Raw genomic sequence first — 144,179 nt, forward strand, 5'->3', positions numbered from 1 at the left:
GAGGGGCTATTAACAATGAACCGTGACACCCGGTTGTAGCGAGTTTCCTGAACGTGTGCAAAAACTGGCGATTTTGTGTGTGCGTCTACCAAACGTTCGGGCGCGATCGGAGAGAAATCCACGCACAGCGCCCCGGTGGGGGCTCCTCAATCCCTCCAACCATGAAAGTCGCATATCGATAACGCAGCCGGCGCGATCTTTCCTTGGAGAAAACAGATGCTCGCTAAGGCCCCTTTCACACTCGTACGACTTGAAAGTCGTGCCTCTTTGATGCGACTTTGCGCCGCCACTTTGACGCAAATTGAAGCAACGCCTGTGGAATCTTCAAGTCTATGGATCTCAAGTCGCATCAAAGAAGTTGCTGCAGCTTGAAGTCACACAGACATGAATGGAACTCATTGGGAATCATAGGGCAACGCAACAACGAGTTGCAGGACTTCACAAGTGTGAAGGGGGCCTAAATAAACGCACGGCCTTCGCGTGTAGTGAACGGGGCCCCCCCTCTTGTCCTTTCTGTGTCATTAGGCGGGTGGGGTGGGGCTTTCTGTGTCAGGCAGGGAAGGGGTTAAAGTCGCACGCTGTACCACCCAAGACTAATTATAATAATGCATTATGTCCGTCCTTTGTCCCACCGATGAATGGCTCCTTTAAGATTTTTGGGGGTCTTTTGTTTACGCTTTTTGTTGTGCGTTGTGTAGCGGGGGATGGGGGGGGCGGGTGGCAGGTGGCCAGTCAGTCGGGGAGGGGGGGGGGGACACAAACTCCTTTATTCCCGCCGGCGGGGGGACGTCGCTCTCACAAAGTTACAAAATAAGCCGGTGCAATGTTTGCTAACAAACCGCCCCCCCCCCCCCGCGCCAATCCGCCGCAGAGTGACGCAGAGGGACCGCGCCTGAAATAAGAACTGTCAGTGCTGCCTAAAAGGATTCCCAGAACAGATACAATGTTACATTTTATTGTCCGGGGGCGTTCCGTCTCACCCTCTGCGCCACAGCGCGTTTATGTAAGTAGACATGCGTCCCGTATCGCATTGCAACGCCCGGGTTCACACCGCATGTGAATCGCACCACATTCCTGTGCACAACAATGCCTGAGCCCAGTTCACACCATAAAAACGCACTCCAGATCCGTTCCGCATGCATTTTTTTTATGCGTTTTTTTTCTTCTTTTTTTCCTGTTTTTTTCTTTTACTGCACTGCGGACCGATGCGTTTTGATGCATTCCAGTGCACTTCAGTGCATTTTTATGTGTTTTGGATGCGTTTCCAGATGCTTTATTTCTTATCTTTTCCTGTTTTGTTTTTTTTGCACTGCACTGGGGACCGGTGCGTTCTGATGCGTTCCAGTGCACTCCGGTGCATTTTTTTGATGCCCCGGTACAGGGAAAGAAAAACAGGGAAAAAAAGAATAAAAGCATCTGGAATGTATCCGGAAACGCATTAAAAATGCACCCGAACGCATACAAAAATGTTTTTTTACTGCACTGGGGACTAGTGCGTTCTGATGCATTCCAGTGCACTCCGGTGCATTTTTTGATGCGTTTTAGGGCCAGTTCACACCACGTGCAGTCCATGCGTTGTTTTTCTGCATCAAGAACGCATGGATAGTAGGTTGTATGGTTTCCAATGGCAGAGTTCCCACCAGTGCTGTCGGTTCCAGAAAAGAAAGTAGAACATGCTGCATTTTTCCTGCACTGGACTGGAACGTTGTAAAATGCATCAAAAGCGCACCGGATTGCACTGGAACGCATCAAAACGCACTGGGCCCCGGTACAGGGAAAGAAAAACAGGAACAAAAAAAAGAATAAAAGCATCTGGAATGTATCCGGAAACGCAAAAAAAAATGCACCCGAACGCATACAAAATTTGTTAAATACGTGGATGCAAAAACGCATTTGGAACGGATCTGGAATGTGTTTCTGCATGCATTTTTTTATGCGTTACAGTGCATTTTTATGCATTTTTGATGCATTTCCAGATGCTTTTTTTCTTCTTTTTTCCTGTTTTTTTTTTTTTTTTTTTACTGCACTGGGTACCGGTGCGTTTTGATGCATTCCAGTGCACTCCGGTGCATTTTTTGATGCATTTTAGGGCCAGTTCACACCACGTGCAGTCCATGCGTTATTTTTCTGCATCAAAAACGCATGGATAGTAGTGGTTCACACCAGTGCGGTCAGTTCCACAAAAAAAAAGTAGAACATGCTGCATTTTTCCCGCACTGTACTGCAACGTGGTAAAACGCATCAAAAAAATGCACCGGATTGCACTGGAACGCATCAAAAACGCACCGGGCCCCAGTGCAGTGAAAGAAAAACAGGGAAAAAAAGAAGAATAAAAGCATCTGGAATGCTTCCGCAAACACACAGAAAATGCACTCGATGCATAAAAAATGAGTTAAGTACGTGCATGCAGAAACGCATCTGGAACAGATCCGGAATGCATTATTGCATGCGTTACAGTGCATTTTTTATGCATTTTTGATGCATTTCCAGATGCTTTTTTTCTTGTTTTTTTTTTTTTTTCACTGCACTGGGGACCGGTGCGTTCTGATGCATTCCAGTGCACTCCGGTGCATTTTTTTATACGTTTTAGGACCAGTTCACACCGCGTGCAGTCCATGCGTTATTTTTCTGCATCAAAAACGCATGGATTGTAGGTTACATGGTTTCCAATGACATAGTTCACACCAGTGCTGTCAGTTCCAGAAAAAAAAGTAGAACATGCCGCATTTTTCCTGCACTGGACTGTACTGGAACGTGGTAAAACGCATCAAAGACGCACCGGATTGCACTGGAACGCATCAAAAACGCACTGGATTGCACTGGAACGCATCAAAAACGCACCGGGTCCCAGTACAGTGAAAGAAAAAGAAGAAAAAATACGAAAAAAAAGCATCTGGATTGCATCCGAAAAAATATAAATTATGCACCCGAACGCGTAAAAAATGCGTGAAATACGCACATGCAGAAATGCATCTGGAACGGATCTGGAGTGCGTTCTTGTGGTGTGAACCGGCCCTCACTGCATTCCAGTGCAGGAAAAATGCAGCAGGTTCTACTTTTCTGGAAGCGGAACGCACCGGTGTGAACTGTGCCATTGGAAACCATATGACCGACTTTCTATGCATTTTCGATGCAGAAAAAAAACCCGCAGTGGACTGCATGTGATGCGAACTGCATACATTTAGTCCTGTGCAGGAAAAACGCAGCATGTTCTACTTTTTTTTTTTCTGGACCGCACCGGTGTGAACTATGCCGTTGGAAACCATGTAACCTGCTTTCCATGCGTTTTTGATACAGAAAAAAAAAAAAAACGCAGTGGACTGCATGTGGTGTGACCTGGACTAGTTCACACCACATGCGTTCAGGTTTTTATTTTTTTACATTCAAAACGCATAGAACGCAGGTTTCCAATGCCATAGATCACACATGCTGCATTTTTCCTGCACAGAAATGTACTGGAATGCAGTAAAATGCATCACAAACGCACCAGGCCACACCTAAGCTCATCAAAAACGCACCGGACCGCAGTACAGTGAAAATAATGAAATAGGAAGAAAAAAAAAAAAGGGGGGGGTGGAAAAAAGCATCTGCAACGCATGGATCAAAAACGCAGCAGAATGCATAGAAAATGCGTCACAAATGCACAGGCAGAAACACGACCGGAATGGATCTGGAGGGGGTTTTTGTGGTGTGAAGCGGCCCCTTAACGTGTTTCTGATGCATTCCGGTGTGTTTTTGTTGCGTTTTTTTTTTTATCAGTTTCTGGATGCATGAACGCAGTCAAGGGCCGCTTCCCACCACAAAAACGCATTCCAGATCTGTCTTGGATGCGTTTCTGCATGCACATACTTAAGGCATGTTCAGGTGCATTCTGTATGCATTTCCAGATGCTTTTCTTCCTGTTATTTTCTGTACTGGGATTTGGTGCGCTTTTGATGCGTTTTTGATGCAATTGATGCGTTCCAGTACAGTCCTATGCAGGAAAAATGCAGCATGTTCTCCTTTTTTTTTTCTTGGACCGCATCGGTGTGAGCTATGCCATTGGAAACCATGTGACCCACTTTCCATGCGTTTTTGATGCAGAAAAAAAATGCACTGGACTGGAGTGTGAACTGGCCTTGAAAAAAAAAAAACCCAGGAAAAAAGAAGAAAAAAGCATTTGGAATGCACCCAGGAAATGCATCAAAAATGCAACAAAAACGCACTGGAACCCAAAAAAAAAAGTTAAACCGCTCATGCAGAAACGCATCCAGAATGGATCTGGATGATGTTTCTGTGGTGTGAACTGGCCCTGTATGGCTCAAATCGCATCACATCCGCACCAAAATGGTGCCGGGCCCCCCTTTTTACTTCTGCACCCGATTCGCACTGCGTTTTGTGATCTGTTTCGGGGGCGTCGTTAATTGATCGCATGGATGCCGTGTGATTGCAATGTGGTGCGAAAAACGCACAGGATTTGCTGCGTTTCCCGCATCGCATCAGTGTTAACCAGGGACGCTTTCACACTGATCCGATTTTCTTATGCTTTGCATTCAAAAACGTGGAAGAAAAACGCATGACCGTGTATTTCTATGCAGCTCTTCACATTGTCGCCTTGCGGGTCGGCTGCGTTTTTTTTAAAATCCAGCTTGCTGCATTTTTGGTGCACGAGATCTAACCCTAACCGTAGGATCTAACCCTAACCCTGGGATCTAACCCTAAGATCTAACCCTAACCCTGGGCTCTAACCCTAACCCTGGGATCTAACCCTAAATCTAGGATCTAACCCTAAGATCTAACCCTAACCCTGGGATTTAACCCTAATCCTAGGATCTAACCCTAACCCTAAGATCTAACCCTAACCCTAGGATCTAACCCTAGGATCTGACCCTAACCATAGAATCTAACCCTAACCCTAAAATCTAACCCTAACCCTAGGATCTAACCCTAACCCTGAGATCTAACCCTAAGATCTAACCCTAGGATATAACCCTAACCCTAAGATCTAACCCTAACCGTAGGATCTAACCCTAACCGTAGGATCTAACCCTAACCGTAGGATCTAACCCTAAATCTAGGATCTAACCCTAACCCTGGGATTTAACCCTAACCCTAGGATCTAACCCTAACCCTAGGATCTAACCCTAACCCTAAGATCTAACCCTAACCGTAGGATCTAACCCTAACCGTAGGATCTAACCCTAAACCTAAGATCTAACCCTAACCCTAGGATCTAACCCTAACCCTAGGATCTAACCCTAACCCTAGGATCTAACCCTAACCCTAGGATCTAATCCTAAATCTAGGAACTAACCCTAACCCTGGGATCTAACCCTAAATCTAGGATCTAACCCTAACCCTGGGATCTAACCCTAAATCTAGGAACTAACCCTAACCCTGGGATCTAACCCTAAATCTAGGATCTAACCCTAACCCTGGGATCTAACCCTAAATCTAGGATCTAACCCTAACCCTGGGATTTAACCCTAATCCTAGGATCTAACCCTTAACCCTAAGATCTAACCCTAACCCTAAGATCTAACCCTAACCCTAGGATCTAACCCTAACCCTAAGATCTAACCCTAAGATCTAACCCTAAGATCTAACCCTAAGATCTAACCCTAACCCTGGGATCTAACCCTAAATCTAGGATCTAACCCTAAGATCTAACCCTAACCCTGGGCTCTAACCCTAACCCTGGGATTTAACCCTAATCCTAGGATCTAACCCTAGGATCTAACCCTAACCCTGGAATCTAACCCTAACCCTAGGATCGAACCCTAGGATCTAACCCTAACCCTGGAATCTAACCCTAACCCTAAGATCTAACCCTAACCCTTAACCCGAAGATCTAACCCTAACCCTAGGATCTAACCCTGGGATCTAACCCTAGGATCTAACCCTAACCCTGGAATCTAACCCTAGGATCTAACGCTAACCCTAGGATCTAACCCTAACCCTAGGATCTAACCCTAACCCTAAGATCTAACCCTAACCCTGGGATCTAACCCTAAATCTAGGATCTAACCCTAACCCTGGGATTTAACCCTAATCCTAGGATCTAACCCTAACCCTAAAATCTAACCCTAGGATCTAACCCTAACCCTAGGATCTAACCCTAACCCTAGGATCTAACCCTAACCCTGGAATCTAACCCTAACCCTAGGATCTAGCCCTAGGATCTAACCCTAACCCTAGAATCTAACCCTAACCCTAGGATCTAACCCTAAGATCTGACCCTAACCCTAGGATCTAACCCTAACCATAGAATCTAACCCTAACCCTAAAATCTAACCCTAACCCTAGGATCTAACCCTAACCCTGAGATCTAACCCTAAGATCTAACCCTAGGATATAACCCTAACCCTAAGATCTAACCCTAACCGTAGGATCTAACCCTAACCGTAGGATCTAACCCTAAATCTAGGATCTAACCCTAACCCTGGGATTTAACCCTAATCCTAGGATCTAACCCTAAACCTAAGATCTAACCCTAACCCTAAGATCTAACCCTAACCCTAGGATCTAACCCTAACCCTAGGATCTAACCCTAACCCTAGGATCTAACCCTAACCCTAGGATCTAATCCTAAATCTAGGAACTAACCCTAACCCTGGGATCTAACCCTAAATCTAGGATCTAACCCTAACCCTGGGATCTAACCCTAAATCTAGGAACTAACCCTAACCCTGGGATCTAACCCTAAATCTAGGATCTAACCCTAACCCTGGGATCTAACCCTAAATCTAGGATCTAACCCTAACCCTGGGATTTAACCCTAATCCTAGGATCTAACCCTTAACCCTAAGATCTAACCCTAACCCTAAGATCTAACCCTAACCCTAGGATCTAACCCTAACCCTAAGATCTAACCCTAAGATCTAACCCTAACCCTAAGATCTAACCCTAACCCTGGGATCTAACCCTAAATCTAGGATCTAACCCTAAGATCTAACCCTAACCCTGGGCTCTAACCCTAACCCTGGGATTTAACCCTAATCCTAGGATCTAACCCTAGGATCTAACCCTAACCCTGGAATCTAACCCTAACCCTAGGATCGAACCCTAGGATCTAACCCTAACCCTGGAATCTAACCCTAACCCTAAGATCTAACCCTAACCCTTAACCCGAAGATCTAACCCTAACCCTAGGATCTAACCCTGGGATCTAACCCTAGGATCTAACCCTAACCCTGGAATCTAACCCTAGGATCTAACGCTAACCCTAGGATCTAACCCTAACCCTAGGATCTAACCCTAACCCTAAGATCTAACCCTAACCCTGGGATCTAACCCTAAATCTAGGATCTAACCCTAACCCCGGGATCTAACCCTAACCCTGGGCTCTAACCCTAACCCTGGGATTTAACCCTAATCCTAGGATCTAACCCTAACCCTAAAATCTAACCCTAGGATCTAACCCTAACCCTAGGATCTAACCCTAACCCTGGAATCTAACCCTAACCCTAGAATCTAACCCTAACCCTAGGATCTAGCCCTAGGATCTAACCCTAACCCTAGAATCTAACCCTAACCCTAGGATCTAACCCTAAGATCTGACCCTAACCCTAGGATCTAACCCTAACCCTAGAATCTAACCCTAACCCTAGGATCTAACCCTAACCCTGGGATCTAACCCTAACCCTAGGATTTAACCCTAACCCTGTAATCGAACCATAACCCTAGGATCTAATCCTAAGATCTGACCCTAACCCTGGGATCTAACTCTAACCCTAAGATCTAACCCTAGGATCTAACCCTAACCCTAAGATCTAACCCTAACCCTAGGATCTAACCCTAACCCTAAGATCTAACCCTAACCCTGGGATCTAACCCTAACCCTGGGATCTAACCCTAACCCTGGGATCTAACCCTGGAATCTAACCTTAACCCTAAGCTCTAACCCTAGGATCTAACCCTAAGATCTAACCCTAGGATCTATCCCTAACCCTGAGATCTAACCCTAGGATCTAACCCTAGGATCTAACCCTTAAATCTAACCCTAACCCTGGGATCTAACCCTAACCATAGGATCTAACACTAACCCTAAGATCTAACCCTAACCCTGGGATCTAACCCTAACTCTAGGATCTAACCCTAACCCTGGGATCTAAACCTAACCCTGGGATCTAACCCCAACTCTAGGATCTAACCCTAAGATCTAACCCTAACCCTGGGATCTAACCCCAACCCTGGGCTCTAACCCTAACCCTAATATCTAACCCTAAGATCTAACCCTAACCCTAGAATCTAACCCTAACCCTAGGATCTAACCCTAGGATCTAACCCTAACCCTAGAATCTAACCCTAGGATCTAACCCTAGCCCTAGGATCTAACCCTAAGATCTAACCCTAACCCTGGAATCTAACCCTAACCCTAGGATCTAACCCTAGCCCTAGGATTTAGTCCTAGGACCTAACCCTAACCCTAGGATCTAACCCTAAGATCTGACCCTAACCCTAGGATCTAACCCTAACCCTGAGATCTAACCCTAATCCTAAGATCTAACCCTAACCCTGAGATCTAACCCTAACCCTAAGATCTAAACCTAAGATCTAACCCTAGGATATAACCCTAACCCTAAGATCTAACCCTAAGATCTAACCCTAAAACTAGGATCTAACCCTAACCCTAGGATCTAACCCTAGGATCTAACCCTAAAACTAGGATCTAACCCTAACCCTAAGATCTATCCCTAAGATCTAACCCTAACCCTAGGATCTAACCCTAAGATCTAACCCTAACCCTAGGATCTAATGATAACCCTGGGATCTAACCCTAACTCTAGGATCTAACCCTAACCCTAAGATCTAACCCTAACCCTAAGATCTAACCCTAGGATCTAACCCTAAGATCTAACCCTAAGATCTAACCCTAACCCTGGGATCTAACCCTAATATCTAACCCTACCCATGGGATCTAACCCTAAGATCTAACCCTAACCCTGGGATCTAACCCTAAGATCTAACTCTGGAATCTAACCTTAACCCTAAGATCTAACCCTAGGATCTAACCCTAGGATCTAACCCTAACCCTAAGATCTAACCCTAGGATCTAACCCTAACCCTGACATCTAACCCTAGGATCTAACCCTTACCCTAAGATCTAACCCTAGGATCTAACCCTAACCCTAAGATCTCACCCTAACATCTAACCCTAGGATCTAACCCTAACCCTAGGATCGAACCCTAAAATCTAACCCTAACCCTGGGATCTAACCCAGACCCTAGGATCTAACTCTAACCCTGGGATCTAACCCTAAGATCTAACCCTAACACTAAGATCTAACCCTATCCCTGAGATCTAACCCTAGGATCTAACCCTAACCCAAAGATCTAACCCTAGGATCTAACCCTAACCCTAGGATCTAACTATAACCCTGGGATCTAACCCTAGGATCTAACCCTAAGATCTAACCCTAACCCTAGGATCTAACCCTAAGATCTAACCCTAGGATCTAACCCTAACCCTAAGATCTAACCCTGACCCTGGGATCTAACCCTAACCCTAAGATCTAACCCTAACCCTGGGATCTAACCCTAAGATCTAACCCAGGAATCTAACCCTAAGATCTAACCCTAGGATCTAATCCTAAGATCTAACCCTAACCCTGAGATCTAACCCTAGGATCTAACCCTAAGATCTAACCCAGGAATCTAACCCTAACCCTAAGATCTCACCCTAACATTTAACCCTAACCCTAAAATCTAACCCTAACCCTGGGCTCTAACCCTAACCCTTAGATCTAACCCTAGGATCTAACCCTAAGATATAACCCTTTCCCTGGGATCTAACCCTAACCCTAGGATCTAACCCTGTGATCTAACCCTAACCCTAAGATCTCACCCAAACATCTAACCCTAGGATCTAACACTAAGATCTAACCCTAACCCTAAAATCTAACCCTAACCCTAGGATCTAACCCTAAGATCTAACCCTGTGATCTAACCCTAACCATAACCCTAGGATCTAACCCTAAGATCTAAACCTAACCGTGGGATCTAACCCTAACTCTAGGATCTAATCCTAACCCTAAGATCTAACCCTAACCCTGGGATCTAAACCTAACCCTGGGATCTAACCCTAAGATCTAACCCTAACCCTAAGATCTAACCTTAGGATCTAACCCTAACCCTAGGATCTAACCCTAACCCTAAGATCTAACCCTAACCCTAAGATCTAACCCTAACCATGGGATCTAAACCTAACCCTGGGATCGAACCCTAACCCTGGGATCTAACCCTAAGATCTAACCCTAGGATCTAACCCTAACCCTAAGATCTAACCCTAGGATATAATTCTATGATCTAACCCTAACTCTAGGATCTAATTTAATAATTTAACCGTAACATTTAACCCTAACTCTAAGATTTAACCCTAACCCTGAACCCCAACATTTAACCCTAGCACTTAACCCTAACTTTTAATCCATGACTAACATTTATTCCTAATCGTTAACCCTAAACTTTAATCCTAACTCTAAGATTTAACCCTAACCCTTAACCCTAACCTTTAATCTTTAACACTAACATGTAACCCTAATTGTTAAACTTAACTCTAAGATTGAACCCTAACCCTAACATTTACCAGCAGCCCTAAACCCCGGCCCTAACATTTAGCCATAACTCTAACATTTACCTCTAGCGCTAACATGCATCTTTGGACACATGAGGTTGCTGCAATACTTTGACTCTACCTGAGTGACAGAGAGTGTAAAGTCGCATCAAAGTTGCAATTCATGAACAGAATTGTCATATTTTCCTGTTAGCCAAAAAAAAAAAAAAAAAAAAAAAATTGACTAAACCCCCAAAAACAGACAAATGTAAAAACGCATCAAAAACACAAAACCCATTTTTTTTTGTGTTGTGGGTCCATTTATGTGTATTACATACAAACCGCAATCTGTTGCAGGGAAGAAAGTCCCCGCCCCCGCACAGATGTGAAGTAGATCAATAGGAAAGCGTGCTCATTGGACTGCAGCGTTTCTGCAAAACGCACCAAAAACCGCACCACTGTGAACCGAACCCAAAACCAAGAGTGTCATCTATTGCAGCTTTCCAATCATTAGATGCGGCGGCTGCATTTGTTTTCTTTTTTTAGACCCCTCCCCCCGGCCAGGTAACACACCTCCTGTATTGCTATGGATGAGGGAGCACAGGGGGCGCAGCAGACAGCAGCATTGTCAGTCTGGGGGGAGGGGAGTGTTAGATGGACTAGCAGATTTAGATACACTAACAAAGCCACACCCAGCTCACACTTTATAATCAGTTGCAGTTTTTGTTCCTTTTGGGATAAAAGGTTTTATATCAGTAAATAAAATCTGACCATTGTAAGCAGCCCTGTCAGTGGGAAATGGTTTATCCCTCTAACTGCTACATCTGTAGGAGAGCTTGTTCTTTTGAAAAACAACAGACTTGCTGGCTGGATCACCAGATGAAAATGGAGGAAAGAAAGCCTAAAAAGGAAAGCGGCCGTCACATCTAAGGATCGGTGAGCGGCAATAATGGAAATCGTTACTTTTGGGTTTATTTACAGATTTAACCACTTGCCGACCGCTCACTTTGACCCTACTGCGGCAAAGTGGATTGTTATCGTCCAGCGACGTAGACCTACGTCGCTGGACTCCTCCCCTTGTGGGTGGCGCGCGCGCGTGCCGCCAGAGGCTCGCTCCCGCTGTTTTCAGTCACAGCGGGAGTCGGGCCAGGGGAGGAAAGGTGGTGATCACCGCTGCTCTTCCCCGATCGTCGGGGATCGAGTGTGGAGATCCGCCCACTTGTGTAAACAAAGTGGGCGGATCTCCTAAGTGACAGGCAGGGTCAGATTGCAGGGTTCAGCATAGCTCAACCTGCGATCTGTCCTTGTGTCACTCAGTCCCCTCCCCCCACACACGTCAGTAATCACCAGGCATACATTAACCCCTTGATCACCAATAAAAGTTAACCCCTTCACTGCCAGTGTCATTTTTACAGTAACAGTGCATATTTATAGCACTGATTACTGTAGTAATGTCACTGGTACCCCCAAAAGTGTCAAAAATGTCAGTCAAGGGTCCGATCTGTCCGCCGCAATGTCGCAGTCCGGCAAAAAAAAAAATCGCAGATCGCCGCCAGATTGCCGCCATTACTAGTTAAAAAAAAATAAAATAAAATAAAAATGACAAAAATTTCCCGTAGTTTGTAGATGCAATAACTTTTGCGCAAACCAATCAAAATACGCTTATTGCGATTTTTTTTTAACAAAAATATGTAGCAGAAAATAAATTGGCTTAAAATGTTAAAACATTTTGATTTTTACATTTTTTTGGGGGAATTTCATATAAAAAAATGTGAAAAATATTGTTATTTTTTCAGAATTGACGCTCTTTTTTTGTTTATAGCACAAAAAGTAAAAATCGCACAGGTGATCAAATACCACCAAAAGAAAGCTCTGTTTGTGGGGAAAAAAAAGGACATCAATTTAATTTGGGTACAGCGTCGCACGACTGCGCAATGGTCCGTTAAAGTAATGCAGTGCCGAATCGGAAAATATAGCCTGGTCAGGAATGGGGTAAAATCTTCCGGTCATAAAGCGGTTAAAAATACGCTCATTGAGAATTTTTTTGTCAAAGACATGTAGCCAAATACATTTTGGCCTAAATATATGACAAAAATTGAATATATTGGATATTTTTTAACTGTCAAAGTAGAAAAATATTGTTATTTTTTCAAAATTGTCACATTTTTTTATTAATATCGCAAAAAATGAAAATCGCACAGGTGATCAAATACCACCAAAAGAAAGCTCTGTTTGTGGGGAAAAAAGGACGTAAATTTCATTTGGGTACGGCGTTGCATGACTGTGCAATTGTCAGTTAAAGTCTCACAGTGCCGAATCGCAAAAAGTGGCCCAGACGTAAAGCAGGAAAATCCTCCGGTGGTAAAGTGGTTAAAGTGGCGCTCGAAGAAAAGATTCATTAAAATGACAGCGCAGTGTCAGGAACAGCCGTCTTCGCCCTGCTTCCTGCTGGAGATTTGGGGGCGGTGCCCGCATGGCGGTGACAAAGAGTGGGCAGGAGGAGGGGCTGCCCTGGACACTGTTATATCATGTGAGGGGAAGGGGGGAACCACAAGGAGATTAGGGGGGGGAAGGGATTTGTGTTGGGGAGGGAAATTTGGGGGGTAGCAGGGGCTATTAATTTTTCTAGGAGTGCAAATTTGGGGAGGGGTGCTAGGAGCGGTGATTAGGTGGGGGGGGGGGATTTGTGCTAGTTGGGATAATTGGGGGATATTTGTGTTAAGGGAAATTTTGGGGGGGGGGGGGAGGGTGTGCTAGACTGGGGGAGGGGAATGTGTGCTGGAAGGGGGGAGGGTAGAGGATTTATGCTGAGAGGGGGTGCTTGTTGGGATAATTAAGGGATATTTGTGTTAGGAGGGGAAATTTATGGGGGGGGGGAGTTGTGCTAGATTGGGGGAGGGGAAGGTGTGCTTGAAGGGGGGATTTGGAGTGGAGGATAGAAGATTTATGCTAGGAGGGGGATTGTTCTTTTTTTTTTTTTTTTTGAGGGAGGGGGGGATTTGTACTAGTTTGGATGTTTGGGGGATATTTGTGTTAGTAGCGGAAATTTGGGGGGGGGGGAGGGGCTGTTATGCTAGATTGGGGGAAGGGAAGTGTGTTCGAAGGGGGGATTTGGAGTGGAGGATAGAAGAATTATGCTAGGAGGGGGGATTTTTTTTTTTTTTTTTGAGGGGGGGGGGGGGATTTGTGCTAGTTGGAATAATTTGGGGATATTTGTGTTAGGGGGGGAAATTTATTTTGTGGGGGGGACATATGGGGAGAGAGAGGATTTGAACCAGAGGGAATTGGTGGGGGGGGGGCAAATATTTGTGCTGGGGGGGTATTTGTACTGGGAAGAGGGGGAATTTATGTTAAGAGGGCGAGCATGCACATTAGTGGGGGGGGGGGGTTTCTGACAAATAATGCTCAGAGATTTGATGACACCATTCTATGTATTTAATGCCGGGGGGGGCGGGGGGCGGGGAGAAAAACACGCCTTTGCAGCAAGGGCGTCGCAGTAATGTCCTGCGCTTTAGTGCATCGCCATTCATTTTGAACACGACGCAGTTCTGATGCGCATGCATGGCAGTGGTGACACACTACCGCGGGTGGCAGAAGTGCTGCATTGGAAAAATACTAAAACAGCCGATTCCTGGGCATTGGAGGTTCAAATCGAATGTGCCGCACATTAACGCATGACGCAACGCACTGGGGAATCCATCTCACACCCTCTATTAAAGGAGAAGATGGTCACCAGAAGCGGTTCCCGTGTCCATGGCGGCGGATGGATCTCGCGGGAAGCATCAATAAGGCATGTAAGGGCTCATTTGCGGTTGGGTGAGGTGGTAAAAACATGCAGTTAAGATGCATTGTAATCCCTTCCATATACCCAGTGTAGTGACCGGCCTCAGGTGATACACAGAGATGAAACAAATCCTCCTACATAAGTTGTACCTGTTTATCTGCCGTATTCTCTTCTCTACACCTGTAGGATGAGCACAGTGGATTCCATCATCCATAAATGGAAGAAGTTTGGAGCCACCAGGACTCTTCCTAGAGCGGGTGGCCCGGGCCAAACTGGAGAAGGGCCTTAGTCAGGGAGGGGACCAAGAACCCGATGGTCACTCTGACAGAGCTCCAGAGTTTCTCTGTGGAGAGAGGAGAACCTTCCAGAAGAACAACCATCTCTGCAGCACTCCACCAATCAGGCCTGTATGGGAGTGGCCAGACGGAAGCCACTCCTCAGTAAAAGTCACATGACAGCCCGCCTGGAGTTTGCCAAAAGTCACCTGAAGGACTCTCAGACCATGAGAAACAAAATTCTCTGCTCTGATGAAACAAAGATTGAACTCTTTGGCCTGAATGGTAAGCGTCATGTCTGGAGGAAACCAGGCACCGCTCATCACCTGGCCAATACCATCCCTACTGTGAAGCATGGTGGTGGCAGCATCATGCTGTGGGGATGTTTTTCAGTGGCAGGAACTGGGAGACTAGTCAGGATGGAGGGAAAGATCAATGCAGCAATGTACAGAGACATCCTTGATGAAAACCTCCTTCAGAGCGCTCTGGACCTCAGACTGGGGTGAAGGTTCATCTTCCAACAGGACAACGACCCTAAGCACACAGCCAAGATAACAAAGGAGTGGCTACGGGACAACTCTGTGAATGTCCTTGAGTAGCCCAGCCAGAGCCCAGACTTGAACCCGATTGGACATCTCTGGAGAGATCTGAAAATGGCTGTGCACCGACCCTCCCCATCCAACCTGATGGAGCTTGAGAGGTCCTGCAAAGAAGAATGGGAGAAACTGCCCAAAAATAGGAGTGCCAAGCTTGTAGCATCATACTCAGAAAGACTGGAGGCTGGAATTGGTGCCAAAGGAGCTTCACCAAAGTATTGAGCAAAGGGTGTGAATACTTATGTACATGGCAAAGGGGGTGAATACTTATGTACATGGGAGTTTTTATTTTTTTTTATTTTTAATAAATTTTCAAAGATTTAAAACAAACTTCTCTCACGTTGTCATTATGGGGGAGGGGTTTGTAGAATTTTGAGGAAAATAATGAATTTTATCCATTTTGGAATAAGGCTGTAACATAACACAATGTGGAGAAAGTGAAGCGCTGTGAATACTTTCCGGATGCGCTGTATTACAGGGCGGATCCCGCGGGATCGAAGTGTCCGCACGCATTTGCCGTCCTCTGGTTGACCTACAAACGGGCCAATAGGAAATCGTCTGATCTCAAGGTATATAAGGGGCGCAGTCTTGGCATATTCGACCCATTTTGGTGACTCCCATAAGGCCAAGCCCTGCCCCCTCTCTATGGGAAATCTCCCACTGGTGACCTATTCGCATTGTAGCTTAGTGTGCACAGGGCTGGGACAAGGGGTGGGCAGGAGGAGCGGCTGCCCTGGGCACTGTGGTATAATGTGAGGTTCAGGGGCACCACAAGGATATTGAGGAGAGGAGATTTGTGTTGGGAGGGGAAATTAGGGGGGGGGGGGGGAGGTAAAAATTGTTCTAGGAGGGGAAATTTCAGGAGGTAGATGGGGGAAGGGGATTTGTGCTAAGGGGTTGATGTGCTAGAAAAGGTAATATGGTGGAGGGGGGATGTGTGCTAGGAGGGGAATTTATTTTTGGGAGGGGGATTTGTGCCAGTAGGGATGATTGGGGGGCATTTGTGCTTGGAGGATATATTTAGAAGGGGGGGGGGTGGGGGAAAGGGAATTTGTGCTGGGAGGGGGGATTTGGAGTAGAGAGGATTTGTGCTTGGAGGGGAATTTATTTTCGGGAAGGGGTTTTGTGCTAGTAGGGATGATTGGGGAACATTTGTGCTAGGAGGATACATTTAGAAGGGGGGGGGGGTAGGGGGAAGGGGAATTTGTGCTAGGAGGATACATTTAGGAGGGGGGGGGTTGTGCTTGGAGTGGAAATTTCTTTTTGGGAGGGGGATTTGTGCTAGTAGGGATGATTGGGGGGCATTTGTGCTGGGAGGATACATTTAGGGGGGGGGGGGGGTTTGGGGTAAGTGGAATTTGTGCTAAGAGGGGAGATTTGGAGTGGAGAGGATTTGTGGTTGGAGGGGAAATTTATTTTTGGGGAGGGGGATTCTTTGTTAGTAGGGATGATTGGGGGGCATTTGTGCTAGGAGGATAAATTTAGAAGGGGGGGGGGTGGTTGGGGTAAGTGGAATTTGTGCAGGTAGGGGGGATTTGGAGTGGAGAGGATTTGTGATTGGGGGGGGGGAAATTTGAGATAGAGAGCATTTGCTCTAGAAAGGGGGAATTTTTTTTTTGTTATACAGTTGTATGGAGAGTCACAAAAAACAACAGGAAAGCTGGGGGGAGGGGAGCAACTTAGGAAAACATTCGCTATGCGAATGTCTCAAGCATTTGGACAGCGGTCATGAATAGCCTCCAAAATGTGTCCACCATGTTTATTTCCTATGACCATCAGCTCCATCTAGTGGTCACTCTTTTCCCGATTGAGGTGTTTCAGTAGAATACTGAATTATGGCCACTAGATGGAGCTGCTGATCAATGGAGGATTATTTGTATCTGCGAATGGTTATTTGTTTTATAAATAGACCCCTTGATGTATCTATAAATACCTTCAAGCCCTTTTGAGTCGTTGTTGAAGTGACAATACCCTGAAGTCATGATAAAGGGGGAGTTTGTGGACCCCTGAAACGCGTTGGCCCCCTTTTACTATGCTGTTATCTGTGAGAAGAATGGACTTTTTGGACTCTCGAGAAACGACGCCTCTGTGTGGCAAGCTGCTTAACTTATTGGTTATAGATCTGAGTACAGCAAACTGCCCCCCCCCCCCCCATTCCAGGGGAGCTTACCATGGCGCTTGTTTTGGCGGCTGATACAGAGAAAAGTCCCAGGTCCACAATTTGGAGCGATTCCCATTATAATTTCCTAAACATGATGGGGACTCTGATTGGAGGTCTGTGTCACCTGGATCCACTGCAGCCCCCTCCCCCACTCCAGACTCTGTGGATCAGGGGCTTAGAATGTACAATGCATACATGTAGAGACAAAGGTCACTCTATGATTTTGTTACTTTGTTTCTTCCCGGAATCTACTGAGGAAGTAGACTGTTGGTCCAAGAAACGCGTAGACTGTTATTTCACCAGATCCTCCTACATGATTGGCTGAATGAATACAGAGAATGTTCTGAGCCTTAAATTTGGTGGCTGCACTGATGGGCACTAATACGCAGCACTGATATGCAGCACTGATAGGTGGCACTGATGGGCACTAATAGGTGGCAATGATGTGCACAGATGGGCGGCACTGATGGGCACTAATAGGCGGCACTGATATGCAGCACTCTGGGCACTGATAGGTGGCAATGATGTGCACAGATGGGCACTAATAGGTGGCACTGATATGTAGCACTGATGGGCACTGATAGGCGGTACTGATAGGTGGCACTGATGGGCAATAATAGGTGGCAATGATGAGCACAGATGGGTGGCACTGATGGGCACTAAAAGGTGGCAATGATGGACACAGATGGGCGGCACTGATACGCAGCACTGGTGGGCACTGATAGGTGGTACTGATAGGTGGCACTGATGGGCACTTATAGATGGCAATGATGAGCACAGATGGATGGCAATGATGGGCACTAATAGGTGGCAATGATGGGTGGCACTGATAGGCAGAAGTGATGAAAAGGCAATGACAGGCATTATTGATAGCCAGTGATTGCCATCCCTAGTGGGCACGGGTTGGCACTTGTGGGCATCCCTGAAGGGCCTGAACTGATAATCGATGCGCTGATTATCAGCACAGGCCCCCCTGTCAGGAGAGCCGCTGATCGGCGCTCCTCTACTCCGGCCTTGTCAGCACAAATAGAGGAAAAGCCGATAAACGGCACTTTCTGGTTACCATGTGATCAGCTGTGTCCAAAGAACCCACGCCATAGGCTCTTTACCAAGATTGGAAAGGAGGTGTGTCACAGCGACACAACGAACTACCGATCGCCACACTGCGCGACCTCGTGGGCGTGCACAAGCGGCTTATCCTGCTGGTTGTCATGACGCAAAGCCAGGATAACTGATCCCCGCTGCAGCCGTCATTTTGCAATATGGCGGGTGGGAAGTGGATAAAAAGCCCTGAACAGAAACGATCGGCTGATCGCTGTGATTGGCTGTCAAGGTGATCACATGATTGGGAACCGGTCCTGCTGGCTCTGGATCAGTAGCGGGGACCGAGAGCGGTCTTCTGCGCTGGGCGTGTCCTCAGCACAGAAACATTGGCAACTCAGCTACACATGGGGGGTGTTAATGCCCATCCTTTTGTCACTATAGCTACACTATGTTACCAAAAGTATTGGGACGCCACCCTTTACACGTACAATGGATGTGTATTGCTACATTGTATATCAACCGCAGACTATAATGTATGGAGTGCGCTGAACCCAACATTGGGGAAAATATACTCCATTATTAGAATGTGCCGTGTCCTATATGGGAGTTTTACCGCCTATAACCGGGATATCCAATATATTACCAAAAGTATTGGGACGCCTGCCTTTACACACACATGAACTTTAATGGCATCCCAGTCTTAGTCCGTAGGGTTCAGTATTGAGTTGGCTCCACCCTTTGCAGCTATAACAGCTTCAACTCTTCTGGGAAGGCCGTCCACAAGGTTTAGGAGTGTCTATGGGAATGTTTCACCATTCTTCCAGAAGCACATTTGTGAGGTCAGGCATTGATGTTGGATGAGAAGGCCTGGCTCGCAGTCTCCGTTCTAATTAATCCCAAAAGGTGTTCTATCAGGTTGAGGTCAGGACTCTGTGCAGGCCAGTCAAGTTCCTCCACCCCAAACTCGCTCATCCAACCTTGCTTTGTGCACTGGTGTGCAGTCATGTTGGAACAGGAGGGGGCCATTTGCGTTGACGCATGGAAAGCGGTGTGAACACTATAGAATAGCATGGAAAGCGTTGACGCACTCCTGGAAACGCGCTCAGGTATGAACACAATAGAATAGCATGGAAAGCAGTGTGTCGCACGTTGACGTGCTCAGGTGTGAACGGGGACCTAATGTTGGTACTAGGGATCGACCGATTATCGGCAAGGCTGATATATCGGGGGCCGATATGCACTTTCCACGATATATCGGTATCGGCCTCAGAACTGGCCGATATTGTTGTGACATCATTCTGCCTTCTTAGGCCGCCTCCCTCACCTTGGACAGCCTCGTCTGGAGTCGGTATTCGTCTCACGGGAGTGTATCACAGCCATACACCCACCCACAGCAGCCCAGTGCCAACCACCCACCCACATCCACAGGCCCTGTACCAGCCAGCCACCCACAGGCCCTGTACCAGCCACCCACCGGCCCTGTACCAGCCACCCACGGGCCCTGTACCAGCCAGCCACCCACCCACAGCCCCTGTGCCAGCCACACACCCACCAAAGGGTGCCAGCCAGCCACCAACCACAGGGTGCCAGACAGCCAGCCACCCACAGACAGGGTGCCAGAAAGCAAGCCACAGACCCTGTGCCAGCCACCCACCTACCACAGGGAGCCAGCCAGCCACCCACCCACCACAGGGTGCCAGCCAGCCACCCACCACAGGGTGCCAGACAGGAAGCCACCCACAGACAGGGTGCCAGAAAGCCAGCTACAGACCCTGTGCCAGCCACCCACCTACCACAGGGAGCCAGCTAGCCACCCACCACAGGGTGCCAGCCAGCCACCCACCACAGGGTGCCAGACAGCCAGCCATCCACCACAGGGTGCCAGCTAGCCACCCACCACAGGGTGCCAGACAGCCAGCCATCCACCACAGGGTGCCAGCCAGCCACCCACCACAGGGTGCCTGACAGCCATCCACCACAGGGTGCCAGCTAGCCACCCACCACAGGGTGCCAGACAGCCAGCCATCCACCACAGGGTGCCAGCTAGCCACCCACCACAGGGTGCCAGACAGCCAGCCATCCACCACAGGGTGCCAGCTAGCCACCCACCACAGGGTGCCAGACAGCCAGCCATCCACCACAGGGTGCCAGCCAGCCACCCACCACAGGGTGCCAGACAGCCAGCCATCCACCACAGGGTGCCAACTAGCCACCCACCACAGGGTGCCAGACAGCCAGCCATCCACCACAGGGTGCCAGCTAGCCACCCACCACAGGGTGCCAGACAGCCAGCCATCCACCACAGGGTGCCAGCAAGCCAGCCATTAAGCTTTAAACAAAAATTAACATATTCAGTACCAGATTTGTGTCAAAAATTGTCTTTATTTTTCAAAACGTTAAATGTACGTTGTCACCAAAATATCGGTATCGGCCCAAAAAAAACTATATTGGTCTATCCCTAGTTGGTACTGAGCTCCATATTCACCATGGAGCTTATATGTTGGGGATCCACCTTGGCTCGCCATATTGGACCGACGTGCTTATCTGTAACTAACCCCAAACGTTTCGCCAAAAAAAAAAAGGTGTTTCGCCAAATGCACCAGTCCGTTCTATAAACAGGGGGGGGGTCCTGCGTTTTGGAGCTGTTGAATTACGGTAGACGCGGTCGCACGGCCTGGAGATTGACAGCGACTGGCACTCCGTGGGGGGATCCAACCCTTAGCTGCCCCCTCCCCGGTGCTGCTTTCTGGTGCCAAAGGCTCTGCCCACACCTCTGCCAGTCCCCGGGTGGGGGGAGGTTTCCTAGTAACTGTCTGGCCACCCACACTGCACCCAGGTAACAAGGATGGAAGCTGCCACAGAGGCTGCAATTACTGTAATGATGGATGCCAAGCGGCAGCCCGGTGTCAGCGGAGGGGACGTATCTATATACAGGATAAAACATGCAGTAAATGAACAATTAGCTGGCCCTCTCCTCCTGTGTTCCCTGCTGCCTCCCAATTTGTAACTCGCTGGGTGGTCTCCCCCCTCCCGCCTCAAACACTGATTACACTGTCAATGGCCGCAGGAAGTGGGGGAGGGTGTGAGAGAGGTGAGTGCGGCCTGTTTAACCGGCTCCTGTTCTGCGATTATTAATATAAGAAATACTTGAAGCATTCATGGGGCCCGGAGACTGGGGGGGGGGGGGGGCAGAGATTCTCCAGTATGGCTTTGCTGGGCTTAACTGGGACTTACTGGAAATAATGCAGAAAGTTGGAAGTTTATTTGTTTCCCTAATACTGCTAACCTGGGGAAAAATGGGGTTGGCGTCCGCTGATGCTGGGGGGATAAGGACCGGTTATATGGGGTCCACGCACACAACGTGCAGAGAATCCGGAAAATGTTCCCGGGACCCGCAACCGCGGCGTACAGCCGACCACGGACAGCGGTTAGGAGATGCGACTGCGGGTGGTTAGGCACTGAGGTTTGCGCAAAAGCACGTGCACAGGCGTGCGCTCCTATCCCAGACCGTCTGCTTAGGGCATACGCCTGTGCGCACACTTTACACAGCTCCCAGTGCATAACAGACGCATCTCCTAATTGCTACCTATGGGGGGCAGTACACAGCAGCCGTGAGTCCCGGGATTTTTTTTTCAGAGGCTCTGGATGCTGTATGACCCCCATATGGGTGCATGAGCCCACACTCCATCCGGGGGTAAAATACCGATGTCAGGGGTTATTACTGCGGCCACTGACACCAATGCTGGGGGTTATTACTGCGGCCACTGACACCAATGTTGGGAGTTATTATTATGGCCACTGACACCAATGTTGGGGGTTATTACTGCGGCCACTGACACCAATGTTGGGGGTTATTACTGCGGCCACTGACACCAATATTGGGAGTTATTATGGCCACTGACACCAATGTTGGGGGTTATTACTGCGGCCACTGACACCAATGTTGGGGGTTATTACTGCGGCCACTGACACCAATGCTGGGGGTTATTACTGCGGCCACTGACACCAATGCTGGGGGCTATTATTTATTTCACTGACACCAATACTGGGGGTTATTGCTGCTTCCACTGACACCAATGCTGGGGGTTATTATTGCATCCACTGACACCAATGCTGGGGGTTATTATTGCATCCACTGACACCAATGCTGGGGGCTATTATTTATTTCACTGACACCAATACTGGGGGTTATTATTGCATCCACTGACACCAATGCTGTGGGTTATTATTGCATCCACTGACACCAATGCTGGGGGTTATTACTGCATCCACTGACACCAATGCTGGGGGTTATTATTGCATCCACTGACACCAATGCTGGGGGTTATTATTGCATCCACTGACACCAATGCTGGGGGTTATTATTGCATCCACTGACACCAATGCTGGGGGTTATTATTGCATCCACTGACACCAATGCTGGGGGTTATTATTGCATCCACTGACACCAATGCTGGGGGTTATTATTGCATCCACTGACACCAATGCTGGGGGTTATTATTGCATCCACTGACACCAATGCTGGGGGTTATTATTGCATCCACTGACACCAATGCTGGGGGTTATTACTGCATCCACTGACACCAATGCTGGGGGTTATTATTGCATCCACTGACACCAATGCTGGGGGTTATTATTTATTCCACTGACACCAATGCTGGGGGTTATTATTGCATCCACTGACACCAATACTGGGGGTCATCACTGCTTCCACTGACACCAATACTGGAGGTTATTAAAGTGGTAGTATCCCGCTTTTTGACACTTTTACCTACAGGTAAGCCTATAATGCGGCCTATAATAAGTCTTACCTGTAGGTACAAATAATATCTCCTAAACTGGAATGGTTTTGGAGATATTTGCAGTGCATGCAGCCGCTCACACGAGCGGCGCATGCGCTCTGAAGGTCTGGGGGGACCTTCAGTTTTCCTTGCCGGGGGCTTGCCGGAAAATCACTCCCGCGCGCATACGTGGGAGTGACGTCATCGCGGCTCCGGCCAATCACAGCGCCGGAGCCGCCGAACCCGGAACAGACGGTGAGGGATCATGGCAGCGCCCGCAGCGATGTCCGGGGGTCGGTGTCGGGGCTTCGTTCTAAGGTAAGTAATACATAATGTGCTAGTATGCGATGCATACTACCTCATTATGCCTTTGTCTTGCAGGTTTTTTTTTTTTTTTTTTTCGGGTTTACAACCGCTTTAATGTATCCACTGACACCAATACTGGGGGTTATTGTTGCTTAGTTACGGCTGGTCTTCACCAGTGACACAGTAGCACACGGCCGCCATCTTGGAAAGAATGGAAGTACCGGATACGGATCTATGCGTAAAGCTGCACTAGGGTAAGGATCTTTATTTCCAGCCATGTGACCTCACAATAAGCGTCCTTCTCCTGGGCGTCGGCTTTGTACACGGAGATTACATCAGCCAATCATACAATCAATGTATCAAAGACAAAGTGACACCACACACATCATAAGATCCAAATCTTTTATTATCATATAAATAAATCGGCTCTGGGGACAGGCGGGGGAGGTGTCGCTGCTTCCGGCTAAATCTCCATTAATTGCTCGTTTCCTACGATGATTTCGTTGACGCGTTTTGCTGCAGAGAAAACAAAGAGCGGGTGAATGCAGCGGATCGCATACACATCGGTGAATCCGGCATTTCAGTGGTGAGTTATGGGAGGAGCACCGAGATCACTAAATTCTGTACCTGTGACACTTATTTCTCTATTCACTGACACTCTGGTAGTCTCGTATTGCAGTAATGTTATATATCATAGAGATAAAATCTTCAACACCCCGCCATCAATGTCCATGGCTTCTACTACTGGGCTGTCTGCATGGAGTTTGTATGTTCTCCCCAAATGATTTTCACCAAACATTCATTTTCTCCCACAGTCCAGAAAAATGCTAAAACTCCGTAATGTCCCCACATCTGTATATCAATAATAGTGTGTGACTGTGGGGGAGGGGACATTAGAGTGTAAGCTCCTCTGGTACAGAGATTGTGGGGGAGGGGACATTAGAGTGTAAGCTCCTCTGGTACAGAGACTGTGGGGGAGGGGACATTAGAGCGTAAGCTCCTCTAGTACAGAGACTGATGTGACTGTGGGGGAGGGGACATTAGAGTGTAAGCTCCTCTGGTACAGAGACTGATGTGACTATGGGGGAGAGGACATTAGAGTGTAAGCTCCTCTGGTACAGAGACTGATGTGACCGTGGGGGGGAGGGGACATTAGAGTGTAAGCTCCTCTGGTACAGAGACTGATGTGACTGTGGGGGGACATTAGAGTGTAAGCTCCTCTGGTACAGAGACTGATGTGACTGTGGGGGAGGGGACATTAGAGTGTAAGCTCCTCTGTTACAGAGACTGATGTGACTGTGGGGGGACATTAGAGTGTAAGCTCCTCTGGTACAGAGACTGATGTGACTGTGGGGGAGGGGACATTAGAGTGTAAGCTCCTCTTGTACAGAGACTGATGTGACTGTGGGGGAGGGGACATTAGAGTGTAAGCTCCTCTGGTACAGAGACTGATGTGACTGTGGGGGAGGGGACATTAGAGTGTAAGCTCCTCTTGTACAGAGACTGATGTGACTGTGGGGGAGGGGACATTAGAGTGTAAGCTCCTCTAGTACAGAGACTGATGTGACTATGGGGGAGAGGACATTAGAGTGTAAGCTCCTCTGTTACAGAGACTGATGTGACTGTGGGGGAGGGGACATTAGAGTGTAAGCTCCTCTGGTACAGAGACTGATGTGACTGTGGGGGAGGGGACATTAGAGTGTAAGCTCCTCTGGTACAGAGACTGATGTGACTGTGGGGGAGAGGACATTAGAGTGTAAGCTCCTCTGGTACAGAGACTGATGTGACTGTGGGGGAGGGGACATTAGAGTGTAAGCTCCTCTGGTACTGAGACTGATGTGACTGTGGGGGAGGAGACAGAGTGTAAGCTCCTCTGGTACAGAGACTGATGTGACTGTGGGGGGACATTAGAGTGTAAGCTCCTCTGGTATAGAGACTGATGTGACTGTGGGGGGACATTAGAGTGTAAGCTCCTCTGGTACAGAGACTGATGTGATTGGCTCAGTGATCTCTGTACAGCGCTGCGGTATATGTCAGAGGTATATAAATGTATAATAATAAATGACAGAATGTGTCAGCGTTCTACAAATGGATAAATCAATCAGTGGGGACACTTTCATACAGGAGGCGGCTGACCTCCAGGCATGTAGAGATGAGGCGCGATGTTTGAACTGTACACGGCGGGTGGTCTCGGGCACGCTGGTGGTTAAATGTCTGTGCAGAATATAAGCAGATGGAATACTGAGTTTCCGATTCCGCCACCCAGAGACTCACATGAATGCCACGCAAATAGCAGCAAGTGCCGTGCCATAGCTGAGCTTCATGTAAATACTTGCTGGGTTATTGTAAGCATCCCAACCATTGTGTCAACACAGCAATCCCTGAGCTGGAGGACCACCTCGGAGGCCAGACTCAACAATCTCTGCGGGGGTCACATCATCTGCTGCTACAGGTGTATGCCGGAGAGCCGGCCAGATCACAGCGCTGTCAACACACCACACCTTCAAGCGCTCTCAGGTTACGGTAACGATCGACGTCATCTTCTGGTGAAATATTCGATTATAAGGCAATGGGGTCGCTCTGCTGCTTGGTGGTGATAGAAATCCTGAGCTCATTCCCACATCACAGGCCGACTGTGCGATCCTCCACATCCCCCCCCTGCTCATAGGAGCTTACATTCTAATACCACCCACAGTCACACACTATTATTATTATACATTTATATATCTCTGACATATACCGCAGTGCTGTACAGAGATCACTGAGCCAGTCACATCAGTCTCTGTACCAGAGGAGCTTACACTCTAATGTCCCCTCCCCCACAGTCACATCAGTCTCTGTACCAGAGGAGCTTACACTCTAATGTCCCCTCCCCCACAGTCACATCAGTCTCTGTACCAGAGGAGCTTACACTCTAATGTCCCCTCCCCCACAGTCACATCAGTCTCTATACCAGAGGAGCTTACACTCTAATGTTCCCTCCCCCACAGTCACATCAGTCTCTGTACCAGAGGAGCTTACACTCTAATGTCCCCTCCCCCACAGTCACATCAGTCTCTGTACCAGAGGAGCTTACACTCTAATGTCCTCTCCCCCCACAGTCACATCAGTTTCTATACCAGAGGAGCTTACACTCTAATGTCCCCTCCCCCACAGTCACATCAGTCTCTATACCAGAGGAGCTTACACTCTAATGTCCCCTCCCCCACAGTCACATCAGTCTCTGTACCAGAGGAGCTTACACTCTAATGTCCCCTCCCCCACAGTCACATCAGTCTCTGTACCAGAGGAGCTTACACTCTAATGTCCCCTCCCCCACAGTCACATCAGTCTCTGTACCAGAGGAGCTTACACTCTAATGTCCCCTCCCACACAGTCACATCAGTCTCTGTACCAGAGGAGCTTACACTCTAATGTCCCCTCCCACACAGTCACATCAGTCTCTGTACCAGAGGAGCTTACACTCTAATGTCCCCTCCCCCACAGTCACATCAGTCTCTGTACCAGAGGAGCTTACACTCTAATGTCTCCTCCCCCACAGTCACATCAGTCTCTGTACCAGAGGAGCTTAAACTCTAATGTCTCCTCCCCCACAGTCACATCAGTCTCTGTACCAGAGGAGCTTACACTCTAATGTCCCCCCACAGTCACATCAGTCTCTGTACCAGAGGAGCTTACACTCTAATGTTATTTGGTAATGGTGAATTGCCCTCTTGGTTCACTTGTTAGGTGAATCTTATTGATAAATGCTTAGAACTGTGAAGAGAGTTAGGATTGGTTCACACTACTGTGATGCGATTTTGATGCGATTTGCAGTGCGATTCTGGAGTACGACTTTTGATTGGATATTGGATGTAGTTTGCATATTCTATGGGGCCAAATCACATTGTAAAAATCGCACCAAAGCAGCACAGGAACCTTTTCCATAATCGCGGCATTGATGTGAACGGGTGCCATTGAACATAATGTGATTTCATGCGATTCTGTGCGACTCACTAGTGTGAACAAGGCCTTAAAGTAGAACTCTAACTCATTATATCCACTACAAGCAGATGCATAATGTCATGTGATAATGGGGCGGCAGAAGCCCCCCTATAGACTCACCTTTGCTGGGAATACGAAGGCCGGACCCCAGTAGGCAGTCCTTGATGTCGGCTCCGCCCTCTATCACGGCGTTGTTGCAGATCACGCTCCCCTGGAGGGTACAGCTGAATAAAAGAATCGGAATTATTCATATTCTGACTTCTCTTTATCTGATAATAAAATGTGATGTAAAGTTTCTCACCATGAACCCCAGGCAGGGCCGGGCTGAGGGGAAGGCAGGAGAGACATCTGCCTTGGGGTGCAAAAAGGGCCGGACTTTCAACCTATGTAGTTTATAGCTAGTGGGGAAGCGGGGGGGGGGGGGGGACTTTTTGTTTTTTTGTGCTGATATCCTTGTCCCAGCACTGGCCCCTGCCATTCATATACGATCATTAGAAAGTATGGACCCTTTATAAGGTGGATGTGTGACAACCAATGGCTGATTGCTGGCCGCCTGTAAGCAACTGAATACTCTCTGGATGAATTTCTCCAGCACAGTGCAGCTCCAGGCAGCCTCCGTAGACCGGAGCTGTACGGATTTCATGCCAAATGGGTCTCCTCACACGTCACTCTCCTCGCCAGCGGTGCGGAGATTGGCAGAATCAGTGCGCGGGTCTGTCTGTTTCCCTCACAGAGGACTCGCTTATCTCAGGCAAAGGGAAGACAAGTCAGTGGCGGGAGAGGATGGCGAACTGCGTGCCACAGTATGCGCCCGATCACCCTCTTCAGTTGGGAGGCCACTCCCACATTTCGCCGCGTTTCTTAGCTCTGCTTTCGCCAATTCCTCTAGACAGGGGTCTCCGGCCCGCGGGCCAATTCATCCCACTAACAGACTATCCGGCCCATCATCAGGGTCAGCAGTGTATTCTCAAAATGGGCCCACTGGACTTCCACCGGTCAGCAGAGATCTGTCCCCCCCCCCCCCAGCAGTCTCCAGCACAGGTTCCCTCTTCTGTCCTGTCATTGGTTGGTAGGACCGCCATTATTCTAGCAGCCAATCATGCACTTGCTCCAGCATTACCAGGGGGTGCTCTGATAGTGACCCTGATGTAAGGGAGGGGGGGCTCTGAAAGTGACCCTGATGTAAGGGGACTCTGCTAGTGACCCAGATGTAAGGGGGGGAGGGGGGCTCTGAAAGTGACCCAGATGTAAGGGGGGCTCTGATGGTGACCCTGATGTAAGGGGAGTGCTCTGATAGTGACCCAGATGTAAGGGGGGCTCTGATGGTGACCCAGATGTAAAGGGGTGCTCTGATAGTGACCCTGATGTAAGGGGAGTGCTCTGATAGTGACCCAGATGTAAGGGGGGCTCCGATAGTGACCCAGATGTAAGGGGGGCTCCGATAGTGGCCCAGATGTAACGGGGGCTCTGATAGTGACCCTGATGTAAGGGGAGTGCTCTGATAGTGACCCAGATGTAAGGGGGGCCCTGATAGTGACCCAGATGTAAGGGGGGCCCTGATAGTGACCCAGATGTAAGGGGGGCTCTGATAGTGGCCCAGATGTAAGGGGGGCTCTGATAGTGACCCTGATGTAAATGGGTGCTCTGATAGTGACCCAGATGTAAGGGGGGCTCTGATAGTGACCCAGATGTAAGGGGGGCTCTGATAGTGACCCAGATGTAAGGGGGGCTCTGATAGTGGCCCAGATGTAAGGGGGGCTCCGATAGTGGCCTAGATGTAAGGGGGGCTCTGATAGTGGCCCAGATGTAAGGGGGGCTCTGATAGTGACCCTGATGTAAATGGGTGCTCTGATAGTGACCCAGATGTAAGGGGGGCTCTGATAGTGACCCAGATGTAAGGGGGGCTCTGATAGTGACCCAGATGTAAGGGGGGCTCTGATAGTGACCCAGATGTAAGGGGGGGCTCTGATAGTGACCCAGATGTAAGGGGGGGGCTCTGATGGTAACCCAGATGTAACGAGGGCTCTGATAGTGACCCAGATGTAAGGGGGGCTCTGATAGTGACCCAGATGTAAGGGAGGCTCTGATAATGACCATGATGTAAGGGGGGCTCTGATAGTGGCCCAGATGTAAGGGAGGCTCTGATAATGACCATGATGTAAGGGGGGCTCTGATAGTGGCCCAGATGTAAGGGGAGTGCTCTGATAGTGACCCAGATATATGGGGGGCTCTGATAGTGACCGTGATGTAAGGGGGGCCCTGATGGGGAACTCTGATGTTACAGGGTACTCTGATGGGGGCTGTGATATAAGGGGGATGCTAATGTAAGGGGGGACTTCCATGAGGACCCTGATGTAAGGGGGATACAAATGTAAGGGGGGACTCAGAGGGGGAACCAAAAGTAAGAAGGGGGGCTCTGATAGGGACACCTGATGAAAGGAGGGTACTCTGATGGGGGCTGTGATGTAAGGGGGACTCTGATGGGGTCCCTGATCTAGGAAGGGGATCCTAATGTAAGGGGGGACTTCAATGAGGACCCTGATGTAAGGGGGATGCTAATGTAAGGTGGGACTCAGAGGGGGGACCTGAAGTAAGGAGTGGGGGGCTCTGATGGGGACACCTGATGTAAGGGGGGGGGGGACTTTGATGAGAAAGGTGCAGAATGAATTTATTTTGGTTTATTTGGATGGGCCCGGTGGTGTATCAGTGTGATGGGCCCGGTGGAATGTCAGTGTGATGGGCCCGGTGGAATGTCAGTGTGATGGGCCCGGTGGTGTGTCAGTGTCATGGGCCCAGTGGTATGTCAGTGTCTGTGTGATAGGCCCATTGGAATGTCAGTGTCATGGGTCCATTGGTGTGTCAGTGTCTGTGTGATGGGCCCAGTGGTGTGTCAGTGTCATGGGCCCAGTGGTATGTCAGTGTCTGTGTGATAGGCCCATTGGTATGTCTGTGTGATGGGCCCGGTGGTATGTCAGTGTCTGTGTGATGGGCCCAGTGGTGTGTCAGTGTCATGGGCCCAGTGGTGTGTCAGTGTCATGGGCCCAGTGGTGTGTCAGTGTCATGGGCCCAGTGGTGTGTCAGTGTCATGGGCCCAGTGGTGTGTCAGTGTCATGGGCCCAGTGGTGTGTCAGTGTCATGGGCCCAGTGGTGTGTCAGTGTCATGGGCCCAGTGGTGTGTCAGTGTCATGGGCCCAGTGGTGTGTCAGTGTGATGGGCCCAGTGGTATGTCAGTGTCATGGGCCCAGTGGTGTGTCAGTGTCATGGGCCCAGTGGTGTGTCAGTGTCATGGGCCCAGTGGTGTGTCAGTGTCATGGGCCCAGTGGTGTGTCAGTGTCATGGGCCCAGTGGTGTGTCAGTGTCATGGGCCCAGTGGTGTGTCAGTGTCATGGGCCCAGTGGTATGTCAGTGTCAGTGTGATGAGCCTGGTGGTGTGTCAGTGTGATGAGCCTGGTGGTGTGTCAGTGTCAGTGTGATGGGCCTGGTGGTACCCCCAGGGGGAGTGTGAATAGAAGACAATGAGGCGGCCAGGGTGGGGGAGGGTGTGACAGGCAGTGATGATTTCATCCACTAAATTATCACTATTTTAGTCAACTAAAATACGACTAAAACTAAACCGAAATTTACTGCCAAAATGAGCTCCGGTGATAGGACGCTGATCTTTTACATAAGCAGGGGGGTCGGGTCCTGTGTGTGTCCTCGCCGGCCAGGGATGGGGGGGAGGGGGGATGGGCTGAATAGAGGAATTATAAGATGCTGGGAGGAGAGGAAAGGGGAAAAAAAAAAAAGATTACACAAATCTGATTGTAAAGACAGCCGGACCACCTAACAAGAAGAGAGCCAAACACCTCGGCTATCAGCACGGGCCCGGCCCCCCCCTGCCCCCGCGCACACACAGGCCTTGTAAACAACGCCGTCCCCTGCAGGCAGCACACAGCGTGCGATCCGAGACACCAGCGGATGAATGCCAATACAAATCTCATCCTCACCTATTCCCAACACGAGTCGCATCACCCGAGATTCCGGAATCTCCAGCACTGCCACCTTCACTGAAAATTCAGCATCTGGGGGGGGGGGGGTGCCACGGCACTGGTCACATGTTCTGCTCCTGAGCCCCCCCAGCAATGTCAGAGAGGTGCCCCGGCATGAGTCACATGACTCCACAGATTTGGGGGGGGGGGTACTGGTCACATGTTCTGCTCCCGAGCTCCCCAGGCAATGTCAGAGAGGTTCCCCGGCATGAGTCACATGACTCAACAGTTGGGGGGGTGCCATGGCACTGGTCACATGTTCTGCTCCTGAGCTCCCCAGGCAATGTCAGAGAGGTGCCCCGGCATGAGTCACATGACTCCACAGTTGGTGGGGTGCCGCAGCACTGGTCACATGTTCTGCTCCGGAGCTCCCCAGGCAATGTCAGAGAGGTGCCCCGGCATGAGTCACATGACTCCACAGATTTGGGGGGGGGGGGTACTGGTCACATGTTCTGCTCCTGAGCCCCCCCCAACAATGTCAGAGAGGTGCCCAGGCATGAGTCACATGACTCCACAGATTGGGGGGGGGGGGGTACTCGTCACATGTTCTGCTCCTGAGCCCCCCCCAGCAATGTCAGAGAGGTGCCCTGGCATGAGTCACATGACTCCACAGATTGGGGGGGTACTGGTCACATGTTCTGCTCCTGAGCTCCCCCGGCAATGTCAGAGAGGTGCCCCGGCAGGAGTCACATGACTCCACAGTTGGTGGGGTGCCGCGGCACTGGTCACATGTTCTGCTCCGGAGCTCCCCAGGCAATGTCAGAGAGGTGCCCCGGCATGAGTCACATGACTCCACAGATTGGGGGGGGGAGGGTACTGGTCACATGTTCTGCTCCTGAGCCCCCCCCAGCAATGTCAGAGAGGTGCCTAGGCATGAGTCACATGACTCCACAGATTGGGGGGGGAGGGTACTGGTCACATGTTCTGCTCCTGAGCCCCCCCCAGCAATGTCAGAGAGGTGCCCAGGCATGAGTCACATGACTCCACAGATTGGGGGGGGGAGGGTACTGGTCACATGTTCTGCTCCTGAGCCCCCCCCCAGCAATGTCAGAGAGGTGCCCAGGCATGAGTCACATGACAGATTGGTAACGCTGGAAGCTGCATGACCTTTAAAGTCCTGCCTCCCATGTGATGCAAACCGCACATATGTGTCCAATTGCGGCAGAGCTTTATATGCTGATAATGCGCTCACTCCGCGCCCCCCCCGGAACAGTAACTGAGCGGCCAAAGACAGATCTCAGCCTCTGCTAATGACTGATCAGCCAATCACAGCACAGATCAAGGAAAACAGCGCCACTCCAAGCCCTGTACAGGTGATCCTCTGATCTCTTTATACGCCACTGGCTGGCCCTGAAAACCGATAATCCTGATCATCCCAACACAGCAAATCCAGAGGACGAGGCGCACACTGATAGCCTCACGCCATGTGGTTTGTTCAAGCTGGCTTCATACGCAGTTCTGACCCGTAGCCCCGCCACTAACGCATTTCACCATGATTGGCCGTAATCATTCAGGACCTCTAGCTGGCTTCATATAGTGCCCATCTATAGCCGCGCCCTACTGCCGCATTTCACCATGATTGGACGTAATCGTACAGGACCTCTAGCTGGCTTCATATAGTGCCCATCTATAGCCGCGCCCCACTGACGCATTTCACTATGATTGGGCTTAATGGTGGGAGGACAATGTAATAGAGCAGCACGAAATGCTAGCAGAATGCTTGGATGTATAGGGAGAGGTATAAGCAGTAGAAAGAGAGAAGTGCTTATGCCGCTGTACAGAACACTGGTGAGACCTCACTTGGAGTATTGTGCGCAGTACTGGAGGCCATATCTCCAGAAGGATATAGATACTCTAGAGAGAGTTCAGAGAAGAGCTACTAAACTAGTACATGGATTGCAGGAAAAAACTTACCAGGAAAGGTTAAAGGACCTTAACATGTATAGCTTGGAAGAAAGAAGAGACAGAGGGGATATGATAGAAACTTTTAAATACATAAAGGGAATCAACTCGGTAAAGGAGGAGAGCATATTTAAAAGAAGAAAAACTACAACAAGAGGACACAGTTTTAAATTAGAGGGGCAAAGGTTTAAAAGTAATATGAGGAAGTATTACTTTACTGAGAGAGTAGTGGATGCATGGAATAACCTTCCTGCAGAAGTGGTAGCTGCAAATACAGTGAAGGAGTTTAAGCATGCATGGGATAGGCATAAGGCTATCCTTCATATAAGATAGGGCCAGGGACTATTCATAGGATTCAGATATATTGGGCAGACTAGATGGGCCAAATGGTTCTTATCTGCCGACACATTCTATAATGGTAGAGGACCTCAAGCTGTTGCCTCATACAGTCCCCACCCATAGCCCCCTCTGACACATTTCACCATGATTGGGCTTCATCGTACAGGGCCTCTTGCTGGCTTCATACAGTCCCCACCCATAGCTCCCAATGACGCATTTCACCATGATTGCACCTAATTGTACAGGGCCTCTAGCTCAGGGCTTGACAAATTTTCCTGAAATCTAGGAGCCAGCTAAAAAAGTTAGGAGCCAGTTTTTTTTTTTTTTTAAACTAACAACCAAGCTTTATTTAATAAAACGGATACTAAATTTACACATAAATACGACTAGAACCCCACTCTCCTCTAGAGCAATTGGATGAAAACAGACTGTCTGTCTCTTTCCATCCGATGCCATCTGATCCGATCCACGGGATGGATAGAAAATAGAACCACCATCCGTCTGCTTTTGGAGGACAGGATCAGATGGCGGCAGATTACTGCTCCATAGAGGAGAATGAAGGGTCCGATCAGGTCTGCCTGAAAAACTGACAGGCGGACCTGATCAGACAGCCCGTGTGAAAGGGGCCTTCGGCTGTGGCATGGCGCTGAGGAAAAAAAAAAAAAGATTATATATATATATATATATTTATATTATTTTTTTTTTAATAATAATAATTGGAAAAAAATATATAAATGGATTTTTGTAAAATCTTACCGTAAAATCCTTTTCTCTTAGCTCATTGACAGACGTAGTCCTCGGTGATACACCACCTTCGGGTTATGTTGCCTCCACAGGAGCAGGACTAGACAGGAAATTAAAAAGCTCTGGCCACACCCTAGGGGCAGTCCCAGAGGGTATATCCTCTCTCTCTCTGCCTCAGCAAATCAGTTATGTGAAAAAGCAGTCTTTAGAGATTTTAACCCAACCCAACTCAAAAAACAGAGGGGCGGGGACTACGTCTGTCAATGAGCTAAGAGAAAAGGATTTTACGGTAAGATTTTACAAAAATCCATTTTTCTCTAGCGCTCATTGACAGACGTAGTCCTCGGTGATACACCACCTTCGGGACGTCCCAGAGCAGTATCACAAATGAGGGGTGGGAAAATGAAATCAAATCCCAATCTAGAAGGCCCAACCGGTGCCAACTAGAAGTTTACAATGCTCATCCTTAATAATGAGACTCAACAAAAAAGAGAAACATTTTTTTTTTTTTTTTTTTTCAAACAGAAAAAAACCCTCGAGGTAGACCACCAGTCTCCTCAAATTGCGGCCTGCAAAACCTTGCGGCCAAATGAGGCATCCGCCGATGCCGTCACATCAATTTTATAGAATTTTGTAAAGGTATGTACCGACGACCAGGTGGCCGCCTTACATACCTGGACCACTGACGCCTGATGGCGAAAGGCCCAGGAAGTACTGAGCGCTCGAGTGGAGTGCGCCCTAACAGGGAACGGAGGACTCTGACCCTTAATAGAATAAGCCTGTACCACCGTCTGTCTAATCCATTTGGCAATGGTCGCGGCAGATGCAGGCAAACCCTTTCTGGGGCCATCCGTGATCACAAAAAGTGAATCCGTCTTACGGAATGATTCCGTAGCTTTCAGGTATACCCTGATTGCCCGAACCACATCTAAGGAATGCAACGCATGTTCCCGATGATGCTTGGGCTGAGGACACAAGGAAGGTAGTACAATATCTTCATTCAGATGAAAATCTGAAACCACCTTGGGAAGAAAAGATGGCTTAGGATGAAGTACTACCTTATCCCTATGAATCACTAGGTATGGGGACTGGCATGATAATGCAGCCAGTTCTGACACCCTGCGAGCAGAAGTAATAGCCACCAAGAAGGCCACCTTCTGGGATAAAGTAAGCAAGGGAATCTCCCTGATGTTTTCAAAGGGAGGTTTCTGTAGAACCGACAAAACCAAATTAAGATCCCAGGGCGGTAACGGCGCGCGGACTGGAGGAGCCAGGTGCCGCACCCCCTGGATGAAATTCCGCACCAAGGACTTGGTAGCTAAAGGTTTCTGAAAGAAGATTGCTAATGCTGAAACTCGACCCTTGATGGTGCTCAAGGCTAGCTTCTGCTCAACCCCTTGTTGCAAAAAGGCCAATATTCGAGTCACCGAATAGGTACGTGGAGGAAATCCTAAAGATTCGCACCACGCAATATAAGTCTTCCATGTGTGATAATAGACTTTGCTGGAAGTCGCTTTCCTTGCTTTAATAAGGGTAGGAATGACTGAAGTAGACAAACCTCTGTCCTTCAGTACTTGGGTCTCAATGGCCAGGCCATTAAAACCAGCGACTGTAAAGCATGATGGTAAATTGGTCCTTGAGACCACAGACACTCCCTGAGACGAAGTTCCCACGGAACGTCTGTGACTAGCATGTCCAAGTCGGCCAGGCCGGCTAGAGGAGGCCAGCCTAGAATTTCTAGGACCACTGGCGCTGATAGAATCTGAACCAGGCGTCCCTAGAGGTATCTGGCCCCGACCATCCGAGAAAGTCTGGTCGTTTTCTGTTCCCACACATTTATCAGATACCTGATTGTTATCAGGAAGGGTGATCTTTTCTGGTTGAACCTCAGGGACCGAAGTCACCCGACTAGAGGCTACTTGGCCTATCTGGTCAACCAGATCCGATTCCTGTGAGGTATAGGGACTAATCTTAGGAAAAGGTAAAGGAAAAGATCTATTCAGGGAACGGTAACTACCGCTTCCTGTAGTACTTAAATGTTGGAAGGGAAGAATCGCACCGGTAGTAGTGGTTGAAGCTCGATCTAATGTCCTGAATACCGGTGAAAACGTCCCCCCACCCTGAAACCGGGTGGGGGCGCACCTTCAGGCTGTGTACTCCTTTGCTTCGGGTTTGGCTGGGTTGGTCCTCTGCTTGTCCGACCAGCCCTTCTTGAACCCTCCTGGAGGAGTCTTGCCTTTCCCGCTAGTACCAGCCGGGCGCCCTTTATGGGCGGTAAAGAAAGGTCCTCGCTTGTTGCGAGGTCCCTTAGCTTTAGCAGCCTGTGGCAAAAAAGTGCTCTTGCCCCCAGTGGCATCCTTAATGATTTCATCTAGGTTGGCCCCAAATAGACGATTCCCCTGAAAAGGGAGATTTGTCAAGGTCTTTTTGGAACCTAGGTCAGCTGACCAGCATTTTAACCACAGCACACGTCTGAGGATGACCGCTGACATAGATGCATGCCCTAATAAGGGAGTTGTGTCCAAGGCTGCGTCACAGATAAACTGTAGCCCTTGTATAATCTGTTCCATCAAATCAGATGTCTCCTGGGGAATATCTTTTCCCCTAAGGTCTTGGCGTACCATTTTCGCCCATTCCGTAAGTGTCTGGGAAACTAGACCAATAACAATTACTGGTCTAAATGCTGACCCTATCAGAGAGAAGATGGTGCGGGACTCTGCTTCCATCTTTCGATCCACCGGATCCTTAAAGGACGAAGTGTCCTCCACTGGGATAACCGTGGCTTTATTCAGCCTGGAAATAGGTGGATCCACCACTGGTGGTACCGTCCATTTCTTAATGATGGATTCCTCAATCGGATAGCGTCTAGCAATACGCTTGGAAATAGTAAAGGTACGTTTAGAATGCTCCCATTCTCCTTTAATCTGATTACCGAAACATTTGGGTACAGGAAAAACCTTCACCGTTTTGATGGGCTTATTAGTACCAAAGGGAATCTCTGTTTCAGTTGCCTCTGCCGGTAAAGCCTCAAGTTTTAAGGTTTCCTGCACTGCCACAACTAGTGCGTCCACCAATGCTTCTTCCTGAATTATAGCAAGAGAAGAAACGTCCTCCTCACTGTCTGAGGGGGCTTTACCTGGGATAACAGCCCTTGCAGAGGAACCTGCAACTGCCGTGACCACCTCTGAATCTGAGTCAGAGGTGTCAGATGGTATAGGGGTAGGCGGGGGTCGCTTCCTTGACCCCCGTCCCTGACAGGCCGCCTCCACCCGAGCCACCATAGACTCCAAAATTGCTGTAAATGACTCTATACTCTGTGCACCGGCGGGTCCCGTGGCCCCCTCGAGGGAAACAGGTGGGGGAATATGTGTGGCAGGGTCCATGATAATTCCAGTCACTTCCTGGATAATATAATTCAAAAATAAAAAACTTTTTTTTTTTTTTTCAGACCCCCAGCGCCACAAAAAGCCCCTTAGTGTTACCTGCTAGGGATCCCTATCGATCGAGAGAGAGATAGACCCCCAGGCTCACCACTTGATGCTCAGAGTTTAACTGCAACAGGTTACAGCGCTGTCTTGACAAACAGGAAGTCTTTTGGCTGGCTGCCCAGGAAGAAAGGAGGCGGCTCCGCCCCTCTGTACGCCTTCCGGCGCCTCCCCTAGCTCCACGAGGTGTTTGGATCACCTCAAACATGGCCGCCCCCATGCTGGAGACACGAGGCTACGCCAAAATGGCGGCTCGTGCGATCCAGCAAAAAAAATGGCGGCGGCCTGTACTGAATAGCGGTGTGCTGCAGGGCACACAACACTCTCTCTGCATGGGGATTTGGCGTGGTTGGCGGTACCGGCCCTGGCGGACCGCATGGCCATTCGGGAGGCCTGCTAATAGCTGGAGATCTGATTAGGAAGGCAGTCTACATGTCCGTGGCTTCTGACTGGTAGGTAGCTTATTCTCATCACCGTAAGATTCCCAGAATGCCACAGATTACAATCTTTTTAACATGTATACAATTAGATTGTTAGCTCCCAAACCAAGCCTCATGGCTTTTTGCACATAAAATCACACTCAAAGTAGGAGGATCTGTGTCATTTATAGGATAGAGAGGGACTCTATCTTACCATACAGAGAGGGGCCCGCGTTCACCACAAGACCCGTCAGGGGAAAAGGGGGAACATACTACTCACCATACCGGAACCAGGCGGGCACCAACTCCTGACAGTACCCCTCTCCACCGGGGCGGGAGGGCTGTCGACCGATACGGACACCGTGACTCATGGTCTTTGGCGTTTCAGCGAGACGTTTAACTCGCGTGGACAGTCCTTTAATGGGACTTTGTCGCGGCCGACCCAGCGCGGAGCTATGGCCTGCACGCGCTCGTAGGCTGAACTGGGGTGACCACCGGATCTCAACATCCAGCCCGTCGCCCAGTTCAGCTTTCTTGCTTGAAGATCTCACAGGAACACTGGAGAAAAAAAGCTGTCTAAAAAATCCTTTAAGAAAAAATTCTTGCCAGGACCTAAGATCCCAGCAAGGTATCTAGGTCCTTACTCCTAACTAGACAGAAAATAACTGATTTGCTGAGGCAGAGAGAGAGAGGATATACCCTCTGGGACTGCCCCTAGGGTGTGGCCAGAGCTTTTTAATTTCCTGTCTAGTCCTGCTCCTGTGGAGGCAACACAACCCGAAGGTGGTGTATCACCGAGGACTACGTCTGTCAATGAGCGCTAGAGAAATATATTTTTTTATTTTTTTTTAATAATTAAAAAAGAAAAAAATATTATTTAGTTTTTACATTTAAAAAATAAATTAAATTATTAATAAATAACCACACTCCCTGTCAAAGGTAACTAACTGGACAGGGAGATGGTAATGCATTGTGAACAAACAGGCAGTGGAAACAGTAATTACAACAGTCATTACTCCCGGCCACCACAAGAGGGCGCCAGTTCCCCATTGGAAGCCTCTCATCTCAAGTAGGCCGAAAAGCCGGGGCCTCAATTTTCCGACGGCCCGGAAGTCCGTGCACTCCGTGCGCGGAAGTCCGTGCAAAAATGACAGGACACCTTCTGCAGGGCACCCCAGGCGCCAGGTCGCTAATTCTAGTCGCAAATGCAACCTGGCGCCCGGGTTTTGTCGAGGCCTGCTCTAGCTGGCTTCATATAGTGCCCATCCAGAGCCTCGCCCCACTGACGCATTTCACCATGATTAGGCTTAATAGTAGAGGACCGCAAGCTGGCTTCATACAGTCCCCACCCATACCCCCCCCCCCGCTACACATTTTACCATGATTGGGCTTAATCAAACCGGACCTCTAACTGGCTTCATATAGTCCCCACCCATAGCCATGCCCCTCTGATGCAATTCACCATGATTGGGCTTAATCAGAGGACCTCAAGCTGGCTTCATATAGTCCCCACCCATAGCCCTGTCTTACGCATTTCACCATGATTGGGCTTAATCAGAGGACCTCAAGCTGGCTTCATATAGACCCTACCCATAACCACACCACTCTGATGCATTTAACCCAGCGGGTCTTTTTTGTAGGGGTTCTCTACGGTTAAGACCAATGGGTGTGAAATGCGTCATCCACGTATGGCTACGAGTGGGGACTATATGAAGCAAGCTTAAAATCCTCTACAATTAAGCTCAATCGGGGTAAAATGCATTAGTGGGGGAGTAGCTATGGGCAGGGACTCTATGACGCTAGCATGAGGTCCTCTACAATTAAGCCCAATGGGGGTGAAAAGCATCACTGAGGCGTGGCTATGAGTGGGGACTACATGAAGCCAGCTCGAAGTCCTCTAAGATTAAGCACAATTGGGGTGAAATGCGTTAGTGGGCGTGGCTATGAGTGGGGACTACATGAAGCAAGCTCGAAGTCCTCTAAGATTAAGCACAATTGGGGTGAAATGCGATAGTGGGCGTGGCTATGAGTGGGGTCTATATGAAGTCAGCTTGAAGTCCTCTAAGATTAAGCACAATTGGGGTGAAATGCGTTAGTGGGTGTGGCTATGAGTGGGGTCTATATGAAGTCAGCTTGAAGTCCTCTAAGATTAAGCACAATTGGGGTGAAATGCGATAGTGGGCGTGGCTATGAGTGGGGTCTATATGAAGCCAGCTTGAAGTCCTCTAAGATTAAGCACAATTGGGGTGAAATGCGATAGTGGGCGTGGCTATGAGTGGGGTCTATATGAAGCCAGCTTGAAGTCCTCTAAGATTAAGCACAATTGGGGTGAAATGCGATAGTGGGCGTGGCTATGAGTGGGGTCTATATGAAGCCAGCTCGAAGTCCTCTAAGATTAAGCACAATTGGGGTGAAATGCGATAGTGGGCGTGGCTATGAGTGGGGTCTATATGAAGCCAGCTTGAAGTCCTCTAAGATTAAGCACAATTGGGGTGAAATGCGATAGTGGGCATGGCTATGAGTGGGGACTACATGGAGCCAGCTCGAAGTCCTCAAAGATTAAGCACAATTGGGGTGAAATGCGATAGTGGGCGTGGCTATGAGTGGGGACTACATGAAGCCAGCTCGAAGTCCTCAAAGATTAAGCACAATTGGGGTGAAATGCGATAGTGGGCGTGGCTATGAGTGGGGTCTATATGAAGCCAGCTTGAAGTCCTCTAAGATTAAGCACAATTGGGGTGAAATGCGATAGTGGGCGTGGCTATGAGTGGGGTCTATATGAAGTCAGCTCGAAGTCCTCAAAGATTAAGCACAATTGGGGTGAAATGCGATAGTGGGCGTGGCTATGAGTGGGGTCTACAAGAAGCCAGCTCGAAGTCCTCAAAGATTAAGCACAATTGGGGTGAAATGCGATAGTGGGCGTGGCTAGGAGTGGGGACTACATGAAGCCAGCTCGAAGTCCTCAAAGATTGAGCACAATTGGGGTGAAATGCGATAGTGGGCGTGGCTATGAGTGGGGTCTATATGAAGTCAGCTTGAAGTCCTCTAAGATTAAGCACAATTGGGGTGAAATGCGATAGTGGGCGTGGCTATGAGTGGGGACTACATGAAGCCAGCTCGAAGTCCTCTAAGATTGAGCACAATTGGGGTGAAATGCGATAGTGGGCGTGGCTATGAGTGGGGACTACATGAAGCCAGCTTGAAGTCCTCTAAGATTGAGCACAATTGGGGTGAAATGCGATAGTGGGCGTGGCTATGAGTGGGGACTACATGAAGCCAGCTTGAAGTCCTCAAAGATTAAGCACAATTGGGGTGAAATGCGATAGTGGGCGTGGCTATGAGTGGGGTCTACAAGAAGCCAGCTTGAAGTCCTCTAAGATTAAGCACAATTGGGGTGAAATGCGATAGTGGGCGTGGCTATGAGTGGGGTCTATATGAAGTCAGCTTGAAGTCCTCTAAGATTAAGCACAATTGGGGTGAAATGCGATAGTGGGCGTGGCTATGAGTGGGGACTACATGAAGCCAGCTCGAAGTCCTCTAAGATTGAGCACAATTGGGGTGAAATGCGATAGTGGGCGTGGCTATGAGTGGGGACTACATGAAGCCAGCTTGAAGTCCTCTAAGATTGAGCACAATTGGGGTGAAATGCGATAGTGGGCGTGGCTATGAGTGGGGTCTATATGAAGCCAGCTTGAAGTCCTCTAAGATTAAGCACAATTGGGGTGAAATGCGATAGTGGGCGTGGCTATGAGTGGGGTCTATATGAAGCCAGCTTGAAGTCCTCTAAGATTAAGCCCAATTGGGGTGAAATGCGTCAATGGGGTGAGGCTATGAGTGGGTGTTTATGAAGCCAGCTTGAGGTCTTCTACAATTAAGCCCAATTGGGGTAAAATGCGTCAGCGATAAGTGCCTTTGGGAAGGGTTTATTTATGCAGCCTCGTTCTCTGTAACAGCCAATCACAGTGGTTACTGATGCGACTTTTGCATGGTATGCACTTTCTCATGGCACAATTAGTGGGGTGTAGGTCCTTGGGCCCGCCCTGAAAGTCTTGGGAGGGGCGGTACATGGTCTGGTCTGATACTCCTCCCTCTCATTTGGGTCTCCCTTTGGGGAGCTCCACCCACCCAGTGAGTACAAGAGAATTGCGCCCCTGGGCATCAGGGCAAGGGTCCTTCCTCTTCAGGGCCATGTGTACACTTTTTTTTTTGCACCAGGTGTTAAGTTTTCAAGTATTTCACAACACCACGGGACTTAAAAAAAAAAAAAAAAAACTAGCTTACCGGCATTTTTGCCCCCTTCCTGCCCAGGCCAATTTTCAGATTTCAGCGCTTTCACACTTTGAATGACGATTGCGCTGTCATGCAGCACTGCACCCAGATGACATTTTATCATACAGATAGAGCTTTCTTTTGGTGGTGTTTAATCACCGCCAGGTTTTTTTTTTTTTGCAAAACAAACAAAAAAAAAGACAAAAACTTTGAAAAGGAAACATTTTTCTTAGTTTCCGTTATAGAATTTTGAAAATAAGTAATTTTTCTTTTTCACTGATGGGCACTGTTGAGGCTGCACTGATGTGCGCTGATGAAGCTGCACTGAAGGGCACTAAAGAAGGGGCACTGATGAGGACTGATAAGGCTGCACTGATGAGGACTGATGAGGCGGCACTGATGGGGACTGATGAGGCGGCACTGATGGGGACTGATGAGGCTGCACTGATGGGCGCTGTTGAGGCTGCACTGATGTGCGCTGATGAAGCTGCACCGAAGGGCACTAAAGAAGGGGCACTGATGAGGACTGATAAGGCTGCACTGATGAGGACTGATGAGGCGGCACTGATGGGGACTGATGAGGTGGCACTGATGGGGACTGATGAGGCTGCACTGATGGGGACTGATGAGGCGGCACTGATGGGGACTGAGGAGGCGGCACTGATGGGGACTGATGAGGCTGCACTGATGGGGACTGAGGAGGCGGCACTGATGGGGACTGAGGAGGCGGCACTGATGGGGACTGAGGAGGCGGCACTGATGGGGACTGAGGAGGCGGCACTGATGGGGACTGATGAAGTGGGATTGATGAGATGGGACTGATGAGGCTGCATTGATGGGGACTGAGGAGGCGGTATGGATGGGCGCTGATGAGGCTGCACTGATGGGGACTGATGAGGTGGTACTATTAGGGACGGATGAGGCTGCACTGATGAGGACTGATGAGGCTGCACTGATGGGGACTGATGAGGCGGCACTGATGGGGACTGATGAGGCTGCACTGATGGGGACTGATGAGGCGGCACTGATGGGAACTGATGAGGATGCACTGATGGGGAATGACGAGGCGGTACAGATAGGCGCTGATGAGGTGATACTAATGGGGACTGATGAGGCAGCACTGATGAGGACTGATGAGGCTGCACTGATGGGGACTGATGAGGCTGCACTGATCAGGACTGATGAGGCTGCACTGATCAGGACTGACGAGGCGGTATGGATGGGCGCTGATGAGGCTGCACTGATGGGGGACTGATGAGGTGGTACTATTAGGGACGGATGAGGCTGCACTGATGAGGACTGATGAGGCTGCACTGATGGGGACTGATGAGGCGGCACTGATGGGGACTGATGAGGATGCACTGATGGGGAATGACGAGGCGGTACAGATAGGCGCTGATGAGGTGATACTAATGGGGACTGATGAGGCAGCACTGATGAGGACTGATGAGCCTGCACTGATGAGGACTGATGAGGCGGTATCGATCGACGCTGATGAGGCTGCACTGATGGGGACTGACGAGGTGGTACTGATCTTTTTGCTACAGAGCGGTCGGCAAGTGGTTAAAAATGTCATTATAATGTTGATGAGGGGGGAGGGGGGGGGGGAACCAGAAAGGATGAGATATAAGCAGAATAAACCAGCCTGACCAAAACAGCGTGTATTTCAGCTGATTTATTGTCCCGGGTTAATATACAATTTGGGGATTTGTGAATACTTTTTAAACTGTTTTGCTTCACTTGATGCCCATAAAAGTGATTTCTGAGCAGATTTTACACCCCGGGTTCCCGCGCCACCTACTGGCAGAAACTGGAACACCGCAATCCCCAGAATCTACAACTGCAGCCCAGCAATGGGTGATGAACGTTCTCTCTGCCCATTGAGGGGCCCCAATCATTCTCATCCACAGCAATTATAGCGGAACCAATCACTTGAATCTCATATGAACTTTAACATACTAATGTCAAAAATAGTTTTCATTCCTTTATTTCTAGCAATCCCTGGTGATCCTGCCATGAGCGTCCTTGTTATAGGGTGACTACGCTCTGTCTCCCACTTTTTCTCCTGTGTTGTTGTCACTCTGTCCAATGCAGTGTGGAAGTCGATGCAGCGGGCAGGTGGCTCTGATTGCCGCCTGACACCCACGATCGCTCCCCGCTGAGAGAAAAGGACAGGCAGATGTTGTAAACACAGCCGACCGTCCTTCTCCCTGGAATGATCACAGAGCGCCTGTGATCCTTCTATATAGGAACCCAGGTATATGCGATCATTTCACAAGCCACGCCCCCCCCACAGTTGGAAACACGCCCCTAGGTACACATTTAACCCCTTGATCACCCACAGTGTTAACCCCTTCCCTGCCAGTGTCATTAGTACAGTGACAGTGCATATTATTTAGCACTGATTACTGTAGTAATGTCACTGGTCCCCCCCAAAAGTGTCAAAAATGTCAGTTAGGGGTTCGATCTGTCCGCCGCAATGTCGCAGTACCGCAATAAAAAAAAATCGCAGATCGCCACCATTACTAGTAAAAAAAAAGAAAAAAATTACAAATTTTTCCCCTAGTTTGTAGATGTGATAACTTTTGTGCAAACCAATCAATATACACTTATTGGGATTTTTTTTACCAAAAATATGTAAAAGAATACAAATTGGCCTAAATTTATGAAAAAATTTCATTTTTAAATTATTTTTTTTATATTGGGAATGTTATATAGCAGAATGTGAAAAATATTGTTTTTTTTTTTCAGAATTTTTTTTTGTTTATAGCGCAAAAAATAGAAATCGCACAGGTGATCAAATACCACCAAAAGAAATCTCTGTTTGTGGGAAAAAAAGGACATCAATTTAATTTGGGTACAGCGTTGCACGACCGTGCAATTGTCCGTTAAAATAATGCAGTGCCGAATCGCAAAGTATGACCTGGTCATTAACCACTTGCCGACCGCCGCACGACTATCTACGTCGGCGGTCAGCCCCTCACAGGCAAACTAACGTAGGGCTACGCTGCTTGCTTGTGAGGGTCTAGGGAGCGAGCGCGCGCCGCCGGAGGCGCGCTCCCGCTCCTGCGTGGTCACGGACCCCCCCGCGCGTGTGACCAGCGGACCCGGTGTCTGCCGGTCACTCGGCGATCGGCGGGAGAGAGGGAGAATGTCAGGCAGCTTGTGTAAACAAGCCACCTGTCATTCTCCTCGCTGTAAAGACACTGATCACATGGATCTACTATGTAGATCCGTTGATCAGTGTCCTTACAGCTCAAGCCCCAGCCAATCACAGTAGAAAGCACGCCCCTAGGGACACACACAGCCCCTCCCTCCCAAATAAAGTTAACCCCTTCACTACCAGTGTATTTTTACAGTAACAGCGCATATATATAGCACTGATTACTGTAGAAATGTCACTGGTACCCCCAAAAGTGTCAAAAATGTCAGTCAAGGGTCCGATCTGTCCGCCCCAATGTCGCAGTACCGCAAAAAAAAAAAAATCGCAGATCGCCGCCATTACGCGTTAAAAAAAAAACAACAAAAATGACAAAAATCTTTCCCTTTGTTAGTAAACGCGATAACTTTTGCGCAAACCAATCAAAATACGCTTTTTGCGATTTTTTTTACCAAACATATGTAGCATAAAACAAATTGGCCGAAAATGTTAAAAAATTTTGATTTTTAAATTTTTTTTGGGGGGAATTTCATATAAAAAAAAGGGAAAAATATTGTTATTTTTGCAAAATTGACGCTCTTTTTTTGTTTATAGCGCGTGATCAAAAAATCGCACAGGTGATCAAATACCACCAAAAGAAAGCTCTGTTTGTGGGAAAAAAAGGACGCCAAATTAGTTTAGGTACAGCGTCGCACGACCGCGCAATTGTCCGTTAAAGTCACGCAGTGCCGAATCGCAAAATACCCCCTGGTCGGAATGGGGGTAAAATCTTCCGGGGCTTAAGTGGTTAAGGGGGCAAATCCTTCCGGTCCAGAAGTGGTTAACATTGGCCTTTTTGGCTAAGATCAAGTGTAGTATCTGTTCTTATCCGTGATCCAGGGGGGCGCTGTGCTGTCTTCTGACCTGGCCAAGGTTGGGTGGCGGCTATGCAAACCTGCTGGAGTGATGGGGACCTGGAAGGTTAGTATCGGCAGGGACTTAAACCGGAGCGCCCATAGGTCATTGGGCCCCAGGAAAGCTGGAAGGGTCCATTACCTCCTGGTTTGAACTTTCTACGTTGTCTGGCCATGGGCTGGGAAGGCAGAGAGTCCGCGGGGTGTCTGTGCCCCCTGGGAGTGGTCGCCCCAGAGGTGCTCTTAGTAACACTTGGGTGTGGGACCCCAATGTGTGATCCGGCACATGGTCACAGCTCCAAACACTTTTTCTGCACTGCACCTTTTAGGGTCCGGGGCAATTTTTGTTCCCAGGCCTCAGGGCCCGGCCAGTGCACCATGCATGGCCACTTATTTATTTTTCTCCCATGTTTGTCACCTTTCACTTATGTGTGTGTTTTTTTCTCACTAGGATGGAGGGTGTGAGTCCTCGGTTTTGCCCTGAAGTCTAGGGGGAGGATGTGTGGCCCTCAGGTTCCTTCCTCCACTGCCTCTGGGGGGAGGTCTCTCTTCAGGAGAGCCCCCCTCGACCTAGCATTCGGTGGTGGCTTTGCGGGGTCTGCCCGGCCATCTGGCTAAGCAGACCATTGGAAACCCTTTGTCCCTGTCAGGAGCCTTGCGCCCCGGGGGGATCAGGGTAGAGGTCCTACCCCTTCGGGGGGGGGGGGCAAAGCACACGCCTAAGTGCAATATTTTGTGTTCACTTAACTGTTTTTTTTTGGTTTCAGGTTTTTGCACCACCGGGGATAAAAAAAAAAAAAAAAATTATAAACAAATTATTCACATTGGTGCAACAAATCTTCTTAATTCATTTAACCACTTCTGGACTGGAAGGATTTCCCCCCTTAATGACCAGGCCATATTTTGTGATTCAGCACTGCGTTACTTTAACCGACAATTGCGCAGGCGTGTGAACCTATACCCAAATAAAATTGATGTCCTTTTTTTTTCCCCACAAACAGAGATTTCTTTTGGTGGTATTTGATCACCTCTGCAATTTTTATTTTTTGCGCTATAAACAAAAAAAGAGCGACAATTCTAAAAAAAAAAAAAACAATATTTTTCACATTCTGCTATATAACATTCCCAAAATAAAAATTTTAAAATCAAAATTTTAGGCCAATTTGTATTCAGCTACATATTTTTGGTAGGGGAGGGAGGGGAGAGAAGGGGAGGGGAAAGGAGGGGAGGGGAAAGGAGGGGAGGGAAGGGAGGGGAGGGAAGGGAGGGGAGGGAAGGGTAAAGGAGGGGAGGGGAAGGGAGGGGAGGGGTGGGGAAGGGAGGGGAGGGGAGGGGAGGGGAAAGGAGGGGAGGGAAGGAAGGAAGGGAGGGAGGGAGGTAGGAAGGAAGGGAGGGAATTGAGGTAAGGGGGGAGGGGAGGGAAAGGAGGTAAGGGGGGAGGGGAGGGAAAGGAGGTAAGGGGGGAGGGGAGGGAGGGGGAAAGAGGAGGGAAGGGAGGGAGAGAGGAGGGAGGGGAGGGAGAGAGGGGGGAGGGGAGAGATGGGAGAGGGGAGGGAGAGATGGGGGAGGGGAGAGATGGGGGAGAGAGTGGGGAGGGGAGGGAGTGGGGAGGGGAGGGAGTGGGGAGGGGAGGGAGTGGGGAGGGAGGGAGGGGAGGGAAGGGAGGGAGGGGAGGAGCCAGTACAACTGTGCAAGACTGAAGGGGGGGCGGAGTAAGGATTAACAATTGGCGCTGTGAGTGGGATGAGGGGAGGAGCCAGTACAACTGTGCAAGACTGAAGGGAGGGGCGGAGTTAGGGTTAACAATTGGCGCTATGAGCGGGATGAGGGGAGGAGCCAGTACAACTGTGCAAGACTGAAGGGGGGGGGGGCGGAGTAAGGATTAACAATTGGCGCTGAGCGACATAAGGGGAGGAGTTAGACTTAAGGATTGGCGCTGTGAGCAGGATGAGGGGAGGGGCCTGTAGAACCGTGCAAGACTGAAGGGAGGGACAGAGTTAGGCTTAACAATTGGTGCTGGGAGCAGGATGAGGGGAGGAGCCAGTACAACTGTGCAAGACTAAAGGGAGGGGCGGAAGGAGGAGTTAGAAGGGATCAGGCACTGGATTTGCACATTGGAGGTTCTTATGCTGCAGGAAAAGGGGGTGACAGCTCCTCTATTCAGAAGATAACTTTTCTGTATTAGAGATACGGGGTGACAGATCGGTGACGGGTATCGGCTGACATACGTACTTGTCGCTCACAGTGACGCCGTTCATGATGATGCAGTTGGCGATCTTCACTCGGTCTCTGACGGTGCAGTTGGACCCTAGAAGGGAATGTTTTATGGAGCTCTTCTCTCCGACCTGCGTCTGAGCCCCGACCATGCTGTCCGATCCCACCTGAGGAGGAAGAGATCCCATTATTACCCATCCCCCACACACAGCAATCAACATATCCCTCATTTTCTGTCCTGGTGACCACACGGGAAGTGAGTAGAAATCTCCAATGGGGACACCACAGAGACCCCTCCTAGCTCCATTCATTCACAATATAAGTGTTTTTATCTATCAGGGATCATTCTTTCCATGTATTTGGAATGGGATGTCGCTGCGTCTCAGTTCATTAACCGCTTGCCGACCAGCCGCTGTAGTTTCACGGCGGCAGATCGGCTTTGTCCCGCGAAACGACGTACCTGTACGTCACTTCATGGGACTGATTGTGGGGGCGCACGCTGATTGGCTACAGGGGTTTAGTTGCACACATTTGCAAATACATGCGTAAGCTGCAGGCTGCGACAAGGCACCCTGATATCTGCAGTCCCTAACTCTACCTTTAAAGAGTCTCCACAATGTTAGCACATGCATTCTGATGAGATAGATTGAGGACAGGTGACTGGAGGGAGCCCACCCCTCCTTAAAGGCGCAGGGTCACACTGAACACCCAGCACATAGCACAATGACAGCAAAGGTGTCAGTGCGTTGCCTGACCAATATAAACGTTATACGATATTGCAAAAAAGTGGTCACCTCCCTCCAGTCACCTGTCCTCCATCTATCTCTTCAGAATGCATGTGCTCCCAGTATATCTGCGGCGGGCGGTCCGTAACTGGTTAAAGTGCATTTTTTCCGCAACGCAAATACAGTGTGACATAAAAAATTGCAGCGATCGCCATTTTGTTCTCTGGGGTCTTTGCTAAAATATATATATATATATATAATGTTTGGGGGTTCTAAGTAATTTTCTAGCAAAAAGTGTCAGATAAGGCCGGGTCTTCAAGTGGTTATTCTGTAGATGAGCCCTGAGACCTGGAGGGGCCAGCTGGATAATAATGTCCATGAGCTGCTTCAGACTTACCATGAGTTTATCTGTGATGGTAGCGGATGGGTGAACGCGTGGATCTTCCCCGCAGAGGCCGCACAGAGGTACCTGCCAAACAGAACAGTGTCGTCAGATGATGAAAGGCTTAAAGCAGAACTGCAGCCCCTCCCCCCATGCATGTTACATAGTTACACAGTTAGTCAGGTTGAAAAAAGACACAAGTCCATCTGGCTCAACCAATAAAAAAAAAAAAAAAACAGTAAAGAAAACCCAACCATACAATCCCATATACACAATCCTATACCCACCCCAACCATACAATCCCATATACACAATCCTATACCCACCCCAACAATACAATCCCATATACACAATCCTATACCCACCCCAACCATACAATCCCATATACACAATCCTATACCCGCCCCAACCATACAATCCCATATACACAATCCTATACCCACCCCAACCATACAATCCCATATACACAATCCTATACCCACCCCAACCATACAATCCCATATACACCATCCTATACCCGCCCCAACCATACAATCCCATATACACAATCCTATACCCGCCCCAACCATACAATCCCATATACACAATCCTATACCCGCCCCAACCATACAATCCCATATACACAATCCTATACCCGCCCCAACCATACAATCCCATATACACAATCCTATACCCACCCCAACCATACATTCCCATATACACAATCCTATACCCACCCCAACCATACAATCCCATATACACCATCCTATACCCGCCCCAACCATACAATCCCATATACACAATCCTATACCCGCCCCAACCATACAATCCCATATACACAATCCTATACCCGCCCCAACCATACAATCCCATATACACAATCCTATACCCGCCCCAACCATACAATCCCATATACACAATCCTATACCCGCCCCAACCATACAATCCCATATACACAATCCTATACCCACCCCAACCATACAATCCCATATACACAATCCTATACCCACCCCAACCATACAATCCCATATACACAATCCTATACCCACCCCAACCATCCAATCCCATATACACAATCCTATACCCGCCCCAACCATACAATCCCATATACACAATCCTATACCCGCCCCAACCATACAATCCCATATACACAATCCTATACCCGCCCCAACCATACAATCCCATATACACAATCCTATACCCACCCCAACCATATACACAATCCTATACCCACCCCAACCATACAATCCCATATACACAATCCTATACCCACCCCAACCATCCAATCCCATATACACAATCCTATACCCACCCCAACCATACAATCCCATACCCGCCCCAACCATACAATCTCATATACACAATCCTATACCCACCCCAACCATACAATCCCATATACACCATCCTATACCCGCCCCAACCATACAATCCCATATACACCATCCTATACCCGCCCCAACCATACAATCCCATATACACAATCCTATACCCGCAGATGATCCAGAGGAAGGCGAAAAACCCCCAGCAAAGCATGATCCAATTTACTACAGCAGGGGAAAAAATTCCTTCCTGATCCCTCGAGATGCAATCTGATATTCCCTGGATCAACTTTACCTATAAATATTAGTAGCCAGTTATATTATGTACACCCAGGAAAGAATCCAGGCCTTTTTTAAAGCAATCTAGTGAGCTGGCCAGAACCACCTCTGGAGGGAGTCTACTCCCCCCGCATGTCCTCAATTCACAGACTCACCTGCCCAGCAGCATTGCCCGGCTGTAATGCTCTGCGGCCAGAGCCCGGCTCCTGCGCCGCCATCTTCAGTCCTGACATCCTCGGGTTCAGACAGCCTAGCCCCCTGATGACATCCCGCCACCGGGTTCGTCCCCCTCCTGCCGTGTGCATTAAACCTGAGGCATCCCGAAATGTGATGTGCAAATTTTAGGAGGCTTTTGGCGTCAGAGAAGATTCCATTCTCACCTAGGCAAGATGGCAGCCGGGGGGTGGGGGTAACTTTATAAAAATAAAAATAAAGGAGGAGTAAAATGATGCCTAGTGCATCGGATAGGTGTAGGTCCACTTCAAAGAGAATTATGGGAATCTACCGATAAGGCTGGAAATGACATAGATATGAATGGTCCATTTAAAGGTCCATTTGGCCGTGGGGAGGAAAAGAAGTCCACTTAACAAGGCTGGCCTTCAAGAGGGGTGGGCGCTGCTTCCCCAAAACATGTAAAGAAAACAAAGAAAGGAGGCGCCTCTGAGTGTAGATTGTGGGCAGAAATTTGTTCCAAAATAAAGCGTAAGCTCACTCTAACCACTTGCCGACCGCCCGCCGCAGTTTTACTGCAGCAGGCTGGCCCGGCTGTGCAAACCGACGTAATATTACGTCGGTTGCCTGCGTGGTGCTAGGGGCCGAGTCGGCGCGTTCCCACCCCCACTAGGCAGCTGATGCACAGGACCGGCAGTCTGCCGGCCACCCGCGATCGTTCCCTGCTCAGAGAGGACGACAGTCGGATGTTGTAAACACAGCTGACCGTTCTCTCTGAAATGATCACAGAGCGCCTTCTATATCGGAACATAGGTCTCTATGATCATTTCAAAAGCCCAACCCCCCCACAGTTAGTAAACACTCCCCTAGGCTCACATTTAACCCCTTGATCACCCCTAGCTTAACCCCTTCCCTGCCAGTGTCATTAGTACGGTAACTGCATATTTTTAGCACTGATTACTGTAGTAATGTCACTGGTCCCCCCAAAAGTGTCAAAAATGTCAGTTAGGTGTCCGATCTGTCCGCCGCAATGTCGCAGTCCCCCAAAAATCACAGATCGCCTCCATGTCTAGTAAAAAAAAAAAAAAGAAACAAATTACAAATTTTTCCCCTAGTTTGTAGAAGCGATAACTTTTGCGCAAACCAATCAAACTATACTTATTGGGATTTTTTTTACAAAAATATGTAAAAGAATACAAATTGGCCTAAAATTATGAAAAAATTTCATTTTTAAATAATTTTTTTATATTGGGAATGTTATATAGCAGAATGTGAAAAATATTGTTTTTTTTTTCAGAATTGTCGCTCTTTTTTTGTTTAAAGCGCAAAAAATAAAAAACGCACGAGTGATCAAATACCACCAAAAGCTCTGTTTGTGGGGAAAAAAAGGACATCAATTTTATTTGGGTACAGCGTCGCACGACCGCGCAATTTTCCGTTAAAATAACAATGCCGAATCGCAAAAAATGGCCTGGTCATTAAGGGGGGGAAATCCTTCAGGTCCAGAACTGGTTAAGGTGCATATAACGAGCATTTCGGTTATTGTTTTACCCAAGGGCCGTCCAGAGGAATGGGGGATGTAATGACCTTGCTGGTGCCGTGTCCCAGCTAGGTCGCACTGGATCCGGCAGGCAATCAGTGTGGAGTGAAGAGCAGCTGAGACAGAGGACTGAAACACACATCAGATCCTCTGACGTCACTAGTCCGCAACGCGTTTTGGAGCATGCGCAGTAGGTGTAGACTAACAATGCGTGCTCCTTTCTCAAGCTCTTTTCTTTGTTGTCTCCACTTTAAAGAGAAACTGTCCCCTCATCCATGCAGGGCAAAGTGACAGAGTCTCTACAAAGAAACCCCCATAAACCCACCCTATCAGTGTACACTTCTTTCTTCACACAGACAAATCGTGGGAGGAGAGGAATGCCGATAACCTTCAAGTCTGTTTACAAGTGATCCGTCGTGATTGGATGCAGCTAATCGCATGGTAAAGGGCCACTGTGATTGGCCCTTTACCGCGATCTGTAATCAGCTGTGTCCAAGGACACAACAGTCACAGAGCACGCCCGATGTGTGCCGCAGGGGGCGGGGTTCTGGGAGGACGTCAGATACAACTGACCCTTTGAGGGCAACCATACTGCTGATGTGGCCCGCGATTAAATTGAATTTGACACCCCTGAAGGACATTAGTGATGGCGGCGAGTGGGCGGGGTCAGTCAAGCCATGCAGGCCCGGATGGGCAGACAGGAAGTGTGATGGGCTGTCAGTCTAAGCGGGTGGGACAGACTGGGAGTCGGACCAGCCCGGGACTGCCCACTGTGGACAGCAAGAATGTAATTACAGAAGCATACTACATAGGGGCAAGTTAGAGGACTGGTGGATCAGCGGCATCCGGTCTTACAAGGATAATAGGGTGGTGAGTCCAGCAATGGGACCCATACAGAAGAATTACTAATGGCTGCTTGTCTACATTAAAAATGCGTTATTTCTGCTTTCAAAGACTCTCCCTCACAGGTATGCGTGATACTACCGCCATTGATGAGAGGGCAACGCCGTACCGGGAACCCACCTGCTTGTTGGCCTCAATGTACATCCCCAGACTGTTCACTCTGCAGCACAGCTCATTCTGCGTCACGTGGACGTAGCAGCGCAGGCGGCTGCCATGGTAAGGTTCCAGCATGTCTCCGCGGTGGTCGTTCCAACTTGATTTACTTAGCGCTGTTTCGAGGAGCTCGTCGTGGGGTATAAAGTTGTGGATGTCTGTCAGGGGGACACAGAGAAAAGAACATAGATATAATGTTTGCAGCAGAACAAATGAGTGGCACCGGTAATCTGTCAGAACATGCGCTTTCCCCTCTACTGTCAATTTTGAATTGCGTGGCCGCCATGTTTGTTCTAGCAAATCCCTGTACTAGGCCCCACCCCCTTCATGCCAGAGGTCCCCCTTTATGTCAGAGGTCCCCCTTCGTGTCAGAGGCCCTCCTTCACATATGAGTTCCCCGTTCATGTCAGAGGTCCTCCTTCACATATGAGGTCCCCCTTCATGTCAGAGGTCCTCCTTCACATATGAGGTCCCCCTTCATGTCAGAGGTCCCCTTCACATATCAGGTCCCCCTTCATGCCAGAGGTTACCCTTCATTACAGAGGTTCCCCTTCATGCCAGAGGTCCCCCTTCGTGTCAGAGGCCCTCCTTCTCATATGAGGTCCCCCTTCATGTCAGATGTCCTCCTTCTCATATGAGGTCCCCCTTTATGTCAGAGACCCTCCTTCACATTTGAGGTCCTCCTTCATGTCAGAGGTCCTCCTAAACATATGAGGTCCCCCTTCGTGTCAGAGGTCCTCCTTCACATATGAGGTCCCCCTTCGTGTCAGAGGTCCTCCTTCACATATGAGGTCCCCCTTCGTGTCAGAGGCGCTCCTTCACATATGAGGTCCCCCTTCCTGTCAGAGGGCCTCCTTAATATATGAGGTCCCCCTTCCTGTCAGAGACCCTCCTTCACATATGAGGTCCCCCTTCCTGTCAGAGGGCCTTAATATATGAGGTCCCCCCTCATGTCAGAGGTCCTCCTTCACATGAGGTCCCCCATTCATGTCAGAGGCCCTCCTTCACATATGAGGTCCCCCTTCATGTCAGAGGCTCTCCTTCACATATGAGGTTCCCCTTCGTGTCAGAGGCCCTCCTTCACATATGAGGTCCCCCTTCGTGTCAGAGGCCCTACTACACATATGAGGTCCCCCTTCGTGTCAGAGGCTCTCCTTCACATATGAGGTCCCCCTTCCTGTCAGAGGGCCTCCTTAATATATGAGGTCCCCCCTCATGTCAGAGGCCCCCTCATCACATCAGAGGACCCCCCCCACGTCAGAGGCCCCCCTATACATGATTGCCTCCATCACATCAAAGTACCCCCATGACAGAGTCCTCCCATTACATAGTCCCCCTCATCACAGATCCCTCCAATCACACAGTCCCCCCTTCATGTCAGAGGCCCCTCTTCGCCTCAGAAGTCACTCTTTTATGTCAGAGACCTCATATCATATCAGTGCCCCCCCCTCCTTTACATAAATACTCCCATAACATCAAAGTACCCCCCATCACACAGCCCCCCTTATCACAGATCCCTCCAATCACACAGTCCCACTTCATGTCAGAGGCCCCCTCATCACATCAGAAGAATCCCCCCCCCAATCACATCAGAGGCCCCCTCCATCCCATCAGACGCCCCCACTTCGTATCAGAGGCCTCTCATCACATCAGAAGAACCCCCCCCCCCAATCACATCAGAGGCCCCCTCCATCCCATCAGACGTCCCCACTTCGCATCAGAGGCCTCTCATCACATCAGAGGCCCCTCCATCACATTAGAGGTTCTCCCTTCATGTCAGGAGTCTCTCATCACATCAAGGGCCCCCCTATACATGAGAGCCCCAATCACATCAGAGGCCCCCCCCCAATCCCAGGTCCCCCAGTCACAAAGTCACCTCTTCCCATCAAAGCCCTAACTTTTTGCTAAAGCAGTGGGTCAGAAGGCAGGGGACGCAGCAAGTCTGGAGAAGGTGGGCTTCCGTCCAAGCGTGCCGCCTACAATGGATCTTGCGTCACGTGTTGTCATAGTATTGGCAAGGCAGCTGCTAACGCCATAGCAAGGAATGATGCCGTGCCTCCTGCTCTACAGCATCTTTTGGTTTTTAGGGTATTGGCAACCGGCCCGTTGTGGCAACCCGTGACACTGGAACAGAGCAAAGAAGGTCCAGTGTATTGCTGCACCCCCTGGGAAACCAAATGAAACCCCCAGATTGAAAAACGCAGATCTAAGGCACTGCTGCTGCTGACTGCTAGTCTCTGGAGATTTGGTGATGTCACTACTGCGCTAATCACTGCTCTCCTTGCTGGAGAGGAAGCTGTACCTGAGGATCTGCAGTGCAAGGATCACCCTGCTTCTGTTTCATACATTCTGTGGATCTTTAGTTCCTTCACCTCTATCATTACCCCACCAGTCATCAGATTACCAGTGGGGTGATTTGATGTAAGGGAGAAAGCCCTGCTCCTCTACCAAGATGACCACCTCCATAGTGTGGAACAAGACATGGTAACTCAATACTGGGGAGTAGATCAGCTTCAGGGAGACCACAGGCAATACTGGTTAGCTGGTCCTTTGAGGTTTATTTTGGGCACAGCTTCCACAGTACAGGTGGTCTTTATGGCTTATTAGCACAATGCCTGGAAGAGGGAAAATATATGTGCAGGTATCTTTAGGTGCTTAATGGTACACCACATCCTTACATAGAGGAGCAACAGGGTGACATTAAGAAAAGCCCCCCCCCCCCCCCGGAATGGATGGTCTCATTTAGGAGCTGGTATCAGGGAATAAGGACGCTGGTGAACATTTATTTATATCGGTTCCTCACCCTTCGCTCGGGTCTCTTTGCCCACATCCTGTTCCACCTTCTTATCGGAGGAGGAGAACTGTTTACTGACCAGGTAAGGTACCAACTCCCGTCGGATGGAGGAGAATGAGCTGCAGAGGAAAGAAAAGAGGTATATTAGGTAAATTAAAGATGGCGTCTAACTGGCATCATTATCCAATGGCTACTTAAATGCAATACTCATCTGTTTAATACTGTAAATGTAAGATCCAATTATAGCATTAATAAAATAATTTAATGAAATAAAGTGGTTGTTTTTTTCACAGCTCCATTATATGACCAGTAAAGATGCAAAGATTGTTTAGCGGAGATTACGTACTCATTGGCTATGAGGAAATCCACCACATATTTGCGCAGGCAGTACAGGTGTGCGTCCACCATGCCCATCTTGATGTGAATCCGGGGGTACCTGCAACAAAGTGGAGGGAGGTGCTCATTATGGATGGTGCGATTGAAGATGAGACAGCATCAAATAATTCATGAAGCCTAAAGCAATTTAGAATTCCCATGGACAGCAAAGTATTTTGGAACATATGTCTATTTTTTGTTTAGTGCCAGAGTAGGGCCCTTTGGCTTGGTATGCTGATCAAGCCTCAAGGGGCAGTTGGCAACAGGGGTTGGATGGCCCCCCAAAAATCCATAATGCCAATGCACTCCTTACAGCCATAAACCTTTACAAATGTGGATGCTTTGGTAAACGACCGATGGATGGCACCACCAAAAAGGTCCAAAAACTGAGAAATCTCACCAACACACTGGGTAGAATACCAAATGGGTCATTTATTTGTCACAGAGCACCATGGTGCAATGTTTTTGAGGCCACTAAGGACCCTTCCTTCAGGCAGTAGTTACAAAAAAGAGAGCCTGTCTTTCATGAGTTGGTAGTGACATGTCTCTCCGGTCTCACTGACAGTTGAAGGGTTCCTGGTGTCTGTGTCAGTTAAGGATCGACGACCCAATGAATTCGGGTGTTACTGCTTGAGGATGGGGTCCTTAATGGCCTCCAACATATCACACTTTTTTCTGTGAGAGATAAACATCCCATTTTGAATTTCACACACAAGTGCTGGAGACATTTCACTTTTTTTGGACCACTGTGATGGTGCCATCCATCAGTAGTTCACCAAAGCACCAATATTGTGCCAACCATTAAAATAGTTCACCAAAGCACCCAATACGGTGCCGTCCATCAGTAGTTCACCAAAGCACCTACTACAGTAAAGGTTTATGGTTGCAAGGAGTCCACTGGACCCCTGCTGCCAACTGCCCACTGAAGCCCAATCAATTCCGGATGACCTACCATTTATAATGGGGCCAAAAAGAGTGCCCAACAAAAATATTTCTTAGAGTCTGAAATAATTTGGTTCCACAAACAACCTAAAAGAAAACAAAATGGCAGTTGGCTCGTTTCAGGGGCCAAAACAATCCCCCTTAATCAGAGCCTCAATTATTCTTAGATTGCACAATTCAAGTGACCTCCAAATTTTGGTAAGAGTTCCCATTTTGTAGAGTGCAGCTAAACCTATACCATCACGCTGAGCCAAGGACTTCTATTTGTATCAATTGGAGATCCAAGGACTGCTTTTGGTATTGGATAAAGAACTTTTATTGGTATCGGCTGGAGAGCTAAGGACTTCAATTCATATCGCTGGGGAAAGCTAAGGACTTCTATCGGTATCTGTTGGAGATCTAAGGACTTCAATTTGTATCAGATGAAGATCTAAGGAATTCTGTTTGTATCTGTTGGAGATCTAAGGACATCTATTTGAATTGGTTGGGGATCCAAGGACTTCAGTTTGTATCTGTTGGAGCTCTAAGGACATCTATTTATATTTGTTGAAGATCTAAGAATTTCTATTTGTATTGGTTGGAGATCTGAGGACTTCTGTTTATATTGGTTGGAGATCTGAGGACTTCCACCTGTATTAGTTGGAGTTCTTAGTCCAACACTTTGGCCTACTTCTATGTGTACTGACAGGAGATCTTAGGACTTCTATTTCTATCAACTGGAGATCTAAGAACTTCTATTTGTATCGGTTGGAGATCTGAGGACTTCTGTTTGGATTGGTTGGAGATCTAAGGACTTCCACCTGTATTGGTTGGAGTTCTTAGTCCAGCACCTTGGCCTACTTCTTCTTTAGATGGTCTACCTAGCAGCACCCTGACCGAGAATTTTATTCCACAAACAACCTAACAGAAAACAAAATGGCAGCCGGCTCGTTTCAGGGGCCAAAACAATCCTCCTTAACCAGAGCCTTAATTATGCTTAGATTACACAATTCAGATGACCTCTAAATTTTGAGAAGAGCTCCCATTTTGTAGAGTGCAGCTAAACCTATGCCATCAGACTGAGCCAAGGACTTCTATTTGTATCAGCTGGAGATCTAAGAACTATTTGCATTGGTTGGTGATCCAATGACTTCTATTTGTATCAATTGGAGATCCAAGGACTGCTTTTGGTATTGGATAAAGAACTTTTATTGGTATTGGCTGGAGATCTAAGGACTTCTATTCATATCGCTGGGGAAAGCTAAGGACTTCTATTGGTATCTGTTGGAGATCTAAGGACTTCAATTTGTATCAGATAGAGATCGAGATGAAGATCTAAGGACTTCTGTTTCCTATCTGTTGGAAAGCTAAGAACTTCTATTTGAATTGGTTGGGGATCCAAGGACTTCCGTTTGTATCTGCTGGAGAGCTAAGGACATCTATTTGTATTGGTTGGAGATCCAAGGACTTCCGTTTGTATCTGTTGGAGAGCTAAGGACATCTATTTGTATTGGTTGGAGATCCAAGGACTTCAGTTTGTATCTGTTGGAGCGCTAAGGACATCTATTTATATTTGTTGAAGATCTAAGAATTTCTATTTGTATTGGTTGGAGATCTAAGGACTTCTGTTTGTATCGGTTGGAGATCTAAGGACTTCCACCTGTATTGGTTGGAGTTCTTAGTCCAGCACCTTGGCCTACTTCTTCTTTGGATGGTCTACCTAGCAGCACCCTGACCGAGAATTTGATTCCACAAACAACCTAACAGAAAACAAAATGGCAGCCGGCTCGTTTCAGGGACTAAAACAACCCCCCTTAATCAGAGCCTCAATTATGTTTAAATTACACAATTCAGGTGACTTAAATTTTGAGAAGAGCTCCCATTTTGCAGAGTGCTGCTAAACCTATGCCATCAGGCTGAGCCAAGGACTTCTATTTGTATCAGCTGGAGATCTAAGAACTATTTGCATTGGTTGGTGATCCAATTACTTCTATTTGTATCAATTGGAGATCCAAGGTGCTTTTGGTATTGGATAAAAAACTTTTATTGGTATCGACTGGAGAGCTAAGGACTTCAATTCATATCGCTGGGGAAAGCTAAGGACTTCTATCGGTATCTGTTGGAGATCTAAGGACTTCAACTTGTATCAGATGGAGATCTAAGAACTTCTATTTCTAGCTGTTGGAAAGCTAAGGACTTCTATTTGCATTGGTTGGGGATCCAAGAACTTATGTTTGTATCTGTTGGAGAGCGAAGGACATCCATTTGTATTGGTTTGGGATTCAAGGACTTCAGTTTGTATCTGTTGGAGCGCTAAGGACATCTATTTATATTTGTTGAAGATCTAAGAATTTCTGTTTGTATTGGTTGGAGATCTAAGGACTTCTGTTTGTATTGGTTGGAGATCTGAGGACTTCCACCTGTATTAGAAGTAGGCCAAAGTGCTGGACTAAGAACTCCAACTATGCGTACTGACAGGAGATCTTAGGACTTCTATTTCTATCAACTGGAAATATAAGAACTTCTATTTGTATCGGTTGGAGATCTGAGGACTTCTGCTTGGATTGGTTGGAGATATAAGGACTTCCACCTGTATTGGTTGGAGTTCTTAGTCCAGCACCTTGGCCTACTGACAGGAGATCTTAGGACTTCTATTTCTATCAACTGGAAATATAAGAACTTCGATTTGTATCGTTGGAGATCAGAGGACTTCTGTTTGTATTGGTTGGAGATCGAAGGACTTCCACCTGTATTGGTTGGAGTTCTTAGTCCAGCACCTTGGCCTACTTCTTCTTCGGATGGTCTACCTAGCAGCCCCCCTTACTGAGAAAAGTTGGCTCAGGCAGACCCGGGCTTTCTCCACAGCCATCTCTAGGCTTTAGGTCTGCAATAATAGGGAATTATGGGAAGTCATACAGAGACAGCAGCTATATTGGTTCATCAACATTCCCCTCCTGCCAAGACCAGCTCCATCCTCCCGATCATAGGGGATTATGGAAAAACTGGATGCTCTCTGCTCTTTCCTCCAAATTCCCGCTGAATTTCGTTTATCTGAGTTTTAGTCTTCCTAACACCTAATTAACATTCATTGACTAATCCCGGAGAGTGGAAGGGGTGCGTTATCGGGCTTTGTGGAATGTGATCTCCCCGGAATTTATAAACACATGAGAGAATATACATGAGATCACCAAAGCCTTGTGCAACCCGATGGCAGAGTGGAAGAATTCCGACACCATCCCGGGATTTCCCAACAAGATAGAAAAAAAGAAAAAAACATAAAAACACGATTCTCCAGCCTCTGCAAATATATGTATTTGGCCCCTTTCACACTTGTGCGACTTGTCCTGCGATTTGAAACTGCAAAGTCACATGACAAGTCGTACCCCATGATTTCCAATGAGTACTGTCTCTATCTGTACGACTTCAAGTCGAACAACTTCAAAGTAGTAAGCTCTAACGAGCAGGGCCCTCTGATTCCTTTTGTTCCAAATTGTAGTGTAACTGTAATGTCTGCCCTCATTTTGTTAAGCGCTGCGCAAACTGTTGGCGCTATATAAATCCTGTATAATAATAATAATAATAAAAAGTAGTCCCTGCACTACTTTGGGCCGATTTTAATGCGTTTTGAGGTCCAAAGACATAGGCATTGCTTCAAGCCCAGTCAAAATCGCACGTCAAAATCACGAGTGTGAAAGGGGCCTTATAGGTAATTCACACCCACTATATTGTCAAAAGTATTGGGACGCCTGCCTTTACACACACATGAACTTTAATGGCATCCCAGTCTTAGTCTGTAGGGTTCAATATTGAGTTGGCCCACCCTTTGCAGCTATAACAGCTTCAACTCTTCTGGGAAGGCTGTCCACAAGGTTTAGGAGTGTCTATGGGAATGTTTCACTATTCTTCCAGAAGCTAATTTGTGAGGTCAGGCACTGATGTTGAACGAGTAGTCCTGGCTCACAGTCTGCTCTCTAATTCATCCCAAAGGCGTTCTTGTTTGGGGATGGCCCCTTTACGCTCCAACATGACTGCGCACCAGTGCACAAAGCAAGGTCCATAAAGACATGGATGAGCGAGTTTGGGGTGGAGGAACTTGACTGGCCTGCATGGAGTCCTGACCTCAACCTGATGGAACACCTTTGGGACTGTGAGCCACGCCTTCTTGTCCAAAATCAGTGCCTGACCTCACAAATGCCCTTCTGGAAGAATGGTGAAACATTCCCATAGACACTCCTAAACCTTGTGGACAGCCTTCCCAGAAGAGTTGAAGCTGTTATAGCTGCAAAGGGTGGGTCAACTCAATATTGAACCCTACGGACTAAGACTGGGATGCCATTAAAGTTCATGTGCGTGTAAAGGCAGGCGTCCCAATACTTTTGGTAATATAGTGTATATTACTATTTTGGAACGTCCACCCTACAGAATATATACTGTATATATGTATTTTTGCACATAGTGTAACTAGATTCATTATCAACCTCTTGCCAGCCGTACTACCGTACCTGTACATCGCTCCTTCGCAATTTGCGAGAGGGAAAGCTGATCTGTGAGGCCGCGATCACTCCCCGGGGAGACAGAACAGCGGTCTGACGTTCTAAACACAGCAGACCATTGTTCTGTCAGCAATCAACACAGGGATCCTCCTATTTAGGATCACAGGTCTCTGTGTTGATTCCATAAGCCCATTCCCCTCACAGTCAGAAAACACCCCCTAGAGCAGTGATGGCGAACCTTGGCACCCCAGATGTTTTGGAACTACATTTCCCATGGTGCTCAACTTACACTGCAGAGTGCATGAGCATCATGGGAAATGTAGTTCCAAACCATCTGGGGGTGCCAAGGTTCCCCATCACTGCCCTAGGGACACATTTAACCCTTTGATCGCCCCTGGTGTTAACCTCCTTCCCTGCCAGTGTCATTATTACAGTAACAGTGCATATTTTTAGCACTGATTACTGTAGTAATGTCACTGGTCCCCCCAAAAGTGTCAAAAATGTCAGTTAGGGGTCCGATCTGTCCGCCGCAATGTCCCAGTCCCCCTAAAAATCGCAGATCGCCGCCATTACTAGTAAGGCTCCATTCACACCTGGGCGTTTTTGATCATTTTTCTGCTCCAAAAACGCTAAAAAAAAAAAGTTCTAAAAATGCCCAACAAGTAAAACCCCATTCATTTAAATGGCCCCTGTTCACATCTGAGCGTTTTAACGCCTGAAGCAAAATGCCTGTAGCTGAAAAAAGCTTCTTTTTGGGCTGATTACCAGCATTTTTGATAGATGTCAATGCCTGCCTCCAAAAACACCTGAAAATCGCAGTAAAAAACGCGCGAAAACGCTACGCTCAAGTGTGAATGCAGCCTAAATAAATAAAAATGACATAAATCTTTCCCTTAGTTTGTAGCCACGATAACTTTTGCGCAAACCAATCAAAATACGCTCATTGGGATTTTTTGTACGAAAAATATGTAGCAGAAAACAAATTGGCCTAAAATGACAAAAAAAAAAAGTTATTTTTAATTTTTTTTTTTTTTTTTTTTAAATGGGAATGATATATAGCAGAAAGTAAAAAATATTTTTTTTTTTTGTCTGTCTTTTTTTGTTTATAGCGCAAAAAATAAAAATCACAGAGGTGATCAAATACCACCAAAAGAAAAAAAAGCTCTATTTGTGGGAAAAAAAGGACATTCATTTTATTTGGGTACAGCGTTGCACGACTGCGCAATTGTCAGTTAAAATAATGCAGTGCCGGATTGCAAAATATAGCCTGGTCATTAGAACGTACAGGTACATCGTTTCGCGGGAACGAGCCTACCTGCCGCAGTATAAGTACGGTGGCTGGTCAGCAAGTGGTTAATGTGACAAGTAGCACTGAATAAAAAAATAAATAAAAAAAAGTTATGAATTTATGATCCGCTACCCAAATAACACATTCAGAACCCGCTCAATCGGCTGTATTTAAAATGTGACGCTGATTGATATGTTGTAAAAATTATTTCACTTATTAAAAGTCATTTTGATTATTATTTATGTATAATAAAAATTATTCTTCCTCTTATTATTAATAATATTAATAAATGCTACTAAAAACAATAATAATATTCATAATTAATATTTATCAATATTTAATAATAATAATTATACAAAAATAATAATAATAATACATAGGATCATATGCAATCTAAATTATTATTATACATAACACACACAGATGGCAAACAGCGTGCCAGCCCCAGGCACCACTAGTGATGCCACGCGCACGAGGCAAGAGGCGTGGCATTGATACACATCGAGACGCCCACCAGTCCCCCCCCCCACACACACACAAGGAAACGGAGGGGGAGAGGAAGGCCCCAGGTGGGCATCGCAGTTCATGGAAATATGCAAAAACTCCAAAATCTCCAGCATTTAGTCCCATATGGAAAAAACAGCCGTTTAGAAGTCACCTAAATTGGTATTTGCAATATATGTCAAAAGCATGTGAGAGCAAAAAATAATTACAAAACATAATAATATATATTATTATGTATAAATATGGTCTTATAATGATATTATTATTAATTATTATCATCATAAATAAATAATAAATACATTATTATTGTAACACACAACAATAAAAATATTTTTATTGTTTATGTATATTATTAATATTTATAAATATTACCTACTACTACTACTACAACTATGTATTAATAATTACTATTAATTTATTTTTATCATTAATTATGAATAATTATACATTAATAATAATAATAATACATAGGATCATATGCAGCCCAATTTTCTTTTATTTTAAAACATAAAAAATAATAATTATAAAAAATTAAAAAAAAATTACAAAACATAATAATATATATTATGTATAAATATTGTCTTATAATGATATTAATAATTATTATCATCATACATAAATTATACATACATTATTATTGTAACACATGATAACATTAAAAATATTTTTATTGTTTATGTATAATATTATTATTTATAAATATTACCTACTACTACAACTATTACTATGTATAAATAATTACTATTAATTTATTTTTATCATTAATTATGAATAATAATAGTTATAAATTATTAATAATAATACATAGGATCATATGCAGCCCAATTTTTTTTATTTTAAAACATAAAAAATAATAATTATAAAAAATTTTAAAAAAATTACAAAACATAATATATATTATGTATAAATATTGTCTTATAATGATATTAATAATTATTATCATCATACATAAATAATACATAATTATTGTAACACATGAAAACATTAAAAATATTTTTATTGTTTATGTATATTATTAATATTTATAAATATTACCTACTACTACAACTATTACTATGTATAATTACTATTAATTTATTTTTATCATTAATTATGAATAATAATAATTATACATTATTAATATTAATACATAGGATCATATGCAATCCAATTATTTTTATACATAAAAAATAATAATACATAAAAAAAAATTACAAAACATAATACAAAACAAAACATAATAATATATATTATTATGTATAAATATTGTCTTATAATGATAATATTAATAATTGTTATCATCATACATAAATAATACATACATTATTATTGTAACACATGATAACATTAAAAATATTTTTAGTGCCGGTTCACACTAGGGCGACCTGTGAGGCGACCTGGTCGCCTCACAGGTCGCCTCCCATAGGGAAGCTACGGACCCGTTCTAATAGGAGCGACACAAGTCGCTCCGACCTAGAAAAAGGGTCCGGAGCTTCTTTGGGGCGACCAGGAGGCGACCGCCATAGACTTCAATGTTATGAAGTCCGTGGCGGCCGCTCCGAGGTCACGGCGCGCTGCTCGCACCGCGACCTCGGAGGTCGCCACCCGAAGTAGCGTCGCGGTAGTGTGAACCGGCGCTTATTGTTTATGTATATTATTAATATTTATAAATATTACTATGTATAAATAATTACTATTAATTTATTTTTATCATTAATTATGAATAATAATAATAATACATTATTAATAATAATACATAGGATCATATGCAGCCCAATTTATTTTTATTTTTAAACATAAAAAATAAAAATTATAAAAAATAAAAAGAAATGACAAAACATAATAATATATATTATGTATATTGTCTTATAATGATAATATTAAAAATTATTATCATCATACATAAATAATACATACATTATTATTGTAACACATGAAAACAATAAAAATATTTTTATTGTTTATATATAATATTAATATTTATAAATATTAACTACTACTTCTACAACTATTACTATGTATAAATAATTACTATTAATTTATTTTTATCATTATTGTGAATAATAATAATTATACATTGATAATAATAATACATAGAATCATATGCAGTCCAATTATTTTTATTTTTAAATATAAAAAATAATAATTATAAAACATAATTTTTTTTTTACAAAACATAATAATATATATTATAATTATGTATAAATATTGTCTTATAATGATATTAATAATTATTATCATCATACATAAATAATACATACATTATTATTGTAACACATGAAAACATTAAAAATATTTTTATTGTTTATGTATATTATTAATATTTATAAATATTACCTACTACTACAACAACTATTACTATGTATAAATAATTACTATTAATTTATTTTTATCATTAATTATGAATAATAATAATTATACATTATTAATAATAATACATAGGATCATATGCAGTCCAATTATTTTTATACATAAAAAATAATAATTATAATACATAAAAAAAATTACAAAACATAATAATATATATTATTATGTATAAATATTGTCTTATAATGATAATATTAATAATTGTTATCATCATACATAAATAATACATACATTATTATTGTAACACATGATAACATTAAAAATATTTTTAGTGCCGGTTCACACTAGGGCGACCTGTGAGGCGACCTGGTTGCCTCACAGGTCGCCTCCCATAGGGAAGCTACGGACCCGTTCTAATAGGAGCGACAAGTCGCTCCGACCTAGAAAAAGGGTCCGGAGCTTCTTTGGGGCGACCCGGAGGCGACCGCCATAGACTTCAATGTTATGAAGTCCGTGGCGGCCGCTCCGAGGTCACGGCGCGCTGCTCACACCGCGACCTCGGAGGTCGCCACCCGAAGTAGCGTCGCGGTAGTGTGAACTGGCGCTTATTGTTTATGTATATTATTAATATTTATAAATATTACCTACTACTACAACAACTATTACTATGTATAAATAATTACTATTAATTTATTTTTATCATTAATTATGAATAATAATAATTATACATTATTAATAATAATACATAGGATCATATGCAGCCCAATTTATTTTTATTTTTAAACATAAAAAATAAAAATTATAAAAAATAAAAAGAAATGACAAAACATAATAATATATATTATGTATATTGTCTTATAATGATAATATTAATAATTATCATCATCATACATAAATAATACATACATTATTATTGTAACACATGAAAACAATAAAAATATTTTTATTGTTTATGTATATTATTAATATTTATAAATATTACCTACTACTACAACTATTACTATGTATAAATAATTACTATTAATTTATTTTTATCATTATGAATAATAATAATTATACATTATTAATAATAATACATAGGATCATATGCAGTCCAATTTTTTTTTATTTTTAAACATAAAAATAAAAATTACAAAACATAATAATATATATTATTATGTATAAATATTGTCTTATAATGATAATATTAATAATTATTATCATAATACATTAATGAAAAAAGTTAGGCTGCATTATTATTGTAACACATGATAACATTAAAACTATTTTATAATACCTACTACTACAACAACTATTACTATATATAAATAATTAGTATTAATTTATTTTTATCATTAATTATGAATAATAATAATTATACATTATTAATAATACATAGGATCATATGCAGTCCAATTATTTTTATACATAAAAAATAATTATAATACATAAAAAAAATTACAAAACATAATAATATATATTATTATGTATAAATATTGTCTTATAATGATAATATTAATAATTATTATCATCATACATAAATAATACATACATTATTATTGTAACACATGAAAACAATAAAAATATTTTTATTGTTTATGTATAATATTAATATTTCTAAATATTAACTACTACTTCTACAACTATTACTATGTATAAATAATTACTATTAATTTATTTTTATCATTATTGTGAATAATAATAATTATACATTGATAATAATAATACATAGAATCCTATGCAGTCCAATTATTTTTATTTGTAAACATAAAAAATAATAATTATAATACATAAAAAAAATAAAAAATCGTAGAGGTGATCAAATACCACTAAAAGAAAGCTCTATTTGTGGAAAAAAAAGGACATCAATTTTATTTGGGTACAGCGTCACACGACCGCGCAATTGTCTGTTAAAGTAACGCAGTGCCGAATCGCAAAAAAAGGCCTGGTCATTAAGATGTACAGTTACATCGTTTCGCGGGAACGAGCCGACCTGCCGCAGTATATGTACGGTGGCTGCTCGGCAAGTGGTTAATGTAACAAGTAGTACTGAATAAAAAAAAATTAAAAAAAGTTATGAATTTATGGTCAGCTACCCTAATAACACATTCAGAACCCGCTCAATCGGCTGTATTTGAAATGTGATGCTGATTGATATGTTGTAAAAATTATTTCACTTTCCACAATTATTTTGATTATTATTTATGTATAATAATAATTATTCTTATTATTAATATTAATAAATGCTACTAAAAACAATATGTATAATTAATAATATTTATCAAAATTTAATAATATTATACAAAATGATTAATAATACATAGGATCATATGCAATTTAAATTATTATTATACATAAAAAAGAATTACAATACATAATAATATAAATTATGTATACATTCTGTCTTAAAATATTAATAATTATTATTATTATGATACAATAATAATTGATGTATTATTTATGTATGGTAACACATGATAACAATAAATTGTTTGTATTAATATTTATGCATATTATTATTTTTCATAAATATTACCTACTACCACTACTACTACACTACTACTACTACAACTATTACTATGTATAAATAATAATACTAATATTACTAATAATACAACTATTACTATGTATAAATAATAATACTACAACTATTACTATGTATAAATAATAATACTACAACTATTACTATGTATAATTATTAATAAATAATTAATAAAACTATTAATTTATTTTTATCATTAATTATAATAATAATTATACATTGATAACTATTACTATCCCCCTCGGTTACTACCTTTTGTTTCACTTGACCCTCCCTTCTGTATTGAATTGTATTGTGTTCCCCCACACTGTAAAGCGCTGTGCAAACTATTGGCGCTGTATAAATCCTGTATAATAATAATTACTATGTATAAATAATTATTTATTTTATCATTAATTATGAATAATAATAATTATACATTATAAATAATAATACATAGGATCATATGCAGTCCAATTTATTTTTATTTTTAAACATAAAAAATAAGAATTATAATACATTAAAAAAAAAAAAAAAAAAAATCGCAGAAGTGATCAAATACCACCAATAAAAAGCTCTGTTTGTGGGAAAAAAAGAACATCAATTTTATTTGGGTACAGCGTCGCACGACCGCGCAATTTTCCAAGCTCAGCATAAAGGTAACGCAGTGCCGAATCGCAAAATAGGGCCTGGTCATTAGGGGGGGTAAAATATTTTGGTCTAGAACTGGTTAATATACATTTTACATAAAATTGGAATATTTATATATATATTTTTTTTTTGTTTAAATCTTTTGGTCTGCATTGTTCTCAGGTCCCCCCCCCCCCCCTGCACTGCAGATGATTGCACTACCCAGGACACTCTAGAAATGGAGGGAACGCTCCAGCCAATCAGAGCCCGTCATGTCCTTCACACCGCTTACTGGATTTATTGTATATCTGGGGTGTTTGCTGCCATCTGTAATGTGAGATGAGGCCGGAATGGGAGGAGGAAGCCACACCTGCAAGTCGACCTGTGACCTTTGAAGTAATTGACCTGTGACCTCTGTCCATCATAAGGGGGAATCGCAAGTCAACCATGCAGGACCTTTGTATGCGGCGACGTGTGCGTCCAGAGGGGGTCATTCCAGTGTGTGTGTATAGATTTATTATTCTTGTTTTATTTCATTCTAAGTCCCGGTTCACATATATGCGATGCAGGAATCCTGCGAATCCACTGCGGGTTCACACATCGCACCCGACTCGCAGGCAGTTCACTCTGGCTGGGGGGGGGGGGTGTCAATACAAAGTTAATGACACCCCCAGATCAGTTCGCATATCGCAGTGCGAAATGTAAATTTGGACATGAATCGGATCGCATATGTGTGAACGCCCATGCAATCCGATTAAAAAAAAAAGGATCCTGTGCGACTTTGGTCCGAATGCGATGCAGATTCAGCCATGCAATCTGTATGGATGAATTCACAACGCACAGACATGGCATGTGATTTGCAGAGCAGTGCGCTCCGAGTCACATGCGATGTCTTCCATCGCATATATATGTGAACCGGGACGAAAACTTGCCGCCTCCTCTGTGTGCAACCCCCTGCACCCAACTACACAAATGTACCAATCAGATGTCGGCGTAGTCTAAATTACAAAAATACACTCAGCTATAACACTGCGATTATTAACCACTGCTGGACCGGAAGGATTTCCCCCCGTAATGACCAGGCCACTTTTTGCGATTCGGCACTGTGTTACTTTAACTGACAATTGCACAGTCGTGCAACGCTGTAAATTTTTTTTCATCATTTGTATTCTGGTACATATTTTTGGTAAAAAAAATTAAAAATAATCCAAATAACTATATTTTGATTGGTTTGCGCAAAAGTTATCGCGTCTACAAACTAGGGCTGATTGGCTGAGTGAAATTCCACTTTAAACGTCATTAACCACTTCTGGACCGGAAAGATTTACCCCCTTAATGACCAGGCCATATTTTGCGATTCAGCACTGCGATATTTTAACTGACAATTGCGCGGTCGTGCGACGCTGTACCCAAATAAAATTGATATTCTTACTTTCCCACAAATAGAGCTTTCTTTTGGTGGTATTTGATCACCTCTGCGATTTTTATTTTTTGCGCTATAAACAAAAAAAGAGCGACAATTCTGAAAAAAAAAAAAAGCAATATTTTTCACATTCTGCTATATATTCCCAATAAAAATAAATTAAAAAATCAATTTTTTTTTTATAATTTTAGGCCAATTTGTATTCTGCTACATATTTTTGGTAAAAAAAACAAATCGCAATAAGCGTATTTTGATTGGTTCGCTCAAAAGTTATCGCGTCTACTAACTAGGGGAAAGATTTATGTCATTTTTATTTATTGATTTTTTACTAGTAATGGCGGCGATCTGCGATTTTTAGCGGGACTGCGACATTGCGGCGGACAGATCGGACCCCTAACTGACATTTTTGACATGTATGCCCCCCCTCATTCATGTATGCCCCCCCCCCCCCTCATTCATGTATGCCCTTCCCTCTCTTAATATGTATGCCCCTCCCCCTCTGATCATGTATGCCCCCCCCGATCATGTATGCCCCCCTCTAATCATGTAGGCCCCCCCCGTTCATGTATGCCCCTCCCCCTCTGATCATGTATACCCCCCCCCGATCATGTAGGCCCCCCTCTGATCATGTAGGCCCCCCTCTAATCATGTAGGCCCCCCCATTCATGTATGCCCCTCCCCCTCTGATAATGTACCAGCATGACTCAGGTCTCCCACCAACCTCTTGAAGATGCTTTTCTTCAAGTCCAGGCCGTCATCCAGATCCTCCTCATTGGCCAATAACAAGAGGCGCGAGTCGCTGTCATCCACCCCGATGAAGTCCCGCTCTTCCACTGACGGAAATCACCGACAACACAGAACATCAATACACCGAATCCGGAGACCAGAAGTGACTCCACCAACGAACAAACCCACTTCATATCAACTGATTACATTCACTAACACTTCAAGATTTCTAACAGATATTATTTGTGATCAATTTACCCGATACAGGGGCCCCGAATGTCACAAAAGGGCCACAAAAATTATGCAGACGGTCAGAGACTGCAGACATAGTACAGGAGATGATCAGAGACTGCAGACATAGTACAGGAGATGGTCAGAGACTGCAGACATACTACAGGGGATGGTCAGAGACTGCAGACATAGTACAGGAGATGGTCAGAGACTGCAGACATGGTACAGGAGAGGGTCAGAGACTGCAGACATAGTACAGGAGGTGGTCAGAGACTGCAGACATAGTACAGGAGACGGTCAGAGACTGCAGACATAGTACAGGAGACGGTCAGAGACTGCAGACATAGTACAGGAGATGATCAGAGACTGCAGACATAGTACAGGAGATGATCAGAGACTGCAGACATAGTACAGGAGATGATCAGAGACTGCAGACATAGTACAGGAGATGGTCAGAGACTGCAGACATAGTACAGGAGATGGTCAGAGACTGCAGACATGGTACAGGAGAGGGTCAGAGACTGCAGACATAGTACAGGAGATGATCAGAGACTGCAGACATAGTACAGGAGATGGTCAGAGACTGCAGACATAGTACAGGAGATGATCAGAGACTGCAGACATAGTACAGGAGATGGTCAGAGACTGCAGACATGGTACAGGAGATGGTCAGAGACTGCAGACATAGTACAGGAGGTGGTCAGAGACTGCAGACATAGTACAGGAGACGGTCAGAGACTGCAGACATAGTACAGGAGATGATCAGAGACTGCAGACATGGTACAGGAGATGATCAGAGACTGCAGACATGGTACAGGAGATGGTCAGAGACTGCAGACATAGTACAGGAGACGGTCAGAGACTGCAGACATAGTACAGGAGATGGTCAGAGACTGCAGACATAGTACAGGAGATGGTCAGAGACTGCAGACATAGAACAGGAGACGGTCAGAGACTGCAGACATAGTACAGGAGATGGTCAGAGACTGCAGACATGGTACAGAAGATGGTCAGAGACTGCAGACATAGTACAGGGGGTGGTCAGAGACTGCAGACATAGTACAGGAGACGGTCAGAGACTGCAGACATAGTACAGGAGATGATCAGAGACTGCAGACATAGTACAGAAGATGGTCAGAGACTGCAGACATAGTACAGGAGATGATCAGAGACTGCAGACATAGTACAGGAGATGGTCAGAGACTGCAGACATACTACAGGACTGAAGAAGTCTATGAAGGACGTCGTTGGGCCCCCCTCCTCCCGCTGCCAGTACAGACACCACTTACCGGCCTTCTGCTTCCCCTTCTGTCCTGGGATGTGCTCGCTGGGTTCCGCCGCCTTCCGCATCAGCATGGACAGCGTGGCGTTGTGAGCGCGGAACAAGTCAACGACCTCATGCAGTGCCACCTCTGTTATCAGGTCACAGCTGACTACCAGGACGTCAGTCTGATAGAAACAAGAGGGGGACACAAGCAGAGACATTGGTAACAACAGCAGCGGATTCAGACATTGTTAGTACCCGGAGATCCTGCCAGTAATACTTCCTGTCCTAGGGTGACAACACTCACCCTGCTGTATCTATGGAGGGAGCCATGGTTGTCACCCAGTCTGCACTGACATGTGTCACTTCTGGCTTCTGGAGTGCAAGTCATAGTGTCCCCAGACACATCTTATGGCACCCTGACTTCTTTTTTCTTATAAAGGGAGTATTACCCCATTCAGGCGGCCATTGTTTCCCTATTTTGAGGGCAAGAATGGCTGCATTAGCATTATGAACCTTGGAGCATGGACATATAGCCATAGATCAGGTGGGAGGGCCCTAGGATTGCCAATGATCAGGGGGAGGGGGGGGGGGGTCCTAGGTTGGCCATTGATCAGGTGGGATGGCCTTAGGCTGGCCATTGATCAGATGGGATGGCCTTTGGTTGGTCATTGATCGGGTGGGATGGTCCTAGGTTGGCCATTGATCAGGTGGGATGGTCCTAGGTTGGCCATTGATCAGGTGGGATGGTCTAGGTTGGCCATTGATCAGGTGGGATGGTCCTAGGTTGGCCATTGATCAGGTGGGATGGTCCTAGGTTGGCCATTGATCAGGTAGGAGGGTCCTAGGTTGGCCATTGATCAGGTGGGATGGTCCTAGGTTGGCCATTGATCAGGTGGGAGGGTCCTAGGTTGGCCATTGATCAGGTGGGAGGGTCCTAGGTTGTCCATTGATCAGGTAGGAGGGTCCAAGGTTGGCCATTGATCAGGTAGGAGGGTCCTAGGTTTGCCAATGACCAGGGGGAGGGGGGGGTCCTAGGTTTGTCATTGATCAGGAGAGATGGTATTAGGTTGGTAATTAATCAGGTGGGAGGGTCCTAGGTTGGCCATTGATCAGGTAGGAGGGTCCAAGGTTGGCCATTGATCAGGTAGGAGGGTCCAAGGTTGGCCATTGATCCGGTAGGAGGGTACTAGTTTGGCCATTGATCAGGTGGGATGGTCCTTGATTGACTATTAATCAGGTGGGATGGTCCTAGGTTGGCCATTGATCAGGTGGGATGGTCCTTGATTGACTATTGACCAGGTAGGAGGGTCCTAGGTTGGCCATTGATCAGGTAGGAGGGTCCTAGGTTGGCCACTGATCAGGTAGGAGGGTCCTAGGTTGGCCACTGATCAGGTAGGAGGGTCCTAGGTTGGCCATTGATCAGGTAGGAGGGCCCTAGGATTGCCAATGATCAGGGGGACGGGGGGTCCTAGGTTTGTCATTGATCAGTTGAGATGGTATTAGGTTGGTAATTAATCAGGTGGGGGGGTCCTAGGTTGGCCATTGATCAGGTGGGATGGCCTAAGGCTGGCCATTGATCAGATGGGATGGCCTTAGTTTGGTCATTGATCGGGTGGGATGGTCCTAGGTTGGCCATTGATCAGGTGGGATGGTCCTAGGTTGGCCATTGATCAGGTGGGATGGTCTAGGTTGGCCATTGATCAGGTGGGATGGTCCTAGGTTGGCCATTGATCAGGTGGGATGGTCCTAGGTTGGCCATTGATCAGGTGGGATGGTCCTAGGTTGGCCATTGATCAGGTAGGAGGGTCCTAGGTTGGCCATTGATCAGGTGGGATGGTCCTAGGTTGGCCATTGATCAGGTGGGAGGGTCCTAGGTTGTCCATTGATCAGGTAGGAGGGTCCTAGGTTGGCCATTGATCAGGTAGGAGGGTCCAAGGTTGGCCATTGATCCGGTAGGAGGGTACTAGTTTGGCCATTGATCAGGTGGGATGGTCCTTGATTGACTATTAATCAGGTGGGATGGTCCTAGGTTGGCCATTGATCAGGTGGGATGGTCCTTGATTGACTATTGATCAGGTAGGAGGGTCCTAGGTTGGCCATTGATCAGGTAGGAGGGTCCTAGGTTGGCCATTGATCAGGTAGGAGGGTCCTAGGTTGGCCATTGATCAGGTAGGAGGGTCCTAGGTTGGCCACTGATCAGGTAGGAGGGTCCTAGGTTGGCCATTGATCAGGTAGGAGGGTCCTAGGTTTGCCATTGATCAGGTAGGAAGGTCCTAGGTTGGCCATTGATCAGGTAGGAGGGTCCTAGGTTGGCCATTGATCAGGTAGGATGGTCCTAGGTTGGCCATTGATAAGGTAGGAGGGTCCTAGGTTGGCCATTGATCAGGTGGGATGGTCCTAGGTTGGCCATTGATCAGGTGGGAGGGTCCTAGGTTGGCCATTGATAAGGTAGGAGGGTCCTAGGTTGGCCATTGATCAGGTGGGAGGGTCCTAGGTTGGCCACTGATCAGGTAGGAGGGTCCTAGGTTTGTCATTGCTCAGGAGGGATGGTCCTAGGTTAGCCACTGATCAGGTGGGATGGTCCTAGGTTGGCCATTAATCAGGTGGGATGGTCCTTGATTGACCATTGATCAGGTGGGATGGTCCTTGGCTGGCCATTAATCAGATGGGATAATCCTAGGTTGGTTATTGATCAGGTGGGAGGGTCCTAGGTTGGCCATTGATCAGGTGGAAGGGTCCTAGGTTGGCCATTGATCAGGTTGGATGGTCCTAGGTTGGCCATTGATCAGGTGGGATGGTCCAAGGTTTTCCATTTATCAGGTGGGATGGTCCTAGGTTTTCCATTGATAAGGTGGGATGGTCCTAGGTTTGCCATTGATCAGGTGGAAGGGTCCTAGGTTGGCCATTGATCAGGTGGAATAGTCCTATGTTGGCTATTTATCAGATGGGATGGTCCTAGGTTGGCCATTGATCAGGTGGGAGGGTCCTAGGTTGGCCATTGATCAGGTGGGGTGGTCCTAGGTTGGCCATTGATCAGGTGGGGTGGTCCTAGGTTGGCCATTGATCAGGTGGGAGGGTCCTAGTTTGGCCATTGATCAGGTGGGATGGTCCTTGGTTGGCCATTGATCAGGTGGGATGGTCCTAGGTTGGTCATTGATCAGGTGGGATGGTCCTTGGTTTTCCATTGATCAGGTGGGATGGTCCTAGGTTGGCCATTGATCAGGTGGGATGGTCCTAGGTTGGTCATTGATCAGGTAGGAGGGTCCTAGGTTGGCTATTGATCAGGTGGGATGGCCTGCTGGGGCCTGCAGCTTACGCATGTATTTGCAAATGTGTGCAACCAAACCCCTGTTTTTAACGCATACTGTTAGACAGGTCAATTTGGTTGGTCGCTGGCTGGTTGGTAAGCTGGAGAACTGGAAATCTCTTCGTTTTTTTGATCTGCATCCGCCCTTCCAGTGCTCCTTACCACTAAGACCAGTTATAGGTGGAGGCGGTGACCACTTTTTGCATTATTTGGGAAAATACCAAAATTGTTGGCACTAGGTAGAGCTTATTTCCTATGATCCTATCAGTTCCATCTAGTGGCCATGATCAGTATTTTCCCGTTTCCCGCTTTTCTTTCTGATTAAATAACTTTCGACCTGTAAAGGAAATAGGTGAACATTTGATTTTGCTCCACTCGTACAGAACGAAGGTACCACCAGTTTTGCGGGACGATTAGCTATGTAAACGTTTTCCTAAATAAACCTCTTAGTGGGCGATATTTTAGGATTAGCGCAGTTCATTCACAATGCTAAGTTTAGAACCTGGAGAAGGAAAATACATGGCATGCGCCTCCCGCTGCCCTTTCCCCATATATACCAGGGCACCTGGGTTTGCTTCATTCTGCCTCCCCAGCAGCACGCAGCCCTTGCCCAATACCTACAGCTATGGAGGAGCATGTGACTGTCTGGGCCAATCAGCGCTCTCACACAGGGAAGCTGTAAGCCACACCCGCAGCAACTTTTTTAAAATTAATTTTCAGCAGCTGAACATCGTGGCGGGAAAGTGAAAGCGGGTGATAGCGGAACTTCACCCTCCAGGGAATGTTACCTCCCATCCACCCCTCCTCTGCTGCAGAATTTAGGCTTTTTTTTTTTAAAGCCCCCCCTCATGCAGGTCATTTATCTGGGCCATCAGTCACCAAACTTTATAAACAGAGGGCCAGTTTACTGTCCTCCAGACTTTATGGGGGCCGGACTGTGACCAGTTTATTTTATTATATCCCATCATAGTGCCCCATCATTGGTGTCAGTGGGAGGAATAGTGCCCCATCATTGGTGTCAGTGGGAGGAATAGTGTCCCATCATTGGTATCAGTGGGAGGAATAGTGCCCCATCATTGGTGTCAGTGGGAGGAATAGTGCCCCATCATTGGTGTCAGTGGGAGGAATAGTGCCCCATCATTGGTGTCAGTGGGAGGAATAGTGCCCCATCATTGGTGTCAGTGGGAGGAATAGTGCCCCATCATTGGTGTCAGTGGGAGGAATAGTGCCCCATCATTGGTGTCAGTGGGAGGAATAGTGCCCCATCATTGGTGTCAGTGGGGGGAATAGTGCCCCATCATTGGTGTCAGTGGGAGGAATAGTGCCCCATCATTGGTGTCAGTGGGGGGAATAGTGCCCCATCATTGGTGTCAGTGGGGGGAATAGTGCCCCATCATTGGTGTCAGTGGGAGGAATAGTGCCCCATCATTGGTGTCAGTGGGAGGAATAGTGCTCCATCATTGGTGTCAGTGGGAGGAATAGTGCCCCATCATTGGTGTCAGTGGGAGGAATAGTGCTCCATCATTGGTGTCAGTGGGAAGAATAATGCCCCATCATTGGTGTCAGTGGGAGGAATAGTGCCCCATCATTGGTGTCAGTGGGAGGAATAGTGCTCCATCATTGGTGTCAGTGGGAAGAATAGTGCCCCATCATTGGTGTCAGTGGGAGGAATAGTGCCCCATCATTGGTGTCAATGGGAGGAATAGTGTCCCATCATTGGTATCAGTGGGAGGAATAGTGCCCCATCATTGGTGTCAGTGGGAGGAATAGTGCCCCATGATTGGTGTCAGTGGGAGGAATAGTGCCCCATCATTGGTGTCAGTGGGAGGAATAGTGCCCCATCATTGGTGTCAATGGGAGGAATAGTGCCCTATCATTGGTGTCAGTGGGAGGAATAGTGCCCCATCATTGGTGTCGGTGGGGGAAATAGTCCACCAAGGGTCAGATAATGGAAAGCAGAGGGCCACATTTGGCCCCTGCGCTGCAGTTTGGAGGCCACTTTTTTTTTGGTCCGCGGTGGTGCAAAACCTACAATGAAAAATGTGCATGTGAACACACACACACACAAAAAGGGGGTGCTTTAGTCCACCCCCCCCGAAGGGGTAGGACTTTGACCCGGAATACCCCAGGGTGCAAGGCTCCTGACAGGGATTAAGGTTTCCAAGGTCAGACCCCGTTCTTCAGGCCAGCTGAAGCCGACCCCGAAAACTAGGTGAGGGGGCTCCCGAAGAGAGACCCCCCAGAGGCAGGGGAAGAAGGAACCTGAACAGGATGAACAGACTGTACTGATAGATCGAACGTTCCCTGCACCTCTGTGCCCTAGAAGATGGACAGCATGTGCTGGGAATGGGCCCCTAACACAGCTGGTTCAGCGGGGCCCCCAGGACAGGGAGAACTACCCCCCCCCCCCCCCGGACCAGCACATCTCTGCGCGCGGCGTCTCTCACCTTGATCTTGGAGGAGATGTGACGCAGGGAGTCGGCCGTCCCCATTTCCAGAGCCTTGTCCTCCGGCAGACACACAACGTCCACCTTCATCTTCATATCCGGGACGAACTTCTGAACCTCCTTGGTGGTCACCACGATCACCTCTATGGGACACACAAGGAGGAGGGGGGGACAATATGACAGACTCCGAACACGAATCCAAATCCTGCTAAGCCCCGCCCATGTAAAGAATAAAACGCAACAACAAGCTAAACATTCCAGGAACGGATTTTGCCACAAAAGTTACAAACAACAAAAAATTGTCTTTAACCCCTTCCGGACCGCCCACCGTGTATTTACGTCGGTACTTTGACGTTAAATACTGGGGTTATGGTAGCAGATAGCAGCCATAATCCCGGTATTTTTTTAAAGGATGGGCGGTCCGCTTTAACATAAGGGTGGTCCTAGCTGCGGATTCGCTGCACAGGATCACCCTTATGTGCAGCGGAATAAAATTGTTATTATTATTACTACTACTACTATTATTATACAGTGTTTGTATATCATTATTATATACGCGCTTGTCTTCTCTTTGTATATGATTATTAGTAGTATATTTATTAGTTTAATTCATATTACAATAATATTACTATTACTACCAGTATTATTAGTAGAAGTGGTGGTATTGATTTTCTGATCCTCTACAACCCCCCCCCCCCCCCGGGGTTGTACCCCTTCCATGCTCACTATGGTACTCAGAATCCCAGTGGACAGTAATGACTCCTCCTCCTTGTAAATGCAACCTGTGCGGTATTCCTTAAATACACTGAAGCTGTGTCCCCTCTGGGGAGATTTACCTCACTTCCTGTCCAGGAGACACAACAGGAAGTGGGAGGAAATCTCCATAAAGAGAGGAAATGCCCCTATTCGGCAGTCGTCACCAAAATGTAACCATTGGAAGATTCCTCCTCTGTTCCTGTTCTGGTGACAACGCAAACATTTTGGATGACACCAGGACACACAGAGAGGGGACACAGACAGAAGAGCACAGGGTGGGGGGTCATTCACTCTACCCCCTCCTGATCCGGGGGCCCCATGCAGCGGTCCCAGCCTATACATTATTAGCAGGCAAAAGTTTCAAGCCACCCCCCCATAGTATGACTGGCGCCGGGTCCGTCCATGGGCCCCCAGGGCACGGTGGACATGACGGGTCCTCTTGATACATCTGCATTGCTCACCATCGAATCCGGCCCGCTCCAGCATGTTCAGCGGGTACCACAGCAGAGGTTTGTTCCCCACCGGGAGGAGGGCCTTCGGGATGCTACTGGTGAGGTCACTCATCCGCGAGCCTCCGCCCACCGCCATCACCACCGCCTGCAGTTCAAGCGCCATCCTGCAGGGGGAGAAGAGAGCAGACACAATAAAACACAGTGCAAGAGCTGGAGCGGAACAGTAATAATGGGATTTTTGAATTACCGTAAAATCCATTTCTCTGATGTTCATTGGCGGACACAGCTCCTGATCTTCATAACCATTGGGTTATACTGCCCCCTACAGGAGTAGGACACTGGGCAGAAAAAAAGGTCTGGCTTCGCCTATGGGCAGTCCCAGGAGTTATACTCCCCCTCTCTGCTATAGGTACTCAGTTTTGATACAAGCAGTGTCTGAAGAATTACAACTCCACAGAGGGGTGGGAGCTGTGTCCACCAATGAACATCAGAGAAATGGATTTTACGGGAAGTCAAAAATCCCATTTTCTCTTTTATTCATTGACGGACACAGCGCTCCATATTCAGAACCATTGGGACATCCCAAAGGACCGTTAACCACTTGCCGACTGCGGCAGTGTGGCTCCCCTGAGTTCAGCGATGTAGACCTACGTCGCTGGACTCCTAGTGATCTCGGCGGCGTGCGCGTGACGCCGGAGGCTCGCTCCTGCTCTGTTTAGACACAGCAGGAGTCAGGCCGGAGGAGGAGAGGCGGCGATTGTCGTCTCTCTTCCCCGATCATCGGAGAAAGTGTGAGAAGATCCGCCTGCTTGTGTAAACAAAGCAGGCGGATCTTCTCTGTGACAGGCAGGGACAGATCACAGGATTCAGCATAGCTGAACCTGCGATCTCTGTCTGTGTCACAGAACCCCCCCTCCCCCCCCACACACGTCAGTAAGCATGAGGCATACATTTATCCCCTTGATCACCCACAATGTTAACCCCTTCCCTGCCAGTGTCATTAGTACAGTGACAGCGCATATTTTTTTAGCACTGATTACTATAGTAATGTCACTGGTCCCCCCAAAAGTGTCAAAAATGTCAGTTAGGGGTCCGACCTGTCCACCGCAATGTCGCAGTCCCGCAGATCGCCGCCATTACTAGTAAAAAAAAAAAAAAATATGACATAAGTCTTTACCGTAGTTAGTAAACACGATAACTTTTGCGCAAACCAATCAAAATACGCTTATTGCGATTTTTTTTTTTTTTTACCAAAAATATGTAGCAGAATACAAACAGGCCTAAATTGATGAAAAAGTTTGATTTTTACGATGTCACTGGTCCCCCCAAAAGTGTCAAAAATGTCAGTCAAGGGTCCGATCTGTCCGCCGAGTCCCGCAATCCCGCTTAAAAAAAAAAAAAAAAAAAAAAAAAAAAAAAAAAAATCACAGATCGCCGCCATTACTAGTAAAAAAAAAAACCAATAAAAATTATATAAATCTTTCCCTTAGTTAATAAACGCGATAACTTTTGCGCAAACCAATCAAAATAAGCAAATTGGCCTAAAATGTTAAAAAGTTTTGATTTTTAAATTTTTTTTGTGAATGTTCTGTAGCAGAATGTGAAAAATATTGTTTTTTTTTTTTTTCAAAATTGTCGCTCTATTTTTGTTTATAGCGCAAAAATTAAAAATCGCACAGGTGATCAAATACCACCAAAAGAAATCTCTATTTGTGGGGGGGGGGGGGGGGGAGGAAAAAAAGGACGTAAATTTAGTTTGGGTACGGCGTCGCACGACCGCGCAATTGTCCGTTAAAGTAACGCAGTGCCAAATCGCAAAATATGGCCTGGTCAGGAATGGGGTAAAATCTTCCGGTCTTAAAGCGTATAAAAATAAATAAATACATTTTGGCCTAAATACATGACAAAAATTGAATATATTGGATATTTTTTAACAGTCAAAGTAGAAAATGTCAATTTTTCGCAAATTTTTCGCTCTTTTTTTTATTAATATCACAAAAAATAAAAAGCGCAGAGGTGATCAAATACCACCAAAAGAAAGCTCTTTTTGTGGGGAAAAAAGGACGTAAATTTTATTGCATGACCGCGCAATTGTCATTTAAAGTCACGCAGTGCCAAGTTGAAAAAAGTGGCCTGGTCATTGAGCAGCAGAATCTTCCCGGGGTAAAGTGGTTAAAGAGGGGCGGGAACAGCGAAAAAGGAATTTCCCAAGGCTAATTATAGCCAACCAGGTAACAAGGAGCTCAACCAAAACAACTGGAGCTCACCTGAAAAAAACAATGCACCCTCAAAGAGGACCAGGTCCTCCAAACAGCAGCCTGCAAAACCATGCGGCCAAAGGAGATGCCAACACATCCACTTTATAGAACTGCACTGACGACCAGGTGGCCACCTTGCAAACCTGCATCACTGACGCCTGAGGACGGAAGGCCCAAGAGGCACTGAGTGCCCGAGTAGAGTGCGCCTTGACAGGGAAAGGAGGAACCTGACCCCTGATGGAATAGACCTGAACCACCGATGGAATAGACCTGAACCACCGATGGAATAGACCTGAACCATTGATGGAATAGACCTGAACCACCGATGGAATAGACCTGAACCACCGATGGAATAGACCTGAACTACCGATGGAATAGACCTGAACCACCGATGGAATAGACCTGAACCACCGATGGAATAGACCTGAACCATTGATGGAATAGACCTGAACCACCGATGGAATAGACCTGAATCGGCGATGGAATAGACCTGAACCACCGATGGAAAAGACCTGAACCACCGATGGAATAGACCTGAACTGCCAATGGAATAGACCTGAACCGCCAATGGAATAGACCTGAACCATTGATGGAATAGACCTGAACCACCGATGGATTAGACCTGAACCACCGATGGATTAGACCTGAACCACCGATGGAATAGACCTGAACCGCCAATTGAATAGACCTGAACCATTGATGGAATAGACCTGAACCATTGATGAAATAGACCTGAACCATTGATGGAATAGACCTGAACCATTGATGGAATAGACCTGAACCATTGATGGAATAGACCTGAACCATTGATGGAATAGACCTGAACCATTGATGGAATAGACCTGAACCATTGATGGAATAGACCTGAACCATTGATGGAATAGACCTGAACCACCGATGGAATAGACCTGAACCATTGATGGAATAGACCTGAACCATTGATGGAATAGACCTGAACCATTGATGGAATAGACCTGGACCACCGATGGAATAGACCTGAACCACCGACGGAATAGACCTGAACCACCGACGGAATAGACCTGAACCACCGACGGAATAGACCTGAACCACCATCTGTCTGATCCATCTGGAAATGGTCGCAGAGGAAGACAACCCTTTCCGAAGGCCCATCAGTGAGCACAAATAGTGAGTCTGACTTCCCAAAAGACTTCGTAGCTGCCAGGTACACCCTAATCACCCGGACCACATCCAAGCCATGCAAACAAAGCCTTTGGATTTTGTGGCCTGGGACACAGGGAAGGCAATACAATGTCTTAATTCAAATAAAAATCAAAGACAACCTTTGAGAGGAACGATGGACAGGGGGCGAAGAACCAACTTATCTCTGTGAACCACAAGTAAGGTGAACGACAGGAAAACACCGCCAATTCCGACACCCTGTGAAAGCTACCTAAAAGGTCACCTTCTGGGACAGAGCAAGCAGGGGAATCTCCCGAAGATTCTCAAAAGGAGGCTCCACAGACATGGCCGACGCTGTTAAGACCACCGCAAAATGGCCACCAGACTGCACAAACATGGCCACCGTGCATTGAAGCACAAGGCTACAACAAAATGGCGGCCCTGCGGAGCACCACGAGGCTCCCAGGGACCCAGGAGAGATCCCTAGGCCTCAAGGACAGGCCCAGGCAGGAGGGGGGGCCCTGGCAGGAGTCCCCACCAGGTACAGCCCCCACCCCCACAGCAGATTGTTCGGTTGGCGGTGGCGCACCCCATCGCCATTATAGCACCCCGACCCTACCACCCAAACAGCCCCAGCATATGAGGAGGAGGGCTAGGATGGGGGACAGATGAACGGGGTGCCTGACAAGGAGGGGAACCCGGGGGTCTGACCGTCCCATGTCCACCCCAAAACCCTCCAGGGGGGGGGGGAGGGGGGACAGCTACTTACAATACCAGGAACCAGGCGGGCACCACTCCAGACAGAACCTCCTCTCCATCGAAATGGGGAGGCTGTCAGCCAGGAGGAACGCTGAGACTCGGGCCAAGACCCGGTCGTATGCGACCTCGCAAGGCGTTTAACTCGCAGGCCAGTCCCTGTCCAGTGGGGCTATTTCATGGCCGACCTAGTGCAGAGCTGAGGCCTCCACGCACTCGCTGGCCAGACTGGGGTGACCACTGGATCTAGATTATCCAGTCCATCCCCCAGTCCAGCAGTTGATTGTAGATCTCACAGGAAAAATCCAAGAGGAAAAATTTCTATCTAAAAACATAAAAATTGACCAGAGATCCCAGCAAGGAAGGAGGTCCTTACTCCTGACTAGGCAGAAAAAAACTGAGTACCTATAAGAGAGAGAGAGGGCCTATACCTCCTGGGACCGCCCATAGGCGTAGCCAGATTAATTTTTTTTGCCTAGTGTCCTACTCCTGTAGGGGGCAGTATAACCCAATGGTTAAGAAGATCAGGAGCTGTGTCCGTCAATGAACGAAAGAGAAAGTGGGCGGAGTTTTTTCATCCTTAGTCACGTGATCCTTCTTAGTGTGGAGAATCCAACTCATCAATGCCATTTCACAGCTCTGCTAAGATCATGTAACTGTGATACCCTCCCCCCCCATCATTTACAGTAAAAATCACTTTGTTTGAAAGTTTCATTAACGTTATTTATGAGGTCAGAACTAATGAATCCTATTCATCACCCTCCCCCGCCTGGAGTCTCACTTCTCCTGCTGCATTCTCCACTACATCAAATACATGAGAGATCCCAGCGATGAGGGGGGGGGGGGAATGACCCCCTCATCCTTTATATGAACCCCCCATCCTATATGACACCCCAACCCTATATACAGACCACCCCTTCCCTATCCCATATACGACCCCCAAACCCTAAATACAGACCCCCTCCCCCATATTATATACAGACTCCCCTCCCTACACCATATACCACCCCCAAACCCTAAATACAGACCCCCTCCCCCATATTATATACAGATACCCCTTCCCTACCCCATATACAACCCCCCAAACCCTATATACAGACCCACCTCCCCCATATTATATACAGACCCCCAAACCCTAAATACAGACCCTCCTCCCCCATATTATATACAGATACCCCTTCCCTACCCCATATACAACCCCCCAAACCCTATATACAGACCCCCTCCCCCATATTATATACAGATACCCCTTCCCTACCCCATATACAACCCCCTGAAACCCTATATACAGACCCCCCTCCCTACACCACATACGACCCCAAACCCTATATACAGACCCTCCTCCCCCATATTATATACAGATCCCCCTCCCTACCCAATATACAACCCTCAAACCCTATATACAGACCCCCCTCCCTACACCATATACGACCCCCAAACCCTATATACAGACCCCCCATATTATATACAGACACCCCTTCCCAACACCATATATGACCCCCAAACCCTATATACAGACCCCCCCCCATGTTATATACAGTTGTCCCTTCCCTACACCATATACGACCCCTAAACCCTATATACAGACACACCTCCCCCATATTACATACAGACCCCCCTCCCTACACCATATATGATCCCTAAACCCTATATACAGACCCCCCTCCCTACACCATATATGATCCCTAAACCCTATATACAGACACCCCTTCCCAACACCATATATGACCCCCAAACCCTATATACAGACCCCCCCCCATTATATACAGTTGTCCCTTCCATACACCATATACGACCCCTAAACCCTATATACAGACCCCCCTCCCTACACCATATATGACCTCCAAACCCTATATACAGACGCCCCTTCCCTACAACATATACGATCCCCAAACCCTTATACAGACCCGCTCCCTACACCATATACAACTGCCAAACCCTATATAAAGACCCCCCTCCCCCATATTATATACAGAAACCCCTCCCTTTCCCATATACGACCCCCAAAACCCTATATACAGACCCCCTCCCCCATATTTTATACAGAAAACCCTTCCTTATCCCATATATGACCCCAAAACCCTATATACAGACCCCCTCCCCCATATTTTATACAGAAAACCCTTCCTTATCCCATATATGACCCCAAAACTCTATATACAGACCCCCCTCCCCCATATTTTATACAGAAAACCCCTTCCTTTTACCATATATGACTCCCCCTAATCCTATATACAGGCTCCTTCCCCCATATTATATACAGAAACCCCTTCCCTATCCCATATACGACCCCCGAACAATATATACAGACCCCCCCCCCCCATAAAGACTGGGTAAAATAAGTATTGAACACGTCACCATTTTTCTAGGTAAATCTATTGGTAAAGGCGCTATTGGCAATTTTCCCCAATCCATCCAATCCATACAAAGACACCGAAACAAATCCATTCAGAAATGAAGTTCTGTGTAATAAAATGGAATGGCACGACGGGGAAAAAGTATATGAAGAAAGGGAGGTGCAAAAAGGTAATGACAACTTCAAGACGCAGGCTTCTATTTGGAGAAACGAGTCGCAGGCGTTGCTCAGGTGTGATTTCGGCCAATTCTTCCACACAAATCTTGAAGGTTCCGTGGGGCCTCTTCTATGAACTCCAATCTTTGGTTCTTTCCATAGATTTTCTATTGGGTTCCATCCAGTGATTGGCTGAGCCAATCCAGCACTTTATTTTCTTTCTTTGAAGTTGAGAGTTTCCTTGGCTTTGTGTTTGGGATGATTGTCCTGCTGAAATGTCCTCCCTCGTTTCATCTCCATCATCATGGTCGATGGCCGCAGATTTTCATCACCATTTATTCTTCCTTCTAGGATATGAAGTTTGCCGGTACCGTATGCTGAAAAACAGCCCCGCCCACACCATGATGTTCCCGCCTCCAAACCTCACTTTTGGTATGGGGGTGTTTTTGGGGTGATGTACACCATGTTTGGAGGTCACATGGGCACACCACCCCAAAAACACCCCCATACCAAAAGTGAGGTTTGGAGGCGGGAACATCATGGTGTGGGCGGGGCTGTTTTTCAGCATATGGCCTCCAAAGAGTTAAATTGTGGTCTCATTCTCCCCAATATTTCACAGGATTGTCTAAATGTTGTGCAGCAAACTTTAACCTGTTCCTGACCGCCCGCCGTAGTTATATGGCGTCAGACAGCCACTCCCAGGCAAATCGTCGAGGCTAGGGGGCGAGCGCGCACCGCCGCGCTCCTGCCCCCCGCTTGTCAGCGGGTAAGCCGATGCATGGGGCAGGCGGCTCCGATTGCCACCTGACACCCGCGATCGTTCCCCGCTGAGAGAGAAGGACGGTCGGATGTTGTAAACACAGCTGACCGTTCTTCTCCCTGGAATGATCACAGAGCACCTGTGATCCTTCTATATAGGATTACAGGTCTCTATGGTCATTTCAGAAGCCACGCCCCCCACAGTTAGAATCACTCCCCTAGGCTCACATTTAACCAATTGATCACCCACAGGGTTAACCCCTTCCCTGCCAGTGTCATTATTAGGCTCCATGTACACGGGACGTTGTTAAAAGTCCCTTTGAATGTTGGAATTTTTAGGACGTTTGAAACGTCCGTTCAGTCGCGTTTGTACCTGCGTTTAGTGGGCGTTTAGGGGCGTTTGCGTTTAGAAGCGTTCCTAGAGGTCAAAAAAATTATTCCCCTTTAAAATGGAAAAACGCGAACGCCAAATGCGGGTCATCGCGTTCAGACGCGTTCGGATGCGTTTGTGCGTTTGAAACGCCGGGAAACACACGTTCGAACGCAAATAATTGCGTTCTAAAAACAGTCCCTGAACGCAACTGCCCGCAAACGAACGCAAACGACCTGGTGTACATGGACAGATAAGATAAAATGTAGATGGGTTCAGGGGCTTCTGAAAAAAACGCCCAACTGCTCCTAAACGGCCATTTCCAGCGTCCCGTGTACATGGAGCCTTACAGTGACAGTGCATATTTTTAGCACTGATTACTGTAGTGATGTCACTGGTCCCCCCCCAAAAGTGTAAAAAATGTCAGTTAGGGGTCCGATCTGTCCGCCGCAATGTCGCAGTCCCGCAAAAAAAAAAAAAAAAAAAAAAAAAGAAAAACGCAGATCGCCGCCATTACTAGTAAAAAAACAAAAAAAAAAATGACCCGTCTTTCCCGTAGTTTGTAGACGCGATAACTTTTGCGCAAACCAATCAAAATACGTTTATTGCGATTTTTTTTACCAAAAATATGTAGCAGAAAACAAATTGGCCTAAAATGTTAAAAAATTTAGATTTTTACATTTTTTTTTTTTGGGGAAATTCATATGGCAGAAAATGAAAAAATTTTTTTTTTCAGAATTGTTGCTCTTTTTTTGTTTATAGCGCAAAAAATAAAAAAAATAAAAAATTACACAGGTGATCGAATACCACCCAAAGAAATCTCTATTTGTGGTTAAAAAAAAAGGACGTCAATTTTATTTGGGTACAGCGTCGCACGACCGCACAATTGTCTGTTAAAGTAACGTAGTGCCGAATCACAAAAACATGGCCTGGTCATTAACCACTTAAGCCCCGGAGGATTTGGCTGCTCAAAGACCAGGGCCTATTTTGCGATTCGGCACTGCGTGACTTTAACGGACAATTGCGCGGTCGTGCGACGCTGTACCTAAACGAATTTGGCGTCCTTTTTTTCCCACAAACAGAGCTTTCTTTTGGTGGTATTTGATCACCTGTGCGATTTTTACTTTTTGCGCTATAAACAAAAAAAAAAAAGAGACAATTCTGAAAAAAAAACAATATTTTTTTTATATGAAATTCCCCCAAAAAAATGTAAAAATCGAAATTTTTTAACATTTTAGGCCAATTTGTTTTATGCTACATATGTTTGGTAAAAAAAAAAAAAATCACAATAAGCGTATTTTGATTGGTTTGCGCAAAAGTTATTGCGTTTACTAACTAAGGGAAAGATTTTTGTCGTTTTTGTTGTTTTTTTTTTTAACGAGTAATGGCGGCGATCTGCGATTATTTTTGCGGGACTGCGACATTGCGGCGGACAGATCGGACCCTTGACATTTTTGACACTTTTGGGGGTACCAGTGACATTACTGCAGTAATCAGTGCTAAAAATATGCACCGTTACTGTAAAAATGACACTGGCAGGGAAGGGGTTAATTTTATTGGTGATCAAGGGGTTAAGTGTGTCCCTAGGGGCGTGATTCTAACTGTAAAGGGGCGTGGCTTGTGATGTAACCACAGAGACATACGATCCTACATAGCAGGATCACATAGCCTCTGTACTTACATCAGGGAGAATGACAGACGGCTTTGTTTACATCAGCCGCCTGCCTTTCTCTCTCTCCAGCGGGAGATTGCGAGTGGCCGAAGGACATCGGAGCCGCTGGTCACTGGCGCGGGGATGGCTGTGAATGAGCGGGGGCGGGGCGTGCGCTCGCCCCCTAGAGGCTCCTGGGCGAGCGAAGTAGCGAAGTAGCCCTAAGTCGTTTTGCCTGTACGGGGCTGACTGCCGCAGTAAATAGTCATTCGGCCGTCGGCAAGCGGTAAAGGGGGGAAATCCTTCCGGGCTTAACGTGGTTAAATGACCTTCAGCAATGGAGTCTTGTGGGGTGAGCGTGCGCACAGGCCATGGCGGGGGAGGGCATTACTTATTGTCCCTGCTAATTCCAGGTCTTTCTGAAGCTCTCCACATGCACCCTCGGACAACTCTTCTGATAATTCTTCTCCTTCTGTAGAAATCCTGGGAGGAGCAGCTGGTGATGGTTTCTGGTGAAATGAAGTTCTTTCCATTTCCGGACTATGGCCCCAACAGTGCTCACATTCAGAAATTTAGAAATCTTTCCGTAACCAATGCCATCAGAATGTTTTACAACAATAAGGTGGTGAAGGTCCTGAGAGAGCTCTGTGCTTTTACCCAGATGAGATGTTTCTTGTGGGACACCTCGGTAATGAGACATCTTTTATAGGCCATCATCAGAGACTGAACCGGCTGATATTAATCTGCACTGACAAGGGGGCCGGATTGATTTCTAATTACTGATAGAAAGCCGAGACACCGACTGAAATCTATGTCTTTTTGCACCTCCCTTTCTTCATGTGTTCAATACTTCTTCCCTTTGTCCTTCCATTTTATTACACAGAACTTCATTTCTGAACGGATTTGTTTCGGTGTCTTTGTATGGATTGGATGGGTTGGGGGAAGTTTCATGTCCAAAGCACCTTTACCAATAGATTTACCTAGAAAAATGGTGACGTGTTCAATACTGTATGACCCCCTCCCCCGATATATACAGAATCCCCTTCCCTATCCCATATACAACACCCCCAATCCTAAATACAGACCCCCTCCTCCATATATAATCCCTCCATCCTATATACAGACCCCCCTCCCCCATATTATATACAGAAACCCCTTCCCTATCCCATATACAACACTCCCAATCCTATATACAGACCCCCTCCCCCATATATGACCCCCCAATCCTATATACAGACCCCCTCCCCCATATATGACCCCCCAATCCTATATACAGACCCCCTCCCCCATATATAACCCCCAATCCTATATACAGACCCCTCCCCCATATATGACCCCCCAATCCTATATACAGACCCCCTCCCCCATATATGACCCCCAATCCTATATACAGACCCCTCCCCCATATATGACCCCCCAATCCTATATACAGACCCCCTCCCCCATATATGACCCCCAATCCTATATGCAGACCCCCTTCCCCCATATATGACCCCCCAATCCTATATACAGACCCCCTTCCCCCATATATGACCCCCCAATCCTGTATGCAGACCCCCTTCCCCCATATATGACCCCCAATCCTATATACAGACCCCCTTCCCCCATATATGACCCCCAATCCTATATACAGACCCCCTTCCCCCATATATGACCCCCCAATCCTATATACAGACCCCCTCCCCCATATATGACCCCCAATCCTATATACAGACCCCCCTTCCCCCATATATGACCCCCCAATCCTTTATACAGACCCCCTCCCCCATATATATGACCCCTCCCCCATATATGACTCCCCAATCCCATATACAGACCCCTTCCCCCATATATGACCCCCCCCAATCCAATATACCTACCCCCTCCCCCATATATGACCCCCCAATCCTTTATACAGACCCCCTTCCCCCATATATGACCCCCCAATCCTATATACAGACCCCCTCCCCCATATATGACCCCCAATCCTATATACAGACCCCCCTTCCCCCATATATGACCCCCAATCCTATATACAGACCCCCTTCCCCCATATATGACCCCCAATCCTATATACAGACCCCCTTCCCCCATATATGACCCCCAATCCTATATACAGACCCCCTCCCCCATATATGACCCCCCAATCCTATATACAGAACCCCCTTCCCCCATATATGACCCCCAATCCTATATACAGACCCCCCTTCCCCCATATATGACCCCCAATCCTATATACAGACCCCCTTCCCCCATATATGCCCCCCAATCCTATATACAGACCCCCTTCCCCCATATATGACCCCCCAATCCTACATACAGACCCCCTTCCCCCATATATGACCCCCCAATCCTATATACAGACCCCCTCCCCCATATATGACCCCCAATCCTATATACAGACCCCTCCCCCATATATGACCCCCGATCCTATATACAGACCCCTCCCCCATATATGACCCCCCAATCCTATATACAGACCCCCTTCCCCCATATATGACCCCCCAATCCTATATACAGACCCCCTCCCCCCATATATGACCCCCCAATCCTATATACAGACCCCCTCCCCCATATATGACCCCCAATCCTATATACAGACCCCTCAATCCTATATACAGACCCCCTTCCCCCATATATGACCCCCCAATCCTATATACAGACCCCTCCCCCATATATGTCCCCCCCAATCCTATATGCAGACCCCCTCCCCCATATATGACCCCCAATCCTATATATAGACCCCCCTTCCCCCATATATGACCCCCAATCCTATATACAGACCCCCTTCCCCCATATATGACCCCCAATCCTATATACAGACCCCCTTCCCCCATATATGACCCCCCAATCCTATATACAGAACCCCTCCCCCATATATGACCCCCCAATCCTATATACAGACCCCCTCCCCCATATATGACCCCCAATCCTATATACAGCCCCCCCCCTTCCCCCATATATGTCCCCCCAATCCTATATACAGACCCCTCCCCCATATATGTCCCCCCCCAATCCTATATGCAGACCCCCTCCCCCATATATGACCCCCAATCCTATATGAAGACCCCCTTCCCCCATATATGACCCCCAATCCTATATACAGACCCCCATATATGACCCCCAATCCTATATACAGACCCCTCCCCCATATATGACCCCCCAATCCTATATACAGACCCCCTCCCCCATATATGACCCCCAATCCTATATACAGACCCCCCTTCCCCCATATATGACCCCCAATCCTATATACAGACCCCCCTTCCCCCATATATGACCCCCCAATCCTATATACAAACCCCCTCCCCCATATATGACCCCCAATCCTATATACAGACCCCCCTTCCCCCATATATGACCCCCCAATCCTATATACAGACCCCCTTCCCCCATATATGCCCCCCAATCCTATATACAGACCCCCTTCCCCCATATATGACCCCCCAATCCTATATACAGACCCCCTTCCCCCATATATGACCCCCCAATCCTATATACAGACCCCCTCCCCCATATATGACCCCCAATCCTATATACAGACCCCTCCCCCATATATGACCCCCCAATCCTATATACAGACCCCCTCCCCCCATATATGACCCCCCAATCCTATATACAGACCCCCTCCCCCATATATGACCCCCAATCCTATATACAGACCCCTCCCCCATATATGACCCCCCAATCCTATATACAGACCCCCTTCCCCCATATATGACCCCCCAATCCTATATACAGACCCCTCCCCCATATATGTCCCCCCCAATCCTATATGCAGACCCCCTCCCCCATATATGACCCCCAATCCTATATACAGACCCCTCCCCCATATATGTCCCCCCAATCCTATATGCAGACCCCTCCCCCATATATGACCCCCCCAATCCTATATACAGACCCCCTTCCCCCATATATGACCCCCCAATCCTATATACAGACCCCCTTCCCCCATATATGACCCCCCAATCCTATATACAGACCCCCTCCCCCATATATGACCCCCAATCCTATATACAGACCCCTCCCCCATATATGACCCCCCAATCCTATATACAGACCCCCTTCCCCCATATATGACCCCCCAATCCTATATACAGACCCCCTTCCCCCATATATGACCCCCCAATCCTATATACAGACCCCCTCCCCCATATATGACCCCCAATCCTATATACAGACCCCTCCCCCATATATGACCCCCCAATCCTATATACAGACCCCCTCCCCCATATATGACCCCCAATCCTATATACAGACCCCCTTCCCCCATATATGACCCCCCAATCCTATATACAGACCCCTCCCCCATATATGTCCCCCCCAATCCTATATGCAGACCCCCTCCCCCATATACAGACCCCTCCCCCATATATGTCCCCCCAATCCTAACTGCAGTCAAGCCATCAGACAGTTCCATATTAGTGGTCATGCTATCAGACAAGTTTTTTTTGTGTTGGAAATTTAAAGATACAGAGCCCCAAATATCACCCCTTAGGCTACAAATTGACATTTTCGCAATACTTCAAAATGGATCAGACATGAAATCTTGGGGCTCTGTATCTTTAAATTTCCACAGTAAAATCCCCCCGTATTGTAAGATATGGTAGAGGGGGGAGGGGTGACACATTTGTGTAATAATTATTTTGTAGGTTACAATCTGCTGTACATTGTGTCAAATAAAGTTTCCGTCTACAATTTCCAACACAAAAAAAACTTGTCTGATAGCATGACCACTAATATGGAACTGTCTGATGGCCGGACTGCAGTCCAATCCCATATACAGACCCCTCCCCCCATATACAGACCCCTCCCCCCATATACAGACATCTCCCCCATATACAGACATCTCCCCCCATATACAGACATCTCCCCCCATATACAGACATCTCCCCCCATATACAGACACCTCCCCCATATACAGACACCTCCCCCCATATACAGACACCTCCCCCCCCATATACAGACATCTCCCCCCATATACAGACACCTCCCCCATATACAGACACCTCCCCCCATATACAGACATCTCCCCCCATATACAGACATCTCCCCCATATACAGACATCTCCCCCCATATACAGACACCTCCCCATATAGACACCTCCCCCCATATACAGACACCTCCCCCCATATACAGACATCTCCCCCCCATATACAGACATCTCCCCCCATATACAGACACCTCCCCCCATATACAGACACCTCCCCCCATATACAGACATCTCCCCCCATATACAGACACCTCCCCCCATATACAGACATCTCCCCCATATACAGACACCTCCCCCATATACAGACACCTCCCCCCATATACAGACACCTCCCCCCCATATACAGACACCTCCCCATATACAGACACCTCCCCCCATATACAGACACCTCCCCCCATATACAGACACCTCCCCCCCATATACAGACACCTCCCCCCCATATACAGACATCTCCTCCATATACAGACACCTCCCCCCATATACAGACACCTCCCCCCATATACAGACATCTCCCCCCATATACAGACACCTCCCCCCATATACAGACATCTCCCCCCATATACAGACACCTCCCCCCATATACAGACATCTCCCCCATATACAGACACCTCCCCCATATACAGACATCTCCCCCCCATATACAGACATCTCCCCCCCATATACAGACACCTCCCCCATATACAGACACCTCCCCCATATACAGACACCTCCCCCCATATACAGACACCTCCCCCATATACAGACATCTCCCCCCATATACAGACATCTCCCCCCATATACAGACACCTCCCCCCATATACAGACACCTCCCCCCCATATACAGACACCTCCCCCCCATATACAGACATCTCCTCCATATACAGACACCTTCCCCCATATACAGACACCTCCCCCCATATACAGACATCTCTCCCCATATACAGACATCTCCCCCCATATACAGACACCTCCCCCATATACAGACATCTCCCCCATATACAGACACCTCCCCCCATATACAGACCCCTCCCCCCATATACAGACACCTCCCCCATATACAGACACCTCCCCCCATATACAGACACCTCCCCCATATACAGACACCTCCCCCCATATACAGACACCTCCCCCCATATACAGACACCTCCCCCCATATACAGACATCTCCCCCATATACAGACACCTCCCCCCATATACAGACACCTCCCCCCATATACAGACACCTCCCCCCATATACAGACACCTCCCCCCATATACAGACACCTCCCCCCATATACAGACACCTCCCCCCATATACAGACACCTCCCCCCATATACAGACATCTCCCCCCATATACAGACACCTCCCCCCATATACAGACATCCCCCTCCTTGGCAGAGATTGCAGAGAAAAACCCGGGAACAGACCTTCCCTGTAGAGCAGACACATTGGATGTGATGAGTTCTATCCACTTCCTGTACTTCTCTGTACCATGTGACCAAACAGTCACATGGTCTGTGACATCACCGTAATAAGAGATGTAAGCAAGTTTTACAGCTCTTACTATTGCATTGGTACGCTAGTGCTGTGGTTAGCTAACTGGGCTCCGATGGCTCAATGGGCTTGCTTCTGGGGGCGCTCCGGGTTCGAATCCTGGCCAATGCAACCAAAAAATTTTTTTTTTTTTTATCAAGTTCCAGATAGCAGTTTGTAAAATGAAGCTTTAATTGCTATAATGCGCATTTATGAAAAGCGATCTTCATAAATGCGCATTATAGCAATTAAAGCTTCATTTTACAAAGTGCTTCACATCTATGGGGAGATGTCTGTATATGGGGGGAGGTGTCTGTATATGGGGGGAGGTGTCTGTATATGGGGGGAGGTGTCTGTATATGGGGGGAGGTGTCTGTATATGGGGGGAGGTGTCTGTATATGGGGGAGGTGTCTGTATATGGGGGGAGGTGTCTGTATATGGGGGGAGGTGTCTGTATATGGGGGACTGTATATGGGGGGAGATGTCTGTATATGGGGGAGGTGTCTGTATATGGGGGGAGGTGTCTGTATATGGGGGGAGGTGTCTGTATATGGGGGAGGTGTCTGTATATGGGGGGAGGTGTCTGTATATGGGGGGAGGTGTCTGTATATGGGGGGAGGTGTCTGTATATGGGGGGAGGTGTCTGTATATGGGGGGAGGTGTCAGTATATGGGGGGAGATGTCTGTATATGGGGGAGGTGTCTGTATATGGGGGAGGTGTCTGTATATGGGGGAGATGTCTGTATATGGGGGAGGTGTCTGTATATGGGGGAGGGGTCTGTATATGGGGGAGGGGTCTGTATATGGGGGGGATGTCTGTATATGGGGGGGATGTCTGTAGCTGTATATGGGGGGGGATATGTCCCTCGCTGTGTATGTGGGGGGGGGGGGGAAGATCCTATATACAGACCCCTCCCCCCATATATGTCCCCCCAATCCTATATACAGACCCCTCCCCCATATATGTCCCCCAATCCTATATACAGACCCCTCCCCCATATATGACCCCCCAATCCTATATACAGACCCCATATATGACCCCCCAACCCAGACTGGCTTCCTGCTGAGATTGGGGTGTTTGGGGTCCTGGAGGGAGGATACAGAGAGCCGACTCTCAGTCAGAAAGTCGGGAGGGGGGGCGGGGTGATGGAGGATTCCTCCCTCCTCTACACCCCACCGATTATCCTTCTCATCCCCATCACTGACAGGCTGGGCACCATGGCCGCACGCTGGTGGGCGGAGCCTCTCGGGCCGGCCGCAGTGCATACTGGGAGATGTAGTTCTCGGGCGGCCAATGGTGACAGGCCGTGTATTGAGCCCCCGGGACGGCGGTGTGAGGGAGGAGGAGCCTCAGCGTACCTGTCCGTGTGTGTGAGCCCGACACCCCGATCACCGAACCCGGTCACCGCTCCGATCTTCACTCACTTCCGGTACGGATCCCCGATCGGGACATACGGGACCACGTGACCTCCCGGCTGACAGGACCCGGATCACGTGACCTCCAGAAGGGGCGGAGCCACATGTGTGTGTGATATAGTCTTACCCACACTATTCTCATCACCATTAGTATTATTATTAGTAGGTTACATTTATTGATTATCATTTATAGTATTCATTTTATTGGAATATCATTGTAATTATTTGTATGATTTATTTTATTATTATTATTATTACCAGCACCAGTATTTTATTTATTAGTAGCAGAAGTATTTTTATTAATTATTCATTATCATTACCGCTATTATTAATATTATCATTAATGGCAACAGGGTAGAATTGATTATTATTATTATTATTATTGTTATTTTTTTATTTTATTTTTTAAAATATTAATATTATTACTAATAATATTAGTGGCATTTTTATTTATTTTTTTATTTTTTCAAGTATTCGTTTTATTCATATTTCAATATAATGGTAATGAATATTCTTTTCGTATTATTGTTGTTTATTGTATTTTTTTATATTATTCTCTTAGATTGTAAGCTCTAACGAGCAGGGCCCTCTGATTCCTCCTGTATTAACCACTTTACCCCCAGCCCTATTTCGGACACTTTTTGTTTACAAGTTAAAACCAGTATTTTTTCCTAGAAAACTACTTAGAACCCCCAAACATTATATATATTTTTTTAGCAAAGACTCTGGAGAATAAAATGTCGGTCATTGCAAAATTTTTTGTCACGCGGTATTTGCGCAGCGGTCTTTAAAACGCCATTTTTTTGGAAAAAATTTGAAAAATCACATTTCACTAATTTAAAAAAATACTAAACAGTAAAGTTAGCCCATTTTTTTTGTATATTGTGAAAGAACATGTCACGCCGAGTAAATAGATACCAAACATGTTACGGTTTAAAATTGCGCCCCCCCGTGGGATGGCGACAAACTACGGTCAATAGAGATCTCAATCTGCGACGCTTTAAATTTATTTAACGGTTACCAGTTTAGAGGTAGAGTGTAGCTCTTTTTTTTAAATTATTGCCCACGCTCTGGCGATCGCGGCGATACCTCACATGTGTGGTTTGAACAGCGATTTCATTTGCGGCTCGACTTGCGTATACGTTTTTTTTTGTGCGCGAGCTAACGGTGACGGGGGCGGCTAAATTTTTTTTTTTTTTTTTTCCTATTTATTTTTTCTTTTTTTTTTAACTTTATTACAGGTTTTTTAAAAAAAAAAAATCTGATCACTTTTATTGCTGTCACAAGCAATGTAAACATCCCTTGTGACAGCAATATGTGTGACAGGTACACTTTATGGAGGGATTGAGGGTCTAAAAGACCCCAAACCCCTCCACTACACTTCCCTGTATGCAAAACGCCAAAAACGGCATTTTTGCATACAGCCGTTTTTTAAATCTGCCGCCTTTTGCGGCACGGTAACCCGGAAGTGACGTCATGGACGCCGCCTCCGGGTTACGTCATCGGAGACCCGATCGATGCCGTTTCCGGCATTCATCGGGACTCCATCCAGCCGGCGGACGTGCCGGCTGGGTGCTCGGGGCTCCCGGTGGGACGGGAGCCCCGAGCAAAGCCGCGGAAGGCGGCGGGAGGGGAGGGGACGTCCCCTCCCGCCCCCCCGGGTAACGATCGAGCGGCTCCCGAGCCGCATCGATCGTTACCGGCGGAAAGCCGACCGCCGGCTTCAAACAACGGTACCGGGATGATGCCTCTAGCTAGAGGCATCATCCCGGTATAACCACTCAAAGTCAGCCGACGTAGATCTACGTGGCTGGTCGTTAAGTGGTTAATTTGTATTGTATTTGTGCTGTCTACCCTCAAGTTGTAAAGCGCTGCGTAAACTGTCGGCTCTATATAAATCCTATATAATAATTATAATATAATAATTTTATTATTATCACTATTTTTCTCATTATTTTTGTTTTGTGTATTGTTACTTTTATTATTATTACCAGCACCACTATCATTATTATAATAGTAGTAATAATATAATAGTATATACAGTGGGTACAGAAAGTATTCAGACCCCCTTAAATTTTTCACTCTTTGTTATATTGCAGCCATTTGCTAAAATCATTTAAGTTCATTCTTCTTCCTCATGAATGTACACATAGCACCCCATACTGACAGAAAAACACAGAATTGTTGACATTGTTGCAGATTTATTAAAAAAGAAAAACTGAAATATCACATGGTCCTAAGTATTCAGACCCTTTGCTGTGACACTCATATATTTAACTCAGGTGCTTTCCATTTCTTCTGATCATCCTTGAGATGGTTCTACACCTTCATTTGAGTCCAGCTGTGTTTGATTATACTGATTGGACTTGATTAGGAAAGCCACACACCTGTCTATATAAGACCTTCCAGATCACAATGCATGTCAGAGCAAATGAGAATCATGAGGTCAAAGGAACTGCCTGAAGAGCTCAGAGACAGAATTGTGGCAAGGCACAGATCTGGCCAAGGTTACAAAAAGATTTCTGCTGCACTTAAGGTTCCTAAGAGCACAGTGGCCTCCATAATCCTCAAATGGAAGACGTTTGGGACGACCAGAACCCTTCCTAGAGCTGGCCGTCTGGCCAAACTGAGCTATCGGGGGAGAAGAGCCTTGGTGAGAGAGGTAAAGAAGAACCCAAAGATCACTGTGGCTGAGCTCCAGAGATGCAGTCAGGAGATGGGAGAAAGTTGTAGAAAGTCAACCATCACTGCAGCCCTCCACCAATCGGGGCTTTATGGCAGAGTGGCCCGACGGAAGCCTCTCCTCAGTGTAAGACACATGAAAGCCCGCATGGAGTTTGCTAAAAAAAACACCTGAAGGACTCCAAGATGGTGAGAAATAAGATTCTCTGGTCTGATGAGACCAAAATAGAACTTTTTGGCCTTAATTCTAAGCGGTATGTGTGGAGAAAACCAGGCACTGCTCATCACCTGTCCAATACAGTCCCAACAGTGAAGCATGGTGGTGGCAGCATCATGCTGTGGGGGTGTTTTTCAGCTGCAGGGACAGGACGACTGGTTGCAATCGAGGGAAAGATGAATGCGGCCAAGTACAGGGATATCCTGGACAAAAACCTTCTCCAGAGTGCTCTGGACCTCAGACTGGGCCGAAGGTTTACCTTCCAACAAGACAATGACCCTAAGCACACAGCTAAAATAACGAAGGAGTGGCTTCACAACAACTCCGTGACTGTTCTTGAATGGCCCAGCCAGAGCCCTGACTTAAACCCAATTGAGCATCTCTGGAGAGACCTAAAAATGGCTGTCCACCAACGTTTACCATCCAACCTGACAGAACTGGAGAGGGTCTGCAAGGAGGAATGGCAGAGGATCCCCAAATCCAGGTGTGAAAGACTTGTTGCATCTTTCCCAAAAAGACTCCTGGCTGTATTAGATCAAAAGGGGGCTTCTACTAAATACTGAGCAAAGGGTCTGAATACTTAGGACCATGTGATATTTCAGTTTTTCTTTTTTAATAAATCTGCAACAATGTCAACAATTCTGTGTTTTTCTGTCAGTATGGGGTGCTATGTGTACATTCATGAGGAAGAAGAATGAACCTAAATGATTTTAGCAAATGGCTGCAATATAACAAAGAGTGAAAAATTTAAGGGGGTCTGAATACTTTCCGTACCCACTGTATAGTATAATAGTATATAGTATATAATAGTAATTGTAATGATGTCGTGCCCGGAGTACCCTAAAAGCTGCCACGGGCAGCCATCTTGTTCAGTGACACAGGCAGCATTCCAGTTTAAGCTGTAGCTCAGCAGATATATTTCCTTCCCCCCCTCTCTCTCACTCAAAGTAGCCCCCACCTTCCCCTTGGCATTAGTATGCAAGGCCTCAAAAGAGTGCCTTATCTTAAATCACATCCGGGCTGGCAGGTTGTAAAGTCTTATCTGCCCTTCTAGCAGGAGTTGGGTCTCCGAGGACAGCATGGGGTCTGAGCAGATGTCCAGTGAAGCTGCCTTGTAAATTCCCCAAGCCAAATTGTTAATTTACATCTCACAATCCATTCTCAAATCATACCTTTTTACCCGAACATAACACATTGACAAAAAGTAGATATTTGGATGCCCCATAACATACCGATCCTATTAAGATCAAACATGAACACCTTCATGCCTAGGAAAGACAAGCTAGCGATCAGATGCCTTACAGGTCAGAGGTTATTCCGAAATAACCCGTGTTTAGTGTCTGTAGAAAACAGATTAAATATCGTACAATCCAATGACAGTTTCAAGCATGTAACCGTTACATATTTCCAGATACGAGTTATTTTAATACTCTGTCTAAACGGGATGTGTCTTAGCAATTGTGAGCCTCCAAGGGGGCGGCCCATGGACTCAGAGCCTATTGGCCAAGTACTTCTGGTGACACCCCCTGGAGGGTCAGAGAAAAAGGACAGGAACTGATAGAGAGCCAGTTCTCATCCTACCATCCAAGCCATAACATCGCTCAAGGGGAACCAGGACCATTTTAATGCAAGTATTTTCATTCTTTATCTTCATATTTCTAATTACTGTATTGTGTCTCTATTTCTTCGTAACCCATTTTTCTGTAAATATTTTTATTTGCACCAATCTTCACCTTTCTTATAATTAAACCTTATTTTAAAAAGTGTTAATTTTGTCTCTAAGCTCTTAAACGCAAACTGACCCAAAAGAACCTGCCTCCTGAAAGAGCGCTACTGTTTAGGATAAATCATTTGGACACTCCTGTCTGAGGTGACAGTGTGTGTTACAGACAGTTATTCTAAAGTCATAATTGATATTTGTAAAATCACGAGCGTCCGCTGGGCTCATTCAAACGTAGCGGTGGTGGCAGAGAAAGGGTTAATCGTTTAATTAACCCGGTGACAATCGCTCTCAGTCTGCTGGCATCTAGATTGTGGTCCCGCAAGCTGGACAATCTGTGTGCTGGGTGCAGCTGAGAGTGGCATTGTTACGCAGGGTGTGAGATTGCTTGGCTTTTGGTCACGAGGTGGATGAGAAGGCCAGGGGTCTGATACCCGCCACCGTCACAGTAATAGTAGTATTTTTGTTTACTAATCATTAACATTACTGCTATTATTATTTTTATTAATTGTTTTTAGTAGCAACAGCGTAGCATTTATTATCACTATTGTTAGTATTCTAGCTAGCAGCAGAGTATTTACTTGGTTATAGAACAGAATATTATCATTATTGTTGTTAATAATAATAATAATTGGTAGTAGTAGTAGTAAAAGTAATATTTAAAATTTTGTATTATTATCACCACTATTAGTAGTGGTATATTTACCGGGTATTATGTTTAGTATTATTCATATTCGATTGTTGTTGTGGTTTTTATCATTATAATAATTGTTGGTATTGTTATTTTTGTTTTATGTTTTTTTTCCATTACCTTTATTAATATTTGTAATATTATTAGTATTGTTGTTATTTTTTGTTTTTTTAATTATCATTATCACTCATAATATTTGTATTATTATTTTTATTATCACAAATATTTTTGGTAGTATCTTTATTTATTTTTAGTATTAGTATAATTCCCCTCCACTATAATTAGTATAATTAATATTAGAATATAATTATTATTATTTGTATTATTGTTGTTATTTTTAATAATTGTTTTACTATTTTTATCCCCACTGCTGTATTTTTGTTGTTATTTTTACCACCACCAGTACTAATATTATTATTAATTGGAGAGAGAATAAAAGGGACCTGGACCTGTGCCGCATCCGGGTAAGTACTAGAAAAGAGGAATGCAGGAGCATTATGCCACTATTTCTGTGACTCTGTACAACGCATTCCTGAACCCTGCACTCTGTACAACGCATTCCTGAACCCTGCACTCTGTACAACACATTCCTGAACCCTGTACTCTGTACAACGCATTTCTGAACCCGGCACTCTGTACAACACATTCCTGAACCCTGCACTCTGTACAACACATTCCTGAACCCGGCACTCTGTACAACACATTCCTGAACCCTGCACTCTGTACAACGCATTCCTGAACCCTGCACTCTGTACAACACATTCCTGAACCCGGCACTCTGTACAACGCATTCCTGAACCCTGCACTCTGTACAACACATTCCTGAACCCTGCACTCTGTACAACGCATTCCTGAACCCTGCACTATGTACAATACATTCCTGAACCCTGCACTCTGTACAACACATTCCTGAACCCTGCACTCTGTACAACACATTCCTGAACCCTGCACTCTGTACAATGCATTCCTGAACCCTGCACTCTGTACAACACATTCCTGAACCCTGCACTCTGTACAACGCATTCCTGAAACCTGCACTCTGTACAACACATTCCCGAACCCTGCACTCTGTACAACACATTCCTGAACCCTGCACTCTGTACAATACATTCCTGAACCCTGCACTCTGTACAACACATTCCTGAACACGGCACTCTGTACAACGCATTCCTGAACCCTGCACTCTGTACAACACATTCCTGAACCCTGCACTCTGTACAACGCATTCCTGAACCCTGCACTCTGTACAATACATTCCTGAACCCTGCACTCTGTACAACGCATTCCTGAACCCTGCACTCTGTACAATGCATTCCTGAACCCTGCACTCTGTACAACACACTCCTGAACCCTGCACTCTGTACAACGCATTCCTGAACCCTGCACTCTGTACAATACATTCCTGAACCCTGCACTCTGTACAACACATTCCTGAACCCGGCACTCTGTACAACGCATTCCTGAACCCTGCACTCTGTACAATACATTCCTGAACCCTGCACTCTGTACAACACATTCCTGAACCCGGCACTCTGTACAACGCATTCCTGAACCCTGCTCTATGTACAACACATTCCTGAACCCTGCACTCTGTACAATACATTCCTGAACCCTGCACTCTGTACAATGCATTCCTGAACCCTGCACTCTGTACAACGCATTCTGAACCCTGCACTCTGTACAACACATTCCTGAACCCTGCACTCTGTACAATACATTCCTGAACCCTGCACTCTGTACAACACATTCCTGAACCTGGCACTCTGTACAACGCATTCCTGAACCCTGCACTCTGTACAACACATTCCTGAACCCGGCACTCTGTACAACACATTCCTGAACCCTGCACTCTGTACAATGCATTCCTGAACCCCGCACTCTGTACAACGCATTCTGAACCCTGCACTCTGTACAACGCATTCCTGAACCCTGCACTCTGTACAACGCATTCCTGAACCCTGCACTCTGTACAACGCATTCCTGAACCCTGCTCTATGTACAACGCATTCCTGAACCCTGCACTCTGTACAACGCATTCCTGAACCCTGCACTCTGTACAACGCATTCCTGAACCCTGCACTCTGTACAATGCATTCCTGAACCCTGCACTCTGTACAACGCATTCTGAACCCTGCACTCTGTACAACGCATTCTGAACCCTGCACTCTGTACAACGCATTCCTGAACCCTGCACTCTGTACAACGCATTCTGAACCCTGTACTCTGTACAACGCATTCCTGAACCCTGCACTCTGTACAAGGCATTCCTGAACCCTGCACTCTGTACAAGGCATTCCTGAACCCTGCTCTATGTACAATGCATTCCTGAACCCTGCACTATGTACAACGCATTCCTGAACCCTGCACTCTGTACAACGCATTTCTGAACCCTGCTCTATGTACAACACATTCCTGAACCCTGCACTCTGTAATGTAAAGGATTCCAGAGGTGTGTGGGGGGGGGGGCTGTGTAATGTAAAGGGGTCCAGCGGTGTGGAGGGGCCCTATGTAATGTAAAGGGGTCCAAAGATGTGATGTGGGGGGCTGTGTAATGTAATGGGGTCCAGAGGTGTGGGGGGGTCCGCAGCCCTGCATTCTCCTGTACCATGCCCAAAGCCCTGCATTCTCCTGTGTGTGTGGGGGAGCTGTGTAATGCAAAAGGGGTCCAGAGGTGTGTGGGGGGGGGGCTGTGTAATGCAAAATGGGTCCAGAGGTGTGGGGGGAAGGGGGCCTCTGTAATGCAAAAGAGGTCCAGATGTGTGTCTGTGGGGGGTGGCTGTGTAATGTAAAGGGGTGTGGGAGGAGTGCTGTGTAATGTAAAGGGTTCCAGAGGTGTGAGGGGGTGCTGTGTAATGTAAAGGGTTCCAGAGGTGTGGAGGGGCCCTGTGTAATTTAAGGGGTCCAGAGATGTGGGGGGGGGGCGCTGTGTAATGTAAAGGGGTCCAGAGATGTGGGGGGGGGGGTGCTGTGTAATGTAAAGGGGTCCAGAGGTGTGGAGGGGCCCTGCGTAATGTAAAGGGGTCCAAAGATGTAATGTGGGGGGGGGGCTGTGTAATGTAATGGGGTCAAGAGGTGTGGGGGGGGGGGGGTCCGCAGCCCTGCATTCTCCTGTACCATGCCTACAGCCCTGCATTCTTCTGTATTATGCCCGCAGCCCTGCATTCTCCTGTACCATGCCCGCAGCCCTACATTCTCCTGTACCATGCCCGCAGCCCTGCATTCTCCTGTACCATGCCCACAGCCCTGCATTCTCCTGTACCATGCCCGCAGCCCTACATTCTCGTTTACCATGCCCGCAGCACTGCATTCTCCTGTACCATGCCCACAGCCCTGCATTCTCCTGTACCATGCCCGCAGCCCTACATTCTCCTTTACCATGCCCGCAGCCCTACATTCTCCTTTACCATGCCCGCAGCACTGCATTCTCCTGTACCATGCCCGCAGCACTGCATTCTCCTGTACCATGCCCGCAGCACTGCATTCTCCTGTACCATGCCCGCAGCACTGCATTTTCCTTTACCATGCCCGCAGCCCTACATTCTCCTGTACCATGCCCGCAGCCCTACATTCTCCTGTACCATGCCCGCAGCCCTACATTCTCCTTTACCATGCCCGCAGCCCTACATTCTCCTTTACCAGGCCCGCAGCACTGCATTCTCCTGTACCATGCCCGCAGCACTGCATTCTCCTTTACCATGCCTACAGCCCTGCATATTTCTGTATTATGCCTGCAGCACTGCATTCTCCTGTACCATGCCCGCAGCCCTAAATTCTCTTGTACCATGCCCGCAGCCCTGCATTCTCCTGTACCATGCCCGCAGCCCTAAATTCTCCTGTACCATGCCCGCAGCACTGCATTCTCCTGTACCATGCCCGCAGCACTGCATTCTCCTGTACCATGCCCGCAGCACTGCATTCTCCTGTACCATGCCCGCAGCACTGCATTCTCCTTTACCATGCCCGCAGCACTGCATTCTTCTGTATTATGCCCGAAGCCCTGCATTCTCCTGTACCATGCCCACAGGCCTGTTTTCTTCTGTACCATATCATATGGGAAATTTTAGGAATACCACACAACCAACCTCCCAATTGGTCGATGGGGGGGAAAAGGGAGGGGGGGGAAAGGGAAAGAAGATGGAAGGGGAATGTGTCTAGGACTTTCAAGGTACCTTATTCAATAATAAACAATAATAAAATCTATAATTTTTATTGTGAAAAAACAGGATAATAAAATCACATGACAAAAAATATGGATACAATCCGTGTTACCATATACTCCAAATAATGTATTACATGTACAGTATAAGTTTTGCAATCCTGGAGTGGATTTTCAAACTTCAAACAATGCGCAACCTCGACATGTTTCGTGGTATACCCACTTCTTCAGGAGGATGTTACGCACATTAATACTTGCATCTAGTAATGACAATAGGATGATTAATAATGACATTTAACAATGAACAGTATAGCATAGATCATACAGCTCAAAATAGGGGAGGAGCCATCTTACCCAAAATTGGGAGCGTGGGTAGATCACAGATTATAGGACCCAGCCATCATGTGCCTCTCACCGGCGGACATGGGGGACACTATATATAGATTGGTTATAAAAAGTATACGTGTTTTATCGGCTAATATAATTTAGAAAATTAATCACCACCGTCACCAAAAAAGTCAAAGAGAAGACAAGAAAGATATATAAGGGATGGGGAGAGATAGAGAAGGAAAAGGGGAAAAAAGGGGAGTGGGAAAGGGGGGGGGTGGGGGGAAAGGGGGAAAAGGGGCCAGAAAGAAGGAAGAGGAAAGGGGGAAAAAAGCGCCAGTAGAGTGCAGTTTTTTTAAAAAAGAAGGAAGTTTATTAAAAATAAGTATAAAGGAACAGGTGACTCGATACTGGACTCACTTCAGTGCAGTCACTGTGGTGCCCTCCCTGGTGTAGGTCAGAAGCTCGGTGCCTGCTCTGGGTCCTGATGCGGTCCAATCGTCCGGGAGAAGTCCGGGGTTTCTCAGGCGACTTCCGGGTCGGATCGGCATAGGAGATGTGGAGCGTGTTGGAGGCTTCTTCCGGCTGCGTCTGACGTCACAGGGTGTCTGGGCTTAGGTGGGCGTATCCGGGCGTCACAACATGTTTCGGAGCATGCGCAACATGCCGGTGGCGGGCATGCGCACTCCTTTGTCAAGTGTCCGGATGGGAGGACGTGCAGGGAATTATATAGGAAGCTGGGGGCGTCATTAAGGAATAAAAGCGGCAACGGACAAAAAGGTCTTAAAGCGGCAATGTTCATTGGAGACACAGGGGAAAAGAATGATGTATACGATAACACATAAATATGTGTAATGTCCAAATGTCTTTTTGGCAAAGTTGACCAAGCGGTCCGGGGGCAATTTACAGGAACAGAATAAAAACATTTGATACTAATACAATAAGGAAAAGTTAAAAAGCATATCTATTAGTGCAAGGACTAGACAATGATTTTAAGAACAATTATAATAAAAATAAGGTTATGATTATAGCAGCATAAGGTAAATAGCAGTTAAAGAGAAGGCTAGTGTCTAACGTGGCTGACCCCATGAAAATGGGTCAGGGGATCGTCTTCCTGTTTTGGTAGAAAGAGATCAGGGGGGGGAAAAAAGGTGGGAGCTGGGTGGGGTGTTGGGGAAGGGGGTGGGGGGGGGGGGGTTGGGGGGGTTATTAGTTGGAGGTAAGGGGAAGAAGGGTGAGGGAAGGGAGGGGGGAGGGATGATGGGGGGGGGGGGGTTAGGACAGAGGAAGGGGGGGAGAGGGAGAAGGGGTGAAGGGGGAGGGGGGGGGGGAAAAGGGGAAAAAAGGAGGAGAAGAGGAGGAAGGGGGAGAGAGGGAGAGGGGGGGGGAGGGGGGGGGGGGGTTTGGTTATTTGAGAGGTAGGGGGGGGGGGGGGGAAGGGGATGGAAATGGGGGGGGGGGTTTTGGGTGGGAGGGTGTTGGGTGCATACTCACGGGTGGTGTTCTTGATGGGCATGAATTATGTAGGGCATGTGAAACCTGAAATGAGGACAACAGAAAGCATTAGATTTTGGTTTATTAAGAGGGCTAAAGGATAGTGTTCACATCAAGTTCCTCGTTGAGTCCGGAGGGACTGAGGCTGTCCAAAGTGTAAATCCAGAACGTTTCGCGTTCACAAAGTAACGCGAAACGTTCTGCTGGAGGTATGGTGTTTGGGATGGATTCGAGGACCCAGATTTTTAGACCGGCAGTGGATTGGTGGTGGAATTCCAGAAAGTGTCGTGGGACGCTGTGATGGTCGCTACCTGTCTCTATGTAGCGTCTATGTTTTCCAAAACGTTGTCTGAGGGGGCAGGTGGTACGGCCCACGTATAACCGAGGGCATGGGCAAGATAGACAGTATATTACATAGTCAGTGGAACAATTATAGAAATCTTTGAAGGTATAGGTGATGCCTTTATGTATAAATGATTTTTGGCCATGTTGGATAAAGGCACACGTTTTGCATAGGGCCTTTTTACATTGAAAGATCCCTTTTAGTGGTATGAGGCAGAGGGGATTGGGTTTGGGAGTTTTTAGCTTGCTGGGTGCTATTTTAGCTTTAAGTGATGGAGCCTTGCGGTAAGTGATGCGGGGTTTGTCCATAATATGGGTGGAAAGGTGTGGGTCTTGTTTGAGGATACCCCAATGTCGGGAGAGTATGTTCTCCATTTTTTTATGTTTTCCGTGGAATTGGGTGATGAAGCGGACTGTGGTGTCTGATTGGGGGTTCTCTTTTTTGGGGGGTTTGCCAGGCAGATATGTGGTGTAAGCTGTGTCGATTATGTGATCTGGGTAACCTTTATCTTGAAATTTCTTTTTTAGATGTTGGCTGTGAGTATGGTAGTCAGTGTCTCTAGTGCAGTTTTGTCGAAGACGGCAGAACTGACTTTTGGGTATGTTGTTGACCCACAATGGGTGGTGGCAGCTGTCATAGTGGAGGTATGAGTTCCCTGCGGTGGGTTTTGTGTAGTTACTGGATATAATGGTGTTACCGTCATGACTTAGTTCTAAGTCTAAGTATGCCAGTTTGTCCGGGTGCCATGCATGGGTGAAAGATAGGCTGAACGGGTTGTCGTTACAATGATCCACAAAGTCCTGAATGATGCTGGGGGGGCCGTCCCAAATGATGATCAGATCGTCAATGTAACGGCCATAGAATATCAGATGTTTGGTGTATGGATTGTTATGCCAGATGGAGGTATTTTCCCAGAAGCCCATTGTGAGGTTGGCATATGAGGGGGCAAAATTGGCGCCCATGGCAGTGCCTGTGGTTTGTAGATAGTATGTGTTTTGGAATGAAAAATAATTGTGAGTTAGGCAGAATTTGATAGCGTCTGAGATGAATACAGCCTGTTCTGGATTGATGAGATTGTCTAGGGAGAGAAAGTGTTGAATGGAGGTAAGGCCAATGTCGTGGGGGATGGAAGTGTATAGAGACGTGACGTCTAATGATAGCCAGAGATATTGTTCCTCCCAGGTGTAGGGTCGGAGGAGCTCCATGAGGTGGGCTGAATCTCTAATGTAAGATGGGAGGGATTGGGCTAACGGTTGGAGGAATGTGTCTGTGTATTGTGAGAGTCCGCTGGTGATGCTGTCCATAGCTGCGACTATTGGTCTGCCAGGGGGTGTAGTGGGGTGTTTATGTATTTTGGGAAGGTGGTAAAAGTATGGTGTTTTGTAGAAGCTTCGTTTCAGAAAACTGGCTTCCTTGAGATCTATGATTTTGGCTTTGGTGGCTGTGGTGATGAGTATTTCCAGTTCAGCTTGGAATTCAGGTAGTGGGTCTTTGAGTAGGATGGAATATGTGTTTTTGTCAGAAAGTAAACGGAGGGCTTCGTTAACATAATCGGATTTATTTTGGATGATTATGCCGCCACCTTTGTCTGCAGGTTTGATAATAATATCAGTGTTGTGTGTGAGATTTTTAAGTGATTGTCTTTCTCCATGACTGAGATTGTGTGGTAGTCTTTTACGGTGGGTTTGGCTGTTGTTTTCGCACATTTTTTGTAGGTCAGCAAATACCACTCTGTAAAAAGATTCGATGTATGGCCCTTTGGACCGGGTGGGATTGAATGTGGACTTTGCACGCAGGGCTGTATGTTGTATGGGTGGGGAGGTTTGAGGGTGTTGTGTATAGAGTAGTAGTTCTGGATCTATGTCATCGGATGGTTCTTCTATATAGGTGGAGTAATCTAGTGTACTGACTGGACTGGTAAAAGAGTAGTCTTCATGTGTAGTAGGTATAGCCGTGGGTGTCTGGGTATTGGTGAGTGTGGGTTGGATGGAGTCGGTGTTGAGGTGTTTATTGGACTGTATACTGAAGTGTCTGGTCAATGTAAGTTTCCGGACGAACTTATGGAGGTCTTTGAATAATTGGAATGAGTTGGGTGCTATGGTGGGTGCAAACGATAGACCTCTGCTTAGAAGAGAGAGATCTTGAGAGGATAATTGATGCGAGGACAGATTGAAGATCTTTACAGTTTCGGGAGTTTGTTTTTTATTTTTGTGGGTTCTACGTCCGCCTCTACACCCTCTTCTGTGTGTTTTCGCTTGAGGCGTCTTTTTCGGAGGGGGCCCACCTCTAAAAAAACAATGGAATCGGGGTTTGAGGGTGTAGGTATATCACCCGTTCCAAAGTCTCCAACGACTATTTTTGGGTCCTTGGGGGTTATAGAGGGTGGTGTAGGGGGGGCTTGGATTTGTAAACGGCTGTGGGCCAGTTGTGGAGGACGGAGGATCTTTGGGCTGTGTATTGGGTGACTGGGGTGTTATGGTTGTAGGCTTGTTAGGGCGCTGGGGGATGGAACGGGGGGGGCGGGGAGTGTGTGAGGCTGATCTATGTTTGGGGTTCAAATGGGTGGGAAGATTCTTAGAAGGTTTGGGGAGTTGGTGTGGGGGACCTGATTGTATGAATTTGTTAGGCCTGGTGGGGCCGCTAGTAGTGGGTGTGGGTTTCTGGGGGGGAGGGAGGGCTTGATTGTATGGTCGGGAATTTTTTATGAGGTCTAGTTCCGGGTCTAGTAGGGAGGGGATGTGTGGATTTTCTTTCCAAGAAAATATTTTTGCAGTTTGATAATCGTTTAGGTCTCGTTTAAATTTGCCCAGTTTTATTCTAATTAGATGGTCTTCTTGTTTTTTGGTGTTTCGCTTAAGTATGTCCAGCCAGGAGGTTGGCACATTTTGTTCATATGAGAGAATATTTTGGGTGAGAATTTGTATATGATGGACTTGTTCTTCATATTTGACTGTTCTTTGTTTGGTGAGGACGCTTAGGAACTTGGCGGTACAGAATTCAGCTATCCCTTGCCATTCTTTAAGGTGAGTGGGGTCCAGGAAAGAGCAAGTGGTTAAAATTCTGAGGCCTCTAGGTGTGATATTGCTGGAAATGTATCTGGAGAGGAAGAAATTGTCCCACCAGTGGGTGTTGGCTGAGTGGATCAGCCGTTCTAGTTTTTTGAACAGACCACATAGAGTTTGTCTAGTGGTTCTGGGGAGGGTGGGGGTGGAGGTAAATAAGTGGCCCGGTAAAGTGGTGTATAAGTTTTCTAGGGTATCGTATTTATGTAATTCTATCTCGTCTATGAGATCCATATTTCGGGGTGTGTTTGGAGAATGGTGTGAGGTAGACAGGTGGGTAGCCTGATGTTTTGGGGGGGGGGGGACTGGGAGCGGAGGGGAGGAGGGCGTGGGAGTTGGTTTGGGCCGCTAAAAGGGGGTATGATAGGGAATAGGGGCTGGTTTGAGCCGTTTATGTGATAAATGATGGAGATTAAAAAAGCCGCTATAAATAAAAATTGTGACACTATGTTTAGGCTAACAGGGGCCTGAAGCTATGAGTGACACGCTTGATGACAATGCATATACCAATATCTGTATAAAAATATATAAATATATATAAATGTATAAAACAACAATAGAATGGAGGACACACACAGTGAATGAGAAAGTGGGAGGGTGGTTGGGGGTCAGCAGGAGTAAATAACAACAACAACGACAATAACAATGTCAGCAATGTTTGTATCATACACTAGTAAGTGTAAAATTATACCAATCACACCTGGGTGTGAGAAACAGAGCCTGATGGCTTAATGGGTTTTGGGGTTGGTTATGAGGGGGTGCCAAGCCCAGGTGTGGAGGGGGCTAATGCAGCAGTCTGAGAAAGCACAGGGATCTGTGGCAGCCAAAAAGTTTGCTTCAGAACACTGAAAAAAGAAAATATGTTATTTAAGGCGCTCACAGGGGGTGCTGCTCTCTATTGTGGCTGCTTGTAGAGGCAAATGGTCAGGCGGGGTACAGGCAGGACACTGGTACTTGGAACAGTGGTCAGCTGGAATAGCCTGGGGGGAGGGGGGGGGGGGGAAACAAAAAGTAGGACTCAGATGCCTGGAGGCAGAGAGTGTTGGGCTGACCAGGGGTGTGAGGGGGGGAGGGGGGAGGGGGGGTCCGGGTGTGGACGATCCTCTGTTCGGTGGGTGGGTGAGGATGGGTAGCACTCAAGGCTGCTCTCCGGGTGAGCGAAGCAGCTCAATGTTAGTCATAGAGGAAAGGGGGAAAAAAGCGCCAGTAGAGTGCAGTTTTTTTAAAAAAGAAGGAAGTTTATTAAAAATAAGTATAAAGGAACAGGTGACTCGATACTGGACTCACTTCAGTGCAGTCACTGTGGTGCCCTCCCTGGTGTAGGTCAGAAGCTCGGTGCCTGCTCTGGGTCCTGATGCGGTCCAATCGTCCGGGAGAAGTCCGGGGTTTCTCAGGCGACTTCCGGGTCGGATCGGCATAGGAGATGTGGAGCGTGTTGGAGGCTTCTTCCGGCTGCGTCTGACGTCACAGGGTGTCTGGGCTTAGGTGGGCGTATCCGGGCGTCACAACATGTTTCGGAGCATGCGCAACATGCCGGTGGCGGGCATGCGCACTCCTTTGTCAAGTGTCCGGATGGGAGGACGTGCAGGGAATTATATAGGAAGCTGGGGGCGTCATTAAGGAATAAAAGCGGCAACGGACAAAAAGGTCTTAAAGCGGCAATGTTCATTGGAGACACAGGGGAAAAGAATGATGTATACGATAACACATAAATATGTGTAATGTCCAAATGTCTTTTTGGCAAAGTTGACCAAGCGGTCCGGGGGCAATTTACAGGAACAGAATAAAAACATTTGATACTAATACAATAAGGAAAAGTTAAAAAGCATATCTATTAGTGCAAGGACTAGACAATGATTTTAAGAACAATTATAATAAAAATAAGGTTATGATTATAGCAGCATAAGGTAAATAGCAGTTAAAGAGAAGGCTAGTGTCTAACGTGGCTGACCCCATGAAAATGGGTCAGGGGATCGTCTTCCTGTTTTGGTAGAAAGAGATCAGGGGGGGGAAAAAAGGTGGGAGCTGGGTGGGGTGTTGGGGAAGGGGGTGGGGGGGGGGGGGTTGGGGGGGTTATTAGTTGGAGGTAAGGGGAAGAAGGGTGAGGGAAGGGAGGGGGGAGGGATGATGGGGGGGGGGGGGTTAGGACAGAGGAAGGGGGGGAGAGGGAGAAGGGGTGAAGGGGGAGGGGGGGGGGGAAAAGGGGAAAAAAGGAGGAGAAGAGGAGGAAGGGGGAGAGAGGGAGAGGGGGGGGGAGGGGGGGGGGGGGTTTGGTTATTTGAGAGGTAGGGGGGGGGGGGGGGAAGGGGATGGAAATGGGGGGGGGGGTTTTGGGTGGGAGGGTGTTGGGTGCATACTCACGGGTGGTGTTCTTGATGGGCATGAATTATGTAGGGCATGTGAAACCTGAAATGAGGACAACAGAAAGCATTAGATTTTGGTTTATTAAGAGGGCTAAAGGATAGTGTTCACATCAAGTTCCTCGTTGAGTCCGGAGGGACTGAGGCTGTCCAAAGTGTAAATCCAGAACGTTTCGCGTTCACAAAGTAACGCGAAACGTTCTGCTGGAGGTATGGTGTTTGGGATGGATTCGAGGACCCAGATTTTTAGACCGGCAGTGGATTGGTGGTGGAATTCCAGAAAGTGTCGTGGGACGCTGTGATGGTCGCTACCTGTCTCTATGTAGCGTCTATGTTTTCCAAAACGTTGTCTGAGGGGGCAGGTGGTACGGCCCACGTATAACCGAGGGCATGGGCAAGATAGACAGTATATTACATAGTCAGTGGAACAATTATAGAAATCTTTGAAGGTATAGGTGATGCCTTTATGTATAAATGATTTTTGGCCATGTTGGATAAAGGCACACGTTTTGCATAGGGCCTTTTTACATTGAAAGATCCCTTTTAGTGGTATGAGGCAGAGGGGATTGGGTTTGGGAGTTTTTAGCTTGCTGGGTGCTATTTTAGCTTTAAGTGATGGAGCCTTGCGGTAAGTGATGCGGGGTTTGTCCATAATATGGGTGGAAAGGTGTGGGTCTTGTTTGAGGATACCCCAATGTCGGGAGAGTATGTTCTCCATTTTTTTATGTTTTCCGTGGAATTGGGTGATGAAGCGGACTGTGGTGTCTGATTGGGGGTTCTCTTTTTTGGGGGGTTTGCCAGGCAGATATGTGGTGTAAGCTGTGTCGATTATGTGATCTGGGTAACCTTTATCTTGAAATTTCTTTTTTAGATGTTGGCTGTGAGTATGGTAGTCAGTGTCTCTAGTGCAGTTTTGTCGAAGACGGCAGAACTGACTTTTGGGTATGTTGTTGACCCACAATGGGTGGTGGCAGCTGTCATAGTGGAGGTATGAGTTCCCTGCGGTGGGTTTTGTGTAGTTACTGGATATAATGGTGTTACCGTCATGACTTAGTTCTAAGTCTAAGTATGCCAGTTTGTCCGGGTGCCATGCATGGGTGAAAGATAGGCTGAACGGGTTGTCGTTACAATCATCCACAAAGTCCTGAATGATGCTGGGGGGGCCGTCCCAAATGATGATCAGATCGTCAATGTAACGGCCATAGAATATCAGATGTTTGGTGTATGGATTGTTATGCCAGATGGAGGTATTTTCCCAGAAGCCCATTGTGAGGTTGGCATATGAGGGGGCAAAATTGGCGCCCATGGCAGTGCCTGTGGTTTGTAGATAGTATGTGTTTTGGAATGAAAAATAATTGTGAGTTAGGCAGAATTTGATAGCGTCTGAGATGAATACAGCCTGTTCTGGATTGATGAGATTGTCTAGGGAGAGAAAGTGTTGAATGGAGGTAAGGCCAATGTCGTGGGGGATGGAAGTGTATAGAGACGTGACGTCTAATGATAGCCAGAGATATTGTTCCTCCCAGGTGTAGGGTCGGAGGAGCTCCATGAGGTGGGCTGAATCTCTAATGTAAGATGGGAGGGATTGGGCTAACGGTTGGAGGAATGTGTCTGTGTATTGTGAGAGTCCGCTGGTGATGCTGTCCATAGCTGCGACTATTGGTCTGCCAGGGGGTGTAGTGGGGTGTTTATGTATTTTGGGAAGGTGGTAAAAGTATGGTGTTTTGTAGAAGCTTCGTTTCAGAAAACTGGCTTCCTTGAGATCTATGATTTTGGCTTTGGTGGCTGTGGTGATGAGTATTTCCAGTTCAGCTTGGAATTCAGGTAGTGGGTCTTTGAGTAGGATGGAATATGTGTTTTTGTCAGAAAGTAAACGGAGGGCTTCGTTAACATAATCGGATTTATTTTGGATGATTATGCCGCCACCTTTGTCTGCAGGTTTGATAATAATATCAGTGTTGTGTGTGAGATTTTTAAGTGATTGTCTTTCTCCATGACTGAGATTGTGTGGTAGTCTTTTACGGTGGGTTTGGCTGTTGTTTTCGCACATTTTTTGTAGGTCAGCAAATACCACTCTGTAAAAAGATTCGATGTATGGCCCTTTGGACCGGGTGGGATTGAATGTGGACTTTGCACGCAGGGCTGTATGTTGTATGGGTGGGGAGGTTTGAGGGTGTTGTGTATAGAGTAGTAGTTCTGGATCTATGTCATCGGATGGTTCTTCTATATAGGTGGAGTAATCTAGTGTACTGACTGGACTGGTAAAAGAGTAGTCTTCATGTGTAGTAGGTATAGCCGTGGGTGTCTGGGTATTGGTGAGTGTGGGTTGGATGGAGTCGGTGTTGAGGTGTTTATTGGACTGTATACTGAAGTGTCTGGTCAATGTAAGTTTCCGGACGAACTTATGGAGGTCTTTGAATAATTGGAATGAGTTGGGTGCTATGGTGGGTGCAAACGATAGACCTCTGCTTAGAAGAGAGAGATCTTGAGAGGATAATTGATGCGAGGACAGATTGAAGATCTTTACAGTTTCGGGAGTTTGTTTTTTATTTTTGTGGGTTCTACGTCCGCCTCTACACCCTCTTCTGTGTGTTTTCGCTTGAGGCGTCTTTTTCGGAGGGGGCCCACCTCTAAAAAAACAATGGAATCGGGGTTTGAGGGTGTAGGTATATCACCCGTTCCAAAGTCTCCAACGACTATTTTTGGGTCCTTGGGGGTTATAGAGGGTGGTGTAGGGGGGCTTGGATTTGTAAACGGCTGTGGGCCAGTTGTGGAGGACGGAGGATCTTTGGGCTGTGTATTGGGTGACTGGGGTGTTATGGTTGTAGGCTTGTTAGGGCGCTGGGGGATGGAACGGGGGGGGCGGGGAGTGTGTGAGGCTGATCTATGTTTGGGGTTCAAATGGGTGGGAAGATTTCCCCCTTTCCCACCACCATATCCTTCCATCTTTCTTTTGTCTTTCTTTCATTATATCCTACATTCATTTTTTGTTTATGTTTTTTTCCCTCTGCCTTGTGTTTTTCTCCCCACTTTTACCTGTTTTCTTTTCTCTCCCCTCCCTCTTCCTTCTTTCTGGCCCCTTTTCCCCCTTTCCCCCCACCCCCCCCCTTTCCCACTCCCCTTTTTTCCCCTTTTCCTTCTCTATCTCTCCCCATCCCTTATATATCTTTCTTGTCTTCTCTTTGACTTTTTTGGTGACGGTGGTGATTAATTTTCTAAATTATATTAGCCGATAAAACACGTATACTTTTTATAACCAATCTATATATAGTGTCCCCCATGTCCGCCGGTGAGAGGCACATGATGGCTGGGTCCTATAATCTGTGATCTACCCACGCTCCCAATTTTGGGTAAGATGGCTCCTCCCCTATTTTGAGCTGTATGATCTATGCTATACTGTTCATTGTTAAATGTCATTATTAATCATCCTATTGTCATTACTAGATGCAAGTATTAATGTGCGTAACATCCTCCTGAAGAAGTGGGTATACCACGAAACATGTCGAGGTTGCGCATTGTTTGAAGTTTGAAAATCCACTCCAGGATTGCAAAACTTATACTGTACATGTAATACATTATTTGGAGTATATGGTAACACGGATTGTATCCATATTTTTTGTCATGTGATTTTATTATCCTGTTTTTTCACAATAAAAATTATAGATTTTATTATTGTTTATTATTGAATAAGGTACCTTGAAAGTCCTAGACACATTCCCCTTCCATCTTCTTTCCCTTTCCCCCCCCTCCCTTTTCCCCCCCATCGACCAATTGGGAGGTTGGTTGTGTGGTATTCCTAAAATTTCCCATATGATATATCTTTTTGGGATGCTGGTACAATTGCTATCTTAAGATATATTCAGGCGTCCATATTTACATATTCTTCTGTACCATGCCTACAGCCCTGCATATTTCTGTATTATGCCTGCAGCACTGCATTCTCCTGTACCATGCCCGCAGCCCTGCATTCTCCTGTACCATGCCCGCAGCCCTACATTCTCCTGTACCATGACCGCAGCCCTACATTCTCCTGTACCATGCCCGCAGCCCTGCATTCTCCTGTACCATGCCCGCAGCCCTGCATTCTCCTGTACCATGCCCGCAGCACTGCATTCTCCTGTACCATTCCCCCAGCACTTCATTCTCCTGTACCATGCCCGCAGCACTGCATTCTCCTGTACTATGCCCGCAGCCCTGCATTCTCCTGTACCATGCCCGCAGCACTGCATTCTCCTGTACTATGCCCGCAGCACTGCATTCTCCTGTACTATGCCCGCAGCCCTGCATTCTCCTGTACCATGCCCGCAGCACTGCATTCTCCTGTACTATGCCCGCAGCACTGCATTCTCCTGTACTATGCCCGCAGCACTGCATTCTCCTGTACAATGCCCGCAGCACTGCATTCTCCTGTACCATGCCCGCAGCACTGCATTCTCCTGTACTATGCTCGCAGCCCTGCAGGGCACTGTGGCACTATAGACAGTAGAAAGCCTGGTGCGCTCATCTGCCCAGTGTCTACTGCTCTGTCCTGCTCCTGCTGTCACTCCGTACACACTCACACCCCTCTGACTGCTTTCTTAGTCCTATAGAATGTGGGGGCCTCTTGGAGGGCGTGAATTTTTTTTTTTGTGGGGTAGAATTTTATTCTCGGACCCAGGCAGCGCAATGTCTTGGGCCAGCCCTGCACTGGATTACTGCACAGATCTGGAAGAAATACACAAATCTCACCATTCAGGAAGAGCACACAAGACCGATGGATTTATTATCCCGGAGTTCAGATTTAGGGAAAAAACACATTTTATCTAATCAAATTATTAAATGGATGAATGAGGGAGTGCAGTGAGTATAGTGAGTACAGGGAGTATAACAAGTACAAGGAGTGCTGTGAGTACAGGGAGTGCAGAGAGTGCAGTGAGTACAAGGAGTATAGGGAATGCAGGGAGTACATGGAGTGCAGGTAGTATAGTGAGTAAAGGGAGTATAGGGAGTCTAGTGAGTATAGGGACTGCAATGGGTACAGGGAATACAAGGAGAGCAGTGGGTACAGGGAGTACAAGGAGGGCAGAGAGTATAGTGAGTACAGGGAGTGCAGAGAGTATAGTGAGTACAGGGAGTGCAGAGAGTACAGGGAGTGCAGAGAGAACAGGGAGTGTGCAGAGAGTACAGGGAGTGCAGAGAGTACAGGGAGTGAAGAGAGTACAGGGAGTGCAGAGAGTGGAGTGTGCAGAGAGTACAGGGAGTGCAGAGAGTACAGGGAGTGCAGAGAGTACAGGGAGTGCAGAGAGTACAGGGAGTGCAGAGAGTACAGAGAGTGCAGAGAGTACAAGGAGTGCAGTAAATACAGGGAGTGTAGTGAGTACAGGGAGTGCAGTGAGTACAGAGAGTATAGGGAGTGCAGTGAGTAAGAGGAGTGCAGGGAGTATAGTGAGCACAGGGAATGCAGTGAGTACATGGAGTGCAGGGAGAATAGTGAGTACAGAGAGTATAGTGAGTACAGTGAGTACAGGGAGTATAGTGAGTACAGGAAGTGCAGTGAGTACAGGGAATACAGGAATTATAGTGAGTATAGTGAGTACAGAGAGTATAGTGAGTACAGTGAGTATAGTGAGTACAGTGAGTATAGTGAGTACAGTGAGTATAGTGAGTACAGGGAGTATAGTGAGTACAGGGAGTGCAGTGAGTACAGGGAGTGCAGTGAGTACAGGGAATACAGGAATTATAGTGAGTATAGTGAGTACAGTGAGTATAGTGAGTACAGAGAGTATAGTGAGTACAGGGAGTGCAGTGAGAACAGGGAGTATAGTGAGTACAGGAAGTGCAGTGAGTACAGGGAATACAGGAATTATAGTGAGTATAGTGAGTACAGAGAGTATAGTGAGTACAGTGAGTATAGTGAGTACAGTGAGTATAGTGAGTACAGGGAGTGCAGTGAGTACAGGGAGTGCAGTGAGTACAGGGAATACAGGAATTATAGTGAGTATAGTGAGTACAGGGAGTATAGTGAGTACAGAGAGTATAGTGAGTACAGAGAGTATAGTGAGTACAGGGAGTGCAGTGAGTACAGGGAATACAGGAATTATAGTGAGTATAGTGAGTACAGGGAGTATAGTGAGTACAGAGAGTATAGTGAGTACAGTGAGTATAGTGAGTACAGTGAGTATAGTGAGTACAGGGAGTATAGTGAGTACAGGGAGTATAGTGAGTACAGAGAGTATAGTGAGTACAGTGAGTATAGTGAGTACAGTGAGTATAGTGAGTACAGGGAGTATAGTGAGTACAGAGAGTATAGTGAGTACAGGGAGTGCAGTGAGTACAGGGAATACAGGAATTATAGTGAGTATAGTGAGTACAGTGAGTATAGTGAGTACAGAGAGTATAGTGAGATTTTCTTTGATCGCATTCTTAGTTCGGAGATCTCCGTCCTCTCTGATAGCGATCACATGAAGTCATATAAATAAATAAAATAACATAAACATAAATTGTTTTGTCCCCCAGACACACTTCCATACATACATATACTGTATATGCGTGTCACCGGCGCTTGTGTATGAAAACAACAATTGTGCCCCTAATATCAGAAAGATCCATAAGTCTATGGGGGGATTTAATTACACTGGAGGGTGCAAAATCTGGTGCAGCTGTGCATGGCGGCCAATCAGCTTCTGACTTCTGCTTGTTTACCCACTTAAGGACCGCGCCTATTTCTGACACCGGTTGTTTACAAGTTAAAATCTGAATTTTTTTGCTTGAATATGACTTCGCACCCCCAAACATTATATATATTTTTAGCAAAGACTCTGGAGAATAAAATCACGGTCGTTGCAATATTTTTTGTGACGCGGTATTTGCGCAGCGGTCTTTCAAACGCAATTTTTTTGGAAAAAATACAATTCACTGCATTTAAAAAAAAACAACAGTAAAGGTAGCCCATTTTTTTTGTATATTGTGAAAGATGATGTCACACCGAGTAAGTAGATACCTAACATGTTATGGTTTAAAATTGCGCACACTAGTGGAATGGCGACAAACTACAGTACATAAAAATCTCCATAGGCAACACTTTAAATTTGAAAGGGGGCACGCTGGTCACTGCATTGAAGGGGGGCACGCTGGTCACTGTGCATTGAAAGGGGGCACGCTGGTCCTTCTGCATTGAAAGGGGGCACGCTGGTCACTGTGCATTGAAAGGGGGCACGCTGGTCTCTCTGCATTGAAGGGGGCACGCTGGTCTCTCTGCATTGAAAGGGGGAACGCTGGTCACTGTGCATTGAAAGGGGGCAAGCTGGTCACTGTGCATTGAAGGGGGCACGCTGCTCACTGCATTGAAAGGGGGCACGCTGGTCACTGTGCATTGAAGGGGGCACGCTGGTCACTGTGCATTGAAAGGGGGCACGTTGGTCACTGTGCATTGAAGGGGGCACGCTGGTCACTGTGCATTGAAAGGGGGCACGCTGGTCTCTCTGCATTGAAGGGGGCACGCTGGTCTCTCTGCATTGAAGGGGGCACGCTGGTCACTGTGCATTGAAAGGGGGAACGCTGGTCACTGTGCATTGAAGGGGGCACGCTGGTCACTGTGCATTGAAAGGGGGCACGCTGGTCTCTCTGCATTGAAGGGGGCACGCTGGTCTCTCTGCATTGAAGGGGGCACGCTGGTCTCTCTGCATTGAAGGGGGCACGCTGGTCTCTCTGCATTGAAGGGGGCACGCTGTGGTCACTCTGCATTGAAGGGGGCACGCTATACCTTAATTACTGAAGGCCCCTTTCACACTTTTGTGACTTTAACCACTTTACCACCGGAGGATTTTCCTGCTTTACGTCCAGGCCACTTTTTGCGGTTCGGCACTGTGCAACTTTAACTGACAATTGCGCGGTCGTGCGACGCCGTACCCAAATGAAATTTGCGTCCTTTTTTTCCCACAAACAGAGCTTTCTTTTGGTGGTGTTTGATCACCTGTGCGATTTTTACTTTTGTGCTATAAACAAAAAAATAGCGACAATTTTGAAAAAATAACAATATTTTTCACATTTTTTTATATGAAATTCCCCCCCAAAAAAATGTAAAAATCAAAATTTTTTTAAATTTTTGGCCAATTTGTTTTCTGCTACCTATGTTTGGTAAAAAAATCACAATAAGCGTATTTTGATTGGTTTGTGCAAAATTTATTGCGTTTACTAACAAAGGGAAAGATTTCTGTCATTTTTGGTGTTTTCTTTTTTAACGAGTAATGGCTAGTAAAAAGTAATGATTTTTTTTGCGGGACTGCGACATTGCGGCGGACAGATCGGACCCTTGACTGACATTTTTGACACTTTTGGGGGTACCAGTGACATTACTGCAGTAATCAGTGCTATATATATGCACTGTTACTGTAAAAATGACACTGGCAGGGAAGGGGTTAATTTTATAAGAGAGGGAGGAGTTAATGTTTGCCTGGTGCTTACTGACGTGTGTGGGGGGAGGTGACTGAGTGACACAGGGACAGATCGCATGTTCAGCTATGCTGAACCCTACAATCTGTCACTGTTTGTCACTTAGGAGATCCGCCCGCTCTGTTTACACAAGTGGGCGGATCTCCACACTCGATCCCCGGCGATCGGGGAAGAGCGGCGGCGATCGCCGCTGCTCCTCCCCTGGCCCGACTCCTGTGACTGAAAACAGCGGGAGCGAGCCACAAGGGGAGGAGTCCAGCGACGTAGGTCTACGTTGCTGGACGGAATCGAACCACTTTGCTGCAGTAAAGTCCCAGTGACTGGTCGGCAAGTGGTTAAAGTTACGCAATTTTTTTACAGCCTTTTTTGCCGCAATGCCTATTACATTTTTCTGCTTGCGCCCCCCCCCCCCCCCCCCCAAAAAAAAAAAAAAATTTTGAGCACCAGCTGCCACTGTAGATCAGTAGATTGCTTTGAAAAAGTCCTGGATTCTTTCCTAGGTGTACATAATATAACTGGGTAATATTTATAGGTAAAGTTGATCCAGGGAATATCCGATTGCCTCTCGGGGGATCAGGAAGGAATTTTCTCCCCTGCTGTAGTAAATTGGATCATACTTTGCTGGGGGTTTTTCACCTTCCTCAGAATCAACTCCCGGTATAGGATTGTGTATATGGGATTGTATGGTTGGGGCGGGTATAGGCTTGTGTATATGGGATTGTATGGTGGGGGTGGGTATAGGATTGTGTATATGGGATTGTATGGTTGGGGTGGGTATAGGATTGTGTATATGGGATTGTATGGTTGGGGCGGGTATAGGATGGTGTATATGGGATTGTATGGTTGTGGAGGGTATAGGATTGTGTATATGGGATTGTATGGTTGGGGCGGGTATAGGATTGTGTATATGGGATTGTATGGTTGGGGTGGGTATAGGATTGTGTATATGGGATTGTATGGTTGGGGCGGGTATAGGATTGTGTATATGGGATTGTATGGTGGGGGTGGGTATAGGATTGTGTATATGGGATTGTATGGTTGGGGTGGGTATAGGATTGTGTATATGGGATTGTATGGTTGGGGCGGGTATAGGATGGTGTATATGGGATTGTATGGTTGTGGAGGGTATAGGATTGTGTATATGGGATTGTATGGTTGGGGCGGGTATAGGATTGTGTATATGGGATTGGATGGTTGGGGCGGGTATAGGATTGTGTATATGGGATTGTATGGTGGGGGTGGGTATAGGATTGTGTATATGGGATTGTATGGTGGGGGTGGGTATAGGATTGTGTATATGGGATTGTATGGTTGGGGTGGGTATAGGATTGTGTATATGGGATTGTATGGTTGGGGCGGGTATAGGATGGTGTATATGGGATTGTATGGTTGTGGAGGGTATAGGATTGTGTATATGGGATTGTATGGTTGGGGCGGGTATAGGATTGTGTATATGGGATTGGATGGTTGGGGCGGGTATAGGATTGTGTATATGGGATTGTATGGTGGGGGTGGGTATAGGATTGTGTATATGGGATTGTATGGTTGGGGTGGGTATAGGATTGTGTTTATGGGATTGTATGGTTGGGGCGGGTATAGGATTGTGTATATGGGATTGTATGGTGGGGGTGGGTATAGGATTGTGTATATGGGATTGTATGGTTGGGGTGGGTATAGGATTGTGTATATGGGATTGTATGGTTGGGGCGGGTATAGGATGGTGTATATGGGATTGTATGGTTGTGGAGGGTATAGGATTGTGTATATGGGATTGTATGGTTGGGGCGGGTATAGGATTGTGTATATGGGATTGGATGGTTGGGGCGGGTATAGGATTGTGTATATGGGATTGCATGGTTGGGGCGGGTATAGGATTGTGTATATGGGATTGTATGGTTGGGGTGGGTATAGGATTGTGTATATGGGATTGTATGGTTGGGGTGGATATAGGATTGTGTATATGGGATTGTATGGTTGGGGTGGGTATAGGATTGTGTATATGGGATTGTATGGTGGGGGTGGGTATAGGATTGTGTATATGGGATTGGATGGTTGGGGTGGGCATAGGATTGTGTATATGGGATTGTATGGTTGGGGTGGGTATAGGATTGTGTATATGGGATTGTATGGTTGGGGTGGGTATAGGATTGTGTATATGGGATTGTATGGTTGGGGTGGGTATAGGATTGTGTATATGGGATTGTATGGTTGGGGTGGGTATAGGATTGTGTATATGGGATTGTATGGTTGGGGTGGGTATAGGATTGTGTATATGGGATTGTATGGTTGGGGCGGGTATAGGATTGTGTATATGGGATTGTATGGTTGGGGCGGGTATAGGATTGTGTATATGGGATTGTATGGTTGGGGTAGGTATAGGATTGTGTATATGGGGTTGTATGGTTGGGGAGGGTATAGGATTGTGTATATGGGATTGTATGGTTGGGGCGGGTATAGTATTGTGTATATAGGATTGTATGGTTGGGGTAGGTATAGGATTGTGTATATGGGATTGTATGGTTGGGGTGGGTATAGGATTGTGTATATGGGATTGGATGGTTGGGGCGGGTATAGGATTGTGTATATGGGATTGTATGGTTGGGGTGGGTATAGGATTGTGTATATGGGATTGTATGGTTGGGGTAGGTATAGGATTGTGTATATGGGATTGTATGGTTGGGGGCGGGTATAGGATTGTGTATATGGGATTGTATGGTTGGGGCGGGTATAGGATTGTGTATATGGGATTGTATGGTTGGGGTGGGTATAGGATTGTGTATATGGGGTTGTATGGTTGGGGAGGGTATAGGATTGTGTATATGGGATTGGATGGTTGGGGCGGGTATAGGATTGTGTATATGGGATTGTATGGTTGGGGAGGGTATAGGATTGTGTATATGGGATTGTATGGTTGGGGTGGGTATAGGATTGTGTATATGGGATTGTATGGTTGGGGCGGGTATAGGATTGTGTATATGGGATTGTATGGTTGGGGAGGGCATAGGATTGTGTATATGGGATTGTATGGTTGGGGTGGGTATAGGATTGTGTATATGGGATTGTATGGTTGGGGTGGGTATAGGATTGTGTATATGGGATTGTATGGTTGGGGTGGGTATAGGATTGTGTATATGGGATTGTATGGTTGGGGTGGGTATAGGATTGTGTATATGGGATTGTATGGTGGGGTTTTCTTTATGTTTTTTTGGTTTTTATTGGTTGAGCCGGATGGACTTGTGTCTTTTTTTCAACCTGACTAACTATGTAACAATGTAACTATGTATGCGGGGAAAGCTGCATCCAATACGCACCAGTGTGAACCCAACCTTAACCACTTGCTGACCAGCTGCCGCAGTTATATGTCGGCAGGTTCCTGCGAATCGGCGTACCTATATGGTGGTCTGTGGGAGCAATCCAGGGGGGAGTGCGTGCGCCCACTCGCCAGCAGAGAAGCCAATCCACGTGGGCGGCCACGGTTGCCGCCGGTCACCCGCGATTGCTCCACGTGAAGAGAGAACGGTGGTCTGCTCTTGTAAATACAGCAGACCGTTGTTCTCTCAGCAATCAATACACAGCTCCTGTGTTCCTCATATTTAGGAACACAGGTCTCTGTATTGATTTCACAAACCCATCCCCCTCACAGTTAGAAAACACCCCCTGGTATTAACCCCTTCCCTGCCAGTGTCATAAGTACAGTATATTTTTAGCACTGATTACTGTAGTAATGTCACTGGTCCCCCCCAAATGGCAGTTAGGGGTCCGATCTGTCTGCCGCAATGTCGCAGTCCCGCTAAAAATCGCAGATCGCCTCCATTACTAGTAAAAAAAAAAAAAAAGTAAATAAAAATGACATAAATCTTTCCCGTAGTTAGTAGATGCGATAACTTTTGTGCAAACCAATGAAAATACGCTTATTGGGATTTTTTGTGACCGGGCGTTACCCTGACCAAGCACCGCGCAACACGATTGTGTTTTATTTCTATTACACCAACATATACCGCAGTGCTGTACAGAGATCACTGAGCCAATCACATCAGTCTCTGTACCAGAGGAGCTTACACTCTAATGTCCCCTCCCCCACAGTCACATCAGTCTCTGTACCAGAGGAGCTTACACTGTAATGTCCCCTCCCCCACAGTCACATCAGTCTCTGTACCAGAGGAGCTTACACTCTAATGTCCCCTCTCCCACAGTCACATCAGTCTTTATACCAGAGGAGCTTACACTCTAATGTCCCCCCACAGTCACATCAGTCTTTATACCAGAGGAGCTTACACTCTAATATCCTCTCCCCCACAGTCACATCAGTCTCTGTACCAGAGGAGCTTACACTCTAATGTCCTCTCCCCCACAGTCACATCAGTCTCTGTACCAGAGGAGCTTACACTCTAATGTCCCCTCCCCCACGGTCACATCAGTCTCTGTACCAGAGGAGCTTACACTCTAATGTCCCCTGCCCCACAGTCACATCAGTCCCTGTACCAGAAGAGCTTACACTCTAATGTCCCCCCACAGTCACATCAGTCTCTGTACCAGAGGAGCTTACACTCTAATGTCCCCTCCCCCACGGTCACATCAGTCTCTGTACCAGAGGAGCTTACACTCTAATGTCCCCTGCCCCACAGTCACATCAGTCCCTGTACCAGAAGAGCTTACACTCTAATGTCCCCCCACAGTCACATCAGTCTCTGTACCAGAGGAGCTTACATTCTAATGTCCCCTCCCCCACAGTCACATCAGTCTCTGTACCAGAGGAGCTTACACTCTAATGTTCCCTCCCCCACAGTCACATCAGTCTCTGTACCAGAGGAGCTTACACTCTAATGTCCCCTCCCTCCACAGTCACATCAGTCTCTGTACCAGAGGAGCTTACACTCTAATGTCCCCCCACAGTCACATCAGTCTCTGTACCAGAGGAGCTTACACTCTAATGTCCCCTCCCTCCACAGTCACATCAGTCCCTGTACCAGAAGAGCTTACACTCTAATGTCCCCCCACAGTCACATCTGTCTCTGTACCAGAGGAGCTTACACTCTAATGTCCCCTCCCCCACAGTCACATCAGTCTCTGTACCAGAGGAGCTTACACTCTAATGTCCCCTCCCCCACAGTCACATCAGTCTCTGCACCAGAGGAGCTTACACTCTAATGTCCCCTCCCCCACAGTCACATCAGTCTTTACACCAGAGGAGCTTACACTCTAATGTTCCCTCCCCCACAGTCCACACACTATTATTATTATACAGCACTGCGGTATATGTCAGAGCTTTATAAATGTATTTACCAAAAATATGTAGCAGAATACAAATTGGCCTAAAATTATGAAAAAATTTAGATTTTAATTTTTTTTTTTTTAGCACTGATTACTGTAGTAATGTCACTGGTCCCCCCTTTAGCACTGATTACTGTAGTAATGTCACTGGTCCCCCCAAAAGTGTCAAAAATGTCAGTTAGGGGTCCGATCTGTCCGCCCGCTAAAACGCGCAGATCGCCGCCATTCCTAGTAAAAAATAAATAAATAAAAATGACATAAATCTTTCCCCTAGTTAGTAGTATGTGATAACTTTCGCGCAAACCAATCAAAATACGCTGATTGGAATTTTTTTCACCAGAAACATGTAGCATGCAAATTGGCCTAAAATGATGAAAAAAAATATATTTTTTTTTACATTTTTTTTTTTAATTGGGAATGTTATATAGCAGAATGTGAATTTTTTTTCACAATTTTAGCTTTTATTTTTTTTGTTTAATAGCGCAAAAAAAATAAAAATCACAAAGGTGATCAAATACCACCAAAAGAAAGCTGTATTTGTGGGGAAAAAAAGCACATCAATTTTAATTTAGTACAGAGTCGCATGACCGCGCAATTGTCAGTTAAAGTAATGCAATGCTGAATCGCAAAATATGGCCTGGCCACGACGGGGAAAAACCCTTCCGGCCCAGAAGTGGTTAATGACGTTTAAAGTGGAATTTCACTCAGCCAATTGGCCCTAGTTTGTAGACGTGATAACTTTTGCGCAAACCAATCAAAATATAGTTATTTGGATTATTTTTTTTTTTTTTTTTTTTACCAAAAATATTTACCAGAATATAAATTGGCTTAAAATGATGAAAAAAATTCGATTTTAACCACTTAAGCCCCAGCCCTATTTCGGACACTTTTTGTTTACAAGTTAAAACCAGTATTTTACTACTTAGAACCCCCAAACATTATGTATATTTTTTTAGCAAAGACTCTGGAGAATAAAATGTCGGTCATTGCAAAACTTTTTGTCACGCGGTATTTGCGCAGCGGCCTTTAAAACGCCATTTTTTTGGAAAAAGATTGAAAAATCACATTTCACTGCATTTAAAAAATACTAAACAGTAAAGTTAGCCCATTTTTTTTCTATATTGTGAAAGATGATGTCACGCCGAGTAAATAGATACCCAACATGTTACGGTTTAAAATTGCGCCCCCCGTGGGATGGCAACAAACTACGGTCAATAGAGATCTCAATCTGCAACGCTTTAAATTTATTTAACGGTTACCAGTTTAGAGTTAGAGTGTAGCTCTTTTTTTTTAATTATTGCCCACGCTCTGGCGATCGCGGCGATACCTCACATGTGGGGTTTGAACAGCGATTTCATTCGCGGCTCGACTTGCGTATACGTTTTTTTTGTGCGCGAGCTAACTGTGACGGGGGCGGCGAAATTTTTTTTTTTTTCCTATTTATTTTTTATTTTTTTTTAACTTTATTACAGGTTTTTTAAAAAAAAAAAAAATCTGATCACTTTTATTGCTGTCACAAGCAATGTAAACATCCCTTGTGACACCAATATGTAGTGACAGGTACTCTTTATGGAGGGATCGAGGGTCTAAAAGACCCCAAACCCCTCCACTACACTTCCCTGTATGCAAAACGCTGAAAACTGCGTTTTTGCATACAGCCGTTTTTCAAATTTGCCACCTTTTGCAGCACAGTAACCCGGAAGTGACGTCATGGACGCCGCCTCCGGGTTACGTCATCGGAGCCCCGATCAATGCCGTTTCCGGCATTCATCGGGACTCCATCCAGCCGGCGGACGTGACGGCTGGGTGCTCGGGGCTTTTCCAGCTCCTGCCCCCCCCCCCCCCCGGGTAACGATCGAGCGGCTCCCGAGCCGCATCGGTCGTTACCGACGGAAAGCCGACCGTCGGCTTCAAACCACGGTACCGGGATGATGCCTCTAACTAGAGGCATCATCCCGGTATAAACCCGCAAAGTGTACCGACGTATCGGTACGTTACTATGCGGTAAGTGGTTACATTTTTTTTTTTATTGGAAATGTTATATAGCAGAATGTGAAAATTATTGTTACTCTTTTTTTTCTTTATAAAACGCAAAAGAGAAAAAAAAAAATAAAAATCGCACAGGTGATCAAATACCACCAAAAGAAAGCTCTGTTTGAGGGAAAAAATGACATCGATTTTATTTGAGCACGACTGCGCAATTGTCCGTTAAAGTAATGCAGTGCCAAATTGCAAAATATAGCCTGGTCATTAAGGGGGCAAATCCTACCGGTCCAGAAGTGGTTAAAGTAATGCACAAAAAATGGCCTGGTCATTAAGGGAGTAAATCTTCCAGAGCTGATGTGGTTAAAGCTTTGACAATAAAACCTGGAAGCTGATTGGTTTCTATGCTGCACTAGGTTTTGCGCTCTCCTGTTTTTAGTAAATCTCCTCCCTATGTGTTATGGGAAGTCGTCTGCGTTTGTCTCATTTTTCTTCCCCCCCCCCCCCCCCTCTGGCAGGGTAGGGGTTAATCTCTGCCAGCTGCCGGGAAGGGCCACAGAGGAGGATGTCGGGGACCACCCAGGCCGCCCGGTGTGTGTTTTGTATATGTTTGTAGATTGTGTGTGCGGCGTGTTTGTGTGTCTGTGTTTATGTGTCCGGAGACGCAGATGGATTTGTGTACCTTACGCCGTATAATTGTACGGATAATTGTGTGCGTATTTACACAGCCGCCCCACATGTGCACAGCGCGCTCTGGGTGGCGAGATTTGTGTATCTTCTCCTGATAAATCTATCTCCGCAGGTTTGCCGGGATCTTATCGGTCCTGAGAGCCGCCGGGAAATTGGGGAGACGGATGACCCCCCCCTCCATGTGACCGGGCGTTACCCTGACCAAGCACCGCGCAACACGATTGTGTTTTATTTCTATTACACCAACATATACCGCAGTGCTGTACAGAGATCACTGAGCCAATCACATCAGTCTCTGTACCAGAGGAGCTTACACTCTAATCTCCCCTCCCCCACAGTCATATCAGTCTCTGTACCAGAGGAGCTTACACTCTAATGTCCTCTCCCCCAGTCACATCAGTCTCTGTACCACAGGAGCTTACACTCTAATGTCCTCTCCCCCAGTCACATCAGTCTCTGTACCAGAGGAGCTTACACTCTAATGTCCCCTCCCCCACAGTCACATCAGTCTTTATACCAGAGGAGCTTACACTCTAATGTCCCCTCCCTCCACAGTCACATCAGTCCCTGTACCAGAAGAGCTTACACTCTAATGTCCCCCCACAGTCACATCAGTCTCTGTACCAGAGGAGCTTACACTCTAATGTCCCCTCCCCCACAGTCACATCAGTCTCTGTACCAGAGGAGCTTACACTCTAATGTCCCCTTCCCCCACAGTCACATCAGTCTCTGTACCAGAGGAGCTTACACTCTAATGTCCCCTCCCCCACAGTCACATCAGTCTCTGTACCAGAGGAGCTTACACTCTAATGTCCCCTCCACCCACAGTCACATCAGTCTCTGTACCAGAGAAGCTTACACTCTAATGTCCCCTTCCCCCACAGTCACATCAGTCTCTGTACCAGAGGAGCTTACACTCTAATGTCCTCTCCCCCACAGTCACATCAGTCTCTGTACCAGAGAAGCTTACACTCTAATGTCCCCTTCCCCCACAGTCACATCAGTCTCTGTACCAGAGGAGCTTACACTCTAATATCCTCTCCCCCACAGTCACATCAGTCTCTGTACCAGAGGAGCTTACACTCTAATGTCCCCTCTCCCACAGTCACATCAATCTCTGTACCAGAGGAGCTTACACTCTAATGTCCCCTCCCCCACAGTCACATCAGTCTCTGTACCAGAGGAGCTTACACTCTAATGTCCCCTCCCTCCACAGTCACATCGGTCCCTGTACCAGAAGAGCTTACACTCTAATGTCCCCCCACAGTCACATCAGTCTCTGTACCAGAGGAGCTTACACTCTAATGTTCCCTCCCCCACAGTCACATCAGTCTCTGTACCAGAAGAGCTTACACTCTAATGTCCCCCCACAGTCACATCAGTCTCTGTACCAGAGGAGCTTACACTCTAATGTCCCCTCCCCCACAGTCACATCAGTCTTTACACCAGAGGAGCTTACACTCTAATGTTCCCTCCCCCACAGTTACACACTATTATTATTATACAGCACTGCGGTATATGTCAGAGCTTTATAAATGTATTTACCAAAAATATGTAGCAGAATACAAATTGGCCTAAAATTATGAAAAAATGTCATTTTTTTATTTTTTTTTTATTGGGAATGTCATATAGCAGAATGTGAAAAAATTTTTATAGCGTAAAAAATAAAAATCGCACAGGTGATCAAATACCACCAAAAGAAAGCTCTATTTGTGTGTGGGGGGGGGGGGGAACTAACACTGCACATCACCCAGAACACACCATCCCCACTGTGAAACATGGTGGTGGCAGCATCATGGTGTGGGGATGCTTTTCTTCAGCAGGCACAGGGAAGCTGGTCAGAGTTGATGGGAAGATGGATGGAGACAAATACAGGACAATCTTAGAAGAAAAGACCTGAGACTGGGGCGGAGGTTCACCATCCAGCAGGACAACGACCCGAAACATCCAGCCAGAGCTACAATGGAATGGTTTACATCAAAGCATATTCATGTGTTAGAATGGCCCAGTCACAGTCCAGACCTAAATCACATTGAGAATCTGTGGCAAGACTTGAAAATTGCTGTTCACAGTGCCCGTCAGTGCTGCCTATCAGTGCAAATTAGTGCCCGTTAGTGCTGCCTATCAGAGCTGCCTATAAGTGCCCGTCAGTGCTGCCTATCAGTGCCGCCAATCAGTTCCCATTAGAGCTGCCAATCAGTGCTGCCTATAAGTGCCCGTCAGTGCTGCCTATCAGTGCAAATTACTGCCGCCGATCAGAGCTGCCTATAAGTGTCCATCATTGCCGCCTATCAGTGCCGCCAATCAGTTCCCATTAGAGCTGCCAATCAGTGCTGCCTATAAGTGCCCATCAGTGCTGCCTATCAGTGCCCATCAATGCTACATATTAGTGCAGCCTCATTAGTGCTCACCAATGCCACTGCATCAGTGCACCTCATCAATGCCCATCAGTGCAGCCCCATCAGTGCCACATCAGTGTCGCCTATCAGAGCCCACCAGTGCCACCTCATCAATGCCACATCAGTGCAGCCTCATCAGTGCCACATCAGTGCAGCCTCATCAGTGCCACATCAGTGCAGCCTCATCAGTGGCCATTAGTGCAGCCCCATCAGTGCCCACCAGTGCTGCTGCATCAGTGAAGGAGAAAAAATACTTATTTGCAAAATTTTATAACAGAAGAATCATTTTTGGTCTTTTTTCATTCATAGAACAAAAATATAGAAGCCCCGCCCCCCCCCCCCCCCCCCAGCGCTAAATAAATACCACCAAAAGAAAGCTCTATTTGTGTGAAAAAAAAAAAAAAAGATAAAAATGATAATTTGGGTACAGTGTTGCATGACCACGCAATTGTCATTCAAGGTGTGACAGCGCTTAAAGCTGAAAATTGGCCTGGGCAGGAAGGGGGTGACTGTGCCCGGTATTGAAGGGGTTAAGATCATTTACTGCAACAACAAAAAAATGCAAAAGTGTGCAAAAAAAAAAAAAATAAAAACCTCCCCCGGTAGAGAAGTTTAAAAAGAACTAAAAGTAAAATCTTTCCATCATTTTGGACGGAGTGAGGAATTGTTTTATAAACCGTCAGATTTTTTTTTTTTTTTTTTTGCCATCTGTGTCTACATTGGGGAGATTTCTTTTCACTTCCTGTCCCAGAGCCCAAGCAGGAAGTGAGAGGAAATCCCTCCAAAGTGAGGGAAATCTCAGGGTGTCACCAGAACCAGTGTCCCCTATGTAAGATTTCTCCCCTATTCCTGTTCTGGTGACAACCCAACCCTGTGTGCAGGAAAGGAAAGGCTGAACCTGCTGGCCTATCTGAGCGCGCTTGAGGAGGTCCTTATAGACCCCCGATCTCTCCATAAAGAGGACCTGTCATCACCTCTTCCTATTACACAGGGATGTGCACATTTATTGCAAAAGAAATAAAAGTGATAAAAAAAAAAATTAAAGGGGAAAGTGTAAAAAAAAAAAAAAAAAAAAAATTAAAGGGCAAGTGTAAAAATAAAATAAATGAAAAAAAAATAAAAAGGGAAAATTTAAAAATAAAATAAATAAAAAAAATTAAAGGGAAAGTGTAAAAATAAAATAAATAAAAAACATATTAAAGGGAAAGTGTAAAAATTAAATAAATGATAAAAAAAATAAAGGGAAAGTGTAAAAATCAAATAAATAATAAAACAAATTAAAGGGAAAGTGTAAAAATTAAATAAATAAGAAAAATTAAAGGGAAAGTGTAAAAGTAAAATAAATAAAAAAAATAAAATGAAGGGAATGTGTAAAAATAAAAAAACATTAAAGGGAAAGTGTAAAAATAAAATAAATAAATAAAAAAAAATTAAAGGGAAAGTGTAAAATAAAATACATTTTAAAAAATATTAAGGGGAAGTGTAAAAATAAAATAAAAAAAAATTAAAGTGAAAGTATAAAATAAATAAATAAAATTAAAGGGGGAAGTGTAAAAATAAAATAAAAAAAATTAAATGGAAAGTATAGAAATAAATAATAATAAAAAAATGAAAGGGAAAGTGTAAAAATAAAATAAATAATAATAAAAAAAATTAAAGGCAAAGTGTAAAAATAAAATAAATAAAAAAATTAAAGGGAAAGTGTAAAAATAAAATAAGTAAATAAAAAAATTAAAGTGAAAGTGTAGAAATAAATAATAATAATAATAAAATGAAAGGGAAAGTGTAAAAATAAAATAAATAATAATAAAAAAATTAAAGGCAAAGTGTAAAAATAAAATAAATAAAAAAATTAAAGGCAAAGTGTAAAAATAAAGTAAATAAAAAAATAAAGGGAAAGTGAAAAAAAAAAAAAAAAAAAAAGTTAAAGCGCCCCCTCCCCCTCGAGCATACGTAGGTCACGTCTGCATATGTAAATGATGTTCAAACCACACATGTGAGGTATCACCGCGAACGTTATAGCGACAGTTCTAGCGCTAGACCTCCTCTGTAAGGTCCAGTTCAAACCACATCCAGTCCAGTGCATTTTTTTATTTATTTTTTGGTATTAAAAACGCATGGATATTAGGTTATATGGTTTCCAATGGCATAGTTCACACCGGTGCCTGCAGTTCCAATGCATTCCAGCTCCAGAAAAAATAGTAAAACACGTTTTATTTTTCCTGCACAGCTGTAAAACGCACTGCAACACAAATGTCCTTATTAGTCCCGGTTCAGATTTCTGCGATGCAGCAACGCTGCGAATATAACGCGTGTTCCCACATCGCATCCGCACCCCTGGCAGTTCACACTGCCACATGCGATACGCTGGGGGTGTCAATTAAAAGTTAACGACGCCCCCAGATCAGATCGCATATCGCAGTGCGATCTGCATGTTCTCACAGAATCAGATCGCACTAGTGTGAACCACCATGCGATCCGATTCTGCCGCGGACCAAAAAAAGGGTCCTGTTCGAGTTTTAGTGCGATTGCGGCGCGAATTCAGCCATACAAACTGTATGTCTGATTTTGCACCGCACAGATATCGCATGTCATTTAGGAGCAGTGCGCTCCGAATTACATGCGATCTCTGTGATTGCACAAATGTGAACCGGCATTTTGGGGCCGTTCACACCATAGAAATGCAGTCCAGAAGTGCGTTTTTGATGTGTTTTTGGTGCATTTTTGATGCAGTCCAGTGGATTTTCTCCTCTTTTTTTTCTTAACCTTAAATAAGGACACGTGTGTTCCGGTGCGTTTTTGATGCATTTTTAAAGCATTCCAGTTACTTTCCGAAGCGTTTTTGCATTTTTGATGCATTCCAGTGCATGTCCCACCCTCTCTTTGTTCTTAACCTTGAGGGCCGGTTCACACCATATGCAGTTCAGTGCATTTCTTTCTGCATCAAAAATGCATGGAAAGTAGGTTGCAGTTCCTGAATAAAAGTAGAACATGCGGCATTTTTCCTGCACAGCTGTAAAACGCACCAAAAAAGGCACTCAAACACAAATGTCCTTATTAAGGGACAGTTCACACCATAGAAATGCAGTCTGGAGGCATTCCAGATGCTTTTCTGCATGTGCGTTTTTGGTGCAGTTTTGATGCAGTCCAGTGCATTTTTTCTTAACCTTAAATAAGGACATGCGTGTTCCGGTGCGTCTTTGATGCGTTTTACAGAGTTCCAGTGCAGTCCAGTGCAGGAAAAATGCAGCATGCTTTACTTTTTTTCTTCAGAAAGTGGAACTGCAATCTACTTTCCATGCGTTTTTGATGCAGAAAAAAATGACTGGACTGCATGTGGTGTGAACTGGCCCTCAAGGTTAAGAAAAAAGAGAGGGGGGGGGGATGCACTGGACTGCATCAACAAGGCATCAAAAATGCACTGGAATGCATCAAAAATGCACTGGAATGCATCAAAAACGCATAAAAAATGCACTGGACTGCATCAACAAGGCATCAAAAATGCACTGGAATGCATCAAAAACGCATCAAAAATGCACTGGAATGCATCAAAAACGCAAAAAGTGCATGGAAGGTAGGATGCAGCTCCAGAAAAAAAAGTACAACATGCTGCATTTTTCCTGCACTGGAATGCTGTAAAACGCATCAAAAACGCACCGGAACACACGTGCCCTTATTTATGGTTATGAAAAAAGAGGGGGGGGGGGGAATGCACTGGACTGCATAAAAAACGCATCAAAAATGCACATGTAGAAAAGCATCTGGAACGCATCTGGACTGCATTTCTGTGCTGTGAACTGCCCCTTAATAAGGACATTTGTGTTTGAGTGCCTTTTTTGGTGCGTTTTACAGCTGTGCAGGAAAAATGCCGCATGCTCTACTTTTTTTTTTCTGGAACTGCAACCCACTTTTCATGAGTTTTTGATGCAGGAAGAAAAATGCACTTGACTGCATGTGGTGTGAATTGGCCCTCAAGTTTGAGAAAGAGTGGGGGGGAGGGGACGATGACACACTGGACTGCATTAAAAATGCACAACAAAAACGCATCTAAAATGCACACCAAAAAACGCATCAAAAACGCACTAGAATGCATCAAAAACGCAAAAAAGCATTAAAAACGCATGGAAAGTAGGTTGCAGTTCCAGAAAAAAGTAGAACACGCATCCTTATTTAGCTAAGTTAGTTAATTTCCAAAGGCAGGAAAAAAAATGCACTGGACTACATCAAAAATGCACCAAAAACGCACTGGAATAAATCAAAAACGCAAATAAACACATCAAAAACGCACTGGAAATGAATTAAAAATGCGTCAAAAAACGCACATGCAGAAAAGCATCTGGAACACATCCAGACTTGCGGCTATTACTCCAAACTGGTAACCTGTAAAAAATTTTTTAAAGCGTCGCCTATGGAGATTTTTAAGTACCGCAGTTTTCCCGCCATTCCACCAGCGCGCGCAATTTTGAAGCGTGACACGCTTGGTAACATTATCTTTCATATTATACAAAAAATTGGGGTAACTTAACGGTTGTTGTTTTTTTTTTTTTAATTCATGAAATTTAAAAAAAAATGGTGTTTAAAAAATTGCTGCGCAAACACGGTGTGGTATAAAAAATTTCAACAACCGCCATTTTATTCTCAGGGGTCTCTGCTAAAAAAAAAAAAAAGAAATCTATATAATGTTTGGGGGGTTCTGAGTAATTTTCAAGCAAAAAAAAAAAAATTATGATTTTTACATGTAGGGGAGGAATGTCGGAATCGGCCCGGTATGGAAGCGGTTTCCCGGGAAGCCCATTGAAATGAAAAGGATGTCCTGCTGGAGACGCACCGGAAACGCACGGCCTGTCACACCTGTATGGGGTGAACCGGATTGCACCCGGCGAGGAGAACCGACCACCTCCTGATCCAATGTTATTCTACGTTTTTTTTTTTTTTTTGGTGCCGCAGTGCTGGAAGCGTGAATTTGGTGATCAGCGATGGAAGCGAGAATTTGGCCGCATTGCGGTAAGCGTGAATTTGGCCGCAGTGCGGGAAGCGTGAATTTGGTGATCAGCGATGGAAGCATGGATTTGGCCGCAGTGCGGGAAGCGTGAATTTGGTCGCAGTGTGGGAAGCGTGCATTTGGCCGCAAAGCGGGAAGCGTGAATTTGGCGATCAACGATGGAATTGGCGTACTCCGTCCCTCTGGGTTGGTGATCAGCGATGGAAGCGTGGATTTGGTCGCAGTGCGGGAAGCGTGAATTTGGTCGCAGTGCGGGAAGCGTGAATTTGGCCGCAGTGCTGGAAGCGTGAATTTGGCGATCAGTGATGGAAGCGTGAATTTGGTCGCAGTGATGGAAGCGTGAATTTGGCCGCAGTGCGGGAAGCATGAATTTGGCCGCAGTGCGGGAAGCGTGAATTTGGTCGCAGTCCTGGAAGCGTGAATTTGGTCGCAGTCCTGGAAGCGTGAATTTGGTCGCAGTGCGGGAAGCGTGAATTTGGTCGCAGTGCGGGAAGCGTGAATTTGGTTGCAGTCCTGGAAGCGTGAATTTGGTCGCAGTCCTGGAAGCATGAATTTGGTTGCAGTGCGGGAAGCGGGAATTTGGTCGCAGTGCGGGAAGCGTGAATTTGGTCGCAGTGTGGGAAGCGTGCATTTGGCTGCAAAGCGGGAAGCGTGAATTTGGCGATCAACGATGGAATTGGCGTACTCCGTCCCTCTGGGTTGGTGATCAGCGATGGAAGCGTGGATTTGGTCGCAGTGCGGGAAGCGTGAATTTGGTCGCAGTGCGGGAAGCGTGAATTTGGCCGCAGTGCTGGAAGCGTGAATTTGGCGATCAGTGATGGAAGCGTGAATTTGGTCGCAGTGATGGAAGCGTGAATTTGGCCGCAGTGCGGGAAGCATGAATTTGGCCGCAGTGCGGGAAGCGTGAATTTGGTCGCAGTCCTGGAAGCGTGAATTTGGTCGCAGTCCTGGAAGCATGAATTTGGTCGCAGTGCGGGAAGCGTGAATTTGGTCGCAGTCCTGGAAGCATGAATTTGGTCGCAGTGCGGGAAGCGTGAATTTGGTCGCAGTCCTGGAAGCGTGAATTTGGTCGCAGTCCTGGAAGCGTGAATTTGGTCGCAGTGCGGGAAGCGTGAATTTGGTCGCAGTGCAGGAAGCATGAATTTGGCCGCAGTGCGGGAAGCGTGAATTTGGTCGCAGTCCTGGAAGCGTGAATTTGGTCGCAGTCCTGGAAGCATGAATTTGGTCGCAGTGCGGGAAGCGTGAATTTGGTCGCAGTCCTGGAAGCGTGAATTTGGTCGCAGTCCTGGAAGCGTGAATTTGGTCGCAGTGCGGGAAGCGTGAATTTGGTCGCAGTGCAGGAAGCGTGAATTTGGCCGCAGTGCGGGAAGCGTGAATTTGGTCGCAGTCCTGGAAGCGTGAATTTGGTCGCAGTCCTGGAAGCATGAATTTGGTCGCAGTGCAGGAAGCGGGAATTTGGTCGCAGTGCGGGAAGCGTGAATTTGGTCGCAGTGCAGGAAGCGGGAATTTGGTCGCAGTGCGGGAAGCATGAATTTGGTCGCAGTGCGGGAAGCGTGAATTTGGTCGCAGTGCAGGAAGCGTGAATTTGGTCGCAGTGCGGGAAGCATGAATTTGGTCGCAGTGTGGGAAGCGTGAATTTGGTCGCAGTGCGGGAAGCGTGAATTTGGTCGCAGTGTGGGAAGCGTGAATTTGGTCGCAGTGCGGGAAGCGTGAATTTGGTGATCAGCGATGGAAGCGTGAATTTGGTCGCAGTGCGGGAAGCGTGAATTTGGTGATCAGCGATGGAAGCGTGAATTTGGCCGCAGTGCTGGAAGCGTGAATTTGGTGACCAGCGATGGAAGCGTGAATTTGGTCGCAGTGCAGGAAGCGTGAATTTGGTCGCAGTGCGGGAAGCGTGAATTTGGTGATCAGCGATGGAAGCGTGAATTTGGTGATCAGCGATGGAAGCGTGAATTTGGTGATCAGCGATGGAAGCGTGAATTTGGTCGCAGTGCGGGAAGCGTGAATTTGGTGATCAGCGATGGAAGTGTGAATTTGGTGACCAGCGATGGAAGCGTGAATTTGGTCGCAGTGCGGGAAGCGTGAATTTGGTGATCAGCGATGGAAGCGTGGATTTGGTCGCAGTGCGGGAAGCGTGAATTTGGTCGCAGTGCAGGAAGCGTGAATTTGGTCGCAGTGCGGGAAGCATGAATTTGGTCGCAGTGTGGGAAGCGTGAATTTGGTCGCAGTGCGGGAAGCGTGAATTTGGTCGCAGTGTGGGAAGCGTGAATTTGGTCGCAGTGCGGGAAGCGTGAATTTGGTGATCAGCGATGGAAGCGTGAATTTGGTCGCAGTGCGGGAAGCGTGAATTTGGTGATCAGCGATGGAAGCGTGAATTTGGCCGCAGTGCTGGAAGCGTGAATTTGGTGACCAGCGATGGAAGCGTGAATTTGGTCGCAGTGCAGGAAGCGTGAATTTGGTCGCAGTGCGGGAAGCGTGAATTTGGTGATCAGCGATGGAAGCGTGAATTTGGTGATCAGCGATGGAAGCGTGAATTTGGTGATCAGCGATGGAAGCGTGAATTTGGTCGCAGTGCGGGAAGCGTGAATTTGGTGACCAGCGATGGAAGCGTGAATTTGGTGACCAGCGATGGAAGCGTGAATTTGGTCGCAGTGCGGGAAGCGTGAATTTGGTGATCAGCGATGGAAGCGTGGATTTGGTCGCAGTGCGGGAAGCGTGAATTTGGTCGCAGTGCAGGAAGCGTGAATTTGGTGATCAGCGATGGAAGCGTGAATTTGGCCGCAGTGCGGGAAGCGTGAATTTGGCGATCAGCGATGGAATTGGCGTACTCCGTCCCTCTGGGTTGGCGAATCGTGCGATGATGACGGCGTTGTCTATCCAATGCGCGGTCTGGCGCCCCCCTCCCCCATACACAGCACAGGACACCGATCTACACATTTGGGGGCTGAATTAATTTTTTTGACATAAAGTGGGGGGAGGGGGGGGCACAGATGGTTGGAATTACCCCCCCCCCTCGGGCTCGCGCAGAATAAATAAATCTCGCCTTTTGATCTCGGGACGCATTTCTGCGGCTTGTTTATGACTCGATAAGCGATTATTTACAAGTCGCTAATTACATTGCGCGGTGCTGGCAGCGGGGGAGGGGAGGGGGGCGGTAATATTGGATACATTGAGACGTATATACATTCTTCCCACACACAGATTCCAGCTAAAGAGGAACTCTGCACAGAGAATAAATACTGGATAGAAATATCAGTTACAGGATCCGTCCATAGAGGAAGTCTCCCCTCCCCCAATGATCAGACTGTACATGGTAACTTTGTAGAAGAAGGAGGAGGCATTTCCTCAGTCTCCCCTCCCCCAGTGATCAGACTGTACATTGTAATTTTGTAGCCGGTCTGAAAGGTGGGAGGCTGCCCTGGATGATGCCTGAACAAAGATGGCGCCATCCTTCTGGAGAGCAGGAAGGTGTTATTGGGGGTGGGGGGTTTCTGTGGGAGGGAAGGGTCACACTGACACATTATTACCCAGCATGCCGCACTCAGGATGGAAAATAAATCTGATTACCGGTCCACTTTAACTCTGCAGAAATCACACATCCATTAAGTCCCTCCCCCTTTCTAGCATTAAAGCTCCTCCCCCAGGACATACACCACCAGGAGGCGCTGCAGTACAGTTTGCAGCAGTATGTCCCCCCCTCCCGAGAAACTGCCCAATGGTGCCGCTGGCTTCTCCCAGAGACTCCTCCCTGATCTCCTCCCAGAGACTCCTCCCTGATCTTCTCCCAGAGACTCCTCCCTGATCTAAAACTCCTCCCTGATCTTCTCCCAGAGACTCCTCCCTGATCTGAGACTCCTCCCTGATCTGAGACTCCTCCCTGATCTTCTCCCAGAGACTCCTCCCTGATCTCCTCCCAGAGACTCCTCCCTGATCTTCTCCCAGAGACTCCTCCCTGATCTGAGACTCCTCCCTGATCTGAGACTCCTCCCTGATCTGAGACTCCTCCCTGATCTGAGACTCCTCCCTGATCTTCTCCCAGAGACTCCTCCCTGATCTGAGACTCCTCCCTGATCTTGTCCCAGAGACTCCTCCCTGATCACCCTCCCAGACTCCTCCCTGATCTTTTCCCAGAGACTCCTCCCTGGTCTTCTCCCAGACTCCTCCCTGATCTTCTCCCAGAGACTCCTCCCTGATCTGAGACTCCTCCCTGATCTCCCAGAGACTCCTCTCTGATCTTCTCCCAGAGACTCCTCCCTGATCTTCTCCCAGACTCCTCCCTGATCTTCTCCCAGATCACCTCCCAGAGACTCCTCCCTGATCTTCACCCAGAGACTCCTCCCTGATCACCTCCCAGAGACTCCTCCCTGATCACCTCCCAGAGACTCCTCCCTGATCTTCTCCCAGAGACTCCTCCCTGATCTTCTGCCAGAGACTCCTCCCTGATCTTCTCCCAGAGACTCCTCCCTGATTACCTCCCAGAGACTCCTCCCTGATCTTCTGCCAGAGACTCCTCCCTGATCTTCTGCCAGAGACTCCTCCCTGATCACCTCCCAGAAACTCCTCCCTGATCTTCTACCAGACTCCTCCCTGATCTTCTCCCAGAGACTCCTCCCTGATCACCTCCCAGAAACTCCTCCCTGATCTTCTCCCAGAGACTCCTCCCTGATCTTCTCCCAGAGACTCCTCCCTAATCTTCTGCCACAGACTCCTCCCTGATCACCTCCCAGAGACTCCTCCCTGATCACCTCTATGGTCTTGGAGGACCCGAGTGACGTCATTTCTCCGCCGGGCTGGAAGTAAAAATTATTATTTTGTTTTTATGTAATCTTTTGCATTCAGCCCCGGATTACACTACAGCGCACTGCTCTGCAATTCACATGCGGTGTCTGTGCGATGCCAATCCAGCCATTCAGATTGTATTCCTGAATTCGCATCGCATTCGGACCAAAGTCGCACAGGACCCTTTTTCTTTGGTCCGCACCAGAATCGGAACGCATGGGTGTTCACATCTATGCGATCCGATTCCTGTCTGAACTGCGATATGCGAACTGATCACGTGGTGTCGTTAACTTTGTATTGCATATGGCAGTGTGAACTGCCTGTGATTTGAATGCGATGCGGGGACTCGCAGTGGATTCGCAGGGTTCCCGCATCACATGTGTGTGAACCGGGACTTAAAGCGGAGTTCCAGCCATTTACTCACCTGTCCAACGGTCCAGCGATGCGGCCGCCGGAAGCCTCGATCCTCTCCCACG

General features: G+C 46.5%; 1 protein-coding gene across 1 annotated transcript; it reads right to left on the reverse strand.

The window, feature by feature from the left end:
• Positions 1-23,869: 23,869 nt before the first annotated feature.
• On the reverse strand, positions 23,870-98,165 carry EIF2B3 (eukaryotic translation initiation factor 2B subunit gamma). The gene is made up of 12 exons (XM_082265262.1): positions 98,041-98,165; positions 80,779-80,933; positions 79,562-79,704; positions 73,830-73,989; positions 72,305-72,416; positions 57,510-57,599; positions 57,173-57,282; positions 54,337-54,527; positions 50,041-50,112; positions 48,937-49,085; positions 27,586-27,689; positions 23,870-23,997 (listed from the first exon to the last, which is right to left on the reverse strand). The coding sequence occupies exons 2-12, from the start codon at positions 80,930-80,932 to the stop codon at positions 23,945-23,947; spliced, it is 1,338 nt and encodes a 445-aa protein (XP_082121388.1). The 5' UTR covers position 80,933; positions 98,041-98,165; the 3' UTR covers positions 23,870-23,944.
• Positions 98,166-144,179: the final 46,014 nt, after the last annotated feature.

The sequence above is a fragment of the Pelophylax lessonae genome, assembly GCF_965119305.1.
Source record: "Pelophylax lessonae genome assembly, chromosome: 8".
NCBI classification, from domain to species: domain Eukaryota; kingdom Metazoa; phylum Chordata; class Amphibia; order Anura; family Ranidae; genus Pelophylax; species Pelophylax lessonae.

Excerpts from the sequence above, each read along its gene's own strand:
- EIF2B3 (XM_082265262.1), bottom strand. The coding sequence starts at position 80,932 with ATGGCGCTTGAACTGCAGGCGGTGGTGATGGCGGTGGGCGGAGGCTCG. Across the intron at positions 73,990-79,561 it reads ACATCTCCTCCAAGATCAAG|ACTGACGTCCTGGTAGTCAG; the intron begins GTGAGAGACGCC and ends TGTTTCTATCAG. Across the intron at positions 57,600-72,304 it reads AAGAAAAGCATCTTCAAGAG|GTACCCCCGGATTCACATCA; the intron begins GTTGGTGGGAGA and ends ACTTTGTTGCAG.